The sequence below is a fragment of the Ranitomeya variabilis genome, chromosome 4, assembly GCF_051348905.1.
Source record: "Ranitomeya variabilis isolate aRanVar5 chromosome 4, aRanVar5.hap1, whole genome shotgun sequence".
Lineage (NCBI taxonomy): Eukaryota > Metazoa > Chordata > Amphibia > Anura > Dendrobatidae > Ranitomeya > Ranitomeya variabilis.
In genome coordinates, this window is record NC_135235.1 from 535693176 (window position 1) to 535837354 (window position 144179).

At 42.3% G+C, this 144179-nt stretch overlaps 1 protein-coding gene and 1 long non-coding RNA gene across 2 annotated transcripts; one reads left to right on the forward strand and one right to left on the reverse strand.

The window, feature by feature from the left end:
• Positions 1-3301: 3301 nt before the first annotated feature.
• LOC143765606 (keratin, type I cytoskeletal 19-like) lies at positions 3302-50034 on the reverse strand. Its single transcript, XM_077252450.1, has 8 exons — positions 49556-50034; positions 25514-25596; positions 18149-18305; positions 16281-16445; positions 12017-12142; positions 10419-10639; positions 9532-9551; positions 3302-8565 (listed from the first exon to the last, which is right to left on the reverse strand). The coding sequence occupies exons 1-8, from the start codon at positions 49931-49933 to the stop codon at positions 8474-8476; spliced, it is 1242 nt and encodes a 413-aa protein (XP_077108565.1). The 5' UTR covers positions 49934-50034; the 3' UTR covers positions 3302-8473.
• Positions 50035-50356: 322 nt separating this feature from the next.
• LOC143765607 (uncharacterized) lies at positions 50357-107090 on the forward strand. The gene is made up of 3 exons (XR_013213431.1): positions 50357-50384; positions 50615-50671; positions 106702-107090. It is a non-coding gene; the product is annotated as an uncharacterized LOC143765607 (long non-coding RNA).
• The last annotated feature ends 37089 nt before the right edge of the window (positions 107091-144179 follow it).

Sequence of the window (144179 nt, forward strand, 5' to 3'; positions counted from 1 at the left end):
GTCTAATGACCGCACATGATGCTCCATACTGTCTAATGACCGCACATGATGCTCCATACTGTATAATGACCGCACATGATGCTCCATACTGTATACTGGCCGCACATGATGCTCCATACTGTATAATGACCGCACATGATGCTGCATACTGTATAATGACAGCACATGATGCTGTATACTGGCTGCACATGATGCTCCATACTGTATAATGACCGCTCATGATGCTGCATACTGTATAATGACCACACATGATGCTGCATACTGTATACTGGCTGCACATGATGCTCCATACTGTATAATGACTGCACATGATGCTCCATACTGTATAATGGCCGCACATGATGCTCCATACTGTATAATGGTCGCACATGATGCTGCATACTGTATACTGGCTGCACATGCTGCTCCATACTGTATAATGACTGCACATGATGCTCCATACTGTATAATTACTGCACATGATGCTCCATGCTGTATAATGGCCACAGTTCTCCATACTGTATAATGACATACAGGCAAGCAGCTCACACACACGCTCACACACACGCACACAGCTCACACACATGGCTCACACACACCTCACACACATGCAGCATCATACACACACACGCAGCATCACACACACACACGCAGTATCACACATACACACGCAGCATCACAAACGCAGCTCACAAACACATGCAGCTTTGACACAAATGCATCACACACGCAGCCATCACACACACACACACGCAGCCATCACACACACACACGCGGCTATCACACACACGCAGCCATCACACACACACATGCAGCCATCACACACACACACGCAGCCATCACACACACACACGCAGCCATCACACACACACGCACCCATCACACACACGCACCCATCACACACACGCACCCATCACACACGCACCCATCACACACACGCACCCATCACATACACACCAGATACCTCATACACACATGACACACACACACACATGCAGCATCTCACACACACACACACACATGCAGCAAAAGACACACACACACACACACACACACACATGCAGCATCTCACACACACACACACACATGCAGCATCACACACATCACACACACACACACACATCACACACACACACACACACTCCTCTGTGTTGCAGGGGCGGCTGATCTGTCCATGATGTGCACTGCAGCTCTTCAGTTTCTCCGGCTGCTCACAGGCTGCTCTGCACTGTCCCGGCACCTCCCTCGTCTCTCCTTCTCTGCCGGTATAGCAGATAAGAGCAGGAGAAGCCGGAGCTCCGTGCACACACAGGAGGTAGTGAGTCGCTGACCTCTCATCTTGATCGCTGCTGGCTCTCAGCCTCTCTCCCTCAGCGTGGCAGGCAGCGCAGCGCCGCACAGGGGGCGGGGTCGGTGGGGAGGTGACCCAGCTTTTATAAAAAAAAAAAAAAAACAGCCACAAACCTAAGTTACTCAGGTGCCTCCCCCTGCATTGTCCCCGCCCTAGGCACGTAGTGCGGGACAATTAATGTCCCTCCCGGGATCCCGGGGCTGACTGTCAAAATCAGGACAGTCCCGCGGGATCCGGGACAGTTGGGAGGTATGAATTATACTTGGCTGGGGTTTGGTAGCCTTGTTGTGAGGATTCTATTTTAAATAAATGTGCAGCAATCACTTGGTAATCTAAATCACTTCTCAGCTGCATCAGCTGCTTATGCGATATCTCACAGCCAACAGTCGTGTACGTATTCCAGTTCATCCATTTGGGTGTACGTTTTGATAGATCCAGCATGGTGTGGAGGTTAAACTCCTCCTCTATGTTTGGCCTGCCACAATTCTATCTTTTGCAGGTCTTGTCTCCGCCCTTCTTGACTGCGCTTACGTAACCTTATCCCCTACCTATACTCAATTATGGTATGCTGTTATTTCATCTTTTGGGCAGATCCTTTGAGTAAACTTGTACACACTTTGAGTTTAAATAGTTCAGGTAGGGCTGTGGGGTTTGTAGCAGGGACTTACCGCACTGCACAGAGTGCAATATTCCGTTTTCTTTCTCATTCTTTTGTATATGCGTTTTGGTTGTCACGGCAACTTGCCTGTTCTATCACACCTGCGCAGTGCGCTGGAGTTAGGTATCCGGCCAGGCAGGGAATTTGGCACTTGCGCACTGACCATTACAATACCCCGCCCTGACACATATCCTCTTGGTGTCGTCGTTTAATATATATAGAATTTGGGTGGGTTTATATGGCTTGCGGCAGAGATATACCGCTTCATACGCAATTATATACTATGTTTATTCGCATATAAGCTTTGGTTGCTACGGTGATCGGTTTCGCTGCATCACGCATGCGCAGTGCATTAGAGCCAGTACTCTGGCCGGACAGGGATCCTAGCGCCTGCGCATTGATGATGACAACACGCCGGACAGACAGACTTCCTCTGAGTCTCGCCGCCATCATGCCGCACACCTGGCATGTAAAATTGGTTTAAAATTAAGTATTTAAATAGGGACTACACCACTAGATCACTGTGGACCTTGAGAAAGATGCTTTAAGCGTCGATACGCATGGGTCTTACATTGCTTTATTCTGCGTTGTCATGAATTGACTTTTCTGATGGTGTGGTGGTAAGATATCAGGTCTTGAGGTGCGGCTCCTTTGTTAGATTGCTGTACATATATATTGCCCCCTTTTTGACATTCTCTGTGTGGGATATTGCTATATAAATTTGTATGCTACTTACACAACTACTAGGATATTGGGATATTAAGTTTATCTGAATTGTCATGGTAGACACAGCATGCTTATACTGTCTGACCCGCACTATTTTGTATGTGGCCACATTCTGAGGGTTGTATTTACAAACCTGATGTAGGCTATGCAATGTTTATTTGAGCATTTAACTCATGTATTGTATGGACCCTTATCTCCCACTTTTGTCTATGAGAGTTTTTAATTATTTTTAAACTACAGTTTTTTGTGTGGTGTTGTCTTAATAAAAATCTTGTTATTTTTGTACCTAAACTATTGGTTTGGTGATCCCATTTGTATGATGCATGTACTTTTCTTTGTGTGGTGCTATTAGACCCATAGAAGCGGAAGTTGCAGCGCGAAACGGCCATCGTCCAGCTCTCTTCACCCCCTGCCAACCGCTTATCTGAGCTTGTATGCCGTAATAAAGGATTGTTTTACCGATGCTTGTGGTGAGTGCTATTTTCCGTGGTCTCTCTTACACACTACTAGCATATACTATACATTTGATATCAGACGGACACTATTGTGGTCTTAGGCTACAGGAAGAAACTTATAACATACGTTAGAATAGAATTTTATTTGGAATTACAGATAGTAAAATGACGAGATAAGGGACACCGACGTTTTTACAGATGACGGGTAAGTGCTTGAGTTCACATAACTTTACAAATCTGAGTTATCGATACATTTACAGTAATCCATAAATACACCGAAGGAGTACAATACATTTTATACATTTATGTTTTTGTACATTTTTATATCTCCCTCACATACATGTATACCATCTCTCTAACACCTACAGATAACTATTCCATGAAGGATCTTTATCATGAGTTTAGTGCCAGTACGCATCTTTAAAACTCAATGAAAGAGGACACGTGTCTAAAGAAAAAGAGGACAAAAGCTACTATAAGATGCTTTCAGAATTTGGAAAACCCTTATTCCCAGGCAGAGTTTGTTTTAAAAAATCATACTGTGCTTTACTCATCCTTTCCGGGTCCCCGCTAAGTCTCCCACTGCTCTCAGTTTTGTAATTGTCTGCAGCACTGACCCCATGTTGACAACGCTGCAGACAATTAGTGAGCCTGGGGCTCTGAACAGCAGATGCTGGCAAGTTGGGCAGAGCTTCTCAGCTGAGTTATTGACTGATGTGCTGTCGACGTGATACAAGTGCTGAAGACAATAACTAACTTCGGGAACAACAGCAGAAACTCAATGCTGAACCTGGGGAGATGAGTAAGGGAAGGGGTTTTTTTTTTGCTTTTTTTTTTAAAGCAATCTGCAGCTGGGGGGAGAGGGTTTTTTCCAAAACCAGAAGACCTCTTTATTGTCTTCTGCTCACATAGGCGGGGATTAAAGTAGATCAATTTATCCATCTATCCGATCTGATATCTGAGGTCAGCATAATTATAGAGCGGAAGACAGTTTGTTCTGGAATATTTTATTATAATTGAATTCTGTTTTTCTATATAAGAAGCTGATTTAATGGTGCCATTAGTCATCATGAAGAAAGCCAGTGAGTCATGCTTCCCCGCCAACACACAGTGACTGACAGTTTTTTCTGCATAGGGTTGTATATCGAATCTACTCTCTAACTCTGAATGGGAAAGGACAGCAGGACTCACAGGCTTTCTCTATAAGTAGGGGAGCAGGACTCACAGGCTTTCTCTATGAGTAGGGAAGTAGGACACACAAATTTTCTCTGACTAGGGGAGCAGGACTCACAAGCTTTTTCTATGAGTAGGGATGCAAGTCTCAAAGGCTTTCCCTATGAGTAGGGGAGCAAGTCTCACAGGCTTTCCCTATGAGTAGGGGAACAGGACTCACAGGCTTTCTCTATGAGTAGGGGAACATGACTCACAGACTATATCTATGAACAGTGAAGCAGGACTCACAGGCTTTCTCTTTGAGTAGGGAAGCAGGACTCACAGGCATTATCTAAGAACAAAGGAGTAGGACTCACAGGCTTTCTCTATGAGTTGGGAAGCAGGACTCACAAATATTCTGTATGAGTAGGGGAGCAGGACTCACAGGCTTTCTCTATGAGCAGGAGTGCAGGCCTCATAGGCTTTCTCTATGAGCAGTGGAGCAGGACTCAAACACTTTCTCTATGAGTAGGAGAGCAGGATTCCCAGCCTTTATCTATTAGTAGGGGAGCAGGACTCACAGATTGTATTTATAAGAAGAGGGAAAGGAATCACGGGCTTTTTCTATAGGTGGGGGCAGAACTCTCAGGCTTTTTCTATGAGTATAATGGGAAAGAATTCCCAGGCTTTCTCTATACGTAGGGGGCAGGAACCATTTGTTTGGTGTATGAGTAAGTGGGAAAGGATTCATAGGCTTTCTCCATGAGTAAAGAAAAAAGGATTCACAGGCTTTGTATATGCGTAGGGGGCAGAACTTGCAGGCTTTTTCCTTTAGTAGGGGTCAGAACTCACAGTCAATAGCTATAAGTAGGAGAGAATACACAAGCTTCTTCTATAAGTAGGGGGCAGGACTCACGGGCATATCTATGATTAAGGAGTAAAGGACTCACAGGTTTTTTCTTTGAGATGAGGGGGCAGTATTTTCAGGATTTTTCTATGAGTAGGGGACAGGACTCACAAACTTTCTCTATGAATGTGGCAGGAAGGTCTCAAAGGCTTTTTTAAAATCACATATAAAGAAGTATTTACTTGACTTAAAATACTAAATCAGATCCTAGATAAATATAACTGAATTCAACTTATTCCACTCTATACTGTGCTGCCCCGAGACAAGAGATCACAATTCTCAGATTCTCAAATCTCACCCAACAGTAAATAAAATTAATAAGAGATTGTGAAATCTAAAGTATATAGAAAAAAAAGTTAAAAATAAAATGAATATTTCGACATCATATGTAACAGTCTCCAACATACGCCTGGTGGTTTTCCTCCAACACTGAACTTACATAAACTGTCCAATCCAGATTAAATGGGTTGGACAATATTATACCTATTGCTTTCTTTAAAAAACAGCGTCACGCCTGTCCATGGTTCTTTTGGATATTTTTTTCATTGCACCCCAGCTTCATTAAAGGAAATATGACTAATTTGCAATGTCATACAACCAGTTATGATGCAATTTTTGGAACATCTGAACAATCCCTTTAAGCTTTACCATAACATACAAATCCAACATTGAAATCATACTTCCATTGGAACATTCATAAAAAGCATGTTTTTTCATATGGGGAAAATCAAACAGATAATCATGTATCAGAGCTCAGTTTTTTATTAGTAGATATCACTGGGAATTTGTGTTAAACCTAATACCTTGCATTAACAGGTAAAAGACACTTCCAGCTCTGATGCATTCATTAATTAATTAATAAGCGTACAATTCACTCTATTATCTACATTGCATTCTCACTAAACAAGGGGTCTAAGTAGCCCTAAACTATAAGGAAACAAAATTGTTCATATAAAAAATACAGCTTGATTAAAATGGTAAGAAAATATAAATTAGGAAACTGGAGCTCAGCTTGTGAAACTAAATAAGACAGAAATATTAATGTAAAATCAAATACACGATGGGCCTCATATATTACAACATGAGGAAATAATGCAGTCGCTCTAATTGCTACCAGACAGACACCTTTTAAAGCGTTCCTCAAGTGACGACCAGAACAATGTCTCCCATCAGTGTTCTCTAGACAGCTGTACAGTGCCGAAAGCCTTTGTCAAGGAAACTGGATTCTCCAGTTTTCTAGTGGCTTGTTTTGCCGTCAGTAGACTTGGCCATGATCGTCACTTCGGGAACTAGGGAATATCCAAAATGTAAAACTGCCCATATATAACTGATGCTCGAATTAGAGCTATGGCCATATCTGGTAATTATGCTTCATTTACTTTCAGAGATATAGATATCTTCCTGTTTGGTTGAGATAACCATTTTAGCAGAAACGGCAACAGGAAGTGCTGCCATATTGGTTTTAGTCTTTGAATCAGCTTCTCAGAAACTGGCACTTTATCATAAATTACACCTGGTAATAGAATGGTAATTTAGCATCTGTTTCTAAGTAGTCAATTTAGGGCTAGAGCTACATGGCGACTTCTGTCAGGCCACCCTGATAGCGCGCCACACATTGCGATATTGGAGGTGATTATTTCCTATGGTGTCTCTCTTTGACCTGTGATGTCCTGTGACTGCAGCCTAGTCGCATAGGTTTCCTAATGTGTTGGATTTTCTGTCACTGGCCACACGTTACATGCGACACGCTTGTCATAGACTTCAGTGCAAGTCACACGCTCCTATCAGGATCACTGCTGACGAACAATCCATGAGGCTGTGTAGGCCCAGCCTAAGGACAGTGTCACACTTGCGAGTGCAATGCGAGAAACTCACGCATCAAAACCCGGCATAGAAATACATGCAGCCGCATGCTCCGGTCCCGAGTGCCGGCGGCAGTGCCGGGTATTGATGCGAGAGACTCACGCAAGTTTCTCGCATTGCACTCGCAAGTGTGACCCTGGCCTAAAGGTGACTAATTGGCTGGACATGCTGTTGTCACATTTACAGAAATGGTTGAAGGAAATCTATAAGTAATAAGTGCAACAATTGGCATTTGATTGGTTGCAATTGGCTTTTAATTGCTTCACCATTGTTTGATTTGGAGGCCCATAGTGTATTTTCACATATCAAACATTTAACAAATACTAACATTTCATAAATTCTATAAATGTATTTCTTTAACAAATATTCTATGTACTTAAATAGTGTGAGAACACGTTTTGGGAACTTTTGTTCTGTTTTATATTAGGAATTGCTAATTACCCATGACTACTCTACTTAGTGATGACAGAAAGTGGCCAAGCAATACATAGGATCCAATAGTTTTCTGTTTTGGGGGGCTCAGTTACAGATTTCAACATACAGAACAGCACTGTGTTCTCTGTGAATCCTACGGTTACCTTTTAGGCACTCAATTGGCCTTCATATCAGTCTAAGGTGGTCTCTCGGGCCCCGTTAGTATCCATCATATGTTGGATCAAGCAGTTTGCAGCTTTTGTATTGGACATTGCCTTGACAATATATTTATTTATATAATCACCCCATAAGCAGTTGAGGAAACTGGACACAAATGTTGATTCCCCTGCAGCTCCCCCCACAGGAGATATGAAGCATTACACACTGCCCATTGAAATCAATAGTCTGTCTGTCTAATGGAGGTATGTGCTGGGTTCTTGAAAGATTAGAAACTCTTTGGTGTCACTTTCTGGTCAATAGATGTGGTTCTCAATTGAGCACCCTCTATTAACACCCTTATAATATACATGAAAATGAGATCATCAAAACCAGTCACCTCCTTTTAAAAAGAAATTGTACTTTCTCACCATTACCATCTATTATTTATGAGGGTCTATACAATATGTATGAAAAAACAGCTTAAGATATTTAAAAAAGTCACATTTTTGGGAACATACTCCTATATGAAACCCTTAAAAAAGACCCCGCATATAATGGGAAAAAAAAGTAACCTAGCTCATATTACCATAATAATAGGAATAGAACTGGCATCTATCTTTTTTTTTTAGGAGACCACCCCTGTGTTGTCCCTTGTTCCCCTGTGTTCTCATTAATAAATATCGTTCTAGACAGGTATATATTAGAGTAGTCCTACTGTACATTAATGATAAATATTGGCACATGTAAACAGGGTAGCTGTCGCTCAATGTAAATTGCCGGGCATCCCAGGACTGGATTGTTCATGGCTATCACAGTTTCTGTGAGATCTCAGAAATTCGGGAGTTCACTACTCTTCCATTAACCATGTCTTGAACGATGGTCTTGACTTTTCGGTTTGTATCTAAAGAGTTAGAAACATTTGGTTATTTTGGTAATCAGAAAAAATAATATATCTGTAGTTGTTGAAGCATTACCAAGGTGCCACACAAGAAACAACTCAGGATAGGTAAAACCAGTGAATTGCCTCAAAACCTTTGCAACCTTATGGTTGCACAATATACTGATGGCATTGGTTACAGAAGAATTACTAAACTACTGAAGGTTCCACTGATCACTGTTGGCGCCATAATCCACAAGTGGAAATAACATTATTTCACCATAAATCTTAGAAATCTTATTTTCTTAGAAAACTGGTAACGTGATCAATACTTATTTCACTGTATAGCTGACAAAGCCATTGACCTGAGTTATGATGTATACATGTGTGTGTATATATATATATATATATATATATATATATATATATATATATATATAATGTATATACTACATAATAACTCAGGTCAATGTCTTTGTCTAGTATTGCAGCTCTTCCCAGTTCCAGTCTCTTGTAAAATCAGAGCTAGCCTTTGGACCAAAAAAAAAGTGTCTGTTTCTAAAAAGAAAGGAAAAAAGACACATACCCATTTTTTAGAGTCCAATAAAGCCTAACATGTCAGATTTGTTAGGATGTGGTGGCTGGAAGAAGCTAATGTAGAGGAACATTGCCCATTGTTAATCTTATTACAGCGATAGTCCTCTGCCTCTTTAACATAATTGTAGTTATGAGAACCTACAACTGTGAGAACCACCTTATGCACATACAACATATGTAAATAAAAGGTCATGCAAAATCACAGCGGTTATCAACCTAAATATTTGTAAGGTATATTTTTGATTCATACAACTACATTACTTACTATTCGTTCGTCACATGTCAACTTAGATCAAATTGACTAGTAAGTGTATATACTGTATATGCTATGTAAATTAATGAAGAACCTAAATATAAATGAAAACTAAAATAAAGATAACATAAAAACATTACCTGTAGATTGAGTATTCCCACTGAAATAAAGAAAAAAATAGCAATATAAGTGATCATAAAATGTAATATCAGTTGACAATCACTTTTCAAGCATTATATTTTGAATATTTCACCGTAATGTAAGTGACTGGGAAACAACATAAATGTAGTGGCTATGTTCTTTGAAGGGAATTGCATAAGAAAATCTGAAACAGCGCCACTCTTGTCTATAGGCTGGGTTTGGCATTTCAACTTAACTGCATTCACTTCAATTGAATGAGCTACAAAACCAGAAAAAGTCCATGGGAAATACTGTTGATGTTTCTGGAACAATGTAAACCCCTTAATTCTTTTTGTATACAAATCCCACTCAATCCCATTCATCACCATTCAACCATCAATGTAAACAAAATGTTTTAATACAATTAAATGCCACTGGATAGCTCATACATTTTATAGAATGCATATCTAGCCAATAGGATTCATATAGGGTTACTAAATCACATTGTTATGAATAGCATTCCATACTGGCTAGAAGTATATTGGTCACATCCATTATGAAAGAGCAGCTAAATAATTTTGGACATCCTTGATGGGATAGAAAAAGTTAGCAAGAAATGAACTGAAACTTTTTATACTTGAGTTGGCCGACAACTACATCTAAGCTGGAACCACCAATTTCTGGTTAGAATGTTTGGTTTCCTATTGCTCACTTGATACTTGGGAAGTTTTGTTTTACCCTTAGCTTGGTCATTGCTAATATGTCTTCTATAGTCACCCCAAAATTAATGTTTAATGATTTGTCAATGAGTTAGAAATAATGAAGACACCAGTGATGTTCGGTTTGTCAATGACTTAGAAATAATGAAGACACCAGCGATGTTCCTTTTTCAGGAGTCCAACCTTACCTGCTATTATTTCCATCAATGAGTCGTCGGTATGTGTTAATTTCATTCTCTAGACGACTTTTTATATCCAGAAGTATCTTATACTCAGTATTCTGTCTTTCCAGATCAAATCTGACTTTGCCCAACTCGGCCTCAAACTGACAGATTAGCATCTGGATCTTCTCAAGATGTTCTGTTGAGTGACACTGGGTATCTTCTAATGTTTTCTCCAATCCATGTTTCTAAAATATATAAAAAAAAGTTCACTGTCATGAATGGTGGAGAAGCTGGAATAGAAAAAAAAGCTGTTCCAAGGTAGATGGATGATGTTAGAGCTTTTTTTGGGGACATGTCAAAGTAAGAGTTGGTGCTATAGTACATCTCCTTTATTTTACTTTTGGTGCCCTTAACCTGATGATATACTGATGAACTGATTTAAGGACCCATCCATGGTTGGGTCTATCTGTATCTGAATCAATATGTTAGTTAACATGATGGACTTTCCACCATTTTTGCAGCTAAAGTTTTTTGTTTGACCATCCTTATTATGCAACTCTGTATTTTAAATTAACAAATCTTTAACATTTCTTTTAATCCTCAAACATATCAAATTTATTTTACAATCTCCTTCTTTTAATATGTTTTCTCATGATATTCTATGCATTTCAGATGGGAAATATTGAGGTGACAAGCTTATCGATTCAGGTCTGGTTCCAGATATCCCAGACAAAGCTTATTTTGCTAGCGGTAGCCATAGATATTTCTGATATTATATGGTGGTCTTTCAGTTGAATGGCTATCGTTTTAATACATGAAGAGCTCGATTTTAACAGAGTAGGACCCCCTCCCCCGCTATTATGTCTACATGGCATAAGGTCATATGGAAAGGGGTTTTATCTATCTTGCAGAAGTTAGTGGTTGAGTCATCAAGCATTTTCCGCCAGTCTTCTGGTGTAAAAAGGTGTAAATCACTGTACAATATGAAGATGCACAAGAATTTTGTTTTTCTAGTGTTTTTACACCAGTTTTGCTGACTTTTTGGTTGTGTGCTTGGCTTAGTGGAAAGGGTTTTGGCCTAGAACAGTCCGATGAATTCACATTAGTTTACACCACAAGGTTGGCATCAATTTTAGAACAAATTTACTGCCAGTGTTTTCTGACGATGGCACACAGGCAGCCAAAAGATGTACAAAATTCTTTTGCAAGCATAATAGAGTTGTTCAGTTTAAAACAACAAGTTTGCAGACTTGTCTATGAATCTGCAGACTTCTGAATCCTCACATAGTGCGCACTGCCGCTGTAAGGATTCTCCAGTGTCAGGGCTATGAACAGTCGTTATTCTTCTGGTCCCAATCCAACTAGACTGTCTCTAGCCTGGCTCAATACATTTGCATTGAGCATGGCCAAGCCCATCTAGTCAAATTGTGGTCAGGAGTATGCATATCGCATAATTGCGATCACATGACCGCCGTTCCGGCAAGGTTACTGGAAAATTTGACCAATCTTACTCCTGTAAACTCTGGATCAAGACCATCTTAGAAGTCATGATGAAATCCCCTTTACTGAATATAATACCTCAGGGAAAACTCAGTGAACAAAAAAAAGAAAAAGACGCTTACCTTACTGATCTCTGCTTGAAGCTCAATTTCTAGATCCTGAAGAGTTCTCTTTAATTCCTTTATTTGTTTTTTGCTACTTTGTAAGGCTTCAGTGTTTGTATTCACCTCCTGTTGGACTGTTGAAGACTGAAAAAAAGAATGTTTCAATAATACTATACAACCACAAGGGCTACGGGTATTTCTGAGCATCTCCTATTCCATGCAATGGTAAGACTTGGGACTATTGGAACAAGTTACTGTATATACTTGTGTATAAGCTGAATTTTTCAGCACATTTTTTGTGCTGAAAACACCCCCATCGGCTTATACACGAGTAGTGATGAGCGAGTGTGCTTGTTACTCGAGTTTCTCCAAGCATGTTCGGGTGGTCTCTGAGTATTTCAGCGTGCCTGTTTGTTAGGCAATCCCCACATGTATTCAAGCTGTCTAGCAGTCGCAAATCATGCAGCTGTGTCAGCATAAACTATATCTCTGAGCATGCTGAAATACTCGGAGACCACCCAAGCATGCTCGGAGAAACTAGAGTAACGAGTATACTCGCTAATCACTATACATGAGTCATTGTCCCAGAAAGATGGCAGGGGAGGGGGAGCGGTGGAGCAGCGGGTCACAGAGGCAGGAGCCTGCTGCTGTTACTGTGCCCACTGCTAAAGAGAAATTAATATTCCCTGTGCTGGTAGTGAATATATATTTCTCTTACAGCGCGCACAGTTACAGTCACAGCCTACATACCTTCCCTGCGCGCCCTCGCTGCATCTCCTTCCAGCTGCAGTCTTCCGGCTGAGCGATCACGTGTATCCCACTCATTAAGGTAATGAATATTCACCCCTCTCCACTCCCATAGGCGTGGAGTGAATATTCATTACTTTATTGAGCGGGGACACGTGATTGCTCAGCCGGAAGATCTGCTGGGAGATGCAGCGAAGGCACGCAGGGAAGGTAAGTAGGATGTGGGTTTTTTTAATAGGAACCATGCATACAAAGATAAAGGATAAGGAGCCATGCATACAAGGACAGGGATAAGGAGCCATACATGCATACAGGGATGGGAAACCATGCATACAAGGATGGTGACGGTGAGCCATGCATACATGGCGGACAGGAAGCCATACATACGAGGACGGGGAGCTATGCATACAAGGATGGACTGGGAGCCATGCATACAAGGACGGGGATGGGGAGCCATGCATACCAGGATAGGGATGAGGTGACAATGCATACTTGGCATATACTCGAGTCAATATGTTTTCCCAGTTTTTCTAGGTAAAATTAGGTGCATCGGCTTATTCTTGGGTCAACTTATACTCAAGTATATACGGTACAACGTTGTAGCAATTGTGACGTCTAAATAAACTAGTTTGAAGCCACAGCATCTTATAGTTGGGTACTAGTACTGCTAGTGCTACTAATACTGATAATTAATGATCATATTATGACTATTACTATTAGGTTAAGGTCACACAAGTGTATTTACTCTCATCTCAGAGAATCGAGTCGATTATGAAAATCACACTGTAATTAGACTCTGATTAGTGTGACCAAAGTGTGATCCGATTCTCTTGGATGAGGAGCAGATGGAGAAAAATTTCTCGATCTTCTCCATTTTGTCAGTCCATGGAAAATCAGACTGCACTCAGATGTCATCCGAATGAAGTTGGATAATTTCCACGGACCCATTGACTTTCATAATTTCCATAAGTGCAATCAGAATATCAAATCAAACTTGGGTATACGGCATTTTTTCCTCGGACGGGCTCTCTCCGAGGAAAAAAATTAACATATGCACAGTCCCACAGACTAACATTGGTCCAAGTGCAATCCGATGTTTTGTTTGATCGCACTCAGAACGAAATTTTGGTCAAGCCCTTAGTTGTGGTAGTAGTAGTAGTAGTATTGATATAAGTAATGGTAGTAGTGGAAGTTGTACTGCTAGAAGTTGTGACAACTCAACCATCTGTAAGTTAGCAAGAAGAGTTGAGAGAATAAAGCATTCTAAAATTGACTGTAGGCCTCAAAAAGGGTTTGATTGTTGTCAAAAACCATGGACACACATAGGCCTGCGTATGAGCTGTATATGAAAAATAATATTTAAATAAAAGGTATTTATAAAATGTATTTTTTTAATTTTATATACCAAAGTAATCCAAAAGCTCACATTTCCTGTACAAGGAACGCAAAGAATTAGACTATGGGTTCTTTTCCCTTGTAGTAATAGTGAAATCTCGCCTCAGGGCAGGCCTGGAACTATAGCACATGGAACTTCTACAGAGTGTTAATCACAGAGGGGCCCAGGACACTGGGCAGGCAAGAAGAAATGTGTGCACATCATCGTCGGACCCTCATGCTGTGTCACGTACTATATCACCCCCTTCCCTGATCATCACTGCCGGGCCCTCTTGTAGTGTTTCCTGCTCTGTGACTGCAGGTGATGTTAGGGTCGGTAGCAGAACAGCCTGGTAATAAGAAGCAAGGAGAAGGCAGAATGGGTGGTAGTTCCATAAGAGGGACCAGCAGTGATGAGAAGAGGGCTACATCCAAAGTTTACTATGAGGCCCTGACTATTTTAGTTAAGCCAGTCCCTCAGAGATAAAGTTCTGTTACCAGAATCTGGAGTTTCTCTGTGTTAAAGGGGTTAAAAACACGTCACAAAAAAGTGCATATACCATTGGGGCATCTCATGCTACTACAACTATGTAGCCCTTTATCAGTGAGAGCCAACGTTCCCTTTTGCTATTGTATGAGGACAACCTGTGCAGGTCTCTTGTATCTAAAGGAACTAGTCAATATGAGGATGGAGAATTGACCCAAGAGTCATAAAAATAAGTGGAGGGGACTCATTTTTATTTTTGTTAGGTACACAATTAAATACATTGATTAAAAGTCTATATGTCATAGGACAACACTCTCTCTGGTTATAAACCTGTGTATACCAATGTAGAGGAAAGAAGAGCGCAGCTTACTTAGCCACAAAGTACAGTTTTTCCACTAACAATAGTATTATTTATGTCTCCACATCGCTACAGGTAAAATACAAATGAGTGAAGACGTTCCAATTTGAAGAGAAGCCAAAATAAGTATAGCCGAAATTAAATTAGATAAGCGTAAAATGTGGAACAAACAGAACATTTTTTTCCTATCAAACTTACTGAGTGGCATGTGTTGGCAGTGGCACACAACAAGTGCCAAGGTTGGGAGAATTCTATATTGGATATTTCACAGAAGCTGAGTAATGTACACAGCGAGCAGGTAGTAGCACGCCGCGAATTATGGATAAAAACATAAATACAGGACTGTCTGCATATAAGTGCCAACTGTGCTGAATGACAATCACCAGGTTGTCATCAAGAAGGGCAATAAATATAAGGGAACAGCAATAGAAGAACTCTTTCAGTCCCTCAGTCCTTACGGTTGTCTAAACCTATACCCCAAAAAATTGATGTGTGAGGAGCCACATACAGTATAAATTAGGAAAATCATAATACAGCCTAAATAACAAAACTGTGAGATAAATATTAGTGCCTTATAGTGCACCACAAAATACTGTCAAACAGTAACACCAAGTTTAAAAATGTATTTGTGGTGGAGGTTGGTTGATCAAGCCCTCCGGGCAAATGCCCATTCCAGTTTTGCCACATCCTTACCCTTCTAGTATTATAGCTGTGTTTTGAGGAGTAGCATTTCCTTCGTTATTATTGTAGGTGGTTTTATCACTAGGTGCTTCAGGAGGAGTTTTCAGTGGTAAGGAGTAAAATTATGTCCTGTTTCTATAATTCGCTTTTAAGACTACGTTCACATTTGCGTTGCGTCGGGCGCAGCCGCGGCGACGCATGCATCATGCGCCCCCTATATTTAACATGGGGGCGCATGGTCATGCGTTGTGTTGCGTTTTGTGACGCATGCATTTTTTTGGCGCAAGCGTCAGGGCGCAGAGGACGCAGCAAGTTGCATTTTTTGTGCGTCAAAAAACATGCCAAAAAAGGACGCATGCGTCACAAAACAATGTGTTTTGCATGCGCAAATGTGAACGTAGCCTCAGACATGTGATCAATTAACTAAAAAAGACCTTGTAGATCACTGAGGACCACGGGTCACTAACATCTTTAGATTTGCAATATCATTCTCAGTTGAACACAATACAGAACTTCTAGGTTCCATGTGAGCAACTAACATAGAAAAATAACATAAATTGAAGAAAAAAAAATCACTTTATGGACCATTAGAAAAGAGATATTAAAAGGTAATTGCTTTCATAAATATCTCGTACCTGATGCTTGTACCACTCTTCAACATCTTGGCGGTTTTTCTCAATGACCGCCTCATATTCTTTTCTAATATCAGCAATAGTCTTGGATAAATCAGCTCCTTTGGGGGCATCGACTTCCACATTGACTGATGAGCCTTGCTTTTGAGCGTGAGCAAGTTTCATATCCTTAAGCATTAATAAAAAGAAAAAAAATGATTATTTAACATCAAGTGGCCACTATGGAGCCCAAGGGCAATTGTTTTGACTATTGTCAGTGGTGACATCATAACAGAGATAGGTTATAGATTATAATCCAAACTAAGAAGCTTGTTGTATACAAAGAAAACATGGAATATAGTAAAGATATGATTGTCCTGTTAATTATTCCTTGCCTTCAGTGTTGGACTCATCCACCAGAGCACCAGAGGAGCTTCTAGTTGGCCCAATAGCTCAATTTTGAGATGACTTCAGAGTCAATTCTTCCCTTCTAGGGCAGTTCCCCACTAGGGAAATATTTTTTCTGCCAAGGGCCATTTGGATATTTTTACCATCCTTGGGGGGGTAGTACAAATTGCATACTAACTCTGTCCACAAAGTATGTCATGACACTAGCACAGATGTCAGGACGTAACCTTTCATTGTACGCGACTCAGCGTTCAGTAGGGAACAGGGCGTGTGTGTCCTCACATAGCAAGAAGAAATGAATTGGTTGGCGTCAGATAAAGTACAGCTGCCTGCTCAACCACTGCGGTGCCGGGAAATCTGCTTAAGGGCCGGATTAAAGGTTGTTGAGGCCAGTAAATGACCCGCGGGTAGTGGGCCTGAGGTTCCACACCCCTGTTCAAGGGTCTATTTTGTAAAGTGAATCCCAAATAACATTTCAGACCTTATATATGTGATAGGTGTTAAGTGTTGACATGCTCTGCATGCATGGAAGGAAGATCCTCAAAATCCCATTCTTATGGTACCCAAGGAAGCCCAATCCATTGCTGCTTGGCTCTTAAGAGATCCCTAAACATTACAGCAATGGAGTAGAGAGGCAATATCCAGCTTATGGGCACCTTGTGAGCCTCTCTATAACAATGCCTCCAACTATGATTCATTAGTTATAGGCAGTCTGTCGCTAGTTTTTTTCTACCTTTCTACCCCATGTGAGTGCAGTATGATGGAAGGATATAGACCTTGCTTCCAGTGGTTTTTATTAAATCACAGTTTTTTTTTATCTACTACAGATCTACCAGCTCTATAAATGCTGAGCTCATGACTATGGAGGAGTACATGGAAGCTGGTTTACTAGTCTTCTAGTAATAGTTTCCTTGTAACTATTTTATTAAAACTACTGCAAGCTGAAACAAGGATCTCGGTCTCTATATTATGATGCTCTCAGATTACAAAAACCTGAATATAAATTCCCTTAAAAGTACTTGAGTTCTAATATGTGATCTTTAACTCCCTTTCAGGCTTCAAGTCCAGGCTGCACCCACGTAGGGATGTCCCCGATGGATAGACATTCGTTTGTTACAATACACAGTTGACAAAGGGTACACACTTCCACTGGGCATACAATTGACCCAGAGGTCTGCAACATGTAATTGACCCATTGTTGGTTTTTTAACCATTACTGTGAGACTGCTTGTATTGGATAGAAACCAGACTCATACACAACTGTGGTATCACAAATATGTCCTCTATTCAGCCATGTTGTCTTCTGAATTGTTCACTTTCTTTTGTCCATTCAAGTTTATATAGATCCTATTCATAGGAACATTGCCTTATTCTTATTGTTCCTTTATTTGAGCCCTCATACAAAATCTTTTTATTGTGTCCACACCTTAGCAATAACAACATATCTGTACAAAAAGAACACGGACTAGAGAGAGAGAAAATACCTCCCCATGGCTTTTCCTCATGTAGATCAGCTCCTTTCTCATTCCTTCAACTTCCATCTCTAGGTCTGTTCTGACAATAGTGAGATTATCCATCACCTTACGAAGTCCTTCCAAGTCCACCTCTAAGGCTGCACGAAATGCTTTTTCTGTGTCGTACCTACAACCACAAAATATTAAAATATATTCAATGTGAGGTCTCGAAAACCCTAAAGAGGTTATAACAAATGATAGAAAGATTCTTCTTGTTATTTCCATGAATAATGTCAGTGTTTGTCACTGGCTTCGTCTGGTATTGTAACACTGTCTCTTGACTGAGTCTGAGGTGCAATACCTGACCCAACCTGCATACAAAAATGGCATTATTCCTAGAACAAAACATTTTTACCATCCCATTAGTACCCCACAATTGCCCTTCTCTCAGTACCTCACAATGTCAGATGGCGATGAGTATTAAGGCAGACTGGGTCCTTATTAAGGATGCTAAGGTCTGCTATATTAGTACAGGGCTCACTACGAGAGCCCTACAATCAAACAATCACATGTTCAAGTTCCTTTTCTGGGACAAAAAATATACTTAAAACAAAGTTAAAACCATAAAGAAATGCACAAAATGTAAACTCTCAAATCAACTGTTTTCCCAATTTATTATGTAAAAAAAAAAGCTATTAAAGAAAAATAAACATTTTTGGAATTGTCACATCTGTAATAGACTAAAATAATAAAATAGTAACACCTATTTTTTTTTTTAAGTAAAAATACCAGAATCATTGCTCTTTGGTTAAACATGGATTAAAAAGTAATCAAAAAGTTGTATGTTAGTGTAAATGTGACAAAAGTAAACTACACATAGCCCCTAAAGATAAAGCCCTATTGAGGGTAAAATATTAAACTAATGAGTCTCAAAATATGGTGACACAAAATTTATTAAATGTATTAAAGCAGTAGAAATATATATACATACATATATATTGATGGAATGGAATAATCAATTAACTGAATTCTGGCCCACTGGCCATGTCAGTAATCTGTGACCGCAACATTGCACCAGGCCGGCTAATCAGAAGAAGAGGCCTCCGACCAGCAGTCACAGATCACTTACCTGGCTGATTGTCCAGAGTCCTACGGATCGATTCTCCCCTCTCTATTAATATGGTAAATTACATGGTGCCTTTAAAATTACAAATTGTCTCACAAAACATCAAATCATCATTAAACTATGTTGATGGAAAAATAAAAAAGTTAGCAATCTTGGAAAGTCTGGATGAAAAATGAAAGTTAAAAAAAATGGCTGTGTCCAGAAGGAGTTAATGAAAATGAATCACTTCTTGTTGGTTGACTTAATCATAACAACAGACCCAATTAGCATATTTCTTAGGAAACATATTTTAGATGTTACTGTACACCCTGGGTGAGATCATTTATTAGTATAATGCCACATTCGAAACCTTGGTGTAACATTTCACATGTAGAAATTTGGCAGAATTACAAGGTGTTCTCCAAAGTAAAAGTTTGTCACCTTATCAGGAATAATTATCTACATACCATTCCATCTAAGGGCCCCGTCACACATAGCGATTTACCAACGATCACGACCAGCGATACGACCTGGCCGTGATCGTTGGTAAGTCGCTGTGTGGTCGCTGGGGAGCTGTCACACAGACCGCTCTCTCCAGCGACCAACGATCAGGGGAACGACTTCGGCATCGTTGAAACTGTCTTCAACGATGCCGAAGTCCCCCTGCAGCACCCGGGTAACCAGGGTAAACATCGGGTTACTAAGCGCAGGGCCGCGCTTAGTAACCCGATGTTTACCCTGGTTACCAAAAAAACCAAACAGTACATACTCGCCTTTCGGTGTCCGTCAGGTCCCTTGCCGTCTGCTTCCTGCTCTGACTGAGCCGCCGTACAGTGAGAGCAGAGCGCAGCGGTGACGTCACTGCTGCGCTCTGCTCTCACTGTACGGCGGCACTCAGAGCAGGAAGCAGACGGCAAGGGACCTGACGGACATCAGATGGTGAGTATGTAGTGTTTGGTTTTTTTTACATTTACGATGGTAACCAGAGTAAACATCGGGTTACTAAGCGCGGCCCTGCACTTAGTAACCCGATGTTTACCCTGGTTACCAGTGAAGACATCGCTGGATCGGTGTCACACACACCGATTCAGCGATGTCAGCGGGACCTCAACGACCAAAAAACGGCCCAGGCCATTCCGACACGACCAGCGATCTCGCAGCAGGGGCCTGATCGCTGGTACGTGTCACACATAGCGAGATCGCTACTGAGGTCGCTGTTGCGTCACAAAACTTGTGACTCAGCAGCGATCTCGCTAGCGATCTCGCTATGTGAGACGGGGCCTTAATACACATGTAGTTGGAAAAAAAGAGGTAGCGGCTATTTAACAAGTGGTTGATAAGCAATGAATCTGTTTGTTTTCCTGTCTATCAATATATGAGCAGGATTACACTATATGTCAATGAGAAGTAATTATAGTTTAAGATATGTATGTAATTAACTACCAAAGCAAAATACTGAAGCTTTTTCTACAGTTATTGTTGAAGAGCACCATACTCCTTACATTTTATTAGAGTATTTGACTAGATGTGTCCACATATACTGTGTTAGGGTTGGCGGAACGCACCGAATATATTTATTAGATGGGATAGGTGCATTCGCAACCCGGTGTAACAGGCCAAAGTAACCCCGTCCCAGATTAACCCCGGGTATAATTTGGCCTAGGCCAGAGTATACCCCGGGGTATAAACTGGCCTAGGCCAAACTATACCCAGGCATAAAATGGCCTAGGCCAAACTATACCCCGGGGTGTAAAATAGCCTAGGCCAAACTATACCCCTCCAGGCCACATTATACCCCCCAGGGTTAAAGTGGCCTAGGCTACATTTAACCCTGGGTATATTTTGGCCTAGGCCAAACTATACCTAAGGATGTAAAACAGCCTAGGCCAAACTATAACAGGCCACACTATACCCTCAGGCCAGACTATAGCCTTTTACTGGTTGCTATGGGATTTTACATGGCCACTTTATCCTAGCAACGCCCTGGATACGGTTGGAAAAGGGGTTTATCTACCTTGGGGGGCACCCTCACAGCACTGCGGGGAAGCCGGGGAACCCTTTTACTGGTTGCTATGGGATTTTACATGACCAATTTATCCTAGCAACGCCTTGTATACGCTTGGAAAAGGGGTTAATCTACCTTGGGGGCACCCTCACAGCACTGCGGGGTGGGTGGGGATCCCTTTTACTGGTTGCTATGGGATTTTACATGGCCACTTTATCCTAGCAACGCCCTGGATACGGTTGGAAAAGGGGTTTATCTACCTTGGGGGCACCCTCACAGCACTGCGGGGAAGCCGGGGAACCCTTTTACTGGTTGCTATGGGATTTTACATGACCAATTTATCCTAGCAACGCCTTGTATACGCTTGGAAAAGGGGTTAATCTACCTTGGAGGACACCCTCACAGCACTGCGGGGTGGGTGGGGATCCCTTTTACTGGTTGCTATGGGATTTTACATGGCCACTTTATCCTAGCAACGCCCTGGATACGGTTGGAAAAGGGGTTTATCTACCTTGGGGGCACCCTCACAGCACTGCGGGGAAGCCGGGGAACCCTTTTACTGGTTGCTATGGGATTTTACATGGCCACTTTATCCTAGCAACGCCTTGGATACGCTTGGAAAAGGGGCTTATCTACCTTGGGGGCACTGTCGCAGCATTGCATGGAGGCTGGGGAACTCTTTTCCTGGTTGCTAAGCGATTTCAAATGATCAATCTAAGGTACTTACACCATGTAAAACCCTATAGCAAGCAGGGTGCCCCCAAGGTAGATAAACCCCTTTTCCAAGCATATACAAGGCATTGCTAGGATAAATTGGTCATGTAAAATCCCATAGCAACCAGTAAAAGGGTTCCCCACCCACCCCGCAGTGCTGTGAGGGTGCCCCCAAGGTAGATTAACCCCTTTTCCAAGCGTATACAAGGCGTTGCTAGGATAAATTGGTCATGTAAAATCCCATAGCAACCAGTAAAAGGGTTCCCCGGCTTCCCCACAGTGCTGCAAGGGTGCCCCCAAGGTAGATAAACCCCTTTTCCAAGCGTATACAAGCCGTTGCTAGGATAAAGTGGTCATGTAAAATCCCATAGCAACCACCTAAGGGGTTAACCACCTATCCTTAAGTGCTGCGAGAGTGCCCCCAAGGTAGATAAACCCCTTTTTCAAGCGTATTCAAGGCGTTGCTAGGATAGAGTGATCATGTAAAATCCCATAGCAACCAGTAAAAGGTTTCCCCACCCACCCGCAGTGCTGCAATGGTGCCCCCAAGATAGATAAACCCCTTTTCCAAGCGTATCCAAGGTGTTGCTAGGATAGAGTGATCATGCTATATCCCATAGCAACCAGTAAAGGGGTTCCCCACCCACCCCTCAGTGCTCGTCAGTGCCCCCTAGGTATACAAAGCCCTTTTCCAAGCATATCCAAGGCGCCAAGACAACGAGCTGGCACGAGCAGGGCTGAAGATTTCATGTCACATGTGACTATAGGGAGGGGGTGGGGCTTAGAAAGGGAGATCCCTGGCGTCACCAGAGGTGGAGGAGCTTGAAAAGGAGCAGTGCCCGATGGGAGGGGGAGCTGTGACCTAGAAGAATGAGCAGCTTTCCCTCAGCTTACCCTGGGGGGTATAATCTGGCCTGGAGGGGTATACTTTGGCCTAGGCTATTTTATACCCCGGGGTATAGTTTGGCCTAGGCCAAAGTATACCCGGGGTATAATCTAGCCTAGGCCACTTTAACCCCGGGTATAGTCTGGCCTGGGGGTATAATCTGGCCTGTTACACCGGGATCCACCGTGCAGGAAAGAACCTGCTGCTAAGTAAGGCGGCAAAGCAAATTAGAATAGACGAACTCTGTTACTTCACAGAGCCCGTAGTAAAGAGAACGCTGTGCCCTGTTTAGCTCACAGGGGACACAGCTACCGTGTAGAGCCGACAGTGGTCATGCAGTCCAACCAACACGCAGCTCCTCTCCGGTGGAGCCGGAATTCTATCGGCTATTAGCCAGCCCTGAATTCACACATAAACTCCTCGCCGGAGGTGCCAGCATTCTAGGGGCTTATTTCAGCCGGGTCCCTGACCACACACACGACCACACTGGCGCTGAGCTCGTACATATTTGACACTAGCGCATGGCCGTGCGGTCATGAGAACCTTATATAGCTGCAGCACCTATAGGACCTTCCAAGAAGGACCAATGGAAGGCTGCCACAGAACTTGATCAGGTACAGGACCTTGCTGGAGGACCAATGGAAGTTGCTGCAGTACCGGAGCATGTGACCCTTGATCTCCACTGAGAGATCTTACCCTGGACATGCTCAGTGTGTGCAAAGCAGGACTTAAGGTACCTTCACACGAAACGACTTTGTAACGATATCGCTAGCGATCCATGACGTTGCAGCGTCCTGGCTAGTGATATCGTTTAGTTTGACACGCAGCAGCGATCAGGATCCTGCTGTGATGTCGCTGGTCGCTGAATAAAGTTCAGAACTTTATTTGGTCGTCCGATCGCCGTGTATCGTTGTGTTTGACAGCAAAAGCAACGATACCAGCGATATTTTACACTGGTAACCAGGGTAAACATCGGGTTACTAAGCGCAGGGCCGCGCTTAGTTACCCGATGTTTACCCTGGTTACCAGCGTAAAATGTAAAAAAAACAAACAGTACATACTTACATGCGTCCCCCGGCGTCCGCTTCCCACACTGACTGAGCGCCGCAAAGTGAAAGTGAAAGCACAGCACAGCGGTGACGTCACCGCTGTGCCCTGCTACTGCCGGCGCTCACACAGTGCAGGAAGCGGACGCCGGGGGACGCATGTAAGTATGTACTGTTTGTTTTTTTTACATTTTACGCTGGTAACCAGGGTAAACATCGGGTTACTAAGCGCGGCCCTGCGCTTAGCAACCCGATGTTTACCCTGGTTACCCGGGGACCTCGGCATCGTTGGTCGCTGGAGAGCGGTCAGTGTGACAGCTCTCCAGCAACCAAACAGCGACGCTGCAGCGATCGACATCGTTGTCGCTATCGCTGCAGCGTCGCTTCGTGTGAAGGTACCTTTAGTCCCAGAAAAGCCTGCTAGCCGCAGATTAGTGCAGGGTACAATAGCAGAGCCTGGAGAGACAGCAGTAACCCTTTGCATAGTATCATATTCAGTGAGACACTGGGACCGACGTCTCCGCTGAGCAGGCTCCACTGCGGCCGATGCAGAATGGGAGACCGCAGCAGACATGGTTCAAGATTCCCCCTGTGCAGCAGCGGGAACTCGACTCCTAACATACTGTATATTATTACTGGAAAACCAATTAGACTAAGGGACAGTGACAAGGAAATAATAAGATAGTAAGATGAAGTTTCACACACACATCTCAGGGAGTTTAGTTTGGTTTCCAATCATGTGATGTCAATGTGTTTTCAAAAACTTAACTAGGATGAAACATTATTTATCTACATCTGCAAACCAATAATTTATAGTGGCTAACATTACATTGGAGATGTCATTAAATAACACTAAAAAATGTTTAAATTGACTATACATTTTCTAAAAGGCATTACCAGTGATTGGTACAAAAGAAAACTGTACAAACTTGATTTAAGTCAGACTTCCAGTCAGAAGGCTGTGTTAGCACATTGTTGCTGACATGAACATGACAGTAAAATATGTATGTAATATACAACAGTGCATACTGTACATTTTCAATAACTGTTTAAAAGTACTGTGACCAGATGGCACTGTGGTGATTACTGTGTTTACTAGAAAACGGCTTTAAAAGATGTGTGTTATTACAACATGTGGATTATTACCACTAATTAAGACTTGAGGTGGACTGGATATTAGAAGGGTGTTACCTTGTTCTACCGGTTGTCTTGGGTTTGCTCATCTTTATCAAACTTTGCATTATAAGAGTGTCTCTCTGTTTTTACATGGAACAAGATTATGGACAGTATATAGTCGTTTATATGACATTTTTAGGTCTAAAAATCTTAAATCGGAGGTGTGAGATTATAGATTTTACATATTCAGCTTTAGATCGTAGATTGGGGTTGCTAAGACCCATAAACGTAGCAGAGGGTCCTTCAGTCAGTCCAAACTCTGACTATGTGAGCTCCAAAGGTCCAGTAGAAGACCATTTGGAATTGACTTTGGAGCCAAACATTTGCTCTTAGGCTCTGTTTTTTGCAAGACATTGTAAGAGGGACCACAGTGTGTACTGGCAGGATAATGTATGGGACTGATGTAATATTCGCAAAATCCAAATCATGGCCCAATAACCACATAGAGAACGTATTTACTCACTTGCGTTTGAAGTCATCGGAGGCAAGTTTTGCATTTTCCATCTGTAGCGTTAATTTGGCGCCATTTAAATGTCCATTGATAAGCTGTGGATAAATCGAAACAAGACCGATTACATTTCCTTGAAGTTTTATTTTTAATCACCTTGCGGGTTACATTGCCATACACATTCTATTAAACCAAACCTAAATCTCTATAGGGTTCTATGGTGGTGTATGTTCAATCCCGGGGAACTACATGCGGTTGAGGTTTTAATGACATCACACAAAATCTCTACTGTGGAGGTATTATGGCCATGTAAAAGTGGTCTTTTCGAAAGCATTCAGCTGAATTACGTTATACAGGGTTGGTTAGAGAAGTAGTTTCATCACACGTAGCTGAAAGCTGCTGGATTGGAGAACATGGGGGACCTGACAGGTTCCCTTTAAGGTGCATGTACATGGCATGATTAGCAGAAATTAGCTTTCTTAAGGGTAGGTGAGATGATCTCTTGGCTTGCTTGAAAAAACCCCAAACATTCTTCTGTGTGCATGGTAAGTGCAGTTAACCTGTCTAAACAGGCTATTAAATGACTGCAAATCAGCCAACATGTAGTCTTTCAGTGGTCATTTAACACCGCGGACTGGCTCCTGTAAGCCCATGCTTAGATTGCGTTACTAACTAAACCTTATCTTTATTTACTGTACAAGCAAATGCTAGCTTTTGTTGTTTGGTTGAAGCCATTTTTTGTCAGAAAAGGTGAGTAGCGTTGTTTTATCACAGGAAATTCATAGAGGTCTGTCACCATAATCATTGCTATATCACACATATCTCCAGGTCTGAGAACTCCATAATCATCATGTAAGTATGAGCAATTTATCAGGAGCTCCCTCTAAAAACTGGACTTTTATTACTTGATGAACAGCTGTCGACATCTTGCTGCAAAGGGAAATATCATGCATGATCAGTGCCTGTCCGAATCAGGTGTCGAATGATAAAAAAGGACTGTTTAATCTGATGATTGAATGATTCCTTCTGCATGGCTTATTAGATAAGTTGCTTAGATTGACAACTGTTGATATCAACCAGTAATGGTTTAACCATGTAGATGTGGTCAGCTACACTATATAGACTTTCCACCCATATGCTACTGTCTCCATGAGAGCATGAGATAAGTTTCTACTCCCTAATATTTTTAGTCCCTCCCTTCCTATTCTGCATGGTGCACACAGCACATTTCTGCAGTTTTTGACCTTTGTTGTTGTATTGTATTATTGATTAATTGTAATAAAACGTTATTTTTATCTTTTATACATAACTATGCATTTGTGGACTTTTTCGCTCTATTTATTTGTGTTGATCTCTGTTTGGAGTGGTCCTAGTGATTGGACACCCTGTGGGTGTTCTGGGAGAGTTGAGGTTTTTCACTCTCGGTCACAGTGTACTTTAGTGCTTCATGATTGTGTAAGTAATCCCTAACATGAAGGACATGGATGAAAGTTTATGGGGTTTTTTAAAGGCACATTTAAATGGTTACGAGTCAACATATTTTTCTCAGTTAAACATTAGTCTACACTGTGTCTGTAAAGGGTTATTATTCTTTCACTAATCGGAGGAGGTCTGTCTTCGTCCTCTAAAGCAAAGTGGCCACTCCACTCCTTAGGAGTGTGTTAACTTTTCATCTTCTGAGTTGGAGATCTGGAGTTTTCTAAATCTATCATCAGGATTTCCCATTTGCAGTGATGAGATAGTATAGAACATAATTAGCCAAAATTAGGGGGCAGCCACACATTAGTATTAAATGTAGGACATCTATGTTCTCCAGATTCACATTGCAAAACCAGCATAAAAAATGGTGTCCAAAGGTTATCCTGTTGGGGAAACACCTTGTTGACGATTGTTTTGTCTGATTGAAGGGAGTCTTATCTAACACAGAGATCAGGGAGTCCTACCAGAAATCATTTACAAAAGTATCCCAGTAATTGCCTAAATCAGAAGGTCTGTAGGGTAATGAGAAGGATACACAAGTAACCTCTAATATTTCCTTCCCCTACATATATCACCTGTGTATGAGATTACTCAGAGATTAATAGAGATTTTATTTTATGCTTGTAACAACATTTTATTTTCTGTCTCTTTAAAATCCCAACCAAGTAACATAATTACATAACCCCCTATGACTCTCAGGTGTCAGCAGCATTTACTAGAAGAGTAACTTGGTGTTTTGCTAGTTTGTGTCACTGACAAGGCGTGGGCTCCATGTTTGAAGTTCCAGCAATAACTTGCGAATGTAAATGTGTTAATCCATCCATGTGTAATATTAGCAGAGAGATCAAGGGTGGGACCCATTGAGAGCTGCCATGCGAACAGCATTCACACAAAACATCTATTCAAATAAGTAGTAATTGTATAGGAAGCCTGACCTCAAAAACTGTGGTGCACAGCCCAGCCGATACCAGGATGCCCGCTTGTGCTCTTGCAACACAAATAATGGCCCATGGGTACAGTGCCCTTCCGTTCTTGAATGTAGGATTAGGGATTTAATGCTACAATGCATAATTTGGGTGAGTCCTTTAGTACCTTATAAAAGCAAATGCAGTCATTTATATTAATGGAGATATTGTGTTGTTGATCTTTCAGCATCTAATGAGTGAGAATAGATTGGCCATTCATCTAGCTTGTAATGTCTAAAGGATACTGACTATTCATCAAACCCAGGCAGGGATCCCAATTATGCACAGGATCATTTTAGGTATAAGTGTTGTCATGCTGCGCTATGTGTCTGTGTTTATACTTTACCTCTGTGTGTCTATGATTTTATGCAGAAGCTTATAGGCATTGTCCCACCTGTCCATTTGATAGGTGATAAATTACTGGTTGCTGGGCCCCACCAATCACGAGAACGAGGGCGCTGAATTCCCCTTTTCAAGGACTAGTGATCACCAATGTCTACATTATCTGTATTCAAATTATATGGGATTGATGGAGTAGCTGATCAGTTATCTATAAGAGTTTCATAGACTGTGAATGGAGCTTTAGGTGGCTCAGATTCCCTTTTTCATGGTCAATGGGGTTACCAATTCGTTTTCCCCCATCCTGTGGATAGGTGATAGGCCGTGACTGTGGAATAGTACCTTTAGGGCATTTTTCTCATGAATTACTCATGAATTTCTGGGTATCCTGCAGTGCATTTACAGGTCTTAGGCTAGTTTCACACTAGCATTCAGCAGGGCTGTGGACAAAAGCCTTCTTCCTCTGTGAAGCCCCGCCCACTACTGCGCCTCTTCCTTCAGCTCCGCCTATGTCTGCATGCATCCTGCGTACCCTATCTTTACCATTGGGTACGCAGGCCATACGGATGTATGCGGATGCCTCCACATGTGTCGTCTTGACGCTACGCTGACCTGCGTCAAACGCAACATGTTGCATTTTGTTGCGGTCGTCGCAGCTTCAAAACGACACATGCGGAGGCATCCACATACATCCGCATGGCCTGCGTACCCAATGTTAAAGATAGGGTACACAGGACGCATGCAGACGTAGGTGCGGCAGTGGGCAGAGCTTCATGGAGGAAGAAGGCTTTCATCCGCAGCCCTGCCGAATGCTGGTATGAAGCTAGCCTTAAATATAGATTCTCAGGAAATCTATATGATGCAGTACAGGTCCATTCATTTGGCAATGGTATTTGTAAGAAACCAAATAATAGTAAAAACAGAACTGTGGGCAGCTTTAAGGCTCAGTGATTAGCACTGCAGCTAAACAGCGCTGGGGCCCTGGGTTTAAATCCCACCAAGGACAACATCTTCAAGGAGTTTGTATGTTCTCCCCGTGTTTGTGTGAGTTTCCTCCGGGTACTTCGGTTTACTCCATGTTCTCAGGTTTCCTTCCACATTCCAAAGAAATAGTGATAGGGAATCTAGATTGTGAACCTCAATGGGGAAAGAGATGAGGATGTCTGTAAAGTGCTGTGGAATTAATGGTGCCATATAAGTGAGTAAATTAAATGCAGAAACTATTAAATGCATATGTGTGGTTTGAATTAAGAAGTAACAGAGTTAAGGTTATTATTGACATTATTGATAAATAATTGGTTAAGGAAAAAATTGTGTCCTGCAATTTTATATAATGACAAAGTTCTTCATAGCTCCATTCACTTGCATTTGCCATGACAAAGAAGGGGGCTGGCTTAGAAACAAAAGTAAACCTGTGCCTTCACACACCATCAATGACATGCTAAAAATACATTAGTACGTACTATACCTTGTTATTCTACTCTAGTTATGTACAGTTTTATTTTATTGGCTAACCACTTTAATGCAGATCACTGGAAGTCACAGCAGATGAGTTTTCTGTCATCCACATATTTTTGGTGAATCCTTCTAATAAAAAATAATTACAAAAAGTGGACAATCCCTTTAATTTACATCACATCAATACCGATAAAACCTGTAATAAAAAAGCTGAAGTAAAAACTAATTTGTCTAACCTGTCTCCAAACAAATCTAAATAATCCATACTGAACTTTATTGGGTCTAGACATCCATCACTTCCTCTTCCATGCTTATGAAACTTATGGCATCGATTTCTCATCAAGCAGCTGGGAGACTCCCTCCAACAATAGTAATCCCATCTTAATCTCAATATAAGGTTATGAATACTAAATATAATTTACTGGCCTAACCCAATCTATAGATGCAACACCGGTTGTGATATCTGGATGATGGAGATGCAAATCTACATATAAGGGGCTGTCCATTGAAGAGAAGTCCACAGGATGGGTAGTAACGTATAAACTGATGGGGCCCCTACCGATTGATATATTTATCTCCATTAGAATAGAGTGGCAGGGCACATTACTGCCGTTCCATCCATTCTCTATCGGGTCAGCGGGAAAAGCAGACCCCATCAGACTGCCACCATTCTGTGGAGATGTGATAACTTCACTTTACTGGACAACCCCTGAAATATTAAGAATTAACCTATTAGAGTAACCTAAAAGATTGCTGTGCTCAATGGATAACGAGAATCTGAGATATCAGGAGTAGAAGCTAATGGCTGTGAACAATTGCACCATTTTCCTTCATACTACTGTTGTGTATGAGTGGCGCCTATAGGCAATGATATATGCCATAGATATTTTCATTGACCATCAGAACTTTATCTTTTTTCTTCTTTGAGGTCAGTCCAACATGGGTCCTACCAAATAGAAAAGTAATCTCTTCTACACATGTGAGCCTGACAAGTCCATGACTTGCACTACTATTGTGTCCATTCATTCGATTGTTTACATACCTACTGTCATTCATCAAGAGATGCACCCAAAAAGCTGTCTCTTTAATCTCGTCATTTCAACGACTCCACAGGCGTCAGAAGTCAACTGAAAAAATCTCTTACTATGAAACGTAAGTTTGGCACAGTTTCCCCAGACTACACATTGTTTCAGGGAAAATAATAAAATAATTCTTACCTCAGAATCAACGTTGTCATGCCAGTGAAATTATTATAATTGCCCGATTAATAAGCTCCAGACATGTAATGACAGAAAGAATAGGCAGTAATGCTCAACCAGCCAACAATATAAGGTCAATTACCTGCACAGGTAGCAATGCCTGAAAGCTAAATTATCATTTGTGTCTTTAACTCCTGGTAACCAGGGCCACAATTTAGAAGTAAATCAGGTTGGTTATGATGGAGTCCACTATATTCCCACACTTTTGTGTATCATGGTCTAGCTCACTTTTGCCATATGGAGATCACATTTTGGATTTGCTTCCAGTCATGTGTGTACAGTTTACAAAATTATTTTTAAATATCAAATTTAGAAATTGAAGTGGATCATCATCCCTAGACCAGAGTGAAGAGCAGCTCCAAAGAGTCTCTCACTCTGGATGACTTGTCCTATTCCACATTATGTAGGCAACCTATTCATTTGCATGGACACTGTGTAATGGTTATTTCCTCTCTGGTGCAGCCGCATAGTCTACTGTGGTGCCGCTGGATCCATTTTTTATGGGTCTGCTGGAGGATGTCCAGTTCTGTGCTCAGCTTTCTCCTCTACTTCATTCAATTTGTGGCTGCTGAGCCTAATTCTCGGGATCACTGGAGTCAGGCGCCAAGTGATTAACAAGGTTCTCCCCGTGCTATGTATAGAGGATAACTTGTTATTTTGGGACTATTTTGTTTAATGCTAGGTTTTTCCACAAACTACAGCTGGAGGTTCCTGCAGAGGAGCTCTTTGTGATCAAATTATCATTAAGGGATGATTCTAAGTGAAATTTTGTAATGCCTAACTTGTATCTCTGCTAGAATGTTGCATAAGTGCACGTGTTAAACCACTGTTTCATTCATTCCCTATGGGTTTACCAAGCCTATTGCTCTGCTTTCTCCAGTAATTCTATAGAGCATTTATGGACTAGAGATTGGGCATCCGGCCACTACCCCATAATGGATTTATTGGCTCAATAGTATCTCGGGGATGAAAGTTTCCTGTTGGTGATAACAATTCTCCATTCTGCTGATCAGTGCTGGTTCCAGTGGCATGACACCCACTGATCAGCAGATTAGAACTTACCAACCCCTTTAAGAATAGCCTAGGGAACTTTTAAGAGCCAAAATCATTTTTTCCTCCTCCAATGTTTCTCCTGTAGCACCGCTGGTTTCCGTGCTTTGGATCTTCATATGACTTGACTCTGCCCTGTCTGTCATGATCTCCATGGCCAGAGAACTAGCATAAGCCTCTATAGGAACAAGCTCTTGGAAGATGTAACTATACTGACCATGAACTAAACCTACCGCATCATCTAGAAGTAGCCAGGTAGCATGTCCTACTTTTTATCCCTATATGCCCAGCGCCGGCCGGAGAACTAAATAATGCTAGCAGAGGGAAATATAAGACCTGACTCACCTCTAGAGAAATGCCCAAAAAGGAGACAGAGGCCCCCCACATATATTGGCGGTGATATGAGATGAAACAACAAACGCAGCAGGAAAATAGTTTTAGCAAATTTGAGGTCCGCTTTCTAGATAGCAGAAGACAGAAAGCATACTTTCATGGTCAGTAGAAAACCCTAACAAAACACATCCAGAAATTACTTTAGGACTCTGGCATTAACTCATAATACCAGAGTGGCAATTCCTGATCAACAAGAGCTTTCCAGACACAGTAACGAAACTGCAGCTGTGAACTGGAACCAAAATACAAAAACAAAACATGGACGAATGTCCAACTTATCTAGTAGATGTCTGGGAGCAGGAACAAGCACAGAGAGGCTTCTGATAACATTGTTGACCGGCAAGCATCTAACAGAGAAGCCAGGTTATATAGCGACACCCAGATCTAATCAGAACAGGTGAACAGGGAAGATGATGTCACAAGTTCAATTCCACCAGTAGCCACCGGGGGAGCCCAGAATCCAAATTCACAACAGTACCCCCCCCTCAAGGAGGGGGCACCGAACCCTCACCAGAACCACCAGGGCGATCAGGATGGGCCCTATGAAAGGCACGAACCAGATCAGAGGCATGAACATCAGATGCAGTGACCCAAGAATTATCCTCCTGGCCATATCCCTTCCACTTGACCAGATACTGGAGTCTCCGTCTGGAAACACGGGAGTCTAGGATTTTTTCCACAACGTACTCCAACACACCCTCAACCAACACCGGAGCAGGAGGCTCAACGGAAGGCACAACCGGTGCCTCATACCTGCGCAATAACGACCGATGAAAAACGTTATGAATAGAAAAGGATGCAGGGAGGTCCAAACGGAAGGAAACAGGGTTAAGAATCTCCAATATTTTATACGGACCGATGAACCGAGGCTTAAACTTAGGAGATGAGACCCTCATAGGGACAAAACGAGAAGACAACCACACCAAATCTCCAACACAAAGCCGAGGACCAACACGACGGTGACGGTTGGCAAAAAGCTGAGTCTTCTCCTGGGACAACTTTAAATTGTCCATCACCTGCCCCCAGATATGATGCAATCTCTCCACCACCGCATCCACTCCAGGACAATCCGAGGATTCCATCTGACCGGAGGAAAATCGAGGATGGAACCCCGAATTACAGAAAAACGGGGAAACCAAGGTGGCAGAGCTGGCCCGATTATTGAGGGCGAACTCCGCCAATGGCAAAAAAGCAACCCAATCATCCTGGTCAGCAGACACAAAACACCTCAGATATGTCTCCAGGGTCTGATTAGTCCGCTCGGTCTGGCCATTAGTCTGAGGGTGAAAAGCAGACGAAAAAGACAAATCTATGCCCATCCTAGCACAAAATGCCCGCCAAAATCTAGACACAAATTGGGTTCCTCTGTCAGAAACGATATTCTCAGGAATACCATGCAAACGAACAACATTTTGAAAAAACAGGGGCACCAACTCGGAAGAAGAAGGCAATTTGGGCAGGGGAACCAAATGAACCATCTTAGAAAAACGGTCACACACCACCCAGATGACAGACATCTTCTGAGAAACAGGCAGATCTGAAATAAAATCCATCGAGATGTGTGTCCAAGGCCTCTTAGGAATAGGCAAGGGCAACAATAATCCACTAGCCCGAGAACAACAAGGCTTGGCCCGAGCACAAACGTCACAAGACTGCACAAAGCCTCGCACATCTCGTGACAGGGAAGGCCACCAGAAGGATCTTGCCACCAAATCCCTGGTACCAAAAATTCCAGGATGACCTGCCAACGCAGAAGAATGCACCTCAGAGATGACTTTACTGGTCCAATCCTCAGGAACAAACAGCCTATCAGGCGGACAACGATCCGGTCTATCCGCCTGAAACTCCTGCAAGGCCCGCCGCAGGTCTGGAGAAACGGCTGACAAGATAACTCCCTCCTTAAGAATACCTGTGGGGTCAGAGTTGCCAGGTGAATCAGGCTCAAAACTCCTAGAAAGGGCATCCGCCTTAACATTCTTAGAACCTGGTAGGTACGATACCACAAAATTAAACCGAGAAAAAAATAATGACCAGCGCGCCTGTCTAGGATTCAGGCGCCTGGCGGTCTCAAGATAAATCAAATTTTTGTGGTCAGTCAATACCACCACCTGATGTCTGGCCCCCTCGAGCCAATGGCGCCACTCCTCAAACGCCCACTTCATGGCCAAAAGCTCCCGATTCCCAACATCATAATTCCGCTCAGCGGGCGAAAATTTACGGGAAAAGAAGGCACAAGGCCTCATCACGGCGCAGTCAGAACTTTTCTGCGACAACACTGCCCCAGCTCCACACAGACATAGCTCTCCAGTCAAGGACTGGGTTGTGAGACTGCAGCCATGGCAATCCCAGCACCAAATCCTCATGTAGATTATACAGCACTAGAAAACGAATAGTCTCCTGGTGATCCGGATTAATACACATAGTCACTTGTGTCCAGTATTGTGGTTTATTATTAGCCAATGGGGTGGAGTCAATCCCCTTCAGAGGAATAAGAGTTTCCAAAGGCTCTAAATCATACCCACAACGATTGGCAAAGGACCAATCCATAAGACTCAAAGCGGCGCCAGAGTCGATATAGGCGTCAGTAGTAATAGATGACAAAGAGCAAATCAGGGTCACAGACAAAATAAATTTAGACTGTAAAGTGCCAATGGAAACGGATTTATCAAGCTTTTTAGTACGCTTAGAGCATGCTGATATAACATGAGTAGAATCCCCACAATAGAAACACAACCCATTTTTCCGTCTAAAATTCTGCCGCTCGCTTCTGGACAGAATTCTATCACACTGCATGCTTTCTGGCGTCTTCTCAGTGGACACCGCCAGATGGTGCACTGGTTTGCGCTCCCGCAGACGCCTATCGATCTGAATGGCCATTGTCATGGACTCATTCAGACCCGCAGGCACAGGGAACCCCACCATAACATCCTTAATGGCATCAGAGAGACCCTCTCTGAAAGTAGCCGCCAAGGCACACTCATTCCACTGAGTAAGCACAGACCATTTACGGAATCTTTGGCAGTAAATTTCAGCTTCATCTTGCCCCTGCGATAGGGACATCAAAGTTTTTTCTGCCTGAAGTTCCAAATGAGGTTCCTCATACAGCAAGCCCAAGGCCAAAAAAAACGCATCCACATTGCGCAACGCAGGATCCCCTGGTGCCAATGCAAAAGCCCAGTCTTGAGGGTCGCCGCGGAGCAAGGAAATCACAATCCCAACCTGCTGTGCAGGGTCTCCAGCAGAACGAGATTTCAGGGACAAAAATAGCTTACAATTATTTCTAAAATTCTGAAAGCTAGATCTATTCCCTGAGAAGAATTCCGGCAAAGGAATTCTCGGCTCAGATACCGGAGCATGAATAATAAAATCTTGCAAATTTTGTACTTTCGTGGTGAGATTATTCAAACCTGCAGTTACACTCTGAAGATCCATTATTAACAGGTGAACACAAAGCCATTCAAAGATTATAAGGAGAGAGAAAAAAAAGAAAGACTGCAGCATAGACAGACTGGCAAGTGATCCAATTAAGAGCACAGAGAAAAAAAAAAAAAAAAAAAAAAAAAAAACTCTCAGCAGACTTCTTATTTCTCTCCTTTCTCAGCCAAGGATTTTAACCCTTTAGTGGGCCGGTCAAACTGTCATGATCTCCATGGCCAGAGAACTAGCATAAGCCTCTATAGGAACAAGCTCTTGGAAGATGTAACTATACTGACCATGAACTAAACCTACCGCATCATCTAGAAGTAGCCAGGTAGCATGTCCTACTTTTTATCCCTATATGCCCAGCGCCGGCCGGAGAACTAAATAATGCTAGCAGAGGGAAATATAAGACCTGACTCACCTCTAGAGAAATGCCCAAAAAGGAGACAGAGGCCCCCCACATATATTGGCGGTGATATGAGATGAAACAACAAACGCAGCAGGAAAATAGTTTTAGCAAATTTGAGGTCCGCTTTCTAGATAGCAGAAGACAGAAAGCATACTTTCATGGTCAGTAGAAAACCCTAACAAAACACATCCAGAAATTACTTTAGGACTCTGGCATTAACTCATAATACCAGAGTGGCAATTCCTGATCAACAAGAGCTTTCCAGACACAGTAACGAAACTGCAGCTGTGAACTGGAACCAAAATACAAAAACAAAACATGGACGAATGTCCAACTTATCTAGTAGATGTCTGGGAGCAGGAACAAGCACAGAGAGGCTTCTGATAACATTGTTGACCGGCAAGCATCTAACAGAGAAGCCAGGTTATATAGCGACACCCAGATCTAATCAGAACAGGTGAACAGGGAAGATGATGTCACAAGTTCAATTCCACCAGTAGCCACCGGGGGAGCCCAGAATCCAAATTCACAACACCTGTCCTTCAAACCACACATCCAAGCTCTTTCCACCTCCTGTCACCTCCAGCTCAAAAATATCTACAGAATCTGTCCTTTCCTCAACCGTCAATCTACTAAAATGCTTGTGCATGCCCTCATCATCTCCCGCCTTGGCTACTGCAACATCCTTTTCTGTGGCCTCCCTGCTAACACCCTTGCACCTCTCCAGTCCATCCTTAACTCTGCTGCCCGACTAATTCATCTCTCTCCTCGCTACTCCTCCGCTTCCCCCCCTCTGCAAATCTCTTCACTGGCTCCCATTCCCTCAGCGTATCCAGTTCAAATTACTAATACTGACCTACAAAGCCATCCATAACCTGTCTCCTCCATATATATCTGAACTAATCTCCCGATATCTTCCCTCACGTAATCTCCGGTCCTCCCAAGACCTCCTTCTCTCCTCCACACTTATTCGCTCCTCATCCAATCGCCTCCAAGACTTCTCCAGAATATCCCCCATCCTCTGGAAATCTCTGCCCCAAATGTCCGACTATCAACCACATCCGGATGCTTCAGATGGAACCTGAAAACCCACCTCTTCAGCCTGCACTGACCCCACTGCCTCCTCACCACTACCAAACCTACCGCCTCGCTAACACCGGAGCTCCAGCAACCCTCAACCTATTGTCTCCTTCCTCACCATCCTGTAGAATGTATGCCCCCAAGGGCAGGGTCCTCGCCCCTCTGTATCAGTCTGTAATTGTTAGTTTGCTTACTGCAAGTGATCTGTAATTTGTATGTAACCCCTCCTCATGTACAGCACCATGGAAACAATGGTGCTATATAAATAAATTATAATAATATGAGTGAGCTGACTATTTTTCTATATTTGATATCGTGGTGCAGATTCATAAATGTAGTAAGTCCATTGGAAGTTTATCAGTGTTGTATGTTGATTTTTTTGTCTCATCATCTTAAAGGGAACCTGTTACCTGATTCATGATGCCCAAATCATGGACAGCATGAATCAGAGCCTGGCTGTACAATTGCAGCCAGGTATATTTTTCCCTGAAACGTTTCCACTGCATGAATCGAGTGAGAGGTTCCCTTTGAAATGGTGATATTGAAAAGTACGATACTTGTAAAAACAAGTAACTTTGCAATTTACTTGTCCCCAAATATTCATTCTGTTCTCAAAAACAGGGAATTTTAATTTTCTTTTTTTACTTATCTTTGCGCAAATTTACTAAACAAGGAGCACATAGATTATATGTTTTTTACTACAGAGCTTGTAAGCGCTGCTTGGAAGCTGGCCAGACCGCTGGATCCAGCTCCAGTGACACTGCACTACGCCCATGATGCGGAATTGGAAAGTGCACAGTACGGACTAGTGATGGGGAGTGGAGCCCTCCTGTTCATCAACATGAGACAACCCCTGTAATCTTACGTAGTCTACTTAATATGGTGATAACATTTGCTTTTTGTTGCAACAAATGACAATGTCTTAGTAAAAACCCCAATGCGAGCTGAAATTGTGCTGCACTCTGTACTTTAGCTAAAGTGTAATCCATTAGAGACTATGAACTACAAAACCACATAACTCATAATAGAGTAATTATGACTAATCTTCTTTTTGGCCTCTTAGAAGTCTATACAAGTAGGGTAATTACAAGGCACGGTCAACCTATATATTGTATGTGGTAACACCAGGGAATGCTGAGTGCTCATCTGCATTCCATGATGAGCTAGATCATACCTTACATCTCCCATATCTAGAGCTCCATAGAATGATTCACAAAAGGTTTTTATTGTCTAATTAGGCAAGGCTAGGTATTATTTTGACAAAAATTAGCTAATCTACACAAATGTATCCGTAAATATAACCTACATAAAGAACTAGGCAAAGAATAGGCATATATAAAATCCAATTCATTTTATTAAGCACATGTACAACAAATTATGAAAAATATATTAAAAAAGCCCTCTGAAGAAGCCAGATGCGAAACGCGTGTTGGGTGCATGCTTCCATGATATGACTTGTCACTTCCATAGGGGTTTTCTGTGTGTGAAATGTTTGACTATACAGTGTTCATACAAATAATGATGCTTGGTTCATAGATTATTGAACATATAAGCTGTCATGCAGATTGCAAGGATTTTATCCACGTTTGAATATTTCCATTATACTGAAATGGCTACATTTATTGAGTTTTGTATTTAATTGGACGTACATTATTGTCCAACAGTTCTTAACCTGCACTATATAGATTGCTGTCTTCAGTTGTCATCAGCAATCATCAAGTTCTCTGTGAAGTCCATGAAGGAGTGGTCACTAGCCATATGTTTCCATTATATCTATGAGACATATTAGATTATTCATGTACATTTTTTTCTATCTAAATTCTGATGAATATGTCTCTTGAACAATAATACACTCGGCGAGATCTACCTTCTGTTTTAACATCTCCTTTTTGATTTAAGGCCTCACAGATTTCTTGAACGTCTCAGACCCAAATATTTAGGAGTTTGTGTTTCCAAATCTGAGAAATACAAACTCGTAAAGCTTGTTTGGCTGACAGCCATCGTTTACACCCCCTCCATATGCACTGTTTTGTCTATGAAAGAGCCACTGCCAAACACCTCTGGTGGTGGCTTATCGCACTGAGAACAAAGGGACTGGCAATCCAAAATCGAACATGCCGTAAATCTCTCTCGTCAACATCATCTGTCTGGTAAGGAAATATCAGTAGGGCTCGGCGGGTTTTGCCGGTTAGTCTAATGTATATAGGAGCATTAATCAAATCTAGGACAATAGTTCACATCAGCAATTTTGAAGTGGATGTGACCTCTACTCACTGGTGCCTTAGAGATACCTCCTCCAACAAAGGAAGACCCCATGATATTACAGACCACATAAAGTAGGTGGTGGCACAGTTACAGATTTTGCACTAGGGCCCACAAGCTTCAACTTACACAACTTTATCAAATAGATTCCTAATCAGTATATCCACCTCCATGGTCCATCTTCAACTTAGATTGGGCTCTATTCAGATGTACATCAGCCATGCTTTTTATCATCTTTTTACTAGAATCTAAAAAGATCAAGAAACCTTGTTTGGAAACAAGCCTTTAGGATAATCAACTTCTCAAGTTCCATATAGTCCTATCTAAAATCCTCAAACATTTCACCTATTTTCATTTTTCTTAGAAATTTCTGTTATTAAAATAGTTTCTCTAGTGTATGCCCGGGGTTGACCGCAGTTGGCTGATCGCATGTAGTTTGAGATAAAAATCCAAATGAGAAGAACCACAACACTAAAGTTGCATTTGCACTGTAAGATTATTCTTAACGTGCGTTCCTAGTTTCACGATAATCTTGCTGTGTAAACAGGCTAATGATCACCTGATTAATGAGCTAAGCACTTTTTTGGCAGGTGAATTAATTTTTTTAAGCAGGCCTAAAAATCATAATTCTCGGCCGTGCACCGACATGTAAACAGGTCTCACGTTGCCGAAAACAATGGCAGCTTATGTGCACTGAACAATTTGTTACATAAGATTCAGTGTGCAAATGAAATGCAATCCACCTGTGTAAACGGGCTATTAAAGGACCACCGATCAACAAACAAAATGTCGATTGGCCGTTTTTAAAGCATCACGTTTTTTTTTTTATTTTACCACTGGAGTGGTGTCTCTAACGTAAGTTTCCTATCACTAGTATTATACTGAGCAGACACCGTCTTCATCTGTTATCATCGATGCTCCAGATGTCTTCTGCCGTTTGTGACCTGCCAGATGGCTCTAGTGTTTTCTGGGCAAGTCGGAAGTCACCGCTCAATGTAAGTCTCTGAAACCCAGAACCAGGCCAGAACGAGGGTCTCATAGACTTACACTGAGAGCTTGTGACCGTTACCTCCAGGGCTGGACTGGCCATCTGGCAATTCTGGCAAATGCCAGGAGGGCCTGTCTGGTCATGGGCTGCCTTGTCTGCTACGTTAACAGAATCAGTGTTCTCAAGACACCCATACTGTTAAGAGTGTTGATAGAGCACAAAGTTCCTGACTCCATCACTTACCCCAGCAGGCCACGGGTATCATTAGAAATATTGGTCTTGTAGAAAATCTTCCTTTCCTCCATCCAGGGTAATATTAGTAATATGTCCCATCTGGTTCATGGGGACGGGGACAACATGGGCTTGTGTGATTTCAAATGCCAGGACTGAATTTCAGCCCCAGGCCGTACCTGGTTACCTCTGACTTCCGGCCAGTCACAAGATGGTGGCATGGGAACAGCTGAAGACAGTGGCTGGTAAGTATAAGGCTGGTGGCTGGGAACTTACATTACTAGCTCCACTCTAGCGCTGAAATAAAAGAATCACTGGAGTGGTGCTTTACAGAGTAACTGTCATTTTAATTTTTAATTCATAAATCAAACACATGAGAATAAGAAACTTTGTAATATATCTTATCAGAGAAATCTGCTTGCTCTCTGCCAGGACTGATAATTCATTTTTAAAATTCTTATCCATATTCAGTGAATACAGGTTATTACATTATTGAGATAGTATATCATAGTTGTTGCCGATAAGTTTCTATGTAGATGGGAGGGAGGTGGAAGGAGGAGCGTTGCCTATAGCTCCTCCCTCCCATCTACATAGAAACTTATCAGCAGCAACTATGATATCCTATCTCAGTAATGTAATAACATGTATTCACTGAATACAGATTCTACATGTACTATTGATTTATGAAATATAAATTAAATCAGCGCTTACTTTTTAAGCGACGCACTTTGACTAATGTGGACTGACCCTTACCCTGTACTGACGATTCCTTTATTACATAAGCAGAAGATGTGGCTTAATCCATGTCATTGTATCACTCATGCTGTAAAGAAATCCTTTATGTGCAGATGATGAGTGGTATCTGGTATGGGTCTTTCCATGAGGACTTATATATGTAATTCTGTTTATTTGTTGGCGGCAAGTCCGATGTGCTGAGTGCCATATCGGAAGCAATAGCCGTGCCAGTTGTTTCATGTGTCTATTCTTCATGCAGTCTGGTATATTGTCGATAAATGAGAGAAAGCCTTTGCATTCGCACCGTACTGTCCTCTATGTTGTTGATACAGTCAGTTTATCAGTGCACAAAAGCAGACGGCTGGTGTGTGATGTTTTTAGTAGGCAAAAATTATCTATACTATTGCTGTTATGACTTTAATAAAAATGATGTAACTACAATATGTTAGATTGCTTGTGAAATATTGACGGACTCTATCTATTAGTTGCAAACGGTTTTGCTTTCATTCCAGAGACATGTTCAATTAAAAGTGATAAAAACCAGAGACTGGTAATAGAGCACAGGACTGAACCAGGTGATCTCTTTCCTACATTAGATGATTCACATTCAGATCTTATGTACTTAAGCAAACTAGTATTACCATTTACATGATGATGCTGTGGACAGTCACTCAAATTATGGAACAGATAATCCAGTAAAAACAAGGTTTTGGGGCTGTGGGAGGAAACTAGAAAATCAAATTAATTAAACATAAAACCACAAAGTGTTTAAAATTTCATACCCATGATGCCAATTAAATCAAGACCAAGCACCAGTAACACTTTTATAGGCTGGCAACTGTACAGCTTTGGTACTTAAATTGTTGTATCCAACATGTCACTGCCAGTCATTTAATTTCACTTTCGAAAAATTTACACTGGGAACTTGTAGGCAACTAACCACCAAAAAGGACTTTTCCTCTTTCAACAAACTGTTTACACTCTAAGAGACTGAGAGATAGGACCCTGCTGGCCATTAGAACTTACACTCTACAGCAGAGTGAGACACTGGACTCTGCTGACGATAAGGGCCTACACTCTACAGGAGAGAGGACCATGCTGACTATAAGAGCTTACACTCTACAGGAGAGAGAAGACCATGCTGACCATAAGGGTTTATACTCTACAGGAGAGAGAGGACCACACTGACCATAAGAGCTAACACTCTACAGCAGAGTGAGACACTGGACTCTGCTGACGATAAGGGCCTACACTCTACAGGAGAGAGGACCATGCTGACTATAAGAGCTTACACTCTACAGGAGAGAGAAGACCACACTGACCATGAGAGCTTACACTCTACAGGAGAGTGAGAGAGAACCCTACTGACCATAAGAGTTTACACTTACACTCTACAGTATTGTAAAAAAGACAGAGAGTCACCTGCTGATCTAAACGGCTCACATTCTAAAGGAGAGACAGACTTAAAGGGAACCTGTCACCAGAAAAATTGCTGTTAATCTGCAGATTTGGGGTTAATCTGCAGGTTAATGCTCTCCAGCACCTACACGCAAACGAAAGCAGTGGGGGAGAAACCGATCTTTATTCTCCCCATCAGCAATCAGTATTCAGTCATAGGAGCAGGAACCAGTTCAGTCACCGCTCGGAATATACAGAGCGGCTGCTATAACCAAGCCCCCGGCCCTGACTGACACTGGCTCTACATTGGGATTGGCTGTCAGTCAGGGCTGTGGGCTCGGTAATAGCAGCCACACTGTATAATCAGAGCGGTGACTGAATCGGCACCGACCTGCCCCTATGTCTGAATAACAAATGCAGGCGGGGAGAATAAAGATCATTTTCTCCCTGCTGTTTTTGACAGCGGGCATGCGCCGAACAGCATAATATGGGTATGTGTCCACGTTCAGTATTACATCCGGATTAGCTGCGGATTGAACACTGCGTACAGCCGCAAAGCTCAACCCGCAGCATCCAGATGTTACAGCATAGTGGAGGGGATTTTATGAAATCCAGTCTCAAATATGCGTGTGAACACACATCTGGCAGCCCTGCGTTTACGGACATGCTGCACGTCTTTTTAGCATGCAGCATGTCTGTTTATCTCGTGGCGACGCTCCGTCGCCACAAGGTACATCACAGGGCGCTATGTATGGGGTGTGGAGATTCCGGATGTGTGCAATTAACACATCCGGAATCACCGTGCGTACAGAAGGGGGAGGCTCTTTAGGCGGAGCCGGTTTTCCGCTCCGTCCAAAGCGCCGTCATTACAGACAGTGGACACGCACCCTAACGCTGTTAACCTGCAGGTTAACCACATATCTGCAGGTTAGCAGCGTTATTTCTGGTGACAGGTTCCCTTTAATCGGTGACCTGAAGATGGAAAACTACTCTGCTATAAAAACTGTGCTCCACTGCAAAAACTGATTTTTGATAACCCCGATACTGACCACCATTGTAAAATGTATAGTAATTTGCTGATGTCCAAGCTGCTGGACATTGTGAGAAAGACTGTTCAGTCAAAAAGATATTAGACAGTTCTCTGTGGCTTCAGCAGTGTGGCAAGTTTTTTTTCTTCTGCAAATGGAAAATCAAATCTCCAAATGTTCGAATTCGTTGAACCTCAAATTTTAAGAAGTTTGATTTGAACTTGATCCTCCTCGGATCGATCTGCTCATCTCTATTCAGGGCCATAATGATTCAAAGTATGGTAATGTGGATAAGATCTTAGTATGCGGGGGTATTGTTTTCTTCATTAATTTTTGCACTGTGAGCACAGTTTTCTGGCTTTCTGCCTGGAGCAGAAGTTATTGTCTATGTATGAAAATCAAGAAGTTATGTCAACATGATACCATGGTGCAAGATTATTGTTGGATGAATTTCTTCTGTCTGCATATCTGAAATTACATCCCCACTGACAGAAATTTCACACACAAAGAACTATAGACATTTGTGAACGGTTACATTTCAGCCCTGTTTTTGTAAACGAATGATTGACCACTTTCCGATAAACTCAAGAAAATTCCAGTCACTAAACATTAACTTGATATCTCCAGAATTTAGTTATTCTTCTGGTTTCTTAAGTATATCATCTACACAGATATGTCTTTATTACTACCGTGATTATCATGACTGAATGATTGTTTAACGTGATAAGTTTTACATTAATCTTGTAATATTTGGAAACGTATGAATTTTTAAATCTGAATTTATTAGAAAAAACAAGTTGTTGCGTTATGACCTACATCTTCATACAGAACATGGGACATACACAACATGACGTAATTCCTAGGGTATCAAGCCTCTGCTGATTGTCTCAAGAAATCGACATCATTAGGAGCTAGTATTATGAAGAAAAGATGACCCTATTTCATTGGAGGTCACAAAAAAGAGCATGAGTCGTTAAACGTTCCATGGACATTTCAATAAGACTAGGGAGCCCCATTCTTGATTCTCAAATTTTAGAACAAGAAGCTGGTTCTGTAAACTTCTATCAAAGACTTTTATCTGCCTTTTTAGGAATGTGGTTAGTTTGGAAGTGAGATTACGTAGATTAAAAAAAAGGATTCTGACTTCAAGATAGTTTGATGTTTTGAGGTACGTTCCAAGGATGTCTTTAAAGAAAGGTTTTATTGTTCTCAAAAGAAACGAAAAAATAATAGTCTTCAGTTTTTTAAAAGCAATAAGACTTACCATTTTACCTTGGCTAAAAGGGTACTACTAAACTTTTTTTCTGAAGGAAGTACTGAAGTACTCTTTCAGCTACATTACTCTCCATGACAGAGAAGTATTTAAGGGCTTTAGACATTTTGATGTAATATAACGGGAAGACCCCAAGCATAGACCAAATAAATAATATGCATCCATGTTTATACCTATATGTAAGTTGTCAAGTAAATAATCTTCTTCATAATTAGCAAATCCCAATTACTCATATGAGGAATATTGGTACATATAAAGGGTCACCATCAACTAAATTAATCTTCCATTGTGCTGTCAAAAAGGTTCAGTCTCCTAAAGTGTGTGAAGATTTGTTCACATAGTGTGTTACTCTGAAATTAAATGACCAGGTGATATCAAGGCATTGCCATTAAGCCATAAAGGTTCAAGGTGGTACTTTAGTTGGGATGAAAGTAGTGCATCTTAGTGGCTCATTTAGAGGACATTCCTTATGAGCTCCACATTTAAGAGTATTACTAATATATGGATGTTTCTGGATGCACAGTATGTTTGTTTTCATACATGGGTCTTACTGAAGCTCAGGGTTTTATTGATCAACCCCGTAAATCGGTCCTACATTAAAGTTTTAGCTCAGATGACCCTAAATGCCCCACCATGTCTATCTTGACCTACAATTATAGAAGGAAATATAGATAATGCCAGAGTAAAGCGCTGATTAACATATCTAAACTGAATGTTATGTTTAGGTTAAATAATGTATCTATTATGTTTACTATGTTTTTCTAGTGTATTTTATGTTGTCATTTTATGGAACTTGCAAATGTTCCTTGAAGTGAGTAATGACTAATTCATTTACCACAAAGGACTACAAAGGAACCTTGATGATGTTTATTAGCACAATAATGCTGGGTGTCATTTTATTAATCATTACCTTAAAAAAATAAATGCTTTATTCATCATGTGTATTATATAATTGTGTATTATATAACACGTCTATATTAATGAACATGTCACCGTTGTAAAGCTTGGATGCTATAGAAGATACTAATCATGAGTGGTTATGTTGGCCATAGACAGATTGCTATCCATTATATGATAGTGTAGCTTTAGTTCTCATGAAATGTTCTCATGATGATGCGTGTAACCATTTATAACCAATAAGCCAGTGATTCATCAGTTGGAATGAAGCCTATTACTCAGTGGCACACGTTAGAAATTTACCTCCTGTTAATTAAATATGTGACACTTTGGAGATCCCACAGAAGACATTTTAGAGGTGATCTCATACACATTAATCTAAAGTTGATCAAAATAATCATTCCCCGGTTGATGGATCGTTTTAGTCCACCATCTTGGTTTAGAAAGAAGCTGTCCATGTTTAAAAATTCAATCTGATAATCTGTAGTCCACAAATGATCTCTCTGTGATATGTTTCTAGACAGATGTCAAAGGTATGGTCAAAATGAATTACTCTATTGCTAATATGGACCAAGATGTATGACTGTTTTTGCATAATGATCATTCATTCAATGAATGTTCGACCATCAACCCACTTCTATCCAAGGATGAGTCAGCTAACCAATCTACATACTCACGACCAATACTCTAAGAAGCCTCGCACGGACCAGGTCAGAGCAACTCCAATAGCAAACCAGCTGGAAACTTAACGGATTCAACATGGATTACTAATCATGGGTAAGTAAAATATTAATTTTTTTTGCTGCAGTTAAAAAAATTCCATTTATTTAGATCTAGACAAAATATGGTAGAGGATCTACACGTTTCGGCATATAACCCTAGTCATGGTACATGACTGACGCTATATACTGAAACACGTAAGTATGCTACCTTAATGTATCCAGTTCTCCCTACATGGAATTCTTTAACTGCACCTAATAAATGTGAGTTTTACTTAGTCTGGATTGAGTACTCCACAGTGGATCCTTCCCATTTGCTGCTGATTTCTGAAGTGTATAGCAATCTTAAGACATCACACACATAAAAATAATGTACAATAGCATGCGGTGTACCCACGCACAGTCCCAAATGGTCCGCATGATATCATATGATGTCTTTTCTTTGTTCCATAGTTTCCTTCATAGAAGCAGTGCTTCTTGAGGAGAATAACGCAATCATACAGGGTTAGATGGGAATATGCCAAATTTCTAAATACCTTCATATGATACATGGAGGCACAGTATGGCACACAAATCTCTACAAGAGACATATGGATTAACAGTGTGCAAGAAAACTGAATGAGCTCATGTGAAGTAACATGTCCGTCATCTCCATCGGTGGTCCATAAAAGAGTTCATGTAGTGATTGTAGTAATGGTAAAAAAGCCTTAAGAAATGACAGAACCAGCTTTAGATCTCTTTGCTCAGTCAAGTAGTGCTATTCCACAATGTAAAGATATTTTCATTGTGATACCAGTACAAGCTGCTTTAATGGACCTTACCCTTCAGATTCTTTTTAAGGCCCAGGTAGAGCAGTCAAATATTTGGTGCATACCTTTTTTATATTTTTGGCAAAACTGTGATTGGACACAACACAGCTTTTAGACGCACTGTGGCCAAAAAGAAAATTTTGACTGCAATTAAGATACATCATAACCTGAATGTGTGACCTGGGCCTAAAACTTAACATACACATTACATTAAGGAGGTGACCCACACTTAGAAATTGATGGCCTATCTTTAGGATAGGTCATAAATATTTGATCAATGGTGGTCTAACACTCAGCAACCCCCACCGATCAGTTGAAATTTGCTGTAGTAATGACATAGATATAAGTGATCTACAGGGAAGAAAACAGCAGCGCTGTACACTCTTTACTGGCAGCTGCCGATTACCGTACTACTATTTATCTCCCATTCAATGAATGCGGGATAAAGAACAGGCAGAATCCTGTAAGTGTTCTGTCCCATAGATTGGTCATATCTGGTCAATACTAAAACAGATTTCAACTGATCGTTGGGGAGCTGTGTGCTAGCCCACCACCAAACTCATTTTGATGACCTTTATCATGTATAGGTCATCAATTATCAAATACTGGACAACTCCTTTAGTGTTGAACATAATGATTTTTGCGGGATTGTTTGGCCTTCTAATGTGTATAGGAGTGGCCTAAGTGTTGTTTCATACACCTGCCATTAGAGAAGGCAAGCACAGAGTATTTACAGTTCACGCTTGGGTAAGCTAAGGAGAAAAAATTGTCTGCCAAATATATGAAGGCTATGGCCAGTTTAAGAGTATTAGTTTCAAGATAGAGAAGTCATTACTTGCTGCATCAACATGCAAATGAGAAAGAACTCATAATGTTCTCATTAACACATATGAAGACTTATGTTGTAGCTCTACTGGGGGGCACATAGTGTGTTTTCGTGCCACAGTTAAGATCCACCAGTTTTGTTCTTATAACTGATCGAATAGTTGTTAGCAGCACGTCTTTCTCTGTACATGAAGGATATGCTGATGACCATATTCAAACTCTATAAAGACCAAATGATTGTATTAACTATCATTTCTCTATATGATATTCATATTGGCCAGTGTAAAAGAAACATTAAATGAGCTCCATTTAACTTGTTTTATTGTTGATCGGCACTCATTATGGGCAGATATCTGCCTCTGTAAATGTTAATTTAGTGTCTAGTCACAAACTGAGTGACAACCATGGTAGAAACTCTAAAGGTGACCATGTTGGTTGTCATACAGCTTTTTGGAAAGACCCTTACCTAAGAGGAGGTTTTTTGACAACTTGACCTGAAATATTTAATAACCATCATTACATCTTCAAACCCCATTGTCCCTAAAGGAAATCTATACTTAAGAATACGTAATGTGTGATAAGACTGCTGGAACCTGTGGATTAAAGATGAGGTTTGCTTAGGAAAGATAAAAGCCTGTAATAGAAGCTTTCACATCTTAAAGGATTAACCACTGTGAAAGAGTAAAGAATACGTCATCCTGAGCATAGTTGGGAGGAAAGACAGAACGCATGACACTGAGAGATGTTGAGAAGGCATCTTACAAGACGTAAGGTATATAAAGCTATAGAATTTCAAGTAAAAACACATTTGTCATCTCTTCACTATTTGGCTATAAGTAAGATATCTGTTTCTTGGAAAAGTAGGTGACAAGTGACTTGACCACCATTACCACTTCCTTGTTACATAGTGACACATACAGCACCATTTCCCTACACCACAAATCAGACTTTTCTTTTGCATCATGCATGTAATTAGTGTGCTATGTCAAAGAGGCACACTGATGCTGTCAGACACCAACAACACATTTTACATCTCATACCTGAGACTGAAGTTCTGCAATAGTCTTCTCGTAGGCACTGTAGTCTCTTTTTTTGGTTTGTGTTCTATTTTTATGCCATTCTTGAATTTTATTCTCCAAATCTGCATTGGCCTCCTCCAAAGAACGAACCTTCTCCAAATAAGAAGCGAGACGGTCATTCAAATTCTTCATGGTCTCCTTGCCATTGTTGGACAGGAGACTTTCACCATAATCCTTGGAGTAATTATAGCTTCCCACTCCAGAAGAAACAGAGTTGCATCTAGATACTGAGACCTGACTTCCACCACCAATGCTGTATGTTGAAGAGCTGTAGGACTCCCCCAGGCCTCCGTTAACTGAGGGGGATGACGGTAGGAATCTGCTAGTGTAGTGGCTCATGTTTACATCAGCTGAGGACCTTCACCAAACATCAACTCTCATCTGCCCGGCTGCTCTGTAGCAGACGCGAGTCTTTGCTAGTGTACTTTATGTCTTTCAGAGTGGGAGTTACCTAGTGAGGCAAATAGGGTTGTGTCATCTTATTAACTACGTTTCCCATTGCTCAATCCTTGGTGTTATTATTTTGAATAACAACTCGCTCCTGCTTTTAACCCTCATTCATATTATACCAACAAGGTGTGTCAGAGGTGGAGGCTGATCTGCCAAGTCAAGTACAGTATCCTTGCAGCAAGGTACTCTGAGAAGCCTACCACAAATAACTCAGCTGCAGCTTTCCAGACTCTAGAGTATAATTACACCGTCTAAAGGTGTTAACTCCTTCTCTACTAGAACTAACATTTGAGACGGTTACCTTTGGAAACTCTGGTATTGGAGACAATAAATATTAGTGGTAAGAACACTAACCCTAATAATATTCTTCTCTGCTCACATGTATGCATAAGATTCTACATTTAAAAGTATTTAACACCAGGGTGATAGAGATTTGTCATTCCTTGTACTTTTGGTAAAAGTCTTATCACTCATGATGAAATAAAAGACTTAAAGGAAATCTTATTTTACTACTAAGTTATAATAATCTTGTAGTACTCAATTATTAAATGCATTAAAATTTTCTTGCAGTTATTAGATGTGCCAGAACTGAAAAATGAAGGTTTGATGGAACATGCAAATTAGCCGGTAAGTGCATTGGAGGTATGTTGATGTATGCATTGAGACACCCCCAATGGACTTTTACGAAATTTATATGGGAGGTCAAAGCTTGATTTTGCAAAGCTGAGACATCTTATAACTACAAAACATTATAATTTTTATGATTATGTTAGGACCTATACAGCCATGCCATCAATTTCAGTAGTAAAATCACCTGGACAGAATTCCTTTAAATCACCACACGAGTCTTTTTTTTCCCTGCCCCTAGTCTTAGGGTATGTGTCCACGTTCAGGAAACGCTGCGTTTTTGACGCAGCGCTGAGCCGCAGCGTCAAAAACGCAGCGTCCAGATGTTACAGCATAGTGGAGGGAATTTAATGAAATCCCGTCTCCACTGTGCATTAAAAAACGCATGCGTTTTTCCCGCAAAAACGCACATGCGTTGCGTTTTTTCAGAACGCAGCATGTTGCTACAATGAGCAAAACACGCAGGAACACCGCAGGTGACCTGCCAGTGACCTCAGGTGCATTATTGGTCAGGATTTTACCTGCATAAAATCCTGACCAAAGCCTGAAGCAAACCTGAACGTGGACACATACCCATAGAGTTCCCAACTGCTGTCTTCATCTTATGTCAGTGACACTCTGGTCGGTCTCCAGCAGTGTGAAACCTGCCGGATCACTCCAGTGTTTGCTGGGAAAGCCAGAGGTTACGAAGTCTATGAGAGCCAGAACGAGGCCCTCATAGACTTGCATTGAGAGCTTGTCACCATCGCAACTGACTACAGGTCAGTAAGAAGCTGCAAACACAAAATGGCTGCTCGGGACCTGAGCTGCGTCTTGAACAACTGATAAGAGCACCTGGCAAGTATAAGACTAGGAGCAGGGATCTTAGATTAGTAGCACCACTCTAGAGATAAACTAAAAAAATGTATGATGTGGTACTTTAAAGGAGTTGTCTGGTCTAAAATGAAAAGTCGGCAATCACTGTGTGACTGCAGTCTTTGGAATCCCCGCAGTACATGCACTGTGCTCTGCGAGGATTTGCCGGTTTCTCAGCTGGGATATAGACATACTCAAGGGCAGAATCCCATCTAGTGGGCAGAGACTTGCTCCATACATGTTTATGAAGCAAGGGCCCGGACGTCCAGTAGGTATGGCCGGCTAGTGGACGTGGCCTTGCACAATATACTTGTATGCATATCTCATACATCAATGCCGTTCTGGGCTCAGAAACCAGCGAATCCTTGCAGCGCACAGAGTGACTTCAGAATTTTCATTTTCGACTGGACAACCCCTTTAAATTGTTACTAATATTTTCATAAACTTAGTATCATGCTTATGAACTAGGTGACCAGTGTTGGGACTGAAAAAAATTATGAAATACTTTATTTATCGAAAATGGCATTTCAGCCCAAAGAATCATTCAAAATGACGGCCACTGAGGGTCATCTTTATGCCTTAGCCCTCATTCTGACATCAACTTTTCAATATATTATAAAAATGGATCGTGTTTCATCAGCGTTTTCATCAGAGTCTGGTCTGATTTTCATCAGTTATTCTCATATGTGAAAATGCAAAAATTTCTCTACCTTCCCTTATGTGCTGTCTGATTTATTTCACGGACCTATAGCCTTGCATTGCCAATTTTTATTCTGACACTCAGATCAATATCAAACATCTCTTTGTGATTTTGTGTAAATTACTTGGTCCATGAAACATCAAATACATTCACTAGTATAGTTAAAGAGTGCTATCCATGAAAAATCTGAATAGCACTCATACGCAAAAAAGATATCTGAATGAAGCCTAACTTGCAGCTCTCTGCCTGTTGTGAAGTGTAATCTGTCTGTAGCAGCAGATTCATTGAGTTGGATTAAATGGGAGGAAATAATGGAGCGCCCTGCCAGGCAGCGGGGTACTCGGTATCGGGTCCGGTCTTAGAGAGGATGTCACGGTGGCTGCGACCCGGTCCGTGGCCCTGGGCGCCCAATTAAAGGGGACGGTCTTTTAAGGGAATTTGTAATGTCTATGTTCGTGACGCCACCTATGGTTTTCGGTCAGTGAGGACCGACGCTGCTTAAAGGGGTCCTCTGGGGTGATGGTATGCAGCAAGATGGTGACGCTTCCCACTGGTGAAGCGGGGTCCCCAGGGCTTCCCAAGATGGTGTAAGCTGATAAATTAGCAAAGAACGAGGACACGGGTTTGCAAAGTCTTTACCGTTTACTGATGGTAGTAGTAGTCCTTAGTCCAGGGTACCTAGTGCAGGGTAGCTGTTGTCCGACCAGCTTGGAGGCAATAGGAGATCCCTCTCCCAGGTGATGTCTGTAAGCCTTTCCTGCTTGCGCTGTTTAGTTGGTTAGGTCCCTGCCACTTGAAGCTCAGTGCAAGTCCCCTCTCTCCTGTCCTAAGACAGATGTCTGTACGATAGGCAGTTCGAGCCTGTTTATAGGGACTCTATCATGCCCCGGGCTCTAAAGTTACTGCTTCACCTCAGACTTGATGCAGGCAATTGACATACAGTCCTATGCCCTCCGGTTCTGCTAAGTGTCCTAGAGCCCCACTGTAGCCTTGGGCTCCCGTTACCCGGTTCTACGCTCTGGCTCCCAGGGTGTTTTTCCACTGTTCCCCTGCTGAGCCTCTTCCTCCTCTGTGCTTCTTCCCTCTAAGCGCCTCCACAATTCAACTCTCCTTCTGCTTCTCATTCTTTCCAGGGGTAGCAGCTCCCTCGTGGCTGCTTGGCCCCTACGTCGGCTCTAGACGTCCTTCTACTCTCTTCTCTCAGATTCCTACAAACTGACTGGCTCCTCCTCCAGACCAGGATACATAAAGTCTAACGAAGCTCCCCTGAATCCCGGTCCTGAGCTCCCCCTCCTGGCCCAGATGCAGATGTATTGAATGCGAGTGCCTTACCTGATAGAGAGAATCTCCCGTGCCTCCAAGCATGACATCACCCTTCCCGAAGGGAAGGCAACATCACTGCAGCAACCGGCTACCTGGGGTGCTGCAATAATATGGCACTAGTAACTCAGGAACACCTGCTAGGGCCATGGGGTACTCGAAATCGGGTTGGACAGCTCTTAAAGGGGTGGTCACGGCAGCAGTGTCCAGGTCCATGGCTCTGGGTGCGCAATAAAAGGGATGAGGGAATTGTTTATAGGGGAGTATTCGTGATGCCACCTGTGGTGTTCGGCTAGAGATGGCCAATGCTGCTTAAGGGGACCGCTGGGGCCAGTGGTGTTGCAGCTGAGATGCAGCTACCAGATCAGTCTATGAGGGGTTGTGGATGTTGGGGTGCAAGAATAATTGGAGGACACAAGGACTGTAGATTAATTTGCCTTTAATTGTAGGTTCAGTCCAGAGCACAGGTAACAGGTAGTATATGAGATTCGGGCAGCCTGGAAGCAGTTCAGAATTACCCTAGCCAGGTGAAGTTGGAAGCCTCCCTACTGCGCTGCCCTCTGGGTTTCTGATGCTTATAGTTCTCCTCAAGTCTCTCTTTCAGTCTGTCCACTTAATGAAATGCTACCCGCATGGCAGGCAGCTTGAGCTTTTTTCAGGTGTCACTCCCTCGTGGTGACTCTGGGCTCTAATATGCGGCTGTGCCTTCGGGTGTCAGTTGTGGCCAGGAGACCTGCAATCTCCTGTCCTCCGGATTTGGCTGTGGGGCCTGTAGTTCCCACACAACAACGGACTCCGGTGTCCACTCTGTTGTGCTCAATCCTGGGGTGAGCTCAGTCGCAGCTCCACTCCCAGGCTCTCCTCAAATGCTTCCTCTTCACTGTGTCATACTGAACTCTCTAACCCCACTTCCAGGCCAGAACTTATAGGGAAGCTACCCTGAAACCAGGCTTAGAGCACCTCCTTTTGGTCTGGAGTCAGGAAAGGTGTTGTATGCCAGCGTACCTGCTACGGGAATCCCTTCTTGCTTCCAGGCATGGCATCACCCCTTGTGAGGGAGGCAATGCCACTGTGGCAATCGGATTCCTGGGGTGCCACAACTGCACTGCTTATGCGTCAGTGTGGCAGCCAGATTCATGGGTCTTCAGTTGACTAATCGACAGGTGCTGGTGACCAGCTGGAAGCAATCATGAAGCATTGCTTACAGAAGAATAAGAAAAGCGGCACTCACCAAGTCAGTGAAGATAGAGTCCTTTGTACCATATTATAGGACATGGATAGGGTATGCAGGGAGTTAAGAGGGGTGCAGAAAGGAGAGTGTGGACGACAGGTCACCTGGACCTGTTGGAATATGGTGAAACGGCCGTCTTCCACGCTATCCTTTCTGCACCCCTCTGAACTCCCTGCATACACTGTCCATGTCCTATAATATTGAATAAAGAACTGTCTCTTCATTGACTTGATGAGCGCCACTTTTCTTATTCTACTGTCAGCAGTGATTGAGTTGGATAATAAGAAGTGAGGACAAGTCTTTGTCTTTGCTTTCGATCTTCTCTTTGTCAGATTAGAAATTGGGATAACAAAGATTTTATGTTTCATCCTGGGAATAAGGGAAAATAATTTATTGCTCCCATAATGCTGATAAGGTGGAACAGCCCAAACAAGAAGAGTAAATCGAAAATTGAAGAGCTGAAAATCAAAATATTTAATGAATATATTAGACTGGTATGTGCTACGCTACTGTAACTATATCAGCGTGTGCAGTGCACCCACACGCTTACACTCTGTGGCAGAGTAGGGAAACCTGATCTCCCCGCACCGCTACCTGGTCACTATGGGGCTCTTTGGCAGGAGGGGGGCCGGGGCCAGCATCGAGTCCCCCACCTGTCATCTCAAGTTCAACTGTATCGACTGGATGCTCCCATCATTCCTCCTCTGCATCTGATGTCAAAGGCACAGACACTGACAGCTGGCGCGATGATGTTAGTACATGACACCCACTGTGCTGAGATGAGAGGATGCTCAAAGCAGGGGGGAACAAGGAGGAGAGTTGACTGATGAGTGTTGTATTTTTTTTATGTGGAGTTCATTATACTGTATGGAGACTTATGCGGAGTACAATATACTACATATAGGCCTTTGGGGCATGCATTATAGTATATAGAGACTTCTATACTATATAGTTGCCTATAGGATTTGCATTATACTATACGGAGGTCTATGCGGAGTGCATTATACTATATGGAGACCTATGGGAAGTGCATTATATTATAATGAGGCCTATGGGGAGTTCATTATACTATATAGAGGCCCATGGGTATTATATTATACTATATAGAGCCTCCAGTTTGGTGATAGATGGGGACAGGGCTGGAAATGTGAGAAGTCAAATGTATCTTTGTTGTAATCTCTACAGCAGAATCCTGGCTGGAGAAGTTGTCATGTTGGCCTGGGCCAGATGGAAGAGCCGGTAAAAATGAATGATTATCAGAAAGAACGTCATCTGTAATTTACTAGTTATAATTGTACTGTAATCTCCTATATGTTCTGCAGGACTGGTATCTGCCACTATGTGTTCACTACATGGCAGCAATATCAGTGTTTGTCTTTGTATATAGATTTTTATTAGTAACAGCATGGCCTTCTGCTGAGGTTCTCCTACATCCACTATTAGGGTTCGCCACTGGAGCGCCCCCACTGCCGCAGGGCCGAGGGGTACCCGGTAGCGGGCCTCTCTGTCTCGGTTCTGGGATTGTCACGGTGGCTAGACCCGGTCCGTGACCCTGCTGAGGGGCGTCCAGTGAAAGTTGGAAATGTTGTGGTGTGGTGCAGGTCGCGATGAATAACGAGGACACCAGGTTGCAGTCTCTTTACCTCTTTACTGGAGGCTGCAGGATCGAGGAGTCTGTTTCTGAAGTTCCCTCACAACTGATTCTGATGTTCTTCTCCGTCCCCCAGATGATATGGCTAGGACGCACCCGTATGACGGGTAGGCCTGGAGGTCTTCCGGGACCCTAGAGTCGCCCCTCTCCAACTGTTGCCCCCTATGTCTGCTTAGGTGATTTAGGTGAGACAGCCCGCCTATAACTGACTGTCCTGCCGTAGGTTTGAAGTAAGGCTTGGAGCTCAATACTTCCTCGGCGTTTCCGGCCACCGGCTACGCGCCTCAGTAGGATGTTGCCTCATCTTACAGCATGACTCCTACTGGTGTTTCTCCTTGTTGCGTTGATCTCGTTTCTCACTCAGCACAATAAACCTCGCTTCTTGTCCTTTCTTAGGGTACCGCCGCGATCAGGTGCAGGCGCGGTCCCGTAACGTTCTCTCTGTTCACTAGGTCTCTGTCAGGATCCCACCCCTGACAGGGACCCCCCTGAATCTTCCCCTGCAACACCCTCTGCCACAGGATGTTGCCTGGTTCCAACCCAGTCAGCTTTCTCACTAACTTCCTATCCAACCCCCAGTTTTACCAGATTGTGAAGAGTGGCCTAATACATAGCACCCTTAGCTCCCCCTGGAGGCCAGACTGTGAAGTGTATTGGTGTCTGTGATACCTGGTCAGGTGAACTCCTTCAGTGCCATCAGACGTACCATAGCCCCCTTTAGCGGCAGAGCATCAGTACTGCAATGACCAGGACTCTGGGGCGCTGCACATACCCTTGGGAGACTTCATAGTCTACTGTGCAATTAGCTTTTCTGACGAACCTCTTGCATAGAGATCTGTGCAGTAATAACCTCATGGTTACACCTGTAAGCAACATCTAACTGCAATGTAGCTATGATTAGGATTGTGCCTTCCCTCTTATATGATGGAAGGTAATCATACAGTGTTAAAAGATCTTGGGTAGTGTATGAGGATGAGCTGACGGGTATTCAGTGTTGGTCTGAGGATTACAAGAACAGTATATACTAACACACCTGCTAACTGATCGGAATAATTCACTGAAAAGTGAACACAAATGTCCAAAGGTTTATAATATTTCTTTATTAGAGCATAAACTAATAATTTAAAAGCATATGCATAAAAAGGTGCCTCTCAGAAGACACATGTATGGTGGTCAGTAGTAGTATATGTGAATTCTTTAAAATTAGTAGGGATTATTTGGGGAGTCTAAATGGTGACCTAGTAACAGTGCACAGATTGCCATCCATAATAGGATATATGACTATCCGATACAAAGACTAACATATATTAGTATGGCTCAACATGTAAGATAATTAATTATTTATAGTATGTATTACCTATTACAGTGGATTTAATTGTAGCCAACACTAAAGACCATCCATATGTGTCTCCACTGTCACTACTTTGACAACCCCTTTTCAAATGAAGTATTCCCCTAATATAAAAACAATACATACTCACAGGTGCCATTCTAGTAATGTCAGCTCCAGGTCTTCCGTGACTCATGTTGCGTTGTTATACTATTTGAGCCTTGTCAGTGGCCCCTATTGGGCTGCATCACTCTCATTACATCCACTTGTCCGAGGCTTGTGCAAAGGAAGTGACGGCGCAGCAGTCCAATAACAGCCACTGATTAGCTGCAGGGCTCTCACATCAAAACAATATCTCGCAAACACTAGGAGGCCCCCTTGCCAACATTGCTGATACAATGCCATGGTGTATGTTATTTTTATTTTTACAAACGGGAGTACTTAATTTAAAATATAAATGACCAACCCCTTTACTTGACAATTTAGAAAACTATGTCACAAAGGGAGGTTCCTCACAAGAGACTCCTTGGATCAGTCAGAGTTTTGAGCCTCTAAGAAAGGCCAGAGTAACACTTGCGAGTGCAATGCTAGAAACTCACGCGATTCTCTCGCCTCAATACTTGGCACTGCCGCCAGCACTCGGGACCGGAGCGTGCAGCTGCATGTATTTCTATGCAGCTGAACGCTCCGGTCCCATGTACCGGCGGCAGTACCGGGTATTGAGGCCCGAGTTTCTCGCATTGCACTCGCAAGTGTGACCCCAGCCTAACATCTCTACTGTAATATAGTCGACCATTGATTTGTATAGAAATAAAGTGGATTGATTAGATGATTGATAAGCAGCTACCTGTAGAGAATATGATTCCTTTATAAGACAACCTATGAAGAGTGAATATTGGAATTCAAAGGGTCTGGTTCATTAAAAGTGCTTTTCGTTTTCCAGCCCAACTGCATGATTTTAGGGCAATTAGAGTAAGAAGATTCTTTTTTGTAGAATTGAAACATATTTTTTTACAAGAACCATCTGCCTTTATGGTCGGACTTCCAAGAAGTATTTCTTCCAGAAAATTATTGCACATGTTTTTGTTATACACGTTTATTTCCTTTGTGTATATGAACAACACAAAAAAACACAGAAAAAATTGAATGTAATTTCACATAAAACCCCAAAGATGGGCTGAGCAAAATTACTGGCACCCTCAGCATAATATTTGGTTGCACACCCTTTGAAATAAATAACTGCAATCACTCGCTTTCTATAACCATCAACAATCTTCTTACACCTGTCAACTGAGTTTTGCAACCTGCTCCAGGTCTCTCATATTTGAAGAATGCCTACTCTCAACAGCAATTTTAAGATCTTTCCAGATGCTAAATGGCATTTAGAATTTAGATCAGGACTCATTGTTGGGCACTTCAGTACTCCCCAGTGCTGTTTCCATCCATTTCTGGGTGTTTCTTGAAGAATGTTGCGGTCATCGTCCTGCTGGAAGACCCATGATCTAGGACAGAAACCCAGTTTTCTGACACTGGGAATTACATTGCAACGCAAAATCCATTGGTAATCTTCATATTCCATGATGCCTTACATGCAGTCAAATACCAAAAAATTACTGCACACTCAGAATTGATATGATGCAAAAGTGTTCAACAAATTTATTGCCAAAACAAAAAAGGTTGCGACAGGGTAATATGAGCAGTACGTGAGGATAGAAACCCAACGTTTCGACCCACCAGGGTCTTATTCGTGGGGTTACTAAGGAGATAAAGAAACAATATCAATAACAAGTCATAGTATAGCAACAATTTCTAAAGGAAGCAATGTACAGTGAAAAAAAGATTAAAAAAAACAAATACACAAGCACCAAAGTAGGAGGAACAATCACAGATACAAATAAAATAAAAGTAAGAAAACGCAAAATTAAAAAACATGTAGCCAAGGATAGTCACAGACTGCTTACAAGGATCATAAATGCTCACTATAGGATATCTCAGAGAAAAAAGATAGTGAGTCACTCACCCCAGAACGGGCAAATCTTATCCCATTCAGGGCTACTACACGTGTGAGTCCAATTTCGTAATTTATGTCATAAAATGTCCCTGTGGCCTCCTCTACGTAGGGGAAAAGACACAACATGTCAAGGACCACATAGCGAGCCACAAATCTACCATCCGCTGTGGGAAAACATGGCTACCCATCCCGGAGCATTTTGTTAAATTCAGACACACGGTAGCACAATTGAAGTATCAGATAATCGAACAGGTACCCAGACCAAGGAGGGGCGGTGATCACATTAAACAACTTAAATTGAGGGAAACATTCTGGATCCATAAACTGGAGACCTTAACCCCCAAAGGACTTAATAGAGAAATAGATTGGCTGTAATACTTCACTAATCTTTTGTTTTACCTTCCAGACACGTTGAGCCTACGGTATATTAGGTGAGCTCCCTTTAATCTACCCCCTCTATTACCTTCAGCACACAGGACTAAGATCCATCATGTATATCATTAATGTGCCTATTCCTTTAAATAGGTATTCCTCTCACATACAGTCCTGCCTTTACTAGCTTCCCGATAGTCCTGACCCAATTGTCCTATCTAATCTTCTTTTACGTAACCATATTATCCTATAGCCCTTCCAGGCATCCCCATATCCATGTCCATATACCATCACTAGCACCTTACAACTTCATTGGCTCTTCTATACATGTGACCGCTTTCTAGCACACCCAACTTCTGGCATCCATATGCCCATACATGTGCGCAATCACCAGCGCTCACCGCGCATGCGTGGGTAATCTAATACAGCAGTGCTACGTCACTTCCGGTCCAGATGCCGCACTTCCAGTACAGCGATTCCCTCAGCGGCATATAAACCCGCCGTCTGCCCTCATCCCAGCACACCACATCGAGCAAGGCACCGGAGCGCCGCTCTTGCAGGGGATCCAGGACACCGCAGGTATCCCAGCTACCTACTTACGCTGTGCCACCACTGTTTCACTTTACCTCCTTACAATGTACGGCTATTTACCTACAGGCCCAGCACTTCTGGTACAGTGATACTCTCGGAAGCACATAAACCGCCATCTCCCCTCATCCCAGCACACCATATCAAACCAGGCACGGGAGCGCCGCTCTTGCAGGATATCCAGGACACCACAGGAATCCCAGTCACCTACTTATGCTGCGCCACCACTGTTTCCCTTTACCTCCTTACAATGTACGGTTATTTACCTGCAGGCCCAGCACCTCTGGTACGGCGTTACTCTCGGCGGCACATAAACTCGCCATCTCCCCTCATCCCAGCATACCATATCGAACTAGGCACGGGAGCGCCGCTCTTTTATGGTATCCAGGACACCACAGGTATCCCAGGCACCTAGTTACGCTGCGCCACCACTGTTTCCCTTTACCTCTTTACAATGTACGGTTATTCACCTGCAGGCCCATCACGGACGTGACGGCCACCCCCCCTTGGACGTCTACTAGTAATTAGGACTTCTACGTCCTCTCAACGCCTTATACCAAGGTATATAACTAATACCATTTACTGGGTGACACCTATACGTATAATAGGGATGTTTTTGAATGAAAGGGTTTTGCCTTGTATCCTCCCAAAATATATCCTAACATGGTTATCTATACCCGGGACTCTAAGGCACAGGCCACATATAGACGCCCCATTACCATATCTACTCTTTATAATAATGCTACTTTATTTATCACAGTGACAGGACCTATATTAAGGGGATTGTCTTCCTGCCCTCTTCTTTTGCCACTTGTATATATACATTCGGAAACCAAGGTAATCAGCCTATACTACACCTGTCACTTCCTACATTTCCCATCCTATCTTATATCTTTTTTCTCTGAGATATCCTATAGTGAGCATTTATGATCCTTGTAAGCAGTCTGTGACTATCCTTGGCTACATGTTTTTTAATTTTGTGTTTTCTTACTTTTATTTTATTTGTATCTGCGATTGTTCCTCCTACTTTGGTGCTTGTATATTTGTTTTTTTTATCTTTTTTTCACTGTACATTGCTTCTTTTAGAAATTGTTGCTATACTATGACTTGTTATTGATATTGTTTCTTTATCTCCTTAGTAACCCCATGAATAAGACCCTGGTGGGTCGAAACGTTGGGTTTCTATCTACACGTACACGTCATATTACCCTGTGGCAACCTTTTTTGTTATGACAATAAATTTGTTGAACACTTTTGCATCATATCAATTCTGAGTGTGCGGTAATTTTTTGGTATATGACTTTTTGGGCCACATGGTCCGTTTTACCAGCACCTCCATGACCTTGACCCAAGTGCACACCATCATTCCCCTTTACATGCAGTCAAGGCACCCAATACCAGAGGCAACAAAATAAAACATCCACCATATTTAAATGTAAGTACCGTGTTCTTTTCTTTGAAGATCTAATTTCATTTTCAGTAAACAGTAGAATGTGTGCTTTACCAAAAAGCTCTATCTTGGTCTCATGTGTCTCGTGTCCACAAGATGCTTACCCAGAAGGATTTTGGCTTATTCACGTACATTTTGGAATACAGCAGTCTAGCTTTTTAATGTCTCTATGTTAGCTGTGGGGTTCTCCTGGTCTCCTGACACAGAGTTTCATTTTATTCAAATGTCAACTCTTATTGCACACTGACAATAATGCTCCCTGAGCCTGCAGGACAGCTTGAATTTCTTTGGAATTTGATTGGAGCTGCTTTTCCACCATGCGTACTATCTTGTGTTGCAATCTTTCAACAATTTTTCTCTGCCGCCCACGTCCAGGGAGATTGGCTACAGTACCATGGGTTGTAAACTTCTTGATTATGTTGTGCACTGTGAAGATCTCTGGAAATGGACTTTTCAACAATTTTATTTCTTAGACAGTTCTATTCTGTTCTTTCTATTCTCCATGATTAGTGTCGCACACGCAAATGCACAATGAAGTGATTGAGTATTTTTCTAGCCTTTTTATCTGTTTTCAGGTGTTAATTTATATTGCCCACACCTGTTATTTGCCACAGGTAAGTATGAATGAGCATCACATGTATGAAACAAAGTTGTTACCAGCAATTTTGGAAAAGTGCAAACAATTTCCTCTTTCTACGCACAAAAGAAATAAATATATAGCGATAACAAAACATGTAATATTTTTCGGGAGAAATACTTAATTTACTGGATCATTTTCAAGGGTGGCAACACTCTCGGCCATGACTTTTTAGTGTTCTGCTGCTCTTTTTCTGGCTGGTGTACATCACTATACTGCAAAAAAATGTATTCAAGCATTGAATACACGAAATTTTAACTGCTTTACTGATATATAGAATGTGCTTAGTAAATTGACTAGTTCATGTGTGCCCACTAGCTACGACAAGGCAAAACTTTTGATGGAACCCTAACCATTTCTAGTTTAGTGTGTATATAAAAAGCTTTCCTGTTCCACACACTAAACAAATAACAAAAATGTGTTGTGAACTAATCTTTATACATTCAAAAACAGATTTTTTTGCTATGTTGTTTACATGTAGATGGTTTAATACCCATGGGAGCTATGGACTAATTACTATGTATAACAGGTAATTAACCAGTGACATTTTTATGATTTCCTTACATTCAGTGTGAAACAATTTTTTAAATAAAACTTGAGCTTGTTTGGACAGATATCTAGAACACGTGTCAAGTGTAAAATTTGTCATGCGACAATTACATTTTATTGCAATCCTTTTTCATCTCATCAGATATTTTATTGTAGAATGCATGTGGACTTTTTAGCGATCCCATCACCATTACGATAAACAGAAGATTCCGATCTTTTGTCATTGTAAGAAACTGAAAATTGTTAATATTGAAGGTAATAGTTCTTAGTGTCCCCCCAAGCACCAATGCAATGAAGAAAGTGAAAAAGAAAAATTGGCACCAGGATGAATTTAAATAAACCAAATTATCAAAAAAATTTAAAAACTTTAATGAAATATAAATATTAAAAAACAATAACTCCAGCGATACAAACAAAGGATAAAATTGGTGGTTGAGTCATAGTGGGAACCCCAAGCTAGTTTGTAGAGAGCACAAGATACCATTTTCAATATACTATAAAGTAGTATTCATGTGCAGTCAATAATGCATAACCATAAATGGTTACAAAAAGTGTATGTACAAAGACTGCTAATAAGTAGTCAAGACACAATTAAAGTCAAAAATAATGAAAATATTCAATAACAAAGGGGCTCACCCAACAAACATCTGGAGCACGTTTCACTGTTGCTTCGTCAGGAGTCAATTCTGCTCTGTGGAATTGAACATTGAATAGGCAATGGTTAGACTTGAACAATATTTTAGCAGTAGGGTTTAAATTACTGCCTATATTCATCTGATCAGTAAAGGGATTTAGAGAATGGATTCAATGATCAAAGTGCATGAAAATATCTCCTGTGATGGTATTTTCTCATAATTCGCTATCGTCTCAATTCGGTCAGCCAGCGTACTGCACTCAGATGTCTGATTGTTTCCACAGACGCATAGCTATGAATGGCAAAGGAAAAAAATTGGACATGTGCATAGCCCCATAGAATAACATGGTGACGAGTGCTATCCTTTGAAGTGACTAATAGCACTCGTCCGATGTGACGGATAGTCTTTGTGTCACTGAATTGCGTAGCACAGAGTCTCTGCACTTATCACAACCACTTTCACAGTCACCTCTCCACTGACCTGACACTTCTCTTCACAATGGGGCAGGGGTGAATTATTATGAGACTAATCTGGGCTACCGTCTGGGGCATTATGCTCAGCGGGGGCCGTGTCCAGATTGCCTTCATTATGTTTTGCTGTGCTTATCACCATGCAGGAAGCCTTCCTGTAGCTCTGCCGCTGGGAACAGAAAATCTCTGTGCACCTATAGGAAGCCATTCTTCATTTCCTGCCAGTAGCTATCTTTATGATTCAGTCTACCCAATGACAGCACCGCATCGGCTGGGTCCTGTAACTTGTACCCACTGGACACAAGTGGAAGAATGCAAAGCCACTAGTGATCACCTAGGTAGTTAAGTAATTCTATTTTTTTGCATAAATTTTTTTTTTTAACATTATAAAGAATTGAGGGTGGAGAGCTGGGGAGAGGACATTACATCATAATGAAAGCAGGTTGGGGTGGAAAAGAGAATATGACATTATATTGAATTGGGGTGGGAGACAGGACATGGCATAATGAATTGGTAGCCATGTAGGCAGGGCCGGACTGGGACTAAAATTCAGCCCTGGCATTTGAAGTCACACAGGCCCACTTGTCACATGGTGACTGTATAATATCTTTGTACACTTGTAGGCTACAAGAAGTGAGGGGAGAGTAACACAACTATATAACATATAATTACAGCTGTATCCAGCATTACAGCTCAGCCCCCATAGAATGTAATACAGCACAGCCCCCATAGAATGTAATACAGCACAGCCCCCATAGAATGTAATACAGCACAGCCCCCATAGAATGTAATACAGCACAGCCCCCATAGACTATAATACAGCACAGCCCCCATAGACTATAATACAGCACAGCCCCCATAGAATGTAATACAGCACAGCCCCCATAGACTATAATACAGCACAGCCCCCATAGACTATAATACAGCACAGCCCCCATAGAATGTAATACAGCACAGCCCCCATAGAATGTAATACAGCACAGCCCCCATAGAATGTAATGCAGCACAGTCCCCATAGAATGTAATGCAGCACAGCCCCCATAGAATGTAATGCAGGCAGGCAGCCCCCATAGAATGGAATGCAGGCAGCCCCCATAGAATGTAATGCAGGCAGGCAGCCCCCATAGAAAGTAATGCAGGCAGGCAGCCCCCATAGAAAGTAACGCAGGCAGGCAGCCCCCATAGAAAGTAATGCAGGCAGGCAGCCCCCATAGAAAGTAATGCAGGCAGGCAGGCAGCCCCCATAGAAAGTAATGCAGGCAGGCAGCCCCTATAGAAAGTAATGCAGGCAGGCAGCCCCCATAGAAAGTAATGCAGGCAGGCAGCCCCCATAGAAAGTAATGCAGGCAGGCAGCCCCCATAGAAAGTAATGCAGGCAGGCAGCCCCCATAGAAAGTAATGCAGGCAGGCAGCCCCCATAGAAAGTAATGCAGGCAGCCCCCATAGAAAGTAATGCAGGCAGGCAGCCCCCATAGAATGTAATGCAGGCAGGCAGCCCCCATAGAAAGTAATGCAGGCAGGCAGCCCCCATAGAAAGTAATGCAGGCAGCCCCCCCCCCCCAATAGCTCCACAATCCACTCATCACTCATTGATAAAAAACAAACAAACACACTACTCACCTCTCTCCTCGTGTCCCGCGCTGCTCTGGCTCCGGCCTCAGCAGTCGCAGTCTGCCCGCCCGGTCACACAGCAGGTGCGCGATGATATGACGTCATCGCGCACCCGCAGTGTCAGCGGCAGGCAGAGCGGGGAATGATGAGAGAGGGGGCGTCAGCAGACGCTCTCTCCTCCATCATTGCATTCAACTGTACCGGCGTCTATGACGCCGGTATAGTTGAATGCGGGGCCGGGAGTGTGCCGCGACAGCGTGGGGAGTGTGCCGACAGCGGCACATTCGAGCGGCCCACTACTGCCATCGGCCCTTCTGGCATTTGCCAGAACTGCCCTATGGCCAGTCCGGCCCTGCATGTAGGTGTAATGAATTAGGGAGGAAATTTCATTATAATGAATTGGTGGAGCAGAAGGAGAACAGTGGTGGGGGGTTGAGGATGCAGGAGAGTGACTAGTAATGAATTGGTGGAGACTGTACAGTGGCTAATTGATTTATATTTTTATTGGATGTGGAAAAGTGGCTAATTACAGTTTGTGGCGGACAACGTGCTGGCTTATCAGTTTATTTTTGGAGTGGTGGGTTGCACAATGGCTAATTATGTATTAATTATGTGCATAGTGAAATTCAGTGTGTGGGATTTTTTACTCAGTAAACAAATGTGTGAGTATACATTGAAGGAAATAATTATTTGATCCCTTGCTGATTTTGTAAGTTTGCCCACTGACAAAGACATGAACAGTCTATAATTTTAAGGGTAGGTTAATTTTAACATTAAAAGATAGAATATCAAAAATAAAATCCAGAAAATCACATTGTATAAATTATATAAATTTATTTGCATTTTGCAGTGAGAAATAAGTATTTGATCCCTGTGGCAAACAAGACTTAATACTTGGTGGCAAAACCCTTGTTGGCAAGCACAGCAGTCAGATTTTTTTTTAGTTGATGATGAGGTTTGCGCACGTGTCAGGAGGAATTGTGGTCCACTCCTCTTTGCAGATCATCTCTAAATCATTAAGATTTTGAGGCTGTCACTTGGCAACTCGGACCTTCATCTCACTCCATAAGTTTTCTATGGGATTAAGGTCTGGAGACTGGCTAGGCCACTCCATGACCTTAATATGCTTTTTTGAGCCACTCTTTTGTTGCCTTGGCTGTATGTTTTGGGTCATTGTCTTGCTGGAAGACCCAGAACGTCCCATTTTTAATGTCCTGACGGAGGGAAGTAATTTGTCTCTCAGAATTTTACGGTACATGGCTCCATCCATTCTCCCATTAATGAGGTGAAGTAGTCCTGTTTCCTTAGACATAATGTTTCCACCACCATGCTTGACAGTGGAGATGGTGTTTTTTTGTCATAGGCAGTATTTCTCTTCCTCCAAGCATGGTGAGTTGAGTTAATGCCAAAGCGCTCAATTTTTGTCTCATCTCACCACAGCGCCTTCTCTCAATCACTCACAGAATCATCCAGGTGTTCATTGGCAAACTTCAGATGGGCCTGCACATGTGCCTTCTTGAACAGGTGTATATTGCGGGCACTGCAGGATTTTAAACCTTTCCGGCGTAATGTGTTACCAATGGTTCTCTTGGCGACTGTGGTCCCAGCTGCCTTGAGATCATTAACAAGTCCCCCCCGTGTAGTTTTAGGCTGATTTCTCACCTTCCTCATGATCAAGGATACCCCATGAGGTGAGATTTTGCATGGTGCCCCAGATCAATGTCGATTGACAGTCATTTTGTATTTCTTCTATTTTCTTACTATTTCACCAACAGTTGTCTCCATCTCACCCAGCGTCTTATGTACGGTTTTGTCGCCCATTCCAGCTTTGTGCAGGTTAAAATTAACCTACCCTCAAAATTATAGACTGTTCACGTCTTTGTCAGTAGGCAAACCTACAAAATCAGCAAGGGATCAAATCAAATAATTATTTCCTTCACTGTATATGCTAAACTATATATATATATATATATATATATATATATATATATATATATATATATATATATATAAACTTTTTATTTTCAGGGGCGCCAGGATCGGTGCGGCACACTCTGGTTTGATATAGGGGACCGTCACACAGTCACACTTTGATCGCTACGACCGTACGATCCGTGACGTTCTAGCGATATCCATACGATATCGCTGTGTCTGACACGCAGCAGCGATCAGGGATCCTGCTGAGAATCGTACGTCGTAGCAGATCGTATGGAACTTTCTTTCGTCGCTGGATCTCCCGCTGACATCGCTGGATCGTTGTGTGTGACAGCGATCCAGCGATGTGTTCGCTTGTAACCAGGGTAAACATCGGGTAACTAAGCGCAGGGCCGCGCTTAGTAACCCGATGTTTACCGTGGTTACCAGCGTAAAAGTAAAAAAAAACAAACCGTACATACTCACATTCCGGTGTCTGTCCTCCGGCGTCTCAGCTTCTCTGCACTGTGAGCGCCTGCCAGCCGGAAAGCGAGCACAGCGGTGACGTCTGACGTCACCGCTGTGCTTTCCGGCTCTGCTGCTTACACAGTGGAGAGAAGCAGAACGCCGGGGGACAGACACCGGAATGTGAGTATGTACGGTTTGTTTTTTTTACGTTTACGCTGGTAACCAGGGTAAACATCGGGTTACTAAGCGCGGCCCTGCGCTTAGTAACCCGATGTTTACCCTGGTTACCCGGGGACTTCGGCATCGCTCCAGCGCCGTGATTGCAACGTGTGACTGCAGTCTACGACGCTGGAGCGATAATCATACGATCGCTGCGACGTCACGGATCGTGCCGTCGTAGCGATCAAAATGGCACTGTGTGACGGTACCCTTAGGAAAATGCCTAATTGGATTACCTTGGCTTATCTATGGGCTCATCACACTTCCCACCCCCTAACAAATGTCCTCTTGTAGTATTCTTTAAGGCCATGTGCACACGTTCAGGATTGTTAGCGTTTTTTTCGCGTTTTTTCGCTATAAAAACGTGATAAAAACGCGAAAAAAAACGCTTACATAAGCCTCCTATTATTTACAGGGTATTCCGCATTTTTGGTGCAAATGTTGCGATTTTTTCCGCGAAAAAATCGCATAGCGGAAAAAAAAGCAACATGTTCATTAAAAATGCGGAATTGCAGGGATTCCGCACACCTAGGGGTCCATTGATCTGCTTACTTCCCGCACGGGGCTGTGCCCACCATGCGGGAAGTAAGCAGATTATATGCGGTTGGTACCCAGGGTGGAGGAGAGGAGACTCTCCTCCACGCACTGGGCACCATATAAGTGGTCAAAAAATAAGAAATAAAATAATAAACAGTCCTATACTCACCCTCGATGTCTTGCCGCCTCCTCGCACGCTGCCGTTCGGTTTCTGTACCTGGTGTGCGCTGAAGGACCTCGCCGAATGACGTCACTGTCCTGTGATTGGTCGTGAGCGGTCATGTGACCGCTCACGTGACCGTGACGTCACGGGAGGTCCTGTGCGCACAGACCAGCTATACGGAACGGACGCCGGTGAGATGTCTGGGTGAGTATAAGCATTTTTTTATTTTTTTTATTATTTTTAAACATTCTATCTTTTACTATAGATGCTGCATAGGCTGCATCTATAGTAAAAAGTTGGTCACACTTGTCAAACGCTATGTTTGACAAGTGTGACCAACCTGTCAGTCAGTTTTCCAAGCGATGCTACAGATCGCAGGGAAAACTTTAGCATTCTGCAAGCTAATTACGCTTGCAGAATGCTAAAAAAAGGCGAAAAAAACGGAAAAAAAACGCAAAAAAAAAAATGCGGATTTCTTGCAGAAAATTTCCGGTTTTCTTCAGGAATTTTCTGCAAGAAATCTGCAACGTGTGCACATACCCTGAATGTTGTGCTTGTCTCTTACTAATCTATTTGTAATCTCGCCTGAAGAAGGAGCCACTGTGCTCTGGAAGCTTGCAAACATGTTATTTTCTGGTTAGCCAATAAAGGTATCACTCCTAGAATACTTCTGTCATCATTGGGCAGAAAAGTATTCACACCAGATGGAGAAGAAACAAAGAATTTGAATCTACACTGTATAAGGGTACATGTACATGGACAGATTGGCAGCAGTAAACGACTACCGATACCGGTAAACTTTTAGAGGTGCGCACTAAGCAAGCTGTATTAGATCCCTCAGTGAACATGGGATGCCATAGTTCTCAGCACTGCGAGTTCTGTTTACACAGGACAATGCACTGATGAGAACAATGATCTTTTGCACTGGGCAAAATATCATTTCACCTGATGAACGAGTCTTTTGCTTATTTATTGTGTGATCAATACCCTGTTTACACTGAAAGTTATCTTAAGAATTAATAAAGATTTACTTGCAGAGAGATGATGGGAGTAACACTCTTGTTTGTAAAAGAGGCTCCCTAATTATGTGTAGCATCATCCCTTAGTATATACACTCACCGGCCACTTTATTAGGTACACCATGCTAGTAACGGGTTGGACCCCCTTTTGCCTTCAGAACTGCCTCAATTCTTCGTGGCATAGATTCAACAAGGTGCTGGAAGCATTCCTCAGAGATTTTGGTCCATATTGACATGATGGCATCACACAATTGCCGCAGATTTGTCGGCTGCACATCCCAAAGATGCTCCATACAAGGCAGGATGGATCCATGCTTTCATGTTGTTTACACCAAATTCTGACCCTACCATCCGAATGTCGCAGCAGAAATCGAGACTCATCAGACCAAGCAACGTTTTTCCAATCTTCTACTGTGCAATTTCGATGAGCTTGTACAAATTGTAGCCTCAGTTTCCTGTTCTTAGCTGAAAGGAGTGGTACCCGGTGTGGTCTTCTGCTGCTGTAGCCCATCTGCCTCAAAGTTCGACGCACTGTGCGTTCAGAGATGCTCTTAGGCCTACCTTGGTTGTAACGGGTGGCGATTTGAGTCACTGTTGCCTTTCTATCAGCTCGAACCAGTCTGCCCATTCTCCTCTGACCTCTGGCATCAACAAGGCATTTCCGCCCACAGAACTGCCGCTCACTGGATTTTTTTTCTTTTTCGGACCATTCTCTGTAAACCCTAGAGATGGTTGTGCGTGAAAATCCCAGTAGATCAGCAGTTTCTGAAATACTCAGACCAGCCCTTCTGGCACCAACAACCATGCCACGTTCAAAGGCACTCAAATCACCTTTCTTCCCCATACTGATGCTCGGTTTGAACTGCAGGAGATTGTCTTGACCATGTCTACATGCCTAAATGCACTGAGTTGCCGCCATGTGATTGGCTGATTAGAAATTAAGTGTTAACAAGAAGTTGGACAGGTGTACCTAATAAAGTGGCCGGTGAGTGTATAGTCTTCTCTTGTTATGTGTAGCACTGTCCTTATTTACATAACATCTTCTCTTGTTATATTTGGCTCCGTCTCTTATTATATGTCATCCTCTCTTGCTACATATTGTGCTATCTCTTATTGCATAGAGTCGTTTATTGTTATATATAGCCCTGTCTCATATTATATATAATCTTCTCTTGTTATGTATAGCGCTGTCCCTCATTACATAGCATCCTCTATTGTTATGTATAGCACCATCTCTATATTAGTATCATCCTCTCTTGTTAAGTATACTGCTGTCCTTCATTACATAGCATCCTTTATTGTTACCGTATATATAGCGCTGTCCCTTATAATATATCATCTTCTCGTTACATATAGCGCCATCGCTTATTACATAGTGTCTTCGATTGATATGTATAGTGCCATCTCTTATTATATATCATCCTCTATTCTTCTGCTCTGTCTCCCTAAGTCTGAAACTATGCACCAACACACCTGTGTGTTTATCACGTGATCACATGACCTCCCCAAAACATCATGTGACATGTCACTTAATACATTGGGTGCTGGGAGGCTCATGCAACCTAAACTGCTTGAGGCCCTAGTTACCCTTAGTCCGCCTCTGCACTCAAACCTCAGTTTCCAGATTAGTGATGTGGCCACATCTTGCTCCTCAGTCCTCACACATCGTCATCTTCTCACCACCTACAGTCAGATGCATACTTTACAGTTTGTTTTAAGCCTCTGTGCTCCCTTTTGCTGCAGTAAATCTTGCGGCCTGCCAATGTTGGCTATCTCTAGCGCAAGCGAACTTGCCTCATCTACTGTACCTGGGAAAGACCTCACATGCAGCAGCTTATGTCAAAAATGTTCTTGCCCATTTGTGTCCCTAAGTCTTAGACTGGGGTAACATATTATTAGTGGTTATGTTCCCCCAGTGCTATCTACTGTACCAAATGGCTCTGCTGCTTCTCTGGCAAAACCTCCTACTGTAGCTATCTTGGCTGAAGACATCAAAGTGCCTTCTGATATAATTTTTTGCAGATGCTACAGGGGGCACGAGAATGCAAATAATACAATTTTTGCTGACCACATGGTGACCAATGATCCGGCCTTTTTACTTTCAAGTGCAAGTAAACTTTAAAGACAGTAAAAAATCTTGCCCAATATTGGTGGTCCTTTAGACTGATCTCTCCCTTAAATTGCTACTTGCTAATAACGTGCGTGGGACATTTCTTCACTGCAGAAGCATATATTCCCTTCCTATTGTCATCACTCACTTGCATCTCTCAGGCAGCCTAACATCCATCAGTCGTAAATCTGTCCCATTTCAAAGGATAATAAAATTGTATTCATAGCTCATCAGCATGGCATTTCTGGATAATAAAGTGGCATTAGTCAGACATAATTTTACTGTGAAATGCCTAACTCTATGCAAAATCTTACCTAACAGCTGGCAACGCACAACACTTCAGCATGACAAAATATTACATGACCCAGCATTATTGTGTCACATCTAGAGTAATAGTATAACGTAGGTAACCAGGCGATATTCCCACTGGAGAAAGGGTCAATAGTAACCCTCAGAAAATAATAAAGGATAGCAATCATCAACATAGTGGAGTTACAGTAATGTGTGACGATTTTTTTTTTAAACCTTTTTGAAATTTGAAATCCTACTCCTGTTATTTAGCACTGTAGCATCGATGGTTTGTACGTTCCCATTCAGGTACCACAGTGGTGATCTGGTGCCCAAGTGAGGAAATATAAAAACTGGGAGACTCTGTAGTCGAAATAGTAGCATCAGTATCAATAGAATAGATATAGGGTAAAAATCAGAGGCTTGTAAGAGCAAGTAATCTAATACTGTTTGCATGATGTTTATGTATTAACATGGGAAAAAATGGCAGTAGTATTTCCTGCCAAAACTTCAGAATTAATGTACTAAAATAAAAGCAAACCAACAATAAGAGGAATTAAAAATTCTCTGCTGTCCTTTTTTTCCTGTGTTAATTTTTGAATTTTTTGGGGGGAATTTTAATTCCACTTATTGTGGCTTTTATTTTATTTTCATGATGTTTATGTCCCACTGATGATAACGATATACTAGTGTTCTGATTTCCTTTCTTAAAATGTCTGCTTCCTTAGCACAGTATGTAAATAAACTGTATGTAACAACCCATCTGAATTGAAGCAATTACAGTAAGATCTTACTGAAGAAGTGAAATATATCAAATAAATAGAAAGAATACATGTAAATAACACAAGGTACTTAGTAGACAATATTTTTATCATAGAGAGTAAAAGCCATCCCACCGTGACAAGGTGTACCTAATCAGGACGGTCCTTAACTATAGTAGCTCATCTCGTTATGTGTCAGCTTATCTCAAAATAGACGGGGGTACAGCATGGCTCGCATCTAACTATATAGACTGGATGAACAGTACAAAATGGAGGAAGCATGCCCATGTTTGTACAAAACACAAAAAAACTAAAGCAGAACCAAAGAAATGAGCTGGAACACATGCTGGTATAAGTGCATGTCTGATCAATGAATATGTAATTTTTTGTATGTAAGTCCTCACCTTTTATTAATAAAAATCCTATGGCCAGCTATTACTACCAAAAATATCAAAACTCACACTTCTTCAATTACTTATGTATGATACAATCTTTGGCAAAATATCCAGAAAACTAAATAGAGGAAAAGTGGCTCCTGGCCTTCCTGTAAATAGACCACCCACCCCATCCTTTGTTTGTTAGTGTTCACCTATAAATAGAACTAGGCTCAATTAGTGGCGCTTCCCACAACAATATATAAACCAATCCGAATAAACGGAAGCAAATGCCAATATAAAATTAGATACTTTATTGTAAACAAAATTTAATAACAAAAGTGCAAAAAATTAAAACATGAAGATACAACTGCACAATACAGCCGCTTTACTAAGAAGTACACCCCTTAGTATCCTAACTGTCAACATTAAGTTGGCGCCCATTAGGTTAGGTACCATAAATACACAAAAAAATAATTAATCACTATAAGGCCCCATTATATATGTTACTTATATCTTAGGTGGCTTATCCTAAGCCTACAAAAAGATCTATGGGTTCATTTCTCAAAGATTAGTAGGACTGTCAAAAAAGCTATATATATGGTACTAACAATAAACATAGATGGTTGCTGATAAATAAATACCACAGAAATAAAGTGCAAAGTGCTAATATGAAATCTGTCATATATCAATTTTAACAGGGTAACAGAAATCCCAAGTAGTTGTGATGTGATAGTCCCAAATAGTAACTGACTATAAATAGAGTGTGCTGAGTTCAAATCAAGGCAAATGCCAGAATATAGTCGTACTGTGACAGACACATGAAATGCATACATTCAGAAATGCTGGAGCACGCATCTCCAGAATAGCAATAGCAGCAACCACATATGAGAACAGTCTAAGTAAGTAATAGAAGGAAGGGTATACGACCTAGTATGGCGGCGTGGGTCCCCGACGCGCGTTTCGCGTTCTGCTTCTTCCTGGGGGTTTCTTACCATATGTGTGAGCTTTCCTAACGTGCTTTTTATCCCCTCATGACTCAGAGGTGGCATCGGTTTGTGCGGCGCTTCCGCCCACGCACCGGGCATGACGTGAGTCCCTGTCAGCGTCACGTGTTGCCGGCGCGCACACCTCCATCTGACGCGTCAAGATGAAGGGGCGGAGCCAGCAGCAGTAGAGACGCGTCTCCAGGACTACACATACCCGGAAGTCGGCTGAAGCGCTCCCCGCTGCATAACATAGAATCTGTGTGTAAGTATCCACCATAGCAAACAGCCATCCATATTAGATCAGATCGTAGATGTTATTGGATTAGGTCTCTGAGGGTCTAACTTATACTGCTAAGATGCGGTATATACATATATCTAAGTGTTATTACGTTAAAAAATAAAAGTGCACCCTATCCTAAATATATAAGTAGACCATAGGGTGTATGTGAGGAAAAATGATGATAAATATCCCAATAGCTATATTTTGAGTGATAGTGCAGTGAACTAAGGGAATATTGTGCAATAGGCCTATACAGACCTAAACTAAACAGACCATCTATAAGACAAGTATGTGTGAAAAAAATCAATGAAGATATATCCAGTGATCTAATTATTAAGATGCATTTAATAACCTCACAGTGTTGAATAAATAAATGAATATTATTTCCAACGGGAAAAATTTCATTTAAACTGATCTCATAAAGTGCATTGTGCAATACTAAAAAACGGAAATTATAAGCAACAAATGGTGATGCATACATATAAATTGCAATGCCTCTAATACCCAACAGATATTGTAAAATAAATTTAAAAAGTATACATAAAAGTCAGACATATTAGACCATCAGATTTCATTAAAATACTTCTAATACGGCATCAGAAATACAGTCCTCTTAATAATAGATGAAATAGGGGGGAGATTAGGTCCCCAAAGTTCTGACTGGTACATCTATTGTTGATTGCGTCCGAATGGTCATTTGTTACAGAGATGTCAATTCCAACGAAGACACAGCCAGCAGGATATGTTATTAAGCCAAATTTCTGAGTTTCCATGAGCCCATATGGGGGCACTTGAACCACCACCAGGGAGGGAAAGCACGGTAGATTTAATGTGTACTAGAAAAAATGATAAAAAACAATGATAAAATAAAATAAAAACATTTAAAACACAGTACCTTTGAAGAGAGAAAACACATGTTAAAGGAAAGGGGCAAAGCTTAAAACCTCATTTAGGCCCTTAGGTTTAACAGTGTCAATTTTGGAGATCCACCTCGCCTCCAGTTGAGCCAGATCTCTCCTCCAATTTCCTCCTCTCTGATCTATACGTACCTTATCAATCCCTATTACTTTTAAAAGTCCACCATCACAGTTATGAAATTGCCTAAAGTGTCTGGCTACCGGTTTTAGGCTAGTTACATCTTCAAACTCTCTGGCATTGATTATGTCAATAATCCTAAGGGCCTAAATGAGGTTTTAAGCTTTGCCCCTTTCCTTTAACGTGTTTTCTCTCTTCAAAGGTACTGTGTTTTAAATGTTTTTATTTTATTTTATCATTGTTTTTTATCATTTTTTCTAGTACACATTAAATCTACCGTGCTTTCCCTCCCTGGTGGTGGTTCAAGTGCCCCCATATGGGCTCATGGAAACTCAGAAATTTGGCTTAATAACATATCCTGCTGGCTGTGTCTTCGTTGGAATTGACATCTCTGTAACAAATGACCATTCGGACGCAATCAACAATAGATGTACCAGTCAGAACTTTGGGGACCTAATCTCCCCCCTATTTCATCTATTATTAAGAGGACTGTATTTCTGATGCCGTATTATAAGTATTTTAATGAAATCTGATGGTCTAATATGTCTGACTTTTATGTATACTTTTTAAATTTATTTTGCAATATCTGTTGGGTATTAGAGGCATTGCAATTTATATGTATGCATCACCATTTGTTGCTTATAATTTCCATTTTTTAGTATTGCACAATGCACTTTATGAGATCAGTTTAAATGAAATTTTTCCCGTTGGAAATAATATTCATTTATTTATTCAACACTGTGAGGTTATTAAATGCATCTTAATAATTAGATCACTGGATATATCTTCATTGATTTTTTTCACACATACTTGTCTTATAGATGGTCTGTTTAGTTTAGGTCTGTATAGGCCTATTGCACAATATTCCCTTAGTTCACTGCACTATCACTCAAAATATAGCTATTGGGATATTTATCATCATTTTTCCTCACATACACCCTATGGTCTACTTATATATTTAGGATAGGGTGCACTTTTATTTTTTAACGTAATAACACTTAGATATATGTATATACCGCATCTTAGCAGTATAAGTTAGACCCTCAGAGACCTAATCCAATAGCATCTACGATCTGATCTAATATGGATGGCTGTTTGCTATGGTGGATACTTACACACAGATTCTATGTTATGCAGCAGGGAGCGCTTCAGCCGAATTCCGGGTATGTGTAGTCCTGGAGACGCGTCTCTACTGCTGCTGGCTCCGCTCCTTCATGTTGACGCGTCAGATGGAGGTGTGCGCGCCGGCAACACGTGACGCTGACGGGGACTCACGTCATGCCCGGTGCGTGGGCGGAAGCGCCGCACAAACCGATGCCACCTCTGAGTCATAAGGGGATAAAAAGCACATTAGGAAAGCTCACACATATGGTAAGAAACCCCCAGGAAGAAGCAGAACGCAAAACGCGCGTCGGGGACCCACGCCGCCATACTAGGTCGTATACCCTTCCTTCTATTACTTACTTAGACTGTTCTCATATGTGGTTGCTGCTATTGCTATTCTGGAGATGCGTGCTCCAGCATTTCTGAATGTATGCATTTCATGTGTCTGTCACAGTACGACTATATTCTGGCATTTGCCTTGATTTGAACTCAGCACACTCTATTTATAGTCAGTTACTATTTGGGACTATCACATCACAACTACTTGGGATTTCTGTTACCCTGTTAAAATTGATATATGACAGATTTCATATTAGCACTTTGCACTTTATTTCTGTGGTATTTATTTATCAGCAACCATCTATGTTTATTGTTAGTACCATATATATAGCTTTTTTGACAGTCCTACTAATCTTTGAGAAATGAACCCATAGATCTTTTTGTAGGCTTAGGATAAGCCACCTAAGATATAAGTAACATATATAATGGGGCCTTATAGTGATTAATTATTTTTTAGTGTATATATGGTACCTAACCTAATGGGCGCCAACTTAATGTTGACAGTTAGGATACTAAGGGGTGTACTTCTTAGTAAAGAGGCTGTATTGTGCAGTTGTATCTTCATGTTTTAATTTTTTGCACTTTTGTTATTAAATTTTGTTTACAATAAAGTATCTTTGTTTGTTAGTGTCCTAACCTGTAGGTCAATAAGCAACCCATGTCGGCATAGCTTGTTAGTAGCTACCACGTCTCCACCGGTACCAGCGGCAGACAAACCACATGTGCAGTCGTACAGCAGCACAGGGACTGTGGGGAGGAAGGTTCAGGCACAATACAAGTATACTACACTGCTCAAAAAAATAAAGGGAACACTAAAATCCCACATCCTAGATATCACTGAATGAAATTTTCCAGTTGTAAATTTTTACTAATTACATAGTGGAATATGTTGAGAACAATAAAACCTAAAAATTAATAACGTAAATCACAACTAATATCCCACGGAGGTCTGGAGTTGGAATGATGCTCAAAATCAAAGTGGAAAGTTACAGGCTGATCCAACTTCAGTGGAAATGCCTCAAGACAAGGAAATGATGATCAGTAGTGTGTGTGGCCTCCACGTGCCGGTATGACCTCCCTACAATGCCTGGGCATGCTCCTGATGAGGCAGCAGATGGTCTCCTGAGGAATCTCCTCCCAGACCTGGACTAAAGCATCCGCCAACTCCTGGACAGTCTGTGGTACAACGTGACGTTGGTGGATGGTGCGATGGTCAGATTCAGGTCTGAGGAATGGGTGGGCCAGTCCATAGCTTCAATGCCTTCATCTTGCAGGAACTGCTGACACACCCCAGCCACATGAGGTCTGGCATTGTCGTGCATTAGGAAGAACCCAGGGCCAGCCGCACCAGTATATGGTCTCACAAGGGGTCTGAGGATCTCATCTCGGTACCTAATGGCAGTCAAGCTACCTCTGGTGAGCACATGGAGGGCTGTGCAGCCCGCTGTTGTGAATTTGGATTCTGGGCTCCCCCGGTGGCTACTGGTGGAATTGAACTTGTGACATCATCTTCCCTGTTCACCTGTTCTGATTAGATCTGGGTGTCGCTATATAACCTGGCTTCTCTGTTAGATGCTTGCCGGTCAACAATGTTATCAGAAGCCTCTCTGTGCTTGTTCCTGCTCCCAGACATCTACTAGATAAGTTGGACATTCGTCCATGTTTTGTTTTTGTATTTTGGTTCCAGTTCACAGCTGCAGTTTCGTTACTGTGTCTGGAAAGCTCTTGTTGATCAGGAATTGCCACTCTGGTATTATGAGTTAATGCCAGAGTCCTAAAGTAATTTCTGGATGTGTTTTGTTAGGGTTTTCTACTGACCATGAAAGTATGCTTTCTGTCTTCTGCTATCTAGAAAGCGGACCTCAAATTTGCTAAAACTATTTTCCTGCTGCGTTTGTTGTTTCATCTCATATCACCGCCAATATATGTGGGGGGCTTCTGTCTCCTTTTGGGCATTTCTCTAGAGGTGAGTCAGGTCTTATATTTCCCTCTGCTAGCATTATTTAGTTCTCCGGCCGGCGCTGGGCATATAGGGATAAAAAGTAGGACATGCTACCTGGCTACTTCTAGATGATGCGGTAGGTTTAGTTCATGGTCAGTACAGTTACATCTTCCAAGAGCTTGTTCCTATAGAGGCTTATGCTAGTTCTCTGGCCATGGAGATCATGACAGTTTGACCGGCCCACTAAAGGGTTAAAATCCTTGGCTGAGAAAGGAGAGAAATAAGAAGTCTGCTGAGAGTTTTTTTTTTTTTTTTTTCCTCTGTGCTCTTAATTGGATCACTTGCCAGTCTGTCTATGCTGCAGTCTTTCTTTTTTTTCTCTCTCCTTATAATCTTTGAATGGCTTTGTGTTCACCTGTTAATAATGGATCTTCAGAGTGTAACTGCAGGTTTGAATAATCTCACCACGAAAGTACAAAATTTGCAAGATTTTATTATTCATGCTCCGGTATCTGAGCCGAGAATTCCTTTGCCGGAATTCTTCTCAGGGAATAGATCTAGCTTTCAGAATTTTAGAAATAATTGTAAGCTATTTTTGTCCCTGAAATCTCGTTCTGCTGGAGACTCTGCACAGCAGGTTGGGATTGTGATTTCCTTGCTCCGCGGCGACCCTCAAGACTGGGCTTTTGCATTGGCACCAGGGGATCCTGCGTTGCGCAATGTGGATGCGTTTTTTTTGGCCTTGGGCTTGCTGTATGAGGAACCTCATTTGGAACTTCAGGCAGAAAAAACTTTGATGTCCCTATCGCAGGGGCAAGATGAAGCTGAAATTTACTGCCAAAGATTCCGTAAATGGTCTGTGCTTACTCAGTGGAATGAGTGTGCCTTGGCGGCTACTTTCAGAGAGGGTCTCTCTGATGCCATTAAGGATGTTATGGTGGGGTTCCCTGTGCCTGCGGGTCTGAATGAGTCCATGACAATGGCCATTCAGATCGATAGGCGTCTGCGGGAGCGCAAACCTGTGCACCATCTGGCGGTGTCCACTGAGAAGACGCCAGAAAGCATGCAGTGTGATAGAATTCTGTCCAGAAGCGAGCGGCAGAATTTTAGACGGAAAAATGGGTTGTGTTTCTATTGTGGGGATTCTACTCATGTTATATCAGCGTGCTCTAAGCGTACTAAAAAGCTTGATAAATCCGTTTCCATTGGCACTTTACAGTCTAAATTTATTTTGTCTGTGACCCTGATTTGCTCTTTGTCATCTATTACTACTGACGCCTATATCGACTCTGGCGCCGCTTTGAGTCTTATGGATTGGTCCTTTGCCAATCGTTGTGGGTATGATTTAGAGCCTTTGGAAACTCTTATTCCTCTGAAGGGGATTGACTCCACCCCATTGGCTAATAATAAACCACAATACTGGACACAAGTGACTATGTGTATTAATCCGGATCACCAGGAGACTATTCGTTTTCTAGTGCTGTATAATCTACATGAGGATTTGGTGCTGGGATTGCCATGGCTGCAGTCTCACAACCCAGTCCTTGACTGGAGAGCTATGTCTGTGTTGAGCTGGGGATGTAAGGGGACTCATGGGGACGTACCTTTGGTGTCCATTTCATCATCTATTCCCTCTGAAATCCCTGAGTTCCTGTCTGATTATCGTGACGTCTTTGAAGAACCCAAGCTGGGTTCACTACCTCCGCACCGTGAGTGCGATTGTGCTATAGATTTAATTCCGGGTAGTAAATACCCAAAGGGTCGTTTATTTAATCTGTCTGTGCCTGAACATACTGCTATGCGAGAATATATAAAGGAGTCCTTGGAAAAGGGACATATTCGTCCATCGTCATCTCCCTTAGGAGCCGGTTTTTTCTTTGTGTCAAAAAAAGACGGCTCTTTGAGACCATGTATTGATTATCGGCTTTTGAATAAAATCACGGTTAAATATCAATACCCATTGCCGTTGCTGACTGATTTGTTTGCTCGCATAAAGGGGGCCAAGTGGTTCTCTAAGATTGATCTCCGTGGGGCGTATAATTTGGTGCGGATCAGGCAGGGGGATGAGTGGAAAACCGCATTTAATACGCCCGAGGGCCACTTTGAGTATTTGGTGATGCCTTTTGGTCTTTCTAATGCCCCTTCAGTCTTCCAGTCCTTTATGCATGATATTTTCCGCGATTTTTTGGATAAATTTATGATAGTGTATCTGGATGATATTCTGATTTTTTCGGATGACTGGGACTCTCATGTCCGGCAAGTTAAGAGGGTTTTTCAGGTTTTGCGGTCTAATTCTCTGTGTGTCAAGGGTTCTAAGTGCGTTTTTGGGGTTCAGAGAATTTCCTTTTTGGGATATATTTTTTCTCCCTCTTCCATTGAGATGGATCCTGTCAAGGTTCAAGCTATTTGTGATTGGACGCAGCCCTCTTCTCTTAAAAGTCTTCAGAAATTTTTGGGCTTTGCCAACTTTTATCGTCGATTTATTTCTGGTTTTTCGGATGTCGTTAAGCCATTGACCGATTTGACTAGACAGGGTGCTGATGTTGCTAATTGGTCCCCTGATGCTGTGGAGGCCTTTCAGGAGCTTAAGCGCCGTTTTTCTTCTGCCCCTGTGTTGCGTCAGCCTGATGTGACTCTTCCTTTTCAGGTTGAGGTCGACGCTTCTGAGATCGGAGCTGGGGCAGTGTTGTCGCAGAAAAGTTCTGACTGCGCCGTGATGAGGCCTTGTGCCTTCTTTTCCCGTAAATTTTCGCCCGCTGAGCGGAATTATGATGTTGGGAATCGGGAGCTTTTGGCCATGAAGTGGGCGTTTGAGGAGTGGCGCCATTGGCTTGAGGGGGCCAGACATCAGGTGGTGGTATTGACTGACCACAAAAATTTGATTTATCTTGAGACCGCCAGGCGCCTGAATCCTAGACAGGCGCGCTGGTCATTATTTTTTTCTCGGTTTAATTTTGTGGTATCGTACCTACCAGGTTCTAAGAATGTTAAGGCGGATGCCCTTTCTAGGAGTTTTGAGCCTGATTCACCTGGCAACTCTGACCCCACAGGTATTCTTAAGGAGGGAGTTATCTTGTCAGCTGTTTCTCCAGACCTGCGGCGGGCCTTGCAGGAGTTTCAGGCGGATAGACCGGATCGTTGTCCGCCTGATAGGCTGTTTGTTCCTGATGATTGGACCAGTAAAGTCATCTCTGAGGTGCATTCTTCTGCGTTGGCAGGTCATCCTGGAATTTTTGGTACCAGGGATTTGGTGGCAAGATCCTTCTGGTGGCCTTCCCTGTCACGAGATGTGCGAGGCTTTGTGCAGTCTTGTGACGTTTGTGCTCGGGCCAAGCCTTGTTGTTCTCGGGCTAGTGGATTATTGTTGCCCTTGCCTATTCCTAAGAGGCCTTGGACACACATCTCGATGGATTTTATTTCAGATCTGCCTGTTTCTCAGAAGATGTCTGTCATCTGGGTGGTGTGTGACCGTTTTTCTAAGATGGTTCATTTGGTTCCCCTGCCCAAATTGCCTTCTTCTTCCGAGTTGGTGCCCCTGTTTTTTCAAAATGTTGTTCGTTTGCATGGTATTCCTGAGAATATCGTTTCTGACAGAGGAACCCAATTTGTGTCTAGATTTTGGCGGGCATTTTGTGCTAGGATGGGCATAGATTTGTCTTTTTCGTCTGCTTTTCACCCTCAGACTAATGGCCAGACCGAGCGGACTAATCAGACCCTGGAGACATATCTGAGGTGTTTTGTGTCTGCTGACCAGGATGATTGGGTTGCTTTTTTGCCATTGGCGGAGTTCGCCCTCAATAATCGGGCCAGCTCTGCCACCTTGGTTTCCCCGTTTTTCTGTAATTCGGGGTTCCATCCTCGATTTTCCTCCGGTCAGATGGAATCCTCGGATTGTCCTGGAGTGGATGCGGTGGTGGAGAGATTGCATCATATCTGGGGGCAGGTGATGGACAATTTAAAGTTGTCCCAGGAGAAGACTCAGCTTTTTGCCAACCGTCACCGTCGTGTTGGTCCTCGGCTTTGTGTTGGAGATTTGGTGTGGTTGTCTTCTCGTTTTGTCCCTATGAGGGTCTCATCTCCTAAGTTTAAGCCTCGGTTCATCGGTCCGTATAAAATATTGGAGATTCTTAACCCTGTTTCCTTCCGTTTGGACCTCCCTGCATCCTTTTCTATTCATAACGTTTTTCATCGGTCGTTATTGCGCAGGTATGAGGCACCGGTTGTGCCTTCCGTTGAGCCTCCTGCTCCGGTGTTGGTTGAGGGTGAGTTGGAGTACGTTGTGGAAAAAATCCTAGACTCCCGTGTTTCCAGACGGAGACTCCAGTATCTGGTCAAGTGGAAGGGATACGGCCAGGAGGATAATTCTTGGGTCACTGCATCTGATGTTCATGCCTCTGATCTGGTTCGTGCCTTTCATAGGGCCCATCCTGATCGCCCTGGTGGTTCTGGTGAGGGTTCGGTGCCCCCTCCTTGAGGGGGGGGTACTGTTGTGAATTTGGATTCTGGGCTCCCCCGGTGGCTACTGGTGGAATTGAACTTGTGACATCATCTTCCCTGTTCACCTGTTCTGATTAGATCTGGGTGTCGCTATATAACCTGGCTTCTCTGTTAGATGCTTGCCGGTCAACAATGTTATCAGAAGCCTCTCTGTGCTTGTTCCTGCTCCCAGACATCTACTAGATAAGTTGGACATTCGTCCATGTTTTGTTTTTGTATTTTGGTTCCAGTTCACAGCTGCAGTTTCGTTACTGTGTCTGGAAAGCTCTTGTTGATCAGGAATTGCCACTCTGGTATTATGAGTTAATGCCAGAGTCCTAAAGTAATTTCTGGATGTGTTTTGTTAGGGTTTTCTACTGACCATGAAAGTATGCTTTCTGTCTTCTGCTATCTAGAAAGCGGACCTCAAATTTGCTAAAACTATTTTCCTGCTGCGTTTGTTGTTTCATCTCATATCACCGCCAATATATGTGGGGGGCTTCTGTCTCCTTTTGGGCATTTCTCTAGAGGTGAGTCAGGTCTTATATTTCCCTCTGCTAGCATTATTTAGTTCTCCGGCCGGCGCTGGGCATATAGGGATAAAAAGTAGGACATGCTACCTGGCTACTTCTAGATGATGCGGTAGGTTTAGTTCATGGTCAGTACAGTTACATCTTCCAAGAGCTTGTTCCTATAGAGGCTTATGCTAGTTCTCTGGCCATGGAGATCATGACAGCCCGCCAAAGAAATGCCACCCCACACCATTACTGACCCACTGCCAAACCAGTCATGCTGAAGGATGTTGCAGGCAGTAGATCACTCTCCACGACATCTCCAGACTCTGTCACGTCTGTCACATGTGCTCAGTGTGAACTTGCTTTCATCTGCGAAGAACACAGGGTGCAAGTGGAGAATTTGCCAATCCTGGTGTTCTGTGGCAAATGCTAAGCATCCTGCACGGTGTTGGGCTGTGAGCACAACCCCCATCTGTGGAAGTCAGGCACTCAGACCATCCTCATGGAGTCGGTTTCTAACTGTTTGTGCAGACACATGTACATTTGTGGCCTGCTGGAGGTCATTTTGCAGGGCTCTGGCAGTGCTCCTCCTGTTCCTCCTTGCACAAAGGCTGAGGTAGTGGTCCTGCTGCTGGGTTGTTGCCCTCCCACGGCCCCCTCCACGTATCTTGGTGTACTGGCCTGTCTCCTGGTAGTGCTTCCAGCCTCTGGACACTACGCTGACAGACTCAGCAAACCTTCTTGCCACAGCTCACATTGATGTGCCATCCTGGATGAGCTGCACTACTTGAGCCACTTGTGTGGGTTGTAGAGTCCGTCTTATGCTACCACGAGTGTGAAAGCACAATCAACATCAAAAGTGACCAAAACATCAGCCGGAAAGCATTGGTACTGTGATGTGGTCTGTGGTCTCCACCTGCTTTATTGAGGGTGTCTTGATAACTGCCAATAATTTCCATCTGTTGTCTATTCCATTTGCACAACAGCATGTGAAATTGATTGTCAAACAGTGTTGCTTCCTAAGTGGAAAGTTTGATCTCACAGAAGTTTGATTTACTTGGAGTTATATTCTGTTGTTTAAGTGTTCCCTTTATTTTTCTGAGCAGTGTATTTTGTTTCTGAAACAAACACTGCTCTCTCAACTTCAAACTCATGGGGTTGGGGTGTCCTTTCATGCTGAAACTCTGACATTGTTCCAACGTGATTCCTTTATAAATTGAATAAACTCTATATTTATGTATCTTTTATTGCTGGTCTTTGATAGGTTTTGAACTCATTTCTTGCAGTTTGGAAGGCAGAAGCTCTATCAGTGAGCCACAGGCAGCTTCAGGCATGTTATGCTGGTATATCCAGGTACATGTATATATACCAGTACATTATATGTCAAGAAAACAAAGCTGAAGATAATTACACTAATTGCATTTTTAATACACTTTAAATTAGTGTCACAATACAGTAAATACCCCAGACCTATCTGATATCCCTGCAATTGTAACACCTTGTACAATATAGTGAACACTTAAAGTATGGTGATCAGGAAATAAAGGATGTAGCATTTGTTTTGTTTTTTTCTGCACTAAACCCATAATAAAACGTAATAAAAAAAACATAACCACATATACTGATGTTCACTTAAAAATAAAAAAGTTATGGCTATAAATTTGTGAAAGATAAAAAAAACATTCTGGTCCTTTGAATTTTAGCAGCTCAATCTCCCTCAGTAAAAGGATTAAGTTACAAGATCACAGTATAAACTTGCTTCTTTTTTTTGCTGTCTTCTTGGGCTAGGGGTTGTGAGCTTGGCCAATCTGGTAGAAATGACAAGAAAACATTTACATATTTTAATGTGTATATAAGTGTAATGTGTACTTTAATTACGCCAAATTATCCAAACGCTTACTCTTGACGGTCCATCTCGACATTCCCGGTGGTACGTAACAGTACCACATTCTCAAGGTGTAGGACATGCATCTATTTTAAATTTATGTCATATTTTGTGACTAATCATTAGAACTACAAAGAGTAGACATTGCCATCCTGTGAATAAGTCATAAATGTCTGAGTTGGGAATACCCTTTTCAGGTATAAAATTATATAACTGGTCAAACTATTTTTTTTCCTTGCAAAACTGAACAGGCAAAAATTCTTCACCTAGAGAGCTAGTAATTTTGCTACCTCTTCCTGATTATGATAGACCTAATGGTTCTAAACTTCTGTAACAATAAATCACAGTAGAAGCCAAGAGCAGGATCACCTTGAACATCAGGTAATCCTGGGTGGACACCAGGGTGTTGATGGTTTTGGTCTGGATCCATGCATCACCCTCTCAGGTCTTAGCAGGCATACCACAGTGTATAATTCTAGAATGTTCCTTTAATTCCTCTTTATTTAATAGATTGTCTTCTTATCTTCCATATAAAATAATTGACTAACTGCCTTTAGGCAAAACCAGTTAGCATAATGGATCTGTACTATTCGAAATTGACTTCTTTTTACCTGTCATAGAGTCTACCTTTATGTTGTATTGATAATGTGTGTAAACAACCCATAATGCCTTGTCTGTGATCATAAATGCCATGTTATAAATAAGAGATGAGAGACCTGTTTTGGAGAATTAAAGCTGTAGGGCAAACATGACCTGTGTATAACCGATCATATTAATTTATTTGATTTTCATATGATTTCAAGTCTTGATATTAAAAGGGTTGTCCAGGTAACTAACATGCTGATAGAGATATTCAAATCTTTTGAAATTCGAATTCTCCTGCTTTGAGCAATTTGTTGTCAAAATTTGATTTGCTTGGAATCGTTATACTAGAAAGCCTACAATTGTCCTGAAAAGATGTGTGTAACATTCTGAGATCTCAAAGAACTGTATGAAACCCCTTAAGTTTTTCTTAGCCTTAGTAATGTCAGAGTGACTTCACCCTACACAGAAATTATAACCCAGCAGTAACTAACAACCTATTCAGCAGCACACTGACTGACTTTTCATATTTATTCAGAATTATAAAATGGTCTAAAAATTATACCTCTTAGGTCATTTGTGATCAGGTCAACCTTTCTGTGCAGATCACTGATTAAAACTAAAGGTATCGCTGTCGTAGGTAACATCGTCCTGCTGTGACTGAAACAAGAGATGTGCCATATATTCCATAATAAGTGTTGAGCGATACCTTCCGATATGCATTGGTATCGGTATCGGATAGTATCGGCCGATACCGGCAAAATATCGGATCTCGCCGATACCCGATACCAATGCATTTCAATGGGACGCAAAGTATTGGAATGGTTCCCAGGGTCTGAAGGAGAGGAAACTCTCCTTCAGGCCCTGGGATCCATATTTATGTGTAAAATAAAGAATTAAAATAAAAAATATGGATATACTCACCTCTCCGGCGGCCCCTGGACTTTACCGCCGTAACCGGGAGCCTCCGTTCCTAAGAATGAGCGCGTGAGGGATCTGCGATGACGTCGCGGCTTGTGATTGGTCGCGTGAGCGGTCACGTGAGCGCTCACGCGACCAATCAGAAGCCGCGACGTCATCAAAGGCCCTTCACGCGCTCATTCTTAGGAACGGAGGCTGCCGGTTACAGCGGTAAGATCCAGGGGCCGCCGGAGAGGTAAGTATATCCATATTTTTTATTTTAATTCTTTATTTTACACATGAATATGGTTCCGATACCGATTCCCGATATCACAAAAGTATCGGAACTCGGTATCGGAATTCAGATACCGCAAGTATCGGCCGATACCCGATGCTTGCGGTATCGGAATGCTCAACACTATCCATAATGCTTTCCTCTTACTCTTCACAGATACACTTGCGGGAGGTAAAGGAGGCCAATTGTAGCCCACATTTAATAGAGCTACTGCCCAGACAGCTGGTGTCAGTGATAGTGGTCATTTTTCTGCTGCTGCTAGCTTCTCCTTCATTTTTAGCAGTGGTATGTTTTTTTATTTTGCTATATACAAGTGCTTCTCACTAAATTAGAATATCATCAAAAAGTTCATTTATTTCAGTTCTTCAATGCAAAAAGTGAATCTCATATATTATATAGAGTCATAACAAACAGAGTGATCTTTTTCAAGTGTTTGTTGGGCGTCGAGTTCCAGCCGGTGCACAGGGGAAATCTCGAGCCATGCCCGCTGCGATTTCCCATTCTTTTCCAGCCGCAGTGAAGCCTGCTCAGCAGAGACGTCGGTCCCAGCACCTTGCCAGGACTGATACTGCACGTTTGGTTACTGCTGCCCTTCCAGGTTCAGCCATTATAACTAGTGCTGTTCGGCGGCAAGCAGGCGCTCCTGGGACTAAGTCCTGCTTTTCCCCTCCTGAGCATGCCCAGGGGAAGACTTCTCATTAGAGGTCGGGGGTCACACGCTCAGGTCCTGTAGCAGCTCCTCTTGGTCCACTAGGAAGGTCCTGAAGTGCTACAGATATAAAAGGTTTGCATGGCCGCACGGCCATGCGCTAGTATCATTTGTGTTTGGCAGTTGCTAGTGGATACTCTGCTACACTGTATATAAGTGGTGTGAGTCTGTTTAGCCTTGGGGCTGTACACTCAGGCAGGCAGCTTGTGTCAGTGGGGGCAATTAGCCTTGGCTTAGCATCTGGATCCTTCATGTGTGCAGTTAGCGCAGAAGAGTTCCAGAGCAAGCACAACTTTTAGTTAGGGTTTTATTCCCTGTGTACAGCGCGACTCTGTGAGGCAACAGAGCTCGCTTTCATTTCACACGGGTTGAAGTTTAACCCATGTGTGAGCTCAGTGTCCATCCACCATTACTTTCAGCAGGTATCTCTGCACGGTGGATCCCGGGCTGCGAACGCACCTCATATCTATCACCCTATTACTTGGTGCGTTCCGCTTTCCCTAACAGTGTTTATTTCTGTTAATGTTGATGATTATGGCTTACAGCCAATGAAAACCCAAAAGTCATTATCTCATTAAATTATAATAATTAACAAAAACACCAGAAAAGGCTTCCTACTGTAAGTGTTTAAAAATGTCCCTTAGTCTGTTTCAGTAGGCTCCACAATCATGGGGATGACTGCTGACTTGACAGATGTCCAGAAGGCAGCCATTGACATACTCCACAAGGCGGGTAAGCCACAAAAGGTCAATGCTAAAGAAGTTGGTTGTTTACAGAGTGCTGTATCCAAACATACTAATGAAAAGTTGAATGGAAGGAAAAATTGTGGTAGAAAAAGGTGCACAAGCAACCAGGATATAACCGCACCCTTGAAAGGATTGCTAAGAAAAAGGCCATTAAAAAATTTGGGGGAGATTCACAAGGAGTGGACTGCTGCTGGAGTCATTACTTCAAGAGCCACCACACACAGACGTATACAGGACATGGGCTACAAGTGTCACATTCCTTGTGTCAAGCCACTCATGACCAATAGATAACACCAGAAGCGTCTTACCTGGGCCAAGGAGAAAAAGACCTGGACTGGTGCTCAGTGGTCCAAAGTTTTGTTTTCAGATGAAAGTAAATTTTGCATTTCATTTGGAAATCAAGGTCCCAGATTCTGGAGGAAGAGTGGAGAGGCACATGCAGCGCCCCAGGGTCCTGGTCGTTGCAGTACTGTGGCTCCGCCACTAAGGGGAGCTATGGTGTGTCTGATGGCACTGAAGGAGTTCATCTGATCAGGTATCACAGACACCAATACATTTCACAGTCGGGCCTCCGGGGGGAGCTAAGGGTTCTATTCACTAGGCCACTCACCACCATAGTGGGTAAACTGGGGGTCAGGCAGGAAGTTAGATCAGAAAGCTGACTGGGTTGGAACCAGGCAACACCTTGTGGCAGAGGGTGTTGTGGGGGAAGATACAGTAGGGTCTCTGTCAGGGGTGGGATCCTGACAGAGGCTTGGCAACTTGAACGAACGTAACGGGACCGTGCCTGCTCAGGATAGCGGCGGTGCCCAAGGAAGGATCAGAAGCGAGATAGATTGTGCTGAGTGAGAAACGAGATCAAGCAATAGGAGAATACCAGTAGGGGTCGTGCTGTAAGACCGAAGCAACATCCTACTGAGGCGCACTACCGGTGGCCGGAACGCCGAGAGAGTATTTCAACATCCAGCTTCAAGCAATACTCTAAACAGCGGCAGGGCAGTCAGTCTAAGGCGGGCTGTCTAACTTAAATCACCTATGCAGTCTTGGGGGGCAACTTGTGGCCTCCAGCGGTGCGTCGCGCTCCAGGCCGCCGCTGAAACATCCGAAGATGAACCTCCTGCCGAAAAGGCAATGGAACCTGTCCCTGCGGAGCAGCGGGGAACCCGGACCCACCATGTACCTTGGGGGCGTGCCGGATCATCAGTGAAAAGAGCATCGCGGCGAGGGATCCTGTCATTGCTGGGACCAGAACCGCTTCCTGGATCGGCAGCACGACCCGTTGGTCTGGTGAGGCCCAGAAGGAAACCACAGTCTCTACCGAAAAATGAGTAAGCATGAATGCTTTAAATATGTAAATAGTTCCTTGTTTAACTGTTTGTTTTCCTGACTTTGCTGCTAAACCCGTCCAGGGTTAACTCTTAAAGGGATCCCCTTGTTGACCCGGGATCCCTATTGTTTTGTTTGCTTTTTCTATTTTCCCCTGTTATCAAGAACTGCCGCAATCATGAACAGTGCATGATACAAACTTTTTGTAAATAGTTTGCACCTTATTAAAGGTGCTCCCTACTGTTTTTACTTCAAAAAGGACTCTTTGTGAAGATACCACACTGGAACCTTTGCCGAGTATGGACTGGTAGCTTGAGGAGATATGCTACCTCATAAAGACTTGGTCCCCTCTTAAAGGGGATGTTCATTTGTTGTACTTAAATGGTGATATTGCTTTAAGACAGGTAGCAATAATGTTTTGACGAAAAGAAAGTGATGATAATGTTTGTATGAGAAAGTTATATGTATCCAACTAGTTAATTGTAAAGAAATGCTGATAATGTTCCCTGAAAGAAAGTGAAAGCTAGAAGAAGGATGCAGTGGGCCCGTAGGGGTAGACGTAGTGTCCTGCATACGTGTTAGTAAGAAAGTAATGAGAAGGTTTAATGTTATATAGAAAATGTTTGATAATGTTGATAGACAACGAGGACAGAAGGTGAACCCTGAGTCCTCCTAGGAGCCATATAGAACTGGCTCAGCACTCTTAAACTGAAAGTAATGTTATGCTCTATACTGTGTATAGTAGTTGAAAAGGCAGTAGGCCCGGGCTGAACGGGGCGGTCCTGTAACAGAAAGGAGAGGCAGAAGGTCTGGTGCCGTTAGGACAGGCGGTCCTGCAGATTTAAAGTAGGAGAATGAAAAAGTTAAATTGCCTTATAATGTGATTATAAGAAGGTCTTTAGTGGATTCAGATTGTATGTCCTTAAAGGCAATGTTAAATTATTGTTCAACAATTTTGCACTTAGTAGAATACCCGGTTGGGTAAAAGCAAGTTATTTATAGCATGTTGCTATGACATTTAACTATGTTTGTAACGTTCAAGTGTCCTCACCTCCCATAAAGGGAAGCTCTGTTCAAGTATACTTATTGTTATTGCACTCAACAAAACTGTATGTCTTTTTGCTAACTTGTATTGTTGTTTTCTTCTCAGTCCCGGAGTACTGTGTTTAACCAGGGGGGAGTGCAGCGCCCCAGAGTCCTGGTCGTTGCAGTACTGTGGCTCCGCCACTAAGGGGAGCTATGGTGCATCTGATGGCACTGAAGGAGTTCATCTGATCAGGTATCACAGACACCAATACATTTCACAGTCGGGCCTCCGGGGGGAGCTAAGGGTTCTATTCACTAGGCCACTCCCCACCATAGTGGGTAAACTGGGGGTCAGGCAGGAAGTTAGATCAGAAAGCTGACTGGGTTGGAACCAGGCAACACCTTGTGGCAGAGGGTGTTGTGGGGGAAGATACAGTAGGGTCTCTGTCAGGGGTGGGATCCTGACAGAGGCTTGGCAACTTGAACGAACGTAACGGGACCGTGCCTGCTCAGGATAGCGGCGGTGCCCAAGGAAGGATCAGAAGCGAGATAGATTGTGCTGAGTGAGAAACGAGATCAAGCAATAGGAGAATACCAGTAGGGGTCGTGCTGTAAGACCGAAGCAACACCCTACTGAGGCGCACTACCGGTGGCCGGAACGCCGAGAGAGTATTTCAACATCCAGCTTCAAGCAATACTCTAAACAGCGGCAGGGCAGTCAGTCTAAGGCGGGCTGTCTAACTTAAATCACCTATGCAGTCTTGGGGGGCAACTTGTGGAGAGGGGCGACTCTAGGGTCCCGGAAGAGCTCCGAGCCTACCCGTCAAACGGGTGCCGTCCCAACCAGAACACCAGGGAGCAGAACATCATCTAATCGAGTTGTGAGGGAACTTAAGAAACAGACACAACAGTTGTGGGGACTTTCGGTAAGCACAGCAGGGAAGGACCGCAACACATAGCGCTAGAAGGAAGGCACAGATTTCCACCTGCTAAGAGAACTCTGGAGGTGCCATTGGACCGGCCGGATTTGCGTAGCCTGGTTATCCGGATTCCGGACTGAGGACCCAGAGATCTTCAGTAAAGAGGTAAAGAGACTGCAACCTGGTGTCCTCGTTATTTACTGCACCGCACCATCCACATCCGTCACATCATTCACTGTGCGCCCCTCGGCAGGGTCACGGATCGGGCCTAACCACCGTGACAACCCCAGAGCAGAGACTCAGAGGCCCGGTACCGGGTACCCCTCGGCCCTGCGGCAGTGGGGGCGCTACACACACAATCCTAGCTGCTTGAGGTCTAGTGTGAAGTTTCCACAATTAGTGATGGTTTGGGGGCCATGTCATCTGCTGATGTAGGTACACTGTGTTTTCATCAAGAGCAAAGTCAGTGCGGCCGTCTACCAGGATATTGTAGAGCACTTCATGCTTCCCTCTGCCGACAAGCTTTTTCGAGATGGAAATTTCATTCTCTAGCAGGACATGGCACTTGTCCACACTACCAAATGTATCAATACCTGGTTTACATACAACAGTATCACTATGCTTGATTGGCCATCAAACTCGCCTGACCTTAACCCCATAGAGAATCTATGGGTTATAGTCAAGAGGAAGATGAGAGACACCAGGCCCAACAATGCAGACAAGCTGAAGGCTGCTATCAAAGCAACCTGGGCTTCCATAATACCTCAGCAGTGCCACAGGCTGATTTCCTCCATTCCATTATGCACTGATGCAGTAATTGATGCAAAAGGAGTCCCAACCATCGACATTAACAGAAATATTCACTTGAAATAGATCACTCTTCGTAATGACTCTATATAATATATGAGATTCACTTTTTGTATTGAACAACTGAAATAAATTAACTTTTTGATTCTATTTTTATTCTAGTTTAGTGAGAAGCACTTGTCTATTGAAAAATGGCAAAAGAAAAAGTGGCAATGGCATCTCAAAATTCTGATCTATTGGCAGGACAAGTGAGGGCCGGGTAGGGGTGAATATCATATTTAATTTTTTCCATACCTTCTCATTCCTAAAACAAATCCAAATCCAGCAAAATGGTAGGCCACCATTTTGCTGTATTGAAGCAAATCACAGTGCAAAAATGTGGATTCTGACAAATCGATTTTTTTTTTATATATTCAAATCTAATTAATTTTACTTCAAATCTTTGCTCATATATATTGATGACCTATCATAAACTAAACCACCTAACCTGTGCAAGGTTTTGGAGTCTGGACCTCTTTTTTGCCTCATTACTTTAAACAAGTCACACCTTAAATAAAGGAAAAACTAGAATATACAGTACTGTGCAAAACACAGTTTTTTAAGGAATTTGGCAGGGAAGTTGTTCCAAACATCTTGGAGAACTAACCACCATTGATTTGATTTAAATTTCTCTCACTTGCAGTTTTAAAAGCATTCTTACTGTGCAGCATTTTCCACACCTGCCTAAAACATTTGTACAGTACAGAACATTGTCAGCCAAAAAACAATCCTGTCTTTGTTCGGCCGGTTTCATATGTGGCCAATTTAATATGTCTATGAAGCAGTTAGCATGGTTCGAAAAACCTGGCAGTTGGGCCTGCTCTTCTGATGCTAGAATGGCCTGCACGGATGTGTGGAACCAGGCCTACTCTTCAAAAATGAGCATCTCTATTACAACTACTTTAATTTATTTGATTTGTAAATCACCTCTAGACTCCATGGATTTTGAGTTTCTGTCCAGGTAATTCCTGCCCTGACATCATCCTACACATTATTTGTAATTATGGGATGACTGAGTCCATCACACATCGCTCTTCCATTGCTCATGGTTGGCCCAGAGGAGCTAATAGTATTTTACAGATTTTTTGCATTGGTTCACCACCTAGTAAAACAGGATTATCCTATTATGAGTAATGCACTATTTTGCACTATGTAATATAATGACTTGTTATGTTTTTTAAAAATATCTATTAAGACATTCAAGAAGTATTACTCTGTTCTTAACATACAAATATCCTGATAATGTAACAAACTGATGATAGGTTCATCTTCTACCAGAAAAAGTGACAGTGTTATTACAATTCTGCATCCGATATTATAGCACTTCATAACTGCAGGTGGAAACACCAACCGGGGTCCCATTATAATAACAATATATAGGTGCCTTGATTTCCAACTACTAATTTTATGGTTAATTGTATGATTTGTATTGTACGTCTGGTCCTCCTCACTTGACTGAAACCCTATGGTGATGTCACAATAGCATTAAACAATCCTATGATATAACAGTAGCTAATTTAATTAAAATTAGTTGTGAGGACACCATGACTGACCTGGCTAAACCTCTCTTGTGATGTCACATTTGTTTACTCTACAGTAACTATGATGTCACACACTCTAGCAGCTGACAGAAACCCACCTGTGATAACACAGCTTACCTGACAGGAACGCCCCATTGTGATATCAAATCAGCTCACCTGAAATCAGTACCGATGTCAACATTTTATACCTGATTGTAGACAATATAACAGCAGCAGCTTATCTAAGATATACACATTTGTGACTTCTATTGAAGTTGCAATGGTGTTGTATAACCACATTGGTCCTGTCACATTATAACCTGAATTTGCTCTACTAACATCTGCTTTTGTCACCAGGCATGATCATTTACGCTGTGCTTGCTGCACTTGGGATGGAGGAGATGTCAATGCTAATCACACCCAGGCAGTATGAGTGTGTGTGCTGTCCAGCAGCTCAGCAGCTCAGCAGGCAAAGTGACCTCCTTGCTCTGGCCACTGAAGCAGTACCACACCCTACTTAAAGTACCTATTTACTACAACACTTTATTTTACTATTTTACTAATCTATGTTCCCTGACCCTAGAATTATAGTTAACAGCCATCGTCTTCTGCTCTTCCCGAAGCCGCTCCGGTCTCACTCCACCATCTGGTAACTGCAGCTTCTGACTGACCAGATGTCAGAGATAACGGTACCAAGTGTTAGGGGTCGAGTTCCCGCCTCTGCACAGGGGGAATCTCAGGCCATCTCCGCTGCGGTCTCCCATTCTTCTTCTGCCGCAGTGGAGCCTGCTCAGCAGAGACGTCAGTCCCAGTGTCTCGCTCAGTCTGACTCTGTACAAAGGGTTACTGCTGCTTTTCCAGCTTCTGCCATTGAAGTCAGTGCTGGGCAGTGGCGAGCAGACACTTCTGGGACTAAGTCCTGCTTTTCTCGTTCTGAGCATGCCCAGAGTAAGATCTCTCAGTGGAGATCGATGGTCACATGTTCAGATACTGCAGCTAAATCCATTGGTCCTCCAGGAAGGTCCTGAAGGTGCTCAGGCTCTGTAGCAGCCTCTCATTGGTCCTTCTAGGAAGGTCCTGTACTTACTGCAGCTATTTAAGGCTCTCATGACCGCATGGCCATGCGCTAGTATTGAATCTGTTACGTGCATGCGCCAGTGTGGTCATTTATGTGTGTTCAGGGACTCGGCTGAAATAAGCCCCTAGAATGCCGACACCTCCGGCGAGGAGATTGTGTGCATGGAGTTAGGGCCCTGGCTGAAATAAGCCCCTAGAATACCGGCTCCTCCAGTGAGGAGATTGTATGTTTGCATGACCACTGACTGCTCTCTGATGGGCAGTTAACCTGTGCTCCTGTGAAGTCTAACAGGGTGCAGAGGTTTCCTTTCTTGGCTACTTTGTGAGGTAACAGAGCTAGTCTGTACTGCCAAATAGTGCCACCATTTACTAGCAGCAGATTCCCCTGCACGGTGGACCCCGGGCTGCGAACGCATCAATAATAATAAACATCTATATTTACTCGGTGCGTTCCACTAGCCCTAACACCAAGCTCTCAATGTAAGTTTATGAGAGCTTTACTCTGGTCTCATTCTGGCTCTCATAAACTTACACTGAAAAGTGACCTCCAGCTGGTCCAACAAACACCGGAGCGATCCAGCAGGTTACAAACTGCAGAGGATGATGGAACGGGGCCGAGAGCAGAAGAATATGGCAGCTGGTAAGTATATTATACTAGGGACAGGAAATTTACATTAGTAATGCGACTCGAGCAATGAAATTAAAAAATTGCTTTAGTGATGCTTTACATTTTTAACTGCAATTATACTTGGCTTACTCCCTGGGCTCTGATGCTTTGTTTTATTCTGCTTACCCTATTCTTGACCGAGTTTGTACCCTGACTTCATCAGTAATTGTTATTCCCCATGTTTCTGACCTTAGCCTGACTTCTCTTTCACTGTTCTCCTAATATCTGACTCTGGCTATTCCCGTCTGATTCTGTTCCTCAAATTACTGACCCTGCTATTGTGCCAATATCTGCCTTATTCTCACTTCACCTGAAAATACTAAGTGGACACAACCCAGTTTGCTCAAGGACGTACATTCAACTGAAGTAAAACTCTATTGTTGGCGGCCCCTGAAATGGGCCTCTATCATGAAGGGTCTGCGGTTCCTGCAGGCCACATAAAGCAGCCTAAGGGGCCGCATGCGGCCTGTGAGTCACGTGTTTGATACCCCTGATGTAAAGGAATGAAGTGATCAAATAACCAAGAGTTTAGCCTACATACATCCTGGAGTGGCCTAGCCAGTCTCCAGATCTCAACCCTATAGAAAACCTTTGGAGGGAGTTGAAAGTCCGTGTTGCCAAGCGAAAAGCCATAAACATCACTGCTCTAGAGGAGATCTGCATGGAGGAAAGGGCCAACATACCAACAACAGTGTGTGGCAACCTTGTGAAGACTTACAGAAAACGTTTGACCTCTGTCATTGCCAACAAAGGATATATTACAAAAGTATTGAGATGAAATTTTGTTTCTGACCAAATACTTATTTTCCACCATAATATGCAAATAAAATGATAAAAAAACAGACAATGTGATTTTCTGGATTTTTTTTTCTCAGTTTGTCTCCCATAGTTGAGGTCTACCTATGATGTAAATTACAGACGCCTCTCATCTTTTTAAGTGGTGGAACTTGCACTATTGCTGACTGACTAAATACTTTTTTGCCCCACTGTATAAGGCTCTGATCACATCTAAGTCAAGGCTTCATTGCCACAATGTTCTAACTGAATTTAGCACGTGATAGAGCACAGTTTCCAAAAGACCTTATGTAAGAGTTGATCTTTCAATAATCAATAGCCACATTCTAAAACTATCCCAAGCATGGTCACATAAAATGCACTTTTCTATAAATATAATAAATAAAAGTATACACATGAATAGTAAATTAATTGTTTTGACCTCACTTGGGCAAAAAAGGACTGCAATAGGTGCACAATAAGTGCTTAATTGTTATGCTGCGACTGTACGTAAATAGGGAAAGGGGCCCTGCACTGTCCCTTTGGCTGGAACCCTAACTATTCCTGCTCTCAATAGTACCTCTAAAGGTGAGGAGGTTTGGGCTACCAGCCTTACTGTTCTTTTGTTATACCCTATGCTATCCCCTCCCCCTCATAAGAGGCCTGGGACAGAAATGCTAGTGTATAAACAGGTAAGACAAACAGGGATAACGAAAAAACAACTAACATACAAAACATTCATCAAAGGTAAAGAGGTATATAGGGAAGGGTAGGAGTGTACAAACCAAATGGGAACAGGACAATGAGGAAAGCATACACCCAAAAACAGCATGCAACAATCTCCAGCAGGCAACAACGATCTCCAACTCAGCACACCGACTCCAAGGATCTAGGAAGCAAAACTTTCACTGGCAACGAAAAGAAGGTCTGGCCAGATTTTATAGGGATAGAAGATGACCAGGTCAGGAACAGCTCTAAGATGGAGCTGCAAGTTTCTAACCAGCATAGAAAGGGTTGTTAACTTCTTCAGTACCGAAGGATTCAAAATCCATTTAATATGATGCACAAACACCCCGTCTAAATGGAAGACCGGCGATTCACAATACGTAGTGATTTTCTAACCCCAGATATCCCAGGAGAACATGTCCCACTTGTAAAAATAATTGAAGAATAAGTATAAAACACATATTTATAAACAGTATACGGTATATAAATGTTTAGGAGGCTGCAAGTAGGCATGTTATGCATATAAAAACATCACACTACAAAGACATTTTTTATGATTTAAGACCTGGTTGTGATTCATTGCTACGTTACTTACTCATTACCATACTAACATAGGGTTTCAATGCACCATGATGTGTACCCTAATTCCTAATAACACCTAGCCCTTAGTAAAGCTGAGTCAGTTTATAGGCAGTACTCATTTATCCAGGGTAATTTATCTCTTTACAATGGTTAGTGTACATGACTCTCATTCGCATCTTATAAGATGGATATATAACAAAACTGGATAAAAATAGATGACAAGTAAAAGAGAAATCAATAAATCCAATATGCACTAAAAACTAGTAGTGTTATATTTCAAAATGCGTTCAGTAGAAAACAGGTTTTAGGATCACCCTTTCTATTAATTAGAAACCCTCATACACATTATAGTTTTTTTCATACTTTTTTAAAGTTTAGCTTGCATAATGAATATCTGCAGGCAGGATTTTTTCTTCTTCTCCAGTAAGATGGCACCATCAGTGTATGTGCAGTAGCAGTTATCGGATCACAGCTATACACACCGATAGCTGCTACTGCACAACATTTTTTTTCTAGCTAGCTGAATAACATCAAGCACATGTATTGTTGTGACATTAACCATGCGGTTATGCTGCAGAGCAGGTGTCATGGCTGGCACCTGTCTGCAGAAGGTTTTTATGTTTTTTTTTTAAAGTATGCACATGTATTCATTATGCAAACTAGGGGGTGGGTATGTGACCTGTCAGCAGTCTGCATTATGAATACCCAATCAGAGCACCAAATGTTAATTGAAGACCCCCCCACAAGTCTCCCCCCCCCCCCGTAACACGAGCATATCATTAACTAAAAACTGAAAATGAAGATTAACCAACAACCACAAGACAGATTTCATCACCCAAGGTATCATTTTAATCAGTATAACGGCACCGACCTGACACTGCCTGTAGGTTACTGTGCACAATCCTGCTGACAGGTTCCCTTTAAGTGTAAAAAGATCAGTAGAAACATCTCTGTACTATGCCTTCATATATTTGTATATTATAATAAGATTGCCCTTAAGCCTTTATTTTTCCAAACTGAATAACTCCAAGGCAGATAACCTACTTTGGTACTGCCGTTAATAACCTTTGTCGCTCTGCACCCACTCTAGGTCAACTATGTCCTTCTTAGACACTTGAGCCCAAAATTATTCTGAGTGTGGCTTCTCTAGTGACTTGTCATAAGCATCAATGCCTTTTTTAATGCATCACATTATTTTATTTACCCTGGCAGCAACTGCCTGGCACTGATCACGTACGTTTGCCATTAGCGATTCCCTAACAAACATGCGAGACATGCTCAAAATACTTTATTAGGACACAAGCGTGCTCGGATAAGACATTATTCGAGCATGCTTGCTTATCATTATTTGCCATCCATTGATATATCCAATTATTTTTCAGTGAGTTTTACCTGTTGTTTTACCATTAGTACATAATTATACATTTCATTTACCGTGCCCAGGTGCATGACCTTACATTTATCTACATTAAACTTTATTTGCCATTGCCCAAGCCTCCAGCTTTCATAAATCCCTCTGTAATATTAAATTACACTCCTCTGTGTTGATTACCTTACAGAGTTTAGTATCATAAATTGAAATTCAACTCTGTATGCCTTTGACAAGATCATTAATAAATATGTTAAGAAGAAGAGGGCCCAAAACTGTCCCCTGTTGTATCTCACTGTTAATTGTGACCCAATTGAAGTGTGTTATATTAATAACCACCCTTTGAGCCAGTCACTGAGCCTATCACTGAGTCAGTTGTTAACATATTTTCCCCTTCCTCGTAAGTCTCAATTTTGTACCAACCTTGTGTGTATACTGTGTCAAACATCTTTGAAAAGTCCAAACAACATTCATGGCATTACCCTGGTCCAGTCTGGACCTAGAAGCTAATCAAATCAGTTTAATAAGACTTATTTCTCATAAACCCATGTTGATACTGGGTCATGAGGTTATTCTTATTGCAAAAGTCCAGAATAGATATCTTACAAAAACCAATTTTCCAGCCTATAATTTTCAGGCACAGATTTTGTCCCCTTTTTGAACATTGGCAGCACATTTGCTATACGCCAGTCCTGTGGTACAGACCTTGTTATTATGGAATCCTTGAATATTACAAATAATGGTCTGTTTATTACAGAACATAATTCCTGCAGTACTTGGGGGTGAATGCCATCCAGGCCTGGTGATTTGTTTACTTCAGTGATTTTGAGGCACCACTATACTTCCTGCTGGGTTAAGCAGGTGGCATTTAATGTAAAATTTATAGTATCCCTGATTATATCATCTGTCAAGGGATTTTCTTGTCTAAATACTCTAGAGAAAAATCAGTTTAGAATACTGCACTTTCTCTCATCCTCTTCCACCATTTTTCACAGTTTATTTTTGAGGGTGGCAACACTAACATTGTTGAACTTAGACAAAAGTCAGAAGAACTAGACAATATTGGAGGGATTAGTTAACAGTCTAATGCAGGGGTTGGCAATTAATTTTCCCAAGGGGCCACATGATAGACCATAACTGTTGTAGAGGACCAAACCAATAAGCTGAAATTAATTTTCCTCAAATTAATATTAACATATTATTATTATTTTATATTAATTGCATTACTTAATATTGAGCAGAAGTATGCTGACATCACCCTATATGTCATATGAGCCCATATACTGTCCCCTATATACAGTATGAGGCCCCACATAGCCTCTAAAGAAGAAAAAAGTAGTTAGCACTCACCAAGCCCGTTGCAGTAAAAGTCTTTATTAGGACATGGAGAGGGAGAACATGATGTCCAGAGGATGACAGCTGTTTAGCGCTACATGCGCTTCCACAGATCCCGATCCCGATCCCGATGGTTGCTGGCTGAATGAACGCTCAGCAATCAACTATTGCACGTGTATGTGGGTCTTACCTTTTAAATCCCACATCCTGTACAGTTCTTGGTATTTTGGATACCATGTGGTTGTCATGGAAAATAATAGACATTGTTCATCCATTATGGCTAAAGTGTAGGTCATTTACAGGTGGTAACTGTCTGATCAGAATGACTATGACTGAATTTGACAATAATTGATAACAACAATAGTGACAGAATTGGTAATTAGTGGTGGTTAGACCTGTAGCAACTGGATCAATGAACGATTTGGTTAGTGTGCCATAACGCCTAACCTGTAATAACAAACAGTTTTTCAAGAAAATCCCTGTAACTTTACGTACCATTATGATCTTCTTGTCTATTGAGACTAATGAAATACACATTGTAGAGTTCACCTGTTTTTCAGGTCATGTGTTGCTACATCAGACCAAATCACACGCAGTTGTTGTCTTGCATCAGACCACCCATGAAGTTTCATTCAAATGTCTTGCCAATGTATCAGGCAAATAAATTATTGTAGCATTATGTTAGTCAAAAACAAGGTTACTTGACTCATTAAAGGGCATATTTCTGAGTGCCACCCACAGAATGCTGTATATACAAACAGAGTTGTCTTTGGCTGAAACTTTAACCCCATTACTAGCTTTGACCTATCTATCCTTTGATATTTTGGTGGGCCAGTTCGGCTACAATTTGAGGTTAAAAAAACCAAAACAAAATGGGAGTTTTTGAAGGTCTGTTACTTTCTGGCCTAATTATTAAAAGACTGTCTAGTGGGCTAGTCTGACCATAGTCTACAATCTAAATGAATTCCATTCTATACTGTGTGAGCAAAAGAAGAGATCCCATTCTGTCTTACATCACTGATAGCCTTATAATTTCTATAAGAAAATACTCCTAGGATGTAACCTTTGGTGTGGTCTATAAAAATAACCTTAAACAGTTCTGGTGTCCTCCTTTGACTTTCCTCGACTTCCCACAAATAATTCCATATTCATGATTTTTAAAAAAATATTTTATTGCTCAATGATAAGTCAGTACGGTAATTAACATTTCCTTCTAGCATTAATCGTGCTATTATTTTTTACTCAGTTATTAACATAGATACACATAGTAATCAGAATAATGAACACACACCCGTCTTCAGTCATCACTTGCTTTATGACGCTCTCACAGTTTGCTATGAAACTGTTCTTTACCCATGTCTAAGAAGATTAGGAATAGGACAATTTGTAATCACCTGGGCTTGTGGGAAAATTCACAGATTAGATCACACCCCTTATAATTCGCCCTTTGATAACAATTAGTGCTTAGCTCTGTCCTAATTTAGTAAACTAATCTCTATCATGATATTTAATTTCCTCTTCTAATGATATTCATGCTGTGAATTCCTGAATTAATTGCTTAGTAATATAAAATAAACTGAATTATTTATTTTATTTTATTATGAAAAAAAAAGGTATAGAAAAGGAGCGTCACTCACCACTGGTACGTGAAATAGCAGCACTTTCTTTGGTTCTTACAAGAGGGGGAGAGACCTGAGGAAGAAATGAGCTACAGCTGTTTCACGTAACCTATGCTTCTTCTGGAAGAGAGAGACGGATGAAGCGCAGGCTACGCAAAACAGCTATTGCTTATTTATTCCTTATATCTATATACCTCATGTAAAAACCGAATAAACGGCTACTCTTTCACATACCAGTGGTGAGTGCTGCTCTTTTTCTACTCCTTCTTTTTTGTATTTTCCTCATTGCCTTTGAGGGCTAAGCACCACCATATCTGGTTACCAGCTGGACTATTTGCCTTATGTGAAAACTTCTGGATTGAAAGTTGCACAGGTGTGGCAGCAGTGCCAACATTTTTACCTCTTTATTCACATTTATTACTGTCAAAGTAGATTTTTATTAAAATGTAGTTTCTTAATATATGTTTTCAAAAACAGTGCTTTCCCCCTCCTTGTTCATTGACTACTACAGAAGAAGAAATGTAGTTACAGCCATTAAAATAAAAATAGTACACCTTAATTTAATGCATGGACACGTATTGTCTTTTCTAAAATGTTCTAACAGAGTGAGTCTTCATTTTGATATTTATAGGCTAGTCCAAAATCCCATTTATAGCTGTTATGACTCTGGTGCTAGCGTGAACAGTCTTGGACCTCATGCTCATGGCAGCATTATGGTTCATTATACCCTACAAGTTCTTTCGAGCCATAACAGTAGACACCTAGAAGTCCTTTTCATTAGAAAATAATAACATGTTCCTAATGGCTCCTTTCCTTTTTAAGAAGACACAAGTAATCTAAGTACCCTATGGTAGGTTGGGACCATTTACTGTTTTTGCGTTTGAGACAAAGAATTTCAAGTTATTATAGATGAGTGAATCTTTTGAAATTTGATTTCACCAGCTTCACCAAATTTTTCCCAAAATAGAATTTGAGACAAATTAATTGACGGTGAATCACAAGTACTTTAATTGCCCTGAAAAGGTGGGGATAATACTCTGAGGCCTTCTATACTATAGCTATGGTTTAATCAACGCTAACTGTTCTTCAATGTTGTGATGTCACACATTATCTATATTGTTTATTGAGTGTTTTATGGATTTATCGATATCTAAGTTGTGAGCTGTGACGATCTCTCACTATCTATATTCACTACAAAATTGCTGCTGCATTTCCTGCTTCTGCTTTTATATAGGCTATGATTGTCCCTCCTGATTGGATTTGATATAAGATGTAGTGTAATGGCTGCAAAAAAGAAGGGAAGTCATGCGAACATTATCATCAGGCATGTAATCTACTGAAATGTGTGAAATGGTTGGTTACTGAGACAAATCACAAATTGTTCAAATTCCTGGGTTGAGCAAATTCCTTGAAATTTTACTCAAATACAATTCACAACAAATTGCTCATGTCTTCAAGTTATGTCTCGTATTAGCTATTCCTGTAAAGAGGACACAGTCATTTTTCTCTGATTTCAAAAATTGAAAAAGAAAGATACTTTTGGAGGTGGCTTAGCTTGGGGCATGTATTTTGGTACTCAGCTGTGACTTTCTGTGTCCTCTATAGCCATCTATGCAGTCAGTCTCTGATCCACAGCTGCGTCATAAGTATTTCTAAGGTCAGCAGGGGACTCTCCACTTACTACACATTCATAGTCCCCAGCACATGGCACCAAAACGTTCCTCAGACCTGTGTAAAGGACCAATCTGACATTCTCCCAAAGAGAAATGATTGGCCTTTCAATATGACCAGCACATAACACACAGCACTTCATCATAGGTGAAGCACATAACAAAATACCTTACCCCCTTTTTTTGATAATGTAAGGTCACATGTACACTTATATGTTTATACAGTTACATCAGCCGGTACTGGATGCCCTAGGCATCCCACAGTTAAGTAAGCAGTACACACATCTACCAACATTAGGCAGTCCATAAATGCACAGCAAATCCTGTAAAAAGGACAAGCTAAGATAGCAAGTCATGGCCATATGTCCCCAAAACACAGTTCCATACCATACACAAGCTTCCTCAAAATAACAATAGGTAGAATCTTTTTTTATTAATGGCATGAAATTAAAGATTTGTTACAGGAACGAACAGAGGGTGTGAAGACTTACATTTTCTATAGTGTTTTTGGTGTAAGGGTGATAGAGTGATATTACATCAGGATATGTACATCACACAATGACACATGCACTGGGTGTTCCTGGTGTCCCCAGGCTGGTACTGTTCTTGGATAAATGCACTACTAAATTTTACTAGTTGACAATAAGCTCCTTGGGGAAAATGCCCTGTCTTTCATCCTCCCAACTACACCCGTGTGTCTAGCCTCCATTCCTACCTATCCCATGCAATCTTGCCTTCTGTTCAGGTCACTGCCTCTCTCAAGTCCAAGACCCTTATTTCTCACTTATTGTCCTTGCCAAAATTGTAACTTCAGCCTTCTAATTTGCTACTAGTTGTTCTATCCTCATCATCCACAAAGCTGACACTTCCTGGATAAGTGATAGAATACGACACTAAGAACACAAATGTATCACAAATGCTATAATAATAGTAACCTGGATTAGTAAATTATATGGCAGTTTTAGTAAACCCCTGTGTGTTGATACTGCTGCATGTTATTCATTGTATCTTCTTAGAGCACAGCTTCTTAATGCAGAAATAAAACCGTCTCTGTCTCAGTCTACGGTAAGTCTTTAATTATGGTAAGTCATACTATCCCATACTAGGGTTTAGTAAACTGGTGAGTCTTAAATCAGAGATGGGCGTGGGTTGCCTTTGTGATCAACACAAACATTTCTGGCGTGCCTCACACCGGTGTCAGTTCGTCAGGCTGTCTCTGTGGGTTTAGTGGCTACATTATTAATGAGTAGTGAATGTGTAGGCTTTACACTTCTGCTTTGCACACCTAGACTTTTATAGATGTAATTACATTGCAGTGCATGTTTATTGGTAAGGAAGGAAGGAACATATGAAGGAAAAGGCTCCATCAGCTTCGTTATAGCCTTTATGATAAGTAAGACCTATATTGTTGTCAGTTTCCTTTCTTGATCATAGTTGGTTACTTTAGAGAACTCTATCGTTACTGTATTTTTAGTTTTTAATTTGAAATTATTTTTTTTTAACTTTATTTCAGAGCTACAACCATGTAACACTTGTGCTACCATATTCTACGCTAAATTCATGCTGCCAGAATACAGCATCACAAGCATTAGTACATTAGACACCTAATTACCCACACAAAGGGACAGGACTGACAAGAGGTAAGCAAATTTATTGGTATTAAATTGAATTATCCTAAAATTTTACAGAAAAAAATGATCCAGAATACAGATTTTTATTCAATTTGCTTTGCACAGCAGCCATTTAGGTAAAGTATGGAGATCCAGAAAAAAATAAAATAAAATAATAAAAATAATTATAATAATGCTCACCTGCCTCACTGCCCCCGCTGACTGCCATCCAGTCACTTAGGTGTTTTTTATCCTATCCCCATTGTGTGTATTCTATTTGTCCTCTTCAGTTCAGCCCCTGACTTCCAGCTCGACTAGGCCGTGAACATAACCTCTCACTGCTTTGGGACATCACGGCGTTATGACGTGTCACCTGAGTGATGATACATCATGCAGTGACTAGCAGAGATGAGAGGATCTTTTATATTTTTTTGCAGTAGAAATTAGTCAATCTTTTGAAATTCAAATTCACCAACTTCAACAAATTTTCTCAATATATTTGATTTGCAGCAAATACATTTTTGGGAATCTCAATACTAGAAAGCTTGTAATTGCTTGGAAAATACACATGGAGGAGAGACAGAACCTCACTGACCATAAGTGCTTAGATAAGAGCATTATAGGTTACACTCTACAGAAGGGAGAGGACCCAGCTGGCCATGAAAGCTTACACTCTACTGAAGAGAGACTTACACCGTGACTCTGGAAATGGAAAACAACTCTGTCATAAAACCATGCTCTGATGGGAACCACTGATCTGTGATGAATGATCCAGTTACTGACCCCCCCTATGCAAGGTATGATAAACCGTAAGATTTTGCAGTAGTGCAAAATTATGTTTGCCTGCAAGCTCCTTTTTTGCGAGCCTCAAAGTGAATCTCAAAATGTTTGAATACGAGTTAACTTGTGAAAATCGCCTCAAACTCGGTCTTTCGTGAATTGATTTACTTCTTTTTACTGACTAGGCCTTGGACACCACTGCCCATCATGAATGAAGATGCTGAAGACACTACATGTAATGGGGGAAAGGTGAAAAGAAGAAAAAGGGAAAAGAATAGGCATAGCGGACTGGATGTCAGGCTGAGGAGAAGTTGGACAGGTAAACGATGAGGAAAGAATTTTTTTTTTCCATCTATGTTTATTATGTGCTGGAGTTTAGAGGAACACCAGAGTTTAAAGGGAACCTGTCACCCCCAAAATCAAAGGTGAGCTAAGCCCACCAGCATCAGGTGCTTATCTACAGCATTCTGTAATGCTGTAGATAAGCCCCCGATGTATCCTGAAAGATGAAAAAAAGAGGTTAGATTATACTCACCTGGGTGGGTGGCCCGATCCGATGGTCGTCACGGTCCAGTCCAGGGCCTCCCATCTTCTTACGATGACGTCCTCTTCTGGTCTTCACGCTGCAGCTCCGGCTCCAGCGTACTTTGTCTGCCCTGTTGAGGGCAGAGCAAAGTACTGCATTGCGCAGGTGCCAGGCCTCTCTGACCTTTCCCAGCACCTGCGCACTGCAGTACTTTGCCCTCAAAGTTTCAGGAGTTTTAAATAGGGAGAGGAGAAATCTGCTGTCAGATTCTTCTGTCAGCAGTTCATCTCCCCTAAAAACAAAAGCATTGGCTTTTGAAATTCTGATGGCCAGATCTTTCTCTCACTTGGCATGATCTTTTGATGAAAAGATGAGTAACCCCATACACATCAAATGGTCATCTGGTTCTGTAGAAATTGGTGGGTTTGTCCAAGATTCATCTAACGTTTATGGGAGCTTTTAGGCACAAAGAACTTCTAAAAGAGTAACTTTTGATCTTGGTGACTCAGATATAGTCACTGATTGGCTTAAGACAACTTCATCCATGAACAACAGTTTATCTCCAAGGGTTTGAGAAAATTCTTTCATTCTGAGATGTTGTACCCTATATATCATATTGGACCATCATCTCACATCTTTGAAGTCGACTGAGGCTTACAAAAGTAAAAGCCAAACACTACGTCATCTCCAAAACACATAATACTGTGAGTCATTTTCTGTTTGTAGGGTATAGTATGGGCACCACCAACACCCAAGTTTTTTTTTTTCATGTGTGCCTATTATAAATCACAACCAGTCTCCCGCCCTAATCTAATCCAGAAACTTAGCAACAAGCATAAGCTTTCTTTATGTCTGGCACAGAAGCACAGTGGTGATCTCATTTGTCAATTAAATAAAAATAAAGCAAACATAAAGTTTGCAATGCAAAGATCTCAATGCCAGCTGAGCCAGTATAGGCAGCATGTTCACACACGGATCCTCTGCCAAGATCTTTACATTATGTGTGGGTACATTATGTTCAGCTTCAGAAGTGACTCATGGGAGAATCAATAAAAGACAATTTAGCAAATAAAGGCAAATTTCATTGCAATTGTAAGGGGCCCTTTTACTCATGAACTTTATATGCAATATAAAGATACGTGCCTGGTATGCTATGTATGTGTGATATTGTGTAATGTGAGCTGGTGCCTGGAGTTGCTTGTTAATGGCAGTAGAGGCAGTGAGCTGGAGCTCAGAGAGTGACGGTGGGCCTATTTTCTTTGGAAAATCTATAGGGTAAGTTATCACTTTCATATCACTGAGCAAAGCTTACAGAGAGTGGTGAAAAGCAGAAGGGGAACCCCTGCACGTTCTTTATTGATCAGTATAATTTTAACAAACTTTGCAAATATCAAGTAATAAAGTATAAAGCATTGTAATATACTGTATAGCATCAGAAAAATATACTTCTAGGTTGCATTCACATGGCCACAAATTTGCTGTAGCCCTGAGTCGCTATGATCTTTTAGCTGTTCCTTTACACAATCATTTACTTTGTGAACATGTTTTCTCCTGAGTGAATGGATCATTTACTCAGAAATGCAGTTAAAATCCCACTTTCTCAGGACAAAATGGAATGCCAGCTCACTAAAGCACCAGATTACAGCTGCCTTTTGAGACTTTGGACGAATGAAGGACTATAGTGAGAGAGACAGAGAGACATTAATGCTGCTTTCTAGTAAATATTTGTGCTGGATTCACAATTACACTTCTCAGTACATGCTGTTTCTGGACATGAACTATATAGATGCAGAAGAACAAGAATGTCTCATATCTGTATGCTGGGTATGGAAGGAAGACATACTAGAAGTCAGGGCCGGACTGGCCATCTGGCAATTCTGGCAAATGCCAGAAGGGCCTCTCTGGTCATTGGCTGCCTTGCCTGCTACGTTGTTAACAGAGTCGGTGTTCTCAAGATACCCATACTGTTAAGAGTTGTGACAGAGCACAAAGTTGCTGACTCCGTCACTTACCCCAGCAGGCCACTGGTATCGTTAGAAATATGGGTCTTGTAGAAAATCTTCCTTTCCGCCATACAGTGTAACATATCCCATCTGGTTCATGGTGACGGGGACAACATGGGCCTGTGTGATTTCAAATGCCAGGGCTGAATTTCAGCCCCAGTCCGTACCTGCTAGAAGCTAATCTCTACCCACTAGCTTTGAGTCAGTTAAAAACTAGTGATAGAGCCTGCAGAGGTGCTTAGTTACAATGTAGAATACAAGTCATATAATAGCCAGAAGAGGTGATATTCCTCACATACACACATTACAGCCGATTCTGAAAAACCACCTGAAAATACAGTCATGCTCTTGCAGTGACTGAATATGCACAGTTTTTAGTATAACTTCACTGACTACGGTCATTTCCCCATTGCAGACTTAACTTGTGTAAAAACCTGTTTACTTTGGATGATGGTGACTACTATTTCAGTTCAAGTAGCTACAAGTACAGTGGTCATAGGAAGTTCCATCTTCTGCACTGGTAGAGCCTCTATCCTCAGTGACATATGTAGAAATCACAGGGCTCTACTCAGTATGGTGGCCCTCACAGTCCCCCACTTGGTATGATGGCCCTCCACAACTTGCTATACCAAGTATGAGGAGCCCCACAGCACAACCCTCACTCAGTATGATGGCCCCCACTGTCCCTCACTTAAGGTACCTTCACACGAAACGACTTTGTAACGATATCGCTAGCGATCCGTGACGTTGCAGCGTCCTGGCTAGCGATATCGTTTAGTTTGACACGCAGCAGCGATCTGGATCCTGCTGTGATGTCGCTGGTCGCTGAATAAAGTTCAGAACTTTATTTGGTCGTCCGATCGCCGTGTATCGTTGTGTTTGACAGCAAAAGCAACGATACCAGCGATGTTTTACACTGGTAACCAGGGTAAACATCGGGTTACTAAGCGCAGGGCCGCGCTTAGTAACCCGATGTTTACCCTGGTTACCATCGTAAAAGTAAAAAAAAACAAACAGTACATACTCACCATCTGATGTCCGTCAGGTCCCTTGCCGTCTGCTTCCCACACTGAGCGCCGCAAAGTGAAAGTGAAAGTACAGCACAGCGGTGACGTCACCGCTGTGCTCTGCTCTCACTGTACGGCGGCACTCAGTCAGAGCAGGAAGCAGACGGCAAGGGACCTGACGGACATCAGATGGTGAGTATGTACTGTTTGTTTTTTTTTACTTTTACGATGGTAACCAGGGTAAACATCGGGTTACTAAGCGCGGCCCTGCACTTAGTAACCCGATGTTTACCCTGGTTACCCTGGGTTTTCGGCATCGTTGGTCGCTGGAGAGCGGTCTGTGTGACAGCTCTCCAGCGATCAAACAGCGACGCTGCAGCGATCGGCATCGTTGTCGCTATCGCTGCAGCGTCGTTTCGTGTGAAGGTACCTTTATTATGATAGCTTCCACACCTGCCGCTCAGGTGAGTGTCAAACTGACAGGATGACAGGATGAGGATTCCACTTAAATTGGGACAACAGGTGAGGGACAAGAGCTTGTTTAATATGACCAAGACAGAGATAATGGAACACGGCACAGTGGATTTTGGCTTACTTCAGTGGGAATGGCACAGTTTAGCTGGTTTCATATTCTTTGTTGCAGATTTCCTGCATGGATTTATGAACTGAAATCTAATATCCATCCATATTTTCGGAACTTATTTGGGTGTTTTATATGGGTTTTTTATTGTGGAAACACAGCAAAGTCAGTGGAGAGATTTAACCAATGGACTTTGGGTCTGGATTAAAATAAATAGGTAACATTAGAAAGATGTATTTCTGGAACTGCTGCAGATTAAAAAAAAAACCAAAACCAATTATATGTGGATTTAAAAAAAAAAAAAGTCAGCATTTGAATGAGATTTAATTAAAACTCATCCACTTCGCTGGTACTTTAACCCCTTCAACCCCGGAGCGTTTTCGTTTTTTCGTTTTCGTTTTTCGCTCCCTTTATTTCCAGAGCCATAACTTTTTTATTTTTCTGTTAATATGGCCATGTGAGGGCTTATTTTTTGCGGGTCGAGTTGTACTTTTGAATGACACTATTGTTTTTACCATGTCATGTAACAGAAAACGGGAAAAATATTCCAAGTGCGATGAAATTGCAAAAAAAGTTGTTTTTTGTTTGGCTTTTTTACTAGGTTCAATAAATGCTAAAACTGATCTGCAATTATGATTCTCCAGGTCATTATGAGTCCATAGACACCAAACATGTCTAGGTTCTTTTTTATCTTAGTGGTAAAAAAAATTTCCAAACTTTGCTTAAAAAAAATAAATAAAATAAAAAATTGCGCAATTTTCCGATAACGGTAGCGTCTCCAATTTTCGTGATCTGGGGTCAGGTGAGGGCTTATTTTTAATGTTTTTAATGATCCATTTTGGTGCAGATCCGTTCTTTTGATCGCCCGTTATTGCATTTTAATGCAATGTTGCGGTGACCAAATAAAACGTAATTTTGGCGTTTTAATTTTTTTTCTCGCTACGCCATTTAGCGATCAGGTTAATCCTTTGTTTTTAGTGATAGATCGGGCGATTCTGAACGCGGCGATACCAAATATGTGTAGGTTTGATTTTTTTTTTTTATTGTTTTATTTTGATTGGGGCGAAATGGGGGTGATTTAAACTTTTATATATTTTTTTATATTTTTAAACACTTTTTTTTAAATTTTGGCATGCTTAGGAGGCCTCCATAGGAGGCTAGAAGCATGCACTACACGATCGCCTCTGCTACATAGAGGTGAAGCACAGATCACCTCTACGTAGCAGAAATACAGGGTTGCTTTGAACGCCGACGACAGGGTGGCGCTCAAAGCAATTGGCCATCAACGACCATAGAGGTCTCAAGGAGACCTCTGGTTGTTATGGTAATGCACCGATGACTCCCGATCATGTGACGGGGGTCAGCGGTCCGCGCAATTCCGGCCGCGCGGCCGGGAGAGCTAGTTAAATGCCGCTGTCAGTGTTTGAGGTGGCATTTAACTAGTTAATGGGCGCAGGCGGATCATGATTCCACTCGCGCTTATTGCGCTCACATGTCAGCTGTACAAAACAGCTGACATGTCATGGCTTTGAGGTGGACTCTCCGCCGGAGCCGACCTCAAAGCGGGGGTTCTGCCAGCTGACGTACTATTCCATCAGCTGGCAGAAAGGGGTTAAAAAGCTGAGGAATAATCTCTTCGCCACATCCTCAATATGAAAACCCAGTCTTAGGGACATTGATACATATAAACAGGGCTGCCACCAGGAATTTCAGGGCCCATACTGTCAAAATTTTCAGGCCTCTTGAGACTCCTCCCAGGCTCTACCCCAGCTCTGTCTCCACCCTGCGAACCTTCCACAGTCCCACCGCCAACTTTTAGAAAACTTCACTTCTGCACTACACCCTCACCAATCATATATTAACAGTTCCCATGGAACACCAGATCACATTCATAGTCATCAGCTTTTGTTTTGGCCAAAATATTTTTTAAGCCGCCACTATGACAAGGTAAACTCTTTTGGCAGGGACCTACTGTACTCTAACCTAATAAACATTTTTTTAAATGCCCAATACTTTTTATAGGCATGTTTTTATTTATTTTTATTTAATTTAGTGTGTCACATACATTTTTAAAAATGATCAATAATACAACATTTAAGGGACAAATACTGCCACGCCATGACCAGGCCACATATTACCATCACATAATGACCGAATAAAACCACAGACAAGGGACAAATACCACCACACCATGACCAGACCACATAGTGACCGAATAATACCACATACAAGGAAAAAATACTGTCACAACATGACCAGACAACATATTACCACCACATAGTGACTGAATAATACCACTTACAAGGAACAAATACCGTCTCACCATGGCCAAACCTCATATTACCACCACATAGTGACTGAATACTACAGTACTAATCATTAATAAAAAAAACACAATACTAATATTACCATAAGTGCCATTATACACAGGAGATCTGTACATAGTATACAGTGTATCGTGTAAGTGTACAGGTAATAGTAACTCACCAGTGCCATTATACATAGGAGCTCTGTATATAGTGTCAGTGTACAGATAATACAGGGGTCACAGGTGACAGTGTACACAGGAGCTCTGTCTATACTATATAGTGTAAAGGTACCTTCACACGAAACGACTTTGTAACGATATCGCTAGCGATCCGTGACGTTGCAGCGTCCTCGCTAGCGATATCGTTTCGTTTGACACGCAGCAGCGATCAGGATCCTGCTGTGATGTCGCTGGTCGCTGAATAAAGTCCAGAACTTTATTTGGTCGTCCGATCGCCGTGTATCGTTGTGTTTGAAAGCAAAAGCAACGATACCAGCGATATTTTACACTGGTAACCAGGGTAAACATCGGGTTACCAAGCGCAGGGCCGCGCTTAGTAACCCGATGTTTACCCTGGTTACCAGCGTAAAAGTAAAAAAAACAAATAGTACATGCTCACCTGCGCGTCCCCCAGCGTCTGCTTCCTGACACTTACTGAGCGCCGGCCCTAAAGTGAAAGTGAAAGCACAGCGGTGACGTCACCGCTCTGCTGTTAGGGGCCGGAGCTCAGTCTTGTCAGGAAGCAGACGCTGGGGGACGCGCAGGTGAGCATGTACTGTTTGTTTTTTTTACTTTTACGCTGGTAACCAGGGTAAACATCGGGTTACTAAGCGCGGCCCTGCACTTAGTAACCCGATGTTTACCCTGGTTACCCGGGGACCTCGGCATCGTTGGTCGCTGGAGAGCGGTCTGTGTGACAGCTCCCCAGCGTAAAACAGCGACGCTGCAGCGATCGGCATCGTTGTCGCTATCGCTGCAGCGTCGCTTCGTGTGAAGGTACCTTAAGTGTAGAGGTAACACACTGAATTACCAGTGATGTCTCTAGTTGAAGATATTCATCTTCGCTTTGCTTTTTAATCCAGCGCTATCATTTCTTCCAGCTAGGACTCGTCTCTGCAAAAAATAACAGTTATCCAGGCACATTCCCCAATTTTTCTCAAACTTCTGCACTACGGCAGATGAAGAAAAAAAGTGACATAGTGTTACCCCTCACAGTAACAGGACCTCCCACAACAATAAAAACAGTATTTCCAAAATAAATTACATCACAGCAGTAATAATATCCCTCAATTGGACCATACACTAATAATGTCCTACATCCTGGCACCTTCCTGTAATAACATCCCCCATGTGTCTCATTTCTGGCCCCATATGTTCTCCCATCCTGGCCCCATATGTCTTCCCATCCTGACCCACATCATATGTCTCCATTCTGCCCCCCCACATATTTCCTCCTATCCTGGCCCTGTATATCTCCATACTGCCCGCCATATGTATCCATCGAGCCCCCCATGTCTCTACTATGTCCCCATATGTCTACTGCAAGGGCAGGATCCTCTTCACTCTATGCCAGTCTGTCATTGTTAGTTTGTTTACTGTAAGTGATCTCTGTATTTTGTATGTAACCCCTTCTCATGGAATCAATGGTGCTACATAAATAAATAATAATAATTATCTAATATATTAATATTATTATTTGCATGTTGTATATCTTGGGTGATATAATCTGGGTACAGTTAGTCATAGGAATATGATAGCGCTATATAAGCAATGCATAAAAAAGAAATATATAAAATAAATAAATAATCGGCTGTATGAGAAGAACAATTACCACAAATTCATCCCTGTCTGTTACACTTATGAAGACAAATGATTCAATTGAATTATTAGAAGAAGCTGGGAGCAGTATGACTGTTATGCATCTGATGACCTGTCTGCTAGTTATTTTACCAGGTATGTTAATGGAGACGATTAAATCCATAAAGATCATAATCAGCAGTGCACTATTTTGCACAATAAAATGTCAAAATTCTTATTTGTCATTTGAGTTTATTAATAAGAAGAATTCTTCTGTGTTCAAAAGGTATTGAAAATAATGAAAGAGAACTTGTCATGTGAAAAAATGCTATTTACTGGCAGATGTGGGGCTAATCTGCAGGTAAATAGCGCTCAACCTGCCCGGCGCCCACACTTAGAGTATGGCTACCAGGAGGAAATTAACTTTATCCCCCTCAGCAGCATTCGGCGTTCAGTAATAGGGGTGGTGCTGGTTTCATTCACCTCTCTGTGTATAGACAGCAGCGGCTGGAACTGCACCCTCGAGACTGACTGAGGTTAGAATTAAGTTTCCTTCTGGCAGTGGGGCTCTCATTGTGGGTACCGCACAGTGTCAGAATGCTATTAACCTACAGATTAACCCCATATCTCCAGGTTAATAGCAATTTTTTACATTACAGGTTCCTTTAACTACATGAACATGTGTATGAACAATGCTTCAGTCTTCACCAAGGACACCCACTGACTTCTTGCCTAGGCATTTTTTAACATGCCAAATAAATGGCAATAATATAAATTATTATGACAATACAGAGAATAACTGAAAAGCATTAGTATAACTTGAAGGATCTGGAGTCCAATGAAAAATCTTCAAACCGTCAACCATCTATTATCAGTCTTTAAACTTAAAATGATAGCTGATTCATGATGCCCATAATATGAGTATCATGAATCAGACTGTTATAACTGGAAACGTGGTTGTGTGCAGAATTACCCAATGACATTTAATCTTATGTTAAATAGTAGTCAGTGCACAGCTGCCATAATTTACGGTGATTCTGATTAGCCCCGTACAAAGTTTAGCTCTGCTAGTAGGATTTTCCTGCTATTTTGTTTAATTGCATTTTACAGAAAAAGCCATAGTCTGTAAACAGCTTACAAAGAAGCAAAGGGAACTCATTGCCAAAAGTTATCAGTCAGGACCTGAGTACAATAATTTTTCCAAGGTATGAAATACACCATGGAAAACTATGAAGATGGTCATCAAGAAGTGGCATAAATTTAGTACAATAATTACATGACTTAGAACATGACATCCCTCAAAAATTGATTTAAAGACAAGAATAAAATTGGTCTGGGAAGCCTATAACAACATTAGGAGATTAGGAGCTTCAGGAATTTCTGTCAAGTAATGGTTGTGTACTGCATGAGACAACAATCTCCCATATTCTTTATATGTCTGTTTTGTTACATAGGGTGGCAAAGCAGATGCCTTTTTTAATGAAGAAAACATCCAAATCTGGATAAATTTTTCCCAAATCTACATCAAATCTACCAAAAGCACTTGGAAAAACTTTTTGGTCAAAATTCTAAAAGGTATGTTTGATGCAAATCCATCACTGTGCCTCAGCTAAAGAGCACCATACCCAAACTGAAGCAAGGTGGAGGCAGCATTATGCCGTGGGGCTGTTTTTTGGAAGCTGAAACTGGGGCTTTAGTTATAAACAGTATCAAATAGCATCAAAACATTCAGGCCTTTACCTTGCATCAAAACCTTCATGCTTTTGCTAAAAAAAACTGATGATGAAGAGGAGTTTCAGTTTTCATCACAGCAATAACACTAAGCATACCTCCCAATCAACAAAAGAATGGTTTTCGAGAAGATGAAAGCTATTGAATGGCCCAACCAGAGCACTTGAATCAAATTGAAAGCCTGTGAGTTTACCTGAAGAGGACTGTTCACCGGAGATGCCCTCACAATGTGAAAAATTTTGAGCGCTACTGCAAGGAAGAGAGGGCAAAGATTGACAATTCTAGATGTGTCATGCTGGTAGTCTACTACCCAAAAAAGACTAAATGCTTGTCATAAATTCTAAATGTATTTCAGTATATTTATTATTTATCTTTTTACAACTTAAAATATTTCAGTTTTTTTATTGAATTGTACAGATTATGGGTGACATTAAAGGTGCAAAACATTCTGAAATTATTCTTCTTGGTATGATTTTTTTTTACATGACAAAACCTGACAGTTTAACAAGTATTTGTAGACTTGTTATAGTTACTATATATTTTACTCTGAAATGCTGTAATTTTCCAGACAGAACATGGTCTATCCCAGGTAGTTGGTACCCAGCAGTTTCTTCCCACCCCCCTCCATGTGAGTCTTTCCCTTTACATATACAGAGAGAGACTTGTCACTCAGTTGGTTTGGGATTGGGAGAAGGTACCTGGCATCGACCTTTGGACTAGTCACCCAAGCTACACGATCCCTGGTCAGCTATTAAATGTACCGTTCCTCTGAAATGCTGTAGCATTTCTAAGTAAAACATACCTGGCTGAAATGATGGACCTAGACTCAGATTCATGTTGCCCATGGTTCGATTAGCATTAAACAGCTGTCTTTTTCCCTTTAATAATATTGATAATTTCTTATAGGCCAAAGGAACCTTTTAGGCTCCCCCAAACTCCAAGACCCTTGTGCAACTGTAGCCTCATCATTTATTATAGCTGCACCCCTACAAAAAAAAAAATACTTTATAGAATTAAACTATTGGTGGCAGTGCACAGCAGGTAAACATAACATAATAAATCAACATTCTGTAGAAATGGCATTTGCATAGTAACTGTAGAAATAACCCAAAGAAAGCTGGATGGGGGGGGGCATGTACCAGGATGGTGGGCATATACCAGGATGGGGGACCATATACCAGAATGGGGGACCATATACCAGGATGGAGGAGCATATACCACGATACGGAGACATATACCAGGATCAGGGAGCATATACCAGGATGGGGGAGCATATACCAGAATGGGGGACCATATACCAGGATGGAGGAGCATATACCAGGATGGAGACACATATACCAGGATGGAGGACATATACCAAGATGTTGGAGCATGTACCAGGGTGGGTGAGCATATACCAGGATGGAGACACATATACCAAGATGTTGGAGCATGTACCAGGGTGGGTGAGCATATACCAGGATGGGCGAGCATATTACAGGAGGGGGAGCATATTCCTTTATATCTGCAGTTTGGTACCCCTGATCCTGTCTGTGGGTACACTCTTGTTGCCCTTCCTGTTCTTTGTTGCCCCTGTCTGCTCTCTGATACCCCGTCTACTCTCTGTATGAGTTGTTTGTTCTAAATTCAAACCTTAGTATTCAGGTTAAATTGTTGTGCTGGCACTTTGCGAAAAATAAGTGGGTTCTGGGTAGTAGTTTGGGCACTCAGTTTCAAAAAGGTTCTCCATAACTGTTGTAGTACATTACTTCAATAAAATGGCGCCAGAGTCAGAATGTGCACATACCGCGATCTTCGGTGCCATTTTACTGAAGACACTGTATCTTAGAATTCGCAGACACAGTCTCTTGGAAAAATGACACAAAATTAAAAATGTACCAATGAAAATGCTCGCCACATGGGTTTTAGAACGGGTTCAATAGCTAGTTTTAATGTAAGTTGACAGAAAGTCAAGAATACTGGATCCTCCTGTCTATTGCACATAATTCTGGATACAAATTTCCTTTACACAAAATAATCCCTATATTATTTATAGATGGGCACAATACATATAAAACAAGTTGCAACCGCTAAATTTCAGATTGACACTGTATTTCCTTAAACTATAAACATCTCCGCCTTATTGAAAGTAATCAGAACAAATCCGCCGGCTTCTGTAACGGCACAACTGACTGTTTGTAATGTAAGCAATCGCCATGCAAAAAAATATTGATCGGCTGAACTCGCTAGTATTAGCATATATTATTAGAAGTGTTTTTTCTTCCAGAGCAACCCTTTGCCCCTAAATTGTTATGTTTAGGTGTGCCATAAACAGAAGAAGCAAGGAATAAGGAGCTCCATGAAAAACACTTCCAAACTATAATGTCACATATTAGGAAATTGATTAAATTGTTCCCCATGTAGTTATCATGGCATGGCTTTAATGACAGAGAAATAGGAAAAGGAAGTTGTATCGGAGCAAAGTGATTGGTCACTCATGTAACTTCCTCCTGGTAAAGGAAATTTATTTTCTGTTTAACCCCTTCACCCCCAAGGGTGGTTTGCACGTTAATGACCGGGCCAATTTTTAAAATTCTGACCACTGTCCCTTTATGAGGTTATAACTCTGGAACGCTTCAACGGATCTTGGCGATTCTGACAATGTTTTCTCGTGACATATTGTACTTCATGATAGTGGTAAAATTTCTTTGACATTACCTGCGTTTATTTGCAAAAAAAATGGAAATTTGGCGCAAATTTAGAAAATTTTGCAATTTTCCAAATTTGAATTTTTATGTCCTTAAATCACAGAGATATGTCACACAAAATACTTAATAAGTAACATTTCCCACATGTCTACTTTACATCAGCACAATTTTGGAACCAAAATTTTTTTTTGTTAGGGAGTTATAAGGGTTAAAAGTTGACCAGCAATTTCTCATTTTTACAACACCATTTTTTTTTAGGGACCACATCTCATTTGAAGTCATTTTGAGGGGTCTATATGATAGAAAATACCCAAGTGTGACACCATTCTAAAAACTGCACCCCTCAAGGTGCTCAAAACCATATTCAAGAAGTTTATTAACCCTTCTGGTGCTTCACAGGAATTTTTGGAATGTTTAAATAAAAATGAACATTTAACTTTTTTTCACAAAAAATTTGCTTCAGCTCCAATTTGTTTTATTTTACCAAGGGTAACAGGAGAAAATGGACCCCAAAAGTTGTTGTACAATTTGTCCTGAGTACGCCGATACCCCATATGTGGGGGTAAACCACTGTTTGGGCGCATGACAGAGCTCGGAAGCGAAGGAGCGCCATTTGACTTTTCAATGCAAAATTGACTGGAATTGAGATGGGACGCCATGTTGCGTTTGGGGAGCCCCTGATGTGCCTAAACATTGAAACCCCCCACAAGTGACATCATTTTGGAAAGTAGACCCCCTAAGGAACTTATCTAGAGGTGTGGTGAGCACTTTGACGCACCAAGTGCTTCACAGAAGTTTATAATGCAGAACCGTAAAAATAAAAAATCATATTTTTTCACAAAAATTATTTTTCGCCCCCAATTTTTTATTTTCCCAAGGGTAAGAGAAGAAATTGGACCCCAAAAGTTGTTGTACAATTTGTCCGGAGTACGCTGATACCCCATATGTGGGGATAAACCACTGTTTGGGCGCATGGGAGACCTCGGAAGGGAAGGAGCGCCGTTTGACTTTTCAATGCAAAATTGACAGGAATTGAGATGGGACGTTATGTTGCGTTTGGAGAGCCCCTGATGTGCGTAAACATTGAAACCCCCCACAAGTGACACCATTTTGGAAAGTAGACCCCCTAAGGAACTTATCTAGAGGTGTGGTGAGCACTTTGACCCACCAAATGCTTCACAGAAGTTTATAATGCAGAACCGTAAAAATAAAAAATCATATTTTTTCCACAAAAATTATCTTTTCACCCCCAATTTTATATTTTCCCAAGGGTAAGAGAAGAAATTGGACCCCAAAAGTTGTTGTACAATTTGTCCTGAGTACGCTGATACCCCATATGTGGGGGTAAACCACTGTTTGGGCGCATGGGAGACCTCGGAAGGGAAGGAGCGCCGTTTGACTTTTCAATGCAAAATTGACAGGAATTGAGATGGGACGTCATGTTGCGTTTGGAGATCCCCTGATGTGCGTAAACATTGAAACCCCCCACAAGTGACACCATTTTGGAAAGTAGACCCCCTAAGGAACTTATCTAGAGGTGTGGTGAGCACTTTGACCCACCAAGTGCTTCACAGAAGTTTATAATGCAGAACCGTAAAAATAAAAAATCATATTTTTTCACAAAAATTATCTTTTCACCCCCAATTTTATATTTTCCCAAGGGTAAGAGAAGAAATTGGACCCCAAAAGTTGTTGTACAATTTGTCCTGAGTACGCTGATACCCCATATGTGGGGGTAAACCACTGTTTGGGCGCATGGGAGAGCTCGGAAGGGAAGTAGCACCGTTTGACTTTTCAATGCAAAATTGACAGGAATTGAGATGGGACGCCATGTTGCGTTTGGAGAGCCACTGATGTGCCTAAACATTGAAACCCCCCACAAGTGACACCATTTTGGAAAGTAGACCCCCTAAGGAACTTATCTAGATGTGTTTTGAGCGCTTTGACCCACCAAGGGCTTCACAGAAGTTAATAATGCAGAGCCGTAAAAATAAAACAAAAATTTTTTCCCACAAAAATTATTTTTTTAGCCCCCAGTTTTGTATTTTCCCGAGGGTAGCAGGAGAAATTGGACCCCAAAATTTGTTGTCCAATTTGTCCTGAGTGCGCTGATACCCCATATGTGGGGGGGAACCACCGTTTGGACGCATGGAAGGGCTCGGAAGTGAAGGAGCGCCATTTGGAATGCAGACTTAGATGGAATGGTCTGCAGGCGTCACATTGCGTTTGCAGAGCCCCTAATGTACCTAAACAGTAGAAACCCCCCACAAGTGACACCATGTTGGAAAGTAGACCCCCTAAGGAACTTATCTAGATGTGTGGTGAGTGCTTTGACCCACCAAGGGCTTCACAGAAGTTTATAATGCAGAGCCGTAAAAATAAAACAAAAATTTTTTCCCACAAAAATTATTTTTCAGCCCCCAGTTTTGTATTTTCCCGAGGGTAACAGGAGAAATTGGACCCCAAAAGTTGTTGTCCAATTTGTCCTGAGTGCGCTGATACCCCATATGTGGGGGGAACCACCGTTTGGATGCATGGGAGGGCTCGGAAGGGAAGGAGCGCCATTTGGAATGCAGACTTAGATGGAATGGTCTGCAGGCGTCACATTGCGTTTGCAGAGCCCCTAATGTACCTAAACAGTAGAAGCCCCGCACAAGTGACCCCATTTTGGAAACTAGACCCCCCAAGGAACTTATCTAGATGTGTTGTAAGAACTTTGAACCCCCAAGTGTTTCACTACAGTTTATAACGCAGAGCCGTGAAAATAAAAAATCCTTTTTTTTCCCACAAAAATTATTTTTTAGCCCCCAGTTTTGTATTTTCCCAGGGGTAACAGGAGAAATTGGACCCCAAAGGTTGTTGTCCTATTTGTCCTGAGTACGCTGATACCCCATATGTTGGGGTAAACCCCTGTTTGGGCACACGGAAGAGCTCGGAAGGGAAGGAGCACTGTTTTACTTTTTCAACGCAGAATTGGCTGGAATTGAGATCGGACGCCATGTCGCGTTTGGAGAGCCCCTGATGTGCCGAAACAGTGGAAACCCCCCAATTATAACTGATACCCTAATCCAAACACACCCCTTACCCTAATCCCAACAGTAACCCTAACCACACCTCTAACCCTGACACACCCCTAACCCTAATCCCAACCCTATTCCCAACCGTAAATGTAATCTAAACCCTAACCGTAACTTTAGCCCCAACCCTAACCCTAACTTTAGCCCCAACCCTAACTGTAGCCTTAACCCTAGCCCCAACCCTAGCCCTAACCCTAACCCTAATGGGAAAATGGAAATAAATACATTTTTTTTATTTTTCCCTAACTAAGGGGGTGATGAAGGGGGGTTTGATTTACTTTTATAGCGAGTTTTTTAGCGGATTTTTATGATTGGCAGCCATCACACACTGAAAGACGCTTTTTATTGCAAAAAATATTTTTTGCGTTACCACATTTTGAGAGCTATAAATTTTCCATATTTTGGTCCACAGAGTCATGTGAGGTCTTGTTTTTTGCGGGACGAGTTGACGTTTTTATTGATAACTTTTTGGGCACGTCACATTTTTTGATCGCTTTTTATTCCGATTTTTGTGAGGCAGAATGACCAAAAACCAGCTATTCATGAATTTCTTTTGGGAGAGGCGTTTATACTGTTCCGCGTTTGGTAAAATTGATAAAGCAGTTTTATTCGACGGGTCAGTACGATTACAGCGATACCTCATTTATATTATTTTTTTATGTTTTGGCGCTTTTATACAATAAAAACTATTTTATGGAAAAAATAATTATTTTTGCATCGCTTTATTCTCAGGACTATAACTTTTTTATTTTTTTGCTGATCATGCTGTATGGCGGCTCGTTATTTGCGGGACAAGATGATGCTTTCAGCGGTTCCATGGTTATTTATATCTGTCTTTTTGATCACGTGTTATTCCACTTTTTGTTCGGCGGTATGATAATAAAGCGTTGTTTTTTGCCTCGTTTTTTTTTTTTTTCTTACGGTGTTTACTGAAGGGGTTAACTAGTGGGCCAGTTTTATAGGTCGGGTCGTTACGGACGCGGCGATACTAAATATGTGTACTTTTATTGTTTTGTTTTTTTAATTTAGATAAAGAAATGTATTTATGGGAATAATATATATATTTTTTTTCATTATTTTGGAATATTTTTTTTTATTTTCTTTTACACATTTGGAAATTTTTTTTTAAACTTTTTTACTTTGCCCCAGGGGGGGACAATACAGATCGGTGATCTGCCAGTTTGCATAGCACTCTGACAGATCACCGATCTGAGAGAAGTGCAGGCTGCTTCACAGTGCCTGCTCTGAGCAGGCTTCTGTGAAGCCACCTCCCTCCCTGCAGGACCCGGATCCGCGGCCATCTTGGATCCGGGTCTGGAGCAGGCAGGGAGGGAGGTAAGACCCTCGCAGCAACGCGATCACATCGCGTTGCTGCGGGGGGCTCAGGGAAGCCCGTAGGGAGCCCCCTCCCTGCGCGATGCTTCCCTGCACCGTCGGCACATCGCGATCATGTTTGATCGCGGTGTGCCGGGGTTAATGTGCCGGGAGCGGTCCGTGACCGCTCCTGGCACATAGTGCCGGATGTCAGCTACGATAGGCAGCTGACACCCGGCCGCGATCGGCCGCGCTCCCCCCGTGAGCACCACCGATCACGCTGGACGTACTATCCCGTCGGTGGTCATACGGGCCCACCCCACCTCGACGGGATAGTACGTCCGATGTCAGAAAGGGGTTAAAGTACATTATTATGGTCTTCAACGTTATGTTGCCACAGATTGTAGCTTGCAGTTATACTGTCATGTGGTTACCATGATAGTGTGGCGCCAGATGACCGCAGCGTCTGATTTCTCCTACTCTGGCACTGAGAAGAACCATTTCTCCTTCATTTTAAATGTGTTCATTTCTTCTGGCAGAACAGGGGTTAATCTGCAATGTTAGAAATCCCTGTGTTCGCTGCTGAGATCGGTTAGCCACTTTTTTCCCCTTTATAATCTGGGCTCTGTTACAAATCCTTGTCAGAGCAAGCATTTGCTGCATGGCTAATGGAGGGAGAGGAGTTCATATGAGAAGGAGAGTTGGAGGAGTTATCTGTGACTATTGATAGGTTTGTATGTGGGGTGTGATGGACACCGTATCAGACTCACCACCAGAGACTGATAGAGTCTCAGATAGAGCACGCAGACAATCCATAACACACACTAATGTCCCAGAAAGCCCCACACAGAAAGAGGGAAAAACTTTTGGAGGTCAGTGATAATGTGATGGACGCCATATCAGGCTCACCACCACAGACTGTACAAAGACGTGCTGGGGAACCCGGGAACTCATGCAGTGGAAAGTGGACATGGCAGAAAGTGTACTGAAGGAGGAACAGGACCTGAATCACGTGAGCACTGTGGGCGTGATTAGGGGTGGAGCTAGGGCCCAGACTACTAGCAGGGATAGTGGGACCCAGCAGAGTCGGAAGAATGGTCAATAGAGCTGAGGTCAGACCAGAGGGCACCGCGGTAACAAGCGGGTAACACGAATAGAGTGGTAAGGAGCAAGCTGGGGGTCAGAAGTCAAAGAAAGCAATGCAGTACCGGGGAACAGGCAGGCGCGAAGTCAGGGATGTAGCTGGGGTAGAACCAAGAGTAACACAGAAAATACAAAATCAGCAGACGAATATCAAACGGGAAACAGACCAGGTCATACACAGAGCAATTGTACAGAAGCAGGCAATATACACAGGTATTCAAGGGTCAGCTACTCAGCCAGGAACAGACATATCACTGACTACGATCATAGCACCAGTGCGGTTACTTATAACCCTCCCCAAACCAAAGAGAGGCCACATAGGATTAACCCTAGAAGGACCGTGAAAGAAACTCCAGGCAGACCATGACATATGGTACTTCCCTATCCTTCTCTATTTTGGTTTATTCCCCTACCTCAATGCCCCGGTGCATTCCTCTGTTATATGTGAGTGAATATTTTGTATGCCTGGATTTTTCTGTTAACCCTTGTTGTGTTGCCTTGTTTATTGGGTTGGTATACTATGGTCCACAGTAGCACTCCTCTTCCCTGGGTGGGAGAAGAGAGCAGATTGAGGGCTAACTCAGGAGATAAGACAAGGGTGTAGGCCCCAACATCTTCACCTTTAGAAGTATCCCAGGGAGTAGGACGAGCTAGGGTGCCCCCTAGTGTTAGGGACAGGGAAGGAGCCCCTGGTCCTGGGTCACTCGACAGCTGTGTCATGACATTAGCTCTGACTATAACCATCTTTTCTGATCCATTATGGATCCAATTGCTGCTCTGACAGGGCAACTGTGGCAGCTCAGTCTGTGGCAGATTTACACATGGTGGTTTTGCAGCACCTTGATACATCTGGTGTGGGACTCCCATCATATACAACCACTAATTCTGATTGGCAAGTACTTGTCATACATGAGTATCATTTCAAATCTTGTACTTTTGTGGCATTCCACAGGAAATGCCACATATGTATAGTATATGCGGGTTCCTAGCAATCGGATTTACATCTGTTTTGAGAATGGAGCCTTGAAGAGTGCCATCAGTGGGGATGTGATCTGAATTACCCTCATTTGTATGGAAATTCTGACCACCTTTTCAGGGAAAGCAGAGTACAGCGGGTTACCATTCTTGAAATAGATATTATTGGTCCCATTGATGAGACCCACATCTACTCACAATACAGTATTGCATGATCTCATCACTCACAGCTTCCATTACTGGTGTAGGATCAGTCAGTATGTCTACTGTTCAGTGTCAGATGTGAGGATACAGCAGAATACATTCCTTTCCCATCTGTTTGCTCCCTGTTTCTCTGTAATTAAGTAACACGTGATTCAGGTTTCTATACATATCCCTAGTAATTTAACACATAAACCATCTATGAAGTTGAAATGTGTCGAAATAGGAAGAGTTTCATGTTAGCCAATATTCAATTAGAGGATTATGCATAAACTACACGTCTAAGTTTAGAAATCAGGAAATGGGAGAAATCCGGAAATTAAAGTTCATACATTTAAATCCCTTTCTATTTTCTATTAGGAAAAAAGGACATCATAAAGTTCCACACTTGTGATTTCCATCCAAGTGTCAGATCAGAAATCCACTGAATATGGGTGGTTCAAGCTCTAGCGGATTTGACCTAATCCTGTATTACATGATTGGTCGTTTATTTGAATGGCCAAGGTAATATACAGCAGGTGAAATGGATATTAAATACAACAACAATTTTCTAAGTAAATATATTTCTAAAGGTGCTATCGACATGAAATTCTCACAAGATATTGGTAACAATCCATTCAATCCAAACATGCAAAGAAATCAAACCGCAGGTGTCCATAAATTAAGTTATGTGGAAAAAAGTATTGAACACGCTCACTGAAATTTAATTAATACTTTATACAAAAGTCTTTGTTGGTGATGACAGCCTCAAGATGCCTCCTGTATGGAGAAACTAGTCGCATGCATTGCTCAGGTGTGATTTTATCCCATTCTTCCACATACTCTTCAAATTCTGAAGGTTCAGTGGGCTCCTTCTATGAACGCTGAGCTTTAGTTTCTTCCATACATTTTCTATTGGATTTAGGGTAGATGATTCGCTGGGCCATTCTAGCAGCTTTATTTCCTTTCTCTGAAAGTTTCCTTGGCTGTATGTTTGGACTAAATTTCTTGCTGAAATGTCCACTCTCGTTTCATCTATATCATCCTGGTACATGGCAGCAGATTTATTTCAAGAGTGTCTCGGTACATTTGTCCATTTATCCTCCCTGCAATTACATGAAATTTGCTAAAAAATAGCTCCACATCATGATGTTCCCACCTCCACTGTTGGTATGGTGTTTTTGAGGTGATATGCAGTGCCTTATGGCATCCAAACAAAGTGTGCATTATGGCAATTGTACCTGCTGATTCCAGGTCTTTCTGTGGCTTTCCAAAGGTGGTCCTTGGCTCTTGGGCAACACTTCTGATAATTATTTTCACTCCTCTGTCTGAAACCTTGCAGGGAGCACCTGATCTTGGATGTTTTAAGGTGAAATTATGTTGTTTCCACTTTCGGATTGTCACCCCAAAAGTGCTTTTTCAGGCAGGATCCGCAGGAGAAAGATGTTGTGTGCACATACCCTTAGGCTTTCTCCTAATAAAGATGTTTGCTTTAGACAATCCCTTTTTTTTACAGAAATACTGCATTGCAGGGTGTTCTTATGTAATATGTGGGGGAGCCTGGTACAAAGTGTTCAATTTTCCTGCAGTATTGTAAGGTTCGTCCTGGACCATAGTCATGGCCAAGGTCACCGGGGGCCTTTGTGTCCTGGCCTCCCCTCACAGAAACATAAGATTCTTCTATCAGCATACTTGTGTCTTCTCTCTCCACACCGTCAGGGACTGACTCCTCTGCAGTGCTGGGGTTTTTCTGTAATCGACTTCACAAGAATTGACACACAGTCCTTTTCAAATGCAAAACGAAGAACTTTACTCAATACACTTTGCAGAACATTCTGCTTCTTGCCTGCACTGAGTCCCACGTCCTTCAGTACATTATGGGGCAATAATGCCTTAGGCGGTGCCGCAGTGTTCTCCTTGTCCAGACTCACTATTTCTGGGTTTTTCCTCATACGTTTCGCCCCGGAATTGGGAGAATTTGCCCATGCAATGATATGCCACATCTTGAACTGTACTGTACTTTCCCAGACTGCTTCCTTTCTTCCACTCCAAACTGCAGTAGCTCTGCTGTTATATACTGTCCTTCTCTCCCTATAAGACTCCAAATGACTGGTTTCTCTTTTTAAATGTTACGTGGCTGCTGTGGTGTCCTGGGCTTAGAGCCCATGTGTATGTTTCGGGCACCTAGGCCCGAAGCATACACAAGACATGGTAAGGCTACTTTCACACTAGCGTCGTTTGTAATACGTCACAATGCATCGTTTATGAGAAAAAACGCATCCTGCAAAGTTGTCTGCAGGATGCGTTTTTTACCCATAGACTTTCATTAGTGACGCATTGCGACGTATGGCCACACGTCGCAACCGTCGTGCGACGGTTGCGTCGTGTTTTGGCGGACCATCGGCACAAAAAAAGTTACATGTAACGTTTTTTTGCACGTCGTGTCCGCCATTTTCGACCACACATGCGCGGCCGAAACTCTGCCCTCTCCTCCCCGGACATTACAATAGGGCAGCGGAAGCGTCGTAAGACTGCTTCCGCTACCCACGTCGGGCATTACTTTCGCAACGCGCACGCGCACAACAGTGTAGCAGTACCATTGAGGACTAGTGGTAATACACATGTTCGTGTAGCAGCACCAATCTCTAGAATTATTAAGTGGCATATAAAAAAACAACATTATCTATTTCTTATACAATAGCTTGCACACAAGTGGATATGACCATAACATGATGGTACCGGGAAGGTAGGTACGTCATATATAGCCCATCCCCCTACAGTATCACCAAAGGAGAAATGAAGCATTATGAAATTCTCAGTGAAATCAATGGACTGTATGTGTAATGCTGGGAGCCTCAAATTGTTTACTAATAAATTCGTAATACATTTTAATAGAAATCAATATTAAGCAAAATATTTAATCCAGTGTTCACCAGTCAGCCATTATATGGGCACTGTGGTGTCCCTTTAAAATACATAGGGACTGTGTCTGCTTATTAGAAGGCTGAAAATTCAGCACTGAATTAGTTAAGTCCATCTCCGCTGTCACTGTAGTATCTGGCTGACGTAGTCTACCTAGGATTGGAATGTAGCACTTGTCTTATGATCGAAATAGCTCCAGTGACATAAGCCTTGGGTGTTGCAGATTTGATCAATATATTGAAATTCCAGACACACAGTTTCGGGGAGAGGAGAGATGATCCCTGGGGCTTGGGCGCAGTTTAGGAATCAACAAATTAGTGGCAAAACCTATAGGAGAGTAAAAGCACCTGCCCTGATTTAGTAAGGGTGTGCCACAATGTTTTTCATTGTGTAAGGGATAACCTGCAGTGACACTCCAGAGCAAGTTAGAAAACATAGAGCAACGTGAGTGGAGTGACAGCTCTCCGAGCATCTCTTCTTCTCAACAGATTTCACAGATCATTTAGCTGAAAGTCAAATATAATACTTAAAAATAATAAACACTAGAAAGGAAGTAACATTAAATGAAAGTGTCTTCAAGATACACAGGAATCATCACTGTGTTAGTCAAACATGTTGTTGTAGATGAAATATTACAGTTTAAACCTTTCTTTAGTTTATGGTTGTAAAGAAGACAAGCAATGGGATTAACTCGTTTCATCTATGGATTGATCACACAATATTATTTGATGGCAGAGAAACAAGACATGCCAGCGCACATCAGAGTGTGCAGATGATTTGATGGTGCGTTCCTCATCTGAAGCAAATATGGTTGGACAAGTTATTGAAGTAACTTCTACAACATAAAACGACTTACGAATTACTTATTGTCTTACTAGTGTCCTAGAAAAACCTTCCATTGGCCCAGGCACTGAAACAAAAATTTTACCCTATGGCTGTGTGCACACGTAGCAGATTTTTCGCGGTTTTTTCGCGTTTTTTTGCTATAAAAACGCTATAAAACCGCGAATAAAATGCTCACATTAAGCATCCTATTTAATAGAATGCAATCTGCATTTTTTGTGCACATGCTGCATTCTTTTCCTTTTCTTTTTCGCATTCCAGAAAAAAACGCAGCATGTTCATTAAATTTGCGGAATCGCGGGGATTCCGCACATCTAGGAATGCATTAATCTGCTTACTTCCCGCATGGGGCTATGCCCACCATGCGGGACGTAAGCAGATCATGTGCAGTTGGTACCCAGGTTGGAGGAGAGGAGACTCTCCTCCACGGACTGGGCACCATATAATTGTTAAAAAAAAAATAATTAAAATAAAAAATCGTGATATACTCACCTTCTGATGGCCCCGGAGTCTTCCCACCTCTCAGCGGTGCATGTGGCGCTTCCATTCCTATAGATGCTTTGTGTGAAGGACCTTTGATGACGTCGTGGTCACATGACCGCGATGACGTCGCGGTCACGTGACCGCGATGTCATCGAAGGTCCTGCACACAAAACATCTATAGGAACGGAAGCCGCTGAGGAGATCGGCTGTCTGCGGAAGGTGAGAATAACCATTTTTTAAATTTTTTAAATTATTTTTAACATTCTATCTTTTACTATTGATGCTGCATAGGCAGCATCAATAGTAAAAAGTTGGTCACACTTGTCAAGCACTATGTTTGACAAGTGTTACCAACCTGTCAATCAGTTTTCCAAGTGATGCTACAGATCGCTTGGAAAACGTTAGCATTCTGCAAGCTAATTATGCTTGCAAAACGCTAGTTTTTAGCAGGAATATGCATGCCAATTCTGCATGCGATATACCCGCGGCAGTAGTTGCAGAATTGCCACGGAAATTTCCGCGGCAATTCTGCCATGTGTGCACTTAGCCTAAGAGAGCTCAATTGCCAGCACACCAGCACATAAAAAATCAGCAGAGTTTAATCCAGAAATCTCAGAGAATTTTTTCTAATTTCAAACAGAATTTCATCCATGTGTCATCATTGTATCTGTTTTTCATGCACATGCGGCGTCCGTGTGCGATCTTTTTTCCTAAATCTACTGTTAAGGTTGGCGGATTGCGCTAAATAAAATAAATAATAAAGAGCAATTGCAACCCGGGTTCCACCGTGCAGAGATGGAAAACTGTTGCTAGTGAACAATGACATAATCAGCTATAGTGTATGGATTAATTCACTATAATAGTACTCTCAGGGTATCAGAAAGAGTATAGCTAGGAGAGTCTCCCTTCTTAATGAAACATAACTTTTAATGCAAAACTAAAATCATGGACAAAAAATGACACAAGAAAAACACGTGTAGAAAGTGCTCGTGCATACCATTGCTCATGTTAAAAAATGGTCTCACCAATGTAGCAGACGTATTTCCATAGCAGGTTCACCTATGACCATTATGACGATCAGTTTTCCATGAAGGGGAAAGGGATGGAGCACAAATGGTTCTCCCAAGCTTCCTGTTGTGCCCTTGCACAGCTCCTGTCCTCACAAGGACAGACCCCAAGTATGCCCTGCTATGGACAACCTACCATCCACAGAAAAAATGTATCATCCCTTCCCATATTCGTACTCACAGCTGTTATGACCCCAATGGCAGAGGGTCTCAGAAATAATTACTAAGTCTGCAAGCACAAAAAACCAGCTCATAGGGCAGTGGTAACTGAGCTGACCATATATCTAATCCTAGCACCACAAATAGCAGCAGCCGGGGAACGTGCCTACGTTGGTTCTAGACGTCTCGCACCAGCCGGAGAACTAACTAACCCTAGAAGGGAAAAGAAAGACCTTTCTTGCCTCCAGAGAAAAGACACCAAAAGTTGGATACAAGCCCCCAACAAATAATAACGGTGAGGTAAGAGGAAAAGACAAACGTAAGAATGAGCTAGGTATTTAGCAAAGAGAGGCCCACTAGCTAATAGCAGAATATAGTAAGATGACTTATATGGTCAGCAAAAACCATATCAAAATATCCACGCTGGATATTCAAGAACCCCCGAACCGTCTAACGGCCCGGGGGGAGAACACCAGCCCCCTAGAGCTTCCAGCAAAGTCAGGAATCACATTTAGTACAAGCTGGACAAAAATAAGAGCAAAGCAAACAACCAAAAAACAAAGAAGCAGGACTTAGCTTAATTTTGCACAAACCAGGACCAGCAGACAGGAGCAAACAGAAAGGATCTGATTACAACGATGCCAGGCACTGGACTAAGGATCCAGGAAGTTTATATAGCAACACCCCTGGACTAACGACCCAGGTGGGTGCCAAACTGAGGAAAGACAATCCCAGAGTCACATCACTAGTAACCACAAGAGGGAGCCAAAAAGTCTAATTCACAACAGTACCCCCCCCTTAAGGAGGGGTCACCGGACCCTCACCAAGACCACCAGGGCGATCAGGATGAGCAGCGTGAAAGGCTCGAACTAAATCGGCCGCATGCACATCAGAAGCAACCACCCAGGAATTATCCTCCTGACCATAGCCCTTCCACTTGACCAGATACTGAAGCCTCCGTCTGGAGAGACGAGAATCCAAGATCTTCTCTACCACGTACTCCAACTCGCCCTCAACCAACACCGGAGCAGGAGGCTCAACAGAAGGAACCACAGGTACAACGTACCGCCGCAACAAAGACCTATGGAACACGTTGTGAATGGCAAACAACACCGGAAGATCCAAGCGAAAGGACACAGGATTAAGGATTTCCAATATCTTGTAAGGACCGATGAAGCGAGGCTTAAATTTAGGAGAGGAGACCTTCATAGGAACAAATCGAGAAGACAGCCATACCAAATCCCCAACACGAAGTCGGGGACCCACACCGCGGCGGTGGTTGGCAAAACGCTGAGCCTTCTCCTGTGACAACTTTAAGTAGTCCACCACATGATTCCAGATCTGCTGCAACCTATCCACCACAGAATCTACCCCAGGACATTCAGAAGGCTCCACATGTCCCGAGGAAAAACGAGGATGGAAACCAGAGTTGCAGAAAAATGGCGAAACCAAAGTAGCGGAACTAGCCCGATTATTAAGGGCAAACTCAGCCAACGGCAAGAAGGTCACCCAATCATCCTGATCTGCCGAAACAAAACACCTCAAATAAGCCTCCAGAGTCTGATTAGTTCGCTCCGTTTGTCCATTAGTCTGAGGATGAAAGGCAGACGAAAACGACAAATCAATGCCCATCCTAGCACAAAAGGATCGCCAGAACCTGGAAACAAACTGGGATCCTCTGTCAGACATAATATTCTCAGGAAAGCCGTGTAAACGAACCACATTCTGAAAGAACACAGGAACCAGATCGGAAGAGGAAGGCAGCTTAGGCAAAGGCACCAAATGGACCATTTTAGAAAAGCGATCACATACCACCCAGATGACAGACATGCCCTGAGACACCGGGAGATCTGAAATGAAATCCATGGAAATGTGTGTCCAAGGCCTCTTCGGGACAGGCAAGGGCAAGAGCAACCCGCTGGCACGAGAACAGCAAGGCTTAGCTCGAGCACAAGTCCCACAGGACTGCACAAATGACCGCACATCCCGTGACAAGGAAGGCCACCAAAAGGACCTAGCCACCAGATCTCTGGTGCCAAAAATTCCCGGATGCCCTGCCAACACCGAGGAATGAACCTCGGAAATGACTCTGCTGGTCCACTTATCAGGAACAAACAGTCTGTCAGGTGGACAAGAGTCAGGTCTACCAGCCTGAAATCTCTGCAACACACGTCGCAAATCAGGAGAAATGGCCGACAAGATAACTCCCTCTTTAAGAATACCAACTGGTTCTGCGACTCCAGGAGAGTCAGGCACAAAGCTCCTTGAAAGAGCATCAGCCTTCACATTCTTTGAACCTGGTAAATACGAGACCACAAAGTCAAAACGGGAGAAAAACAATGACCAGCGGGCCTGTCTAGGATTCAGGCGTTTAGCAGACTCGAGATGCATCAAATTTTTGTGATCAGTCAAGACCACCACACGATGCTTAGCACCCTCGAGCCAATGACGCCACTCCTCAAATGCCCACTTCATGGCCAGCAACTCCCGATTGCCAACATCATAATTCCGCTCAGCAGGCGAAAACTTCCTAGAGAAGAAAGCACATGGTCTCATTACCGAGCAACCAGGGCCTCTCTGCGACAAAACGGCCCCTGCCCCAATCTCAGAAGCATCCACTTCGACCTGAAAGGGAAGTGAGACATCAGGCTGGCACAAAACAGGCGCCGAAGTAAACCGGCGCTTCAACTCTTGGAACGCCTCCACGGCTGCAGGAGCCCAGTTAGCAACATCAGAACCTTTCTTGGTCATATCCGTCAAAGGTTTAACAACGCTAGAAAAATTAGCGATAAAACGACGGTAGAAGTTAGCAAAACCCAAGAACTTCTGAAGACTCTTAACTGACGTGGGTTGAGTCCAATCATGAATAGCTCGGACCTTGACTGGGTCCATCTCCACAGCAGAAGGGGAAAAAATAAACCCCAAAAAGGGAACCTTCTGTACTCCAAAGAGACACTTTGAGCCCTTAACAAACAAAGCATTCTCACGCAAAACCTGAAACACCATCCTGACCTGCTCCACATGTGAGTCCCAATCTTCAGAGAAAACCAGAATATCATCCAGATAAACAATCATAAATTTATCCAGATACTTCCGGAAAATATCATGCATAAAGGACTGAAACACTGAGGGAGCATTAGAGAGCCCAAAAGGCATCACCAAGTACTCAAAATGACCTTCGGGCGTATTAAATGCTGTCTTCCATTCATCTCCTTGCTTAATGCGCACAAGGTTGTACGCACCACGAAGATCTATCTTGGTGAACCACTTGGCACCTTTAATCCGGGCAAACAAGTCCGACAACAGAGGCAAAGGATACTGAAATTTAACAGTGATTTTATTCAGAAGCCGATAGTCAATACAAGGTCTCAAAGATCCGTCCTTCTTGGCCACAAAAAAGAATCCCGCACCAAGAGGGGAAGAGGATGGACGGATATGCCCCTTCTCCAGAGACTCCTTGATATACGAACGCATTGCAGCATGCTCAGGTACAGACAGATTAAATAGTCTTCCCTTAGGAAATTTACTACCTGGAATCAAATCTATGGCGCAGTCACAGTCCCTATGAGGAGGCAGAGCACTGGACCTGGACTCGCTGAATACATCCTGATAATCAGACAAATACTCAGGAACTTCCGAAGGAGTAGAGGAAGCAATAGACACCGGCGGGGAATCAGCATGAATTCCCTGACAGCCCCAACTTGACACAGACATTGCCTTCCAATCCAAGACTGGATTGTGGGTCTGTAACCATGGCAGACCCAAAACGACCAAATCATGCATTTTATGCAGAACAAGAAAACGAATCACCTCCCGATGTTCAGGAGTCATGCACATGGTTATCTGCGTCCAAAACTGCGGTTTATTTTCCGCCAATGGCGTAGCATCAATACCCCTCAGAGGGATAGGATTTACCAATGGTTCAAGAACAAAACCACAGCGCTTGGCAAATGACAGATCCATAAGACTCAGGGCAGCACCTGAATCCACAAACGCCATAACAGGGTAAGAAGACAATGAGCAAATTAACCCCTTCCTGACATCCGACGTACTATCCCGTCGAGGTGGGGTGGGCCCCCATGACCGCCGACGGGATAGTACGTCATAGCCGATCGGCCGCGCTCACGGGGGGAGCGCGGCCGATCGCGGCCGGGTGTCGGCTGCATATCGCAGCTGACATCCGGCACTATGTGCCAGGAGCGGTCACGGACCGCCCCCGGCACATTAACCCCCGGCACACCGCGATCAAACATGATCGCGATGTGCCGGCGGTGCAGGGAAGCATCGCGCAGGGAGGGGGCTCCCTGCGGGCTTCCCTGAGCCCCCCGCAGCAACGCGATGTGATCGCGTTGCTGCGAGGGTCTTACCTCCCTCCCTGCCTGCTCCAGACCCGGATCCAAGATGGCCGCGGATCCGGGTCCTGCAGGGAGGGAGGTGGCTTCACAGAAGCCTGCTCAGAGCAGGCACTGTGAAGCAGCCTGCACCTCTCGCAGATCGGTGATCTGTCAGAGTGCTATGCAAACTGACAGATCACCGATCTGTATTGTCCCCCCCTGGGGCAAAGTAAAAAAGTAAAAAAAAAAAATTCCAAATGTGTAAAAAAAAATTAAAAAAAATATTCCAAAATAATGAAAAAAAAAAAAAAAATATTATTCCCATAAATACATTTCTTTATCTAAATAATAAAAAAAAACAATAAAAGTACACATGTTTAGTATCGCCGCGTCCGTAACGACCCCACCTATAAAACTGCCCCACTAGTTAACCCCTTCAGTAAACACCGTAAGAAAAAAAAAAAAAAAACGAGGCAAAAAACAACGCTTTATTACCATACCGCCGAACAAAAAGTGGAATAACACGCGATCAAAAAGACATATATAAATAACCATGGTACCACTGAAAACGTCATCTTGTCCTGCAAAAAACAAGCCGCCACACAGCATCATCAGCAAAAAAATAAAAAAGTTATAGTCCTGAGAATAAAGCGATACCAAAATAATTATTTTTTCTATAAAATAGTTTTTATCGTATAAAAGCGCCAAAACATAAAAAAATGATATAAATGAGATATCGCTGTAATCGTACTGACCCGAAGAATAAAACTGCTTTATCAATTTTACCAAACGCGGAACGGTATAAACGCCTCTCCCAAAAGAAATTCAGGAATTGCTGGTTTTTGGTCATTCTGCCTCACAAAAATCGGAATAAAAAGCGATCAAAAACGGTCACGTGTCCGAAAATGTTACCAATAAAAACGTCAACTCGTCCCGCAAAAAACAAGACCTCACATGACTCTGTGGAGCAAAATGTGGAAAAATTATAGCTCTCAAAATGTGGAGACGCAAAAACTTTTTTGCTATAAAAAGCGTCGCTGGTTTCACACTTGCGTTTTTGTCTGCAGCGTTTTTTGCACAAAAAAACGCATGCGTTTTTTCCCTATATTTAACATTGAAAACGCATGCGTTTTTTTTGTACACGTTTGGTCGCGTTTTCAAACGCATGCGGTTTTTTTCTGCATGCGTTAATTTTCAGAAATACAACCTGCAGTATTTTCTTGCGTTTTTAAGCACATGCGTTTGTTTGCGTTAAAAACGCATGCATTTTTATCGAAAAAAAAACAGAAAACACACTGAAAAGCCACCCACCACCATCATTGTGATAAAGGGATCCAAACCCTAACCCTAAGGGTATGTGCACACGTTGCGGATTTCTTGCAGAAAATTCCTGAAGAAAACCGGAAATTTTCTGCAAGAAATCCGCATTTTTTTTTTTGCGTTTTTTTTCCGTTTTTTTCGCGTTTTTTTAGCATTCTGCAAGCGTAATTAGCTTGCAGAATGCTAAAGTTTTCCCTGCGATCTGTAGCATCGCTTGGAAAACTGACTGACAGGTTGGTCACACTTGTCAAACATAGCGTTTGACAAGTGTGACCAACTTTTTACTATAGATGCTGCCTATGCAGCATCTATAGTAAAAGATAGAATGTTTAAAAAAAATAAAAAAAATAAAAAAATGCTTATACTCACCCAGACATCTCACCGGCGTCCGTTCCGTATAGCTGGTCTGTGCGCACAGGACCTCCCGTGACGTCACGGTCACGTGAGCGGTCACATGACCGCTCACGACCAATCACAGGACAGTGACGTCATTCGGCGAGGTCCTTCAGCGCACACCAGGTACAGAAACCGAACGGCAGCGTGCGAGGAGGCGGCAAGACATCGAGGGTGAGTATAGGACTGTTTATTATTTTATTTCTTATTTTTTGACCACTTATATGGTGCCCAGTGCGTGGAGGAGAGTCTCCTCTCCTCCACCCTGGGTACCAACCGCATATAATCTGCTTACTTCCCGCATGGTGTGCACAGCCCCGTGCGGGAAGTAAGCAGATCAATGGACCCCTAGGTGTGCGGAATCCCTGCAATTCCGCATTTTTAATGAACATGTTGCTTTTTTTTCCGCTATGCGATTTTTTCGCGGAAAAAATCGCAACATTTGCACCAAAAATGCGGAATACCCTGTAAATAATAGGAGGCTTATGTAAGCGTTTTTTTTCGCGTTTTTATCACGTTTTTATAGCGAAAAAACGCGAAAAAAACGCTAACAATCCTGAACGTGTGCACATGGCCTTACTCTACCCCTAACCTCACCCCTAACCGTTTAATGAACATTTTCTGACAGTCATAGTGCCACGTATTTCAGTGCCACGTATTTCAGTGCCACGTATTTCAGTGCCACGTATTTCAGTGCCATGTATTTCAGGGCAACGTATCACATATTTCAGTGCCACGTGTTTCAGTGCCACGTATTTCAGTGCCACGTATCACGTATTTCAGTGCCACATATTTTAGTACCACGTATTTCAGTTGCACGTGTTTCAGTGCCACGTATTTCAGTGCCACGTATTTCAGTGCCACGTATTTCAGTGCCACGTATTTCAGTGCCATGTATCACGTATTTCAGTGCCACGTGTTTCAGTGCCACGTATTTAAGTGCCACGTATCACATATTTCAGTGCCACGTATTTCAGTGCCACGTATTTCAGTGCCACGTATTTCAGTGCCACGTATTTCAGTGCCACGTATTTCAGTGCCACGTATTTAAGTGCCACGTATCACATATTTCAGTGCCACGTATTTCAGTGCCACGTATTTCAGTGCCACGTATTTCAGTGCCACGTATCACGTATTTCAGTGCCACGTGTTTCAGTGCCACGTGTTTCAGTGCCACGTATTTAAGTGCCACGTATCACATATTTCAGTGCCACGTATTTAAGTGCCACGTATTTCAGTGCCACGTATTTCAGTGCCACGTATTTCAGTGCCACGTATTTCAGTGCCACGTATTTCAGTGCCACGTATTTCAGTGCCACGTATTTCAGTCACGTTTAGGGTTAGGGGTAGGGGTAGGGTTAGGGTTAGGGCTAGGGTTGGAGGTAAAGTTAGGGTTGGGGCTAAAGTTAGGGTTGGGGCTAAAGTTAGGGTTGGGGCTAAAGTTAGGGTTAGGGTTTGGATTACATTTACGTTTGGATTAGGGTTGGGATTAGAATTATGGGTGTGTCAGGGCTAGGGGTGTGGTTAGGGTTACCGTTGGGATTAGGGTTAGGGGTGTGTTTGGGTTAGGGTTTCAGGTAGAATTGGGGAGTTTCCACTGTCCAGGCACATCAGGGGCTCTCCAAGCGCGACATGGCGTCCAATCTCAATTCCAGCCAATTCTGCGTTGAAAAAGTAAAACAGTGCTCCTTCCCTTCCGAGCTCTCCCGTGCGCCCAAAAAGGGGTTTACCCCAACATATGTGTTATCAGCGTACTCGGGACAAATTGAACAACAACTTCTGGGGTCCAAGCTCTCTTGTTATCCTTAGGAAAATAAAAATTTGGGGGGCTAAAAATCATTTTTGTGGGAAAAAAAAGATGTTTTATTTTCACGGCTCTGCGTTATAAACTGTAGTGAAACACTTGGGGGTTCAAAGTTCTCACAACACATCTAGATAAGTTCCTTGGGAGGTCTAGTTTCCAATATGGGGTCACTTGTGGGGGGTTTGTACTGTTTGGGTACATCAGGGGCTCTGCAAATGCAACGTGACGCCTGCAGACCAATCCATTTAAGGCTGCATTCCAAATGGTGCTCCTTCCCTTCCGAGCTCTGTCATGCACCCAAACAGTGGTTCCCCCCCACATATGGGGTATCAGCGTACTCAGGACAAATTGGACAACAACTTTTGGGGTCCAATTTATCCTGTTACCCTTGTGAAAATACAAAACTGGGGGCTAAAAAATCATTTTTGTGAAAAAAAAAAAAGAATTTTTATTTTCACGGATTTGCGCTATAAACTTTAGTGAAACACTTGGGGGTTCAAAGTTCTCAAAACACATCTAGATAAGTTCCTTGGGAGGTCTAGTTTCCAATATGGGGTCACTTGTGGGGGGTTTGTACTGTTTGGGTACATCAGGGGCTCTGCAAATGCAACGTGACGGCTGCTGACCAATCCATTTAAGTCTGCATTCCAAATGGCGCTCCTTCCCTTCCGAGCTCTGTCATGCGCCCAAACAGTGGTTCCCCCCCACATATGGGGTATCAGCGTACTCAGGACAAATTGGAAAACAAATTTTGGGGTCCAATTTATTCTGTTACCCTTGTAAAAATACAAAGCTGGGGGCTAAAAAATCATTTTTGAGAAAAAAAAAAAAAAAATTATTTTCACGGCTCTGCGTTATAATCTGTAGTGAAACACTTGGGGGTTCAAAGCTCTCAAAACACATCTAGATAAGTTCCTTAGGGGGTCTACTTTCCAAAATGGTGTCACTTGTAGGGAGTTTCAATGTTTAGGCACATCAGGGGCTCTCCAAACGCAACATGGCGTCCCATCTCAATTCCAGTCAATTTTGCATTGAAAAGTCAAATGGCGCTCCTTCCCTTCCAAGCTCTGCCATGCGCCCAAACAATGGTTTACCCCCACATATGGGGTATCAGCGTACTCAGGACAAATTGCACAACATTTTTTGGGGTCCAATTTCTTCTCTTACCCTTGGGAAAATAAAAAATTGGGGGCGAAAAGATCATTTGTGTGAAAAAATATGATTTTTTATTTTTACGGCTCTGCATTATAAACTTCTGTGAAGCACTTGGTGGGTCAAAGTGCTCACCACACATCTAGATAAGTTCCTTAGGGGGTCTACTTTCCAAAATGGTGTCACTTGTGGGGGGTTTTAATGTTTAGGCACATCAGGGGCTCTCCAAACGCAACATGGCGTCCCATCTCAATTCCAGTCAATTTTGCATTGAAAAGTCAAATGGCGCTCCTTCCCTTCCAAGCTCTGCCATGCACCCAAACAATGGTTTACACCCACATATGGGGTATCAGCGTACTCAGGACAAATTGCACAACATTTTTTGTGGTCCAATTTCTTCTCTTACCCTTGGGAAAATAAAAAATTGGGGGCGAAAAGATCATTTTTGTGAAAAAATATGATTTTTTATTTTTACGGCTCTGCATTATAAACTTCTGTGAAGCACTTGGTGGGTCAAAGTGCTCACCACACATCTAGATAAGTTCCTTAGGGGGTCTACTTTCCAAAATGGTGTCACTTGTAGGGAGTTTCAATGTTTAGGCACATCAGGGGCTCTCCAAACGCAACATGGCGTCCCATCTCAATTCCAGTCAATTTTGCATTGAAAAGTCAAATGGCGCTCCTTCCCTTCCAAGCTCTGCCATGCGCCCAAACAATGGTTTACACCCACATATGGGGTATCAGCGTACTCAGGACAAATTGCACAACATTTTTTGGGGTCCAATTTTTTCTCTTACCCTTGGGAAAATAAAAAATTGGGGGCGAAAAGATCATTTTTGTGATAAAATATGATTTTTTATTTTTACGGCTCTGCATTATAAACTTCTGTGAAGCACTTGGTGGGTCAAAGTGCTCACCACACATCTAGATAAGTTCCTTAGGGGGTCTACTTTCCAAAATGGTGTCACTTGTAGGGAGTTTCAATGTTTAGGCACATCAGGGGCTCTCCAAACGCAACATGGCGTCCCATCTCAATTCCAGTCAATTTTGCATTGAAAAGTCAAATGGCGCTCCTTCCCTTCCAAGCTCTGCCATGCGCCCAAACAATGGTTTACCCCCACATATGGGGTATCAGCGTACTCAGGACAAATTATACAACAACTTTGGGGGTCCATTTTCTCCTGTTACCCTTGGTAAAATAAAAAAAAATTGGAGCTGAAATAAATTTTGTGTGAAAAAAAGTTAAATGTTCATTTTTATTTAAACATTCCAAAAATTCCTGTGAAACACCTGAAGGGTTAATAAACTTCTTGAATGTGGTTTTGAGTACCTTGAGGGGTGAAGTTTTTAGAATGGTGTCACACTTGAGTATTTTCTATCATATAGACCCCTCAAAATGACTTCAAATGAGATGTGGTCCCTAAAAAAAAATGGTGTTGTAAAAATGAGAAATTGCTGGTCAACTTTTAACCCTTATAACTCCGTCACAAAAAAAAATTTTGGTTCCAAAATTGTACTGATGTAAAGTAGACATGTGGTAAATGTTACTTATTAAGTATTTTGCGTGACATATGTCTGTGATTTAAGGGCATAAAAATTCAAAGTTGGAAAATTGCAAAATTTTCATAATTTTCGCCAAATTTCCATTTTTTTCACAAATAAACGCAAGTTATATCGAATAAATTTTACCACTAACATGAAGTACAATATGTCACGAGAAAACAATGTCAGAATCGCCAAGATCCGTCAAAGCGTTCCAGAGTTATAGCCTCATAAAGGGACAGTGGTCAGAATTGTAAAAATTGGCCCGGTCATTAACGTGCAAACCACCCTTGGGGGTGAAGGGGTTAAAGTCACAGACAAAATAAATTTAGGTTGCAAATTACCAATGGCGACAGGACTAACAACCCTTGTTAGGCGTTTAGAGCATGCTGATATAACATGTGTAGAATCACCACAGTAAAAACACAACCCATTCTGACGTCTATGATTTTTCCGCTCATTTCTAGTCTGAATTCTATCACATTGCATTAAATCAGGTGTTTGTTCAGACAACACCACCAGAGGATTAGCGGTTTTGCGCTCCCGCAAACGCCGGTCAATTTGAATAGCCAGCGCCATGGAATCATTCAGACTTGTAGGAATGGGGAAACCCACCATCACATTCTTAATGGCTTCAGAAAGGCCATTTCTGAAATTTGCGGCCAGAGCACACTCATTCCACTGAGTAAGCACGGACCATTTCCGAAATTTTTGGCAATACACTTCAGCTTCATCCTGGCCCTGAGAAATAGCCAGCAAGGCTTTTTCTGCCTGAACCTCAAGATTGGGTTCCTCGTAAAGCAATCCGAGCGCCAGAAAAAACGCATCAATATTTGCCAATGCCGGATCTCCTGGCGCTAGCGAGAAAGCCCAATCCTGAGGGTCGCCCCGTAAAAAAGAGATAACAATTTTAACTTGCTGAGCTGAATCTCCAGATGAACGGGGTCTCAGAGATAGAAACAATTTACAATTATTCCTGAAATTCCTAAACTTAAATCGGTCTCCAGAAAACAGTTCAGGAATAGGTATTTTAGGTTCAGACATTGGACTACTGGTAACAAAATCTTGTATGCCCTGCACACGAGCAGCAAGCTGGTCTACACTTGTAATCAAGGTCTGGACATTCATGTCTGCAGCAAGCACAAGCCACTCAGAGGTAAAGGGGAGGAAGAGAGGAAGAAAAAAAAAAAAAACCTCAGAATTTCCTTTCTTATTATCCCACTTCTGCAATGCATTAAACATTCAATGTTGGCC

What these genes read in the sequence shown, in the direction of transcription:
- LOC143765606 (XM_077252450.1), bottom strand. Translation starts at nt 49,933, where the DNA reads ATGAGCCACTACACTAGCAGATTCCTACCGTCATCCCCCTCAGTTAAC. An exon ending in TTCAAGCAGAGATCAGTAAG is followed by an intron (nt 10,640 to 12,016) that starts GTAAGCGTCTTT and finishes TATATATTTTAG; the next exon opens with AAACATGGATTGGAGAAAAC. An exon ending in TGGGAATACTCAATCTACAG is followed by an intron (nt 8,566 to 9,531) that starts GTAATGTTTTTA and finishes CTAACTCTTTAG; the next exon opens with ATACAAACCGAAAAGTCAAG.